The 144,179-nt window shown below is 38.7% G+C and overlaps 2 protein-coding genes across 6 annotated transcripts; one reads left to right on the top strand and one right to left on the bottom strand.

Moving 5' to 3' along the window:
• Positions 1–37,516: 37,516 nt before the first annotated feature.
• coq2 (coenzyme Q2, polyprenyltransferase) lies at positions 37,517–56,308 on the bottom strand. Of its 4 annotated transcripts, none has more exons than XM_088912327.1 (8): positions 56,102–56,308; positions 53,373–53,719; positions 52,784–52,950; positions 51,245–51,366; positions 46,900–46,985; positions 44,948–45,081; positions 43,384–43,572; positions 37,517–39,906 (listed from the first exon to the last, which is right to left on the bottom strand). In XM_088912327.1, exons 2-8 carry the CDS (start codon positions 53,686–53,688, stop codon positions 39,733–39,735), a joined length of 1,188 nt encoding a protein of 395 aa, XP_088768453.1. In that variant the 5' UTR covers positions 53,689–53,719; positions 56,102–56,308; the 3' UTR covers positions 37,517–39,732. The 4 variants fall into 4 exon arrangements, with proteins under 4 accessions (XP_088768453.1, XP_088768456.1, XP_088768454.1 ...); XM_088912330.1 differs by having other exon boundaries at positions 56,098–56,304; XM_088912328.1 differs by lacking the exon at positions 56,102–56,308 and adding an exon at positions 54,946–54,984.
• Positions 56,309–67,869: 11,561 nt separating this feature from the next.
• On the top strand, positions 67,870–135,771 carry tmem38b (transmembrane protein 38B). 2 transcript variants are annotated; one of them, XM_088911957.1, is made up of 6 exons: positions 67,870–68,183; positions 81,560–81,716; positions 108,891–109,075; positions 117,848–117,932; positions 120,402–120,519; positions 135,077–135,771. In XM_088911957.1, the coding sequence occupies exons 1-6, from the start codon at positions 68,060–68,062 to the stop codon at positions 135,386–135,388; spliced, it is 981 nt and encodes a 326-aa protein (XP_088768083.1). In that variant the 5' UTR covers positions 67,870–68,059; the 3' UTR covers positions 135,389–135,771. The 2 variants fall into 2 exon arrangements, with proteins under 2 accessions (XP_088768083.1, XP_088768082.1); XM_088911956.1 differs by having other exon boundaries at positions 117,845–117,932.
• The last annotated feature ends 8,408 nt before the right edge of the window (positions 135,772–144,179 follow it).

Genomic DNA, 144,179 nt, shown 5'->3' with positions numbered 1-144,179 from the left:
TTAAGCATCAAAGTCTTTCATTCGATTACATACTGTGGTTATTTTGGAAAAAAATTTACGTCCTCTTTCTGACTATATTAAGTTTATATACTTCATAAAAAGTTATAATGCTTTAATCTTTTCTATAAATACTTGCACTCGTTATTGCAGTAAAAGAAAGGCATACTTTTTAGAATTTGATTAATAGGGAATATAATATGGAATCGTGTAAGAGATTAATAACGATATAATTATGTTCATATAGCTCAAATTATCACAGTAGTATACTTTCTTTGTAAAAATCTGCATCAATTTGACCCATTCACCCGTGATTACTTGGAAACTTTTTGCTTGCCCTTTTCAGTTATAGCTTAAGTTGTCAACTGCTGTATTGGTGTAATGACTTAAGCATTTGACTTGCATGCTGGAGGCTGGAGGTTCAAACCCAGCTCTTGCCATGAGTTTTCTTTTAACAAATAAACATTTCTTTGAAAAACTAAAATAGTAAATATTATCGACACGATATTGAATTTGTTAGTATTTCTAAATATCACAACATGTTCAAAGTTATTATTATTTTGATACTTTTATAATAACATTTGCATGACTAGAGATAGTCATCTAACATGATTGTACACGTTCCAGATTCTTGTGATCTTTGAGAAAATCAGATGAGATGTACCTCACACAAGAAAACCAAAAAAGTAGAATTTTTGTAAAAAAAACCTAGAGCTCTGATCTTTTTCACAGTCATATACGAGAGACACAGAGCAAAAGTATATCTGATTGTCTTTCTTTTTTAAGAAACAGAAAGCTAAATTGCTGATTAGCACACTCATAACATGCTCATTCAGGCCCCCTCAGGTCAATTCCGGATTACCCAGATGACATCCTGTACCTCCAGCAACCTCATTTACTGCAAAAAAAGTCCAGCTATCTACATTGGGGAAACTGGAAGGAGACTAGGAGACCGCTTCAGAGAACATGTTAGGGCTGTGAAGATTAAAGATTTCTCCAAGCCCATAGTTTTCACCTCAGATGGCCATGATCACACTGATCTCTCAGTCTCTGTTCTCAAAGAAGGGTTTCTCAACTCTGATAGCAGAAAATCTCATCCTGAAACTAGGTGTACACCCTCCCCCTTCTCTCAGTGACCAACTTATTTTCGTGTAATCTTCTCTATTCTCATGCAGGTTTCTTCACCCCTCTCCACTTTGCACCACCTGTGTGGCCTCTCTACCTCTCCTGCCTCCTCCCCTCTCCCAGCTTTTGTTCGTCTGTGCTATTTAATCTTTACTGTCTGCCCTGTCTTTCTCACACTTGAAGAAGGCTCAACAGCCAAAACGTTGTGTTTTCTCTCTTCTCTTTTCAGCATGGAATAAACCTATTACCTGTTCCTTTGCAGTCTACGCATGTTAACGCAGCTACCCACCTGAACCACCCACCTGAACCCACCTGAACCACTTCAACCTAAATTGCTAATTGCCGTGTTAAAGGCAATTCAGCTGTTGTCAAAAACAAAGACCTCCAGGAATGTTTGTTCTTGAGTATTATAATTATGGTGTTTTGAACTTGATGCATTTATTGAAGAGGTGTAAGTGGTAATTGAACCCACATAGTTAACAAAAGTGCTTACCATAACAGTCAAGCACAAGTGCTCAGAGGAAAAGGTCAAGGTAATATTAGCTCAGTCTAAGCAAGCTGCTAATTACCAGAAGGAAGGAAATGGGTAAAGGCCTGAGAATAAACACAGCAGGACCACTGAATAGCAGGAAAAGCCATCTGAGGTGCACAAAAGTTGCTTTATATTTTATGCTGTTATTCTATTTATTATTGAACTGCATTTTAAGCAACAAGATTGCTAACAACACATTCAACTCAAACATTGGATTTTTAAAGGGCAGCATGTAAAATCTGCTTATTCCTGTGTGTAGTTTTCCTTAATGATCCTGTCTATTTTGTTTAGATTATTGTTTTCTCTCATATCTGTTATGGCACAAATGATAGCTTCAAGGTTGAATGTGAGACCATAAGGTGTAGATGAGTACGAGTTTTACCAAAGATGTTTTACCAAAGGAGGAAGACCTTGTTAAAGAGGTACAGAAAATGTCATTGATTTCAATTATATTCTTTGTATTCAGTGTCCTAATGTTTTGTTTGCCTTTATATTGGTTTTCCACATCTCTATAAGATGTAAATGATATACCAACGTAACCCCCAAGTCTTTTTAATATGCCTCTACAAGCTCAACATTTCCCATTTTGTATCCATAGTTTGTTTTTGCCACCTTCATGTAATATTCTGCACTTCAAATTTTAAACCACTTGAGTAGATTCCAGTTAAGATATATATAGACAATTTTTGAAGTTGCATAAAAAAATATTTATGATTTAATAATATTTAATTTTATTCATGAAGGTATGTTGAAATAACTAAAACTTTTTAGTCTTATTTAGAGAAGACAACAAGGGGTCCTAATTCAAATATTCAAAATCCTCAGAAGCAACTTTTTTAGAATCAACAAAGAAACATGAATCAGAGGACACATATGAAAATTACACCAAAACTGAGAATTTACTTAAATGTTTATGAGCGTCTTGAAAAAAAGCTACATAGTCATGTTGTTGAATCTCATACTTGTTGATCTGATAATTAACTTCTAGTAACCAAAAAAGCTAAATGGACTAACTAGCCTCCTCTCATTTGTAACCTTACGTCACCATCGTCATCCCTCCTCTAGAGGGCTCTCCAACCCTTTTTGTGTTAAGTTCATTAACACATTCACCTGCCCCCTTGCTCTGTTATTTATTTAAATCCGGTGCTGTGGAACCTCGGTGCTCTGTATTGAAAGATGGATGCCCGGAGGCCCTCCTAGCATCAAGTCGCCCCACGTACGTGGCTTGAGGGCATTGGCTTCCGAACGGCATCCTGAGTCCATCTGAGTCCGGGGCTCGGAATGCCTGGCCTCGTCAGTCTATTTTTTACTTCCTTGTTCCTGGTTTCATGTCCCCGTTCCATGTTTTTATTCTTTTCTTCGTCTTGGATGGACCTCCTGGCTTTGGATTATGGACAGCGCCCCAGTTTCCCTTTTGGGCTTCCTTGGACTTGTTTGCCAGCGTTCCCCCTTGCACCTGGATTCCCTGTCAGCACCTCCCCCTGTTCGCCATCCCTTCCATTCCTCTTCTAACCATGTTTTCCCCGTAGCCCCTTTTCCAGTCACTTCCAGATTATACCGTTGTCACGCAGGGACTGACTGCGGAGGATGGAGATCCAATGCGGTGCCCTTGGTAGGGTTGGCGCTAGGCGTAGGCGTAGTCGGAGTAAACAGGCTGGGGTCCGAGTCCAGGAAGGCGTTGTAGAGGCGTAGGCACAGAATTAGCAGGCGAAGGCGTAGTCGAGGAAACTGGCTGGGGTCGGGGTCCGGTAAGGCGTAGAAGAGGCGTCGGTGTGGAATCGGCAGGCAGAGGCGTAAACGAAGAGACTGGCTGGGGTCAGGATCCGAGAGAGCGTAAAACAGGAGTAGGTACAAAATCGAGCGGCAAAAGCGGTAGTCAGAAAAGCAGGGTCGAGGTCCAGGAGAGAAGTCGTCGTAAGGCAAAGCCGTAGTTCGTAGGGAAGCTCCGGGAGAGAATCTCAATCGTGAGCAATGACCAGGGGACAGGTGAGGGTTTAAGTAGAGGACTGATTGACGCGTGCACGTTTGGTACGGGGATTGCTCGTGGGAATGCGGGAGCACTTGCCTGCGTGAGGGAGATTCGTGACAACCGTCTGCACAGGGTCCTAAACTACGTTTCGTTACACCTTACTTATGATCTTATCTACCATGCAATAGGTGGTTTTCAGTTGTAAGGCCGGAAAATGCATTACCTGTCTTAATAAAATGTATGTGTTAAAAATAAGATGTCTTCCAGTAGAACAAAGTGGATTTTGCTATGATATTCAGTTAGGTTAACAGTACAACACCAGTACAATCACAAGACCTTTTTGTATATCTCTCTAGCTATACAAATATATTTAGATATCTATTCACCCGTAGCAGGGAAAATACATTTTGAGCAGCATTAGAAAAAACTTTGCAGAATGCACAGCACAGTATGTGTCAAATGTATCAAATAACTGCTAAGGGGTAACAAGTGATGATAAAAAAGTGATGCTAATAGACTGTTGTGGAGCAGTATACATTTTAAATGAACTACTAAAATATCTTTCCTAAAATCTTTATTAACAAAATAAATGTTTTAAATCATATCTTCCATGGCCCTTCAATCGCAGCCAGACTGTCAACTGTGTTTGGTTGATATCTGGAAGACAATGATAAATTCATTATGCTTCACGAGTTTGATTTACATTTGCTTGAACTGGAACACATATGCAGAAATAATAGTTATGCTAGAATTGCCTTAATTTAGGGTCCTGCTCTGCAGTACTGTTCTTATAACAGCTGAAGCATTTTAGTGTAGCAAATATATGAATGCATGTACATGCCAAAAAAATGTTTTTTTATTTTCATCAACACAGGGTAGACAAACAGTGGAAACACATTGTAAACCACAATAAACAGAATAAACCAAAGGTTACATGAAAGGGAGTAAACAAATAACAACACAGCTGGGTACTGGGGAGTGAAAACATGTAGAGAATTGAAGGTATGCAAAAGGTCTTTAAAATGAACTCGAAACCTGACAGGAAATTAAATCAAGGACCCCAATACAAGTGTAATGCAATTGCTGGGGCAACACCTAGTGATGCTTTAGGCTGATGAATTCTGAACATCTTGTAACTTGTTAAGTGTGCTTTTAGACTCCTACAAGTAGGGTGCTGCAATAATCAACAGAAAATATGAGATATGAATATATCTCAACTGCTGCCACAACCGGGCTCGAACTATACTTTGGGACCCAATTCACCCTGGCCAAGATCTGTTTTCACCCCTGGGTTCTGGTTGGAGGTATCACAGTATCAGAGCATTGACAAATAGATTAAAAAACAGTTTCTTCCCCCAAGCAGTCCACATCTTAAATAACTGAAATTAGCACCTGCACAAGTTAGCACCTGCACTTTAAGGTACTGCACTATTTGCATTATGTCCTGTCTTGGCTGCATTATAATATCTATTGTCTAAATTTATTGTCCATGTCTGTTTGTCATTTGTGCCTATTTTGTTTCTCTAATGTTACTGGGTACAGCTGAACGAGTAAGCATTCCAATATACTTGTTGTATATGGCAAATAAAGAAATCTTGAATCTTGAATTCCGAAGTCAGAAGCAAACTTTGCCCATCCAAAAGATCAAAATTATTTGCTCTGTATGTCACTTGTATAATATGTTTTGTGCACTGAGCTCTGTTACAAACAAGCAAAACACCTATTTAAATAGTGTACCTTTGAAACACTAAAGTACATTGTCAGATTTTGTTGTTTAAAGTGACATTTTTTTTCTGATAGCAGTCTCTATGAACATCAGTGGAAAAACTCCATTTAAGTGATATTGCTAAATGTTGAGCATGGATATACAGGCTGGTTATTTTCTGTCCCTTATCTTGGGTGTCTACATTGAATATATATTACCCAAAGATGCTCTAGATAGAGGGCGATATATAGTGTTGAGTGGTTTTTCAGAGCTAACTGATCATTTAAGCTTCTTCTGTTGAGTGAAGACACCAGATGCTTGACATCAGGTTGACAAGGCCGGAATTTCTCAGTCAAACTTTTAATAATTTAAAATATAGACAGCAATTGTAGTTCTTACAGTACATGTAAAAAACATACTGCAGATTGTCTTGCAAAGGTTATCTAATATCACATAGATCCTTTTTAGATATTCTAAGGACTACTGTGTGAAACTGTTGTGTATCCCTAGCTAATCAAAGCACCAATGTTCCACTTCCATTGTGGGAACTGCGCCAATGCAATTTGTATAATTCAGGGGATGTTGTCAAATATTGTAAAACAAAATTGTAAGTCAGATAACCACATTATCATTTATTGCTGTAATAACAATATTTGCAATAACATTGCTCTTCTGTTGAAACATCAAAAATGATATGATGTTTTGGCAGCTCTAAACAGTAGAATCAAGGGGACATTATTACAGCATTATAAAATAATGTTTGCATAAGAATAATCATGTAAATAAAATATGGATAATAAAAAATATTTAATTTAAATTAATTCATACCTGAGGGTTACTACAAAATAAATATTCACTTTATAAGCCCTTGTAATTGTTGATCTTATGCAATTAAATGGAGCAAACCTGTTGGAGCTTAAATATCAACTACATGTTTTCAATATTATATAATTAATACAATAAATTTACATTAGTGTCATAAAAATGTTGGTAAAATAAAAAATAAACATTTATTTTAGAGAAAGGCATTCTTTGTGATGATGACGGGAAAGAACCATTTTAAATAATAATAATAAGAAGAATGTTTTGCATTGACCCACATTTCATATACATTATTTTCCAATATATCATTATACAATCAAAATTTGCAGACTATTAAAATTATGTAAGTTTATTTAAGTTGTAATTAACTTACTGTACATTTTACTCCATATGCCATTGCTATAATAGTTAAACAACAGCAAAAGTTGGAATAAATAAGCGTCATGCCCAGTACACCTAGAGGGCGCTCTACTTCTCTCCTGTTCCTAGTTCCCTGTGATTATTCATGTATTTCTGATGTGTCTTGTTGTGTAGCCTATTTACTTCCTGCTTCTGCTCTGCTCCTCGCTCAGCGTTGAGGTTCAGATGTCCTGAGACCCGCCCAGCACCAGGTCACTCCTGTCCATGGCCTGAGGGCATAGGTTTCTATCCGGCATTTCCTGAACAGCTGAGCCCGGGCTAACCCCCATCTTGCCGCTACGCATAGGGTCTATTTTCGCTCTCCTGCCATTCCACGGTTCATCCTCTCTGACATCCGTGACAGAATGCTGAGCGTTTTTTTTCTTTCCTTTTTGTTTCCTGGCTTTTGGATTTTTTTTCTTTACTCCTGGTTCTGGGCTTCCATGCCCCCTACTCTTCCCTATCTGTTGTGGGTTATTTCTTTAACATGTTGTTTGTTTCCCTTTTCTGTCAGGGTTTATATTCGTTGTGTGTTTTGACTTTGTCCCAGGCTCCTACGCCCCCTCCTGCTGTCTCTGTCCCGGACTCCCACGCTCCCTGGTCTCCCTGGCTCCGGGCTCCCACGCCCCCTGGTCTGGGCTTCCAGGTCCTTATGTGTGGTCTGTTGCCCTCTTCCGTCAGGGTTTATTTTCATTGTTTGTGATTTTTTGCTTGTTCGGTCTGGTTTGCCTTGCTCCTCCGGAGCCCAGTCCAGCTCCCCCCTCCTCTACTTGATAAAGGTTTTTTTTTTACCCCGGAGGAGGGGGTAGCTCTCAGCCGTGGACTCCCGGAGGTTTCCTTTCAGTTAAATGAGGTTTTTTCTTCCCCCAGTGCTGTGCAGCTCTTTTTTGGGCATCAGGAGCTGCCCTTGAAGGGGGGGGGGGGGTACTGTTACGCCCAGTACACCTAGAGGGTGTGTGAGAAAGCCAGCGCAGTAGGCAAGTAGAACACACCTCAGAGCTTTGGAGAAAGACTGCAGAAAGCACAAAAGTTCCCAAACCAGCCAGTGAATGAGACCAGTGACTGAGCCATGGGGATTCCAGCAGAGGACTAGCTGTCCTATTGAGATGACGAAGAGCTGAAAGGGCCACTAAAAACAAATTAGCTATTAGCTATAGACCAGTGGTTCTCAAACTGTGGTATGCATACCTGCAGTGGTACACAGAGTGCCGCCAGGTGGTATGACATATGACCCTGGAACTGTGTTGTGTGTGCTCAAAAATCGGGACGGGTTTTCATATTTTCTGTTTTAATACATGTCGAATACGCAGCCTACATACTACGGTACAGCGCGCGCCAATACTTGAGTGGACACAGAGCTACAATGTAATTCTATACCACTCTATAGGAATGCATGCTATGAAGTAATCTCTAACTATCTCCAGCAAATAGGGAGGTAGGAGAATGTGTATGATCTTGGAACACTGCCAATCTTGTAAACGTGGGAAAGTTTAGAAATGCATGCTACGAACTTAAGTGACCAATTGTATTTAAAAAACAGCTACTGTATCTCCAGCAAATAGGAAGGTGGGAGAATGTGTGTGATCTTGGAACACCGCCAATCTTGTAAGCATGGGAAAGCGTGATAACAGAAAAATATTTAAGGACTGTTCTGGGTTAGTTTGAGAAAAATACATCAAGTATCTCTGTTTGCTGTGCTGTGAGATTCTCAGCAATGAAAGCATGAAGCCAGTACATTTAAGGCGGTACTTTACCACGAAACATGCGCTCTTGAAGGATAAGCCTGTTGATTTTTTTCAAAGGAAACTTAAAGATCTGAAGCAGCACAAGTCCACCATAAGGAACAGTGCCACTCCAATTTCCAAAGCCCAAGAAGCATCTTACTATGCAAGCTTGCGGATTGCTAAAGCAGGTAAGCCCCACACTATCGGTGAAGAACTTTGTTTACCGTTGGCAAAAGGGCTGATACTTATTATGTGTGGAGAAAAAGCTGCTAAACAGCTCGACCTGGTGGCCCTTTCGAATGACACAGTCACTCGTAGAATTATTGATATGGAGGATGATGTCAAAAGTACACTGATAGAGTGCGTTAAGATGAGCAGATGCTTTTCACTGCAATTAGATGAGTCTGTAGATGTCGTCAATTTGGCAAATTTGCTTGTTTATATGAGTTTGAGGGCATGTCGCATGAGGACATTCTGTTCTGCAAGCCGCTAACAACAAGAACTACAGGAAATCACATATTTCAGCTTCTGAATGAATTTATTGAAGAGAATGGCATTGACTGGAAAAAATGCGTCGGAGTTTGTACAGACGGTGCTAGAGCGATGACAGGTAGACACAGCTGTGTTGTTGCACGAATTAGAGAGGTTGCTCCGGATATGAAGTGGATGCACTGCAGCATCCACCGCGAGGCCTTGGCAGCCAAGAAAATGCCTGAGGATTTAAAATCCGTGTTAGACTCTGCTGTCAAAGTTGTGAATTTTATCAAGGCTCGACCAATGAATTCACATCTGTTCAGTGTGCTTTGTAATGAAATGGGCAGCGAACATGTGCAGCTTTTGCTACATACTGAAGTGAGATGGTTATCAAGGGGCAGAGTGCTCACAAGGCTCTTTAAGCTGCACAGATGTTTTTGCATGACCAGCAATCTCCCTTGGCAAGTCTATTTGATGATCCAGTGTGGCTGGTAAAATTGGCCTACCTGGCTGATATATTCACATGTTTGAATGAGCTGAATATGGGACTGCAGGGGCTCTCTAACAATTTTTGATGTGTCTGACAAGATCACTGCTATGAAGAAAAAGCTGCAACTTTTTGTTAATAAAATCAACGTAGGTGATGTGTCTGCTTTCCCAACTCTGGAGAACCATCTGCACACATATGGTGTGGAACTTGATGCTACTGTTCAAGGTGTGATTGCAGTGCACCTCTTGTCATTGAAAGAACAGTTCTCAGAGTATTTTCCAGTTGAGGCCACACCAGAGTGGATCAGGAACCCCTTTACTGTTGATGCCGAAGGAATACCCAAGAATCTCTCCCATGCTGAGCAAGAGAACTTGCTCGAGTTATCATCTGATGCAACTCTGATGTCAGAATTGAAATGACTGTCACTGTTGCATTTCTGGATCCAAAGACAGAGTGAATACCCAGCCCTCTCATTAAAGGCTGTGCAATTTTTGATGCCTTTTGCTACTACCTACCTTTGTGAGAAAGGCTTCTCTGCTCTCACTGCAATCAAGACAAAGTACTGCAGCAAAATGGATGCTGAGCCAGATCTGCGTTTGAACTCACTGCCCTCATCCCTGGCATTGCAAGGCTTTGCTCAACTAAACAAGCTCACCCCTCTCACTGAAATGGTAAGTGCTCAGTGTTATTTTTATAAGTGTTTCTATTTTTATTATATGTGTATGTAAGAGTGTGTGCGCGCGCTCATGTTGGTCATTGAGAATTTCTGTGGTTCCTATGGGAAGATGACTTGTAGGTGGTACTTGGATGCTTTGGTTTGATCAGGGGTGGTACTTGGTCCAAAAAGTTTGAGAACCACTGCTATAGACTATTAGCTGCTGATGATACTTCATTTTTCTTATTTTGATTCACACTGTGAATTATTTCTTTATATGAGAATTTACAAGCTATTATTAGTTTACAAAATAAAGGGTGCTATGGCATTTAAACTATGACTCTGATTGATTCTTGACCTATTCTGTGTTCAGCCCGTAATGATATAAAACATATAACATACAGTTTTACTGTAAATTTTAAAGTGGTACACCTGGGAACTGGTAAATACCAATTATGGTTAATCCCATACTGATACTGCATGTTATTAATGGAGAGGCTATAAAGGTTCAATACTGAAACACATATTTTAAGAAATAAAGTAATTAAAATTAATAAAACTCTCCATACAATCAGTAGGAAGTTTTGTCTACACAAACAGAAAACATATTCTAAACCAGAAAATCCATTCCAGAGGTACAAGCTCCATGTGGCTGGTATTCAAAGGAAAACAAAAACCCCAACATACAAAATATGCATATTTTGCCCTTCTTCCTTAAATTTAAAGACTGTCTGCTCAATACTTACAAACACCTTTCAGTTAGCAGTCCTCAAAGAGAAGGACTGTAAGAAGGTAGTATCTACTCATGGAATTCTTGCTTCTTGAATTCCAGAAACTGAGAATTATGATCTAATTTCTGACCTGTCTACTTGACTGATCCTGACCCTCTAGGAAGGGTGCATTAATGTGTGAGCCATAGGAAATCAAATGCATTGTCCTCCCAACACTGTAATACAAATACATTCTTAAAACCTCACCAGTATGATAGTCTTTACAGCTAATTATGCCACAATTAATTTTTAGTTCCAAATTATTATACACTGTTAATCACAACTGTCATATACAGTAACACCTTTCTTGCTTCAAGTTGAAACAAACAGAACAGTGCTGACGCAATGGTGTAGTTGAACGTTACCATTAGCAAAACTGATTCCACAGTAGTAGTAATGCAGAAATAAATCTGATAAAATTACTTTATTAGCCATACACAATTACACATCCACAAATGATACATATATATTTAATTATTCAATAACTAAAAAGACAGATTATAAAAGTTATTTGCACTTTTAAGGCATATTTTTCTTTATTTTTTCATTGTTAACTCTTTAATAACTTCCATAACAATCTAAGGACACTGTAAAGCTGTTCTCAGTCATCCTTTGCGGTTCATCAAAATCAATTTTTCATGTGTCAACAAAATTATCTTTAACAGATAGGGAGTCAAGTGCTATTTTAAATGATCTACTGGCACATAAACCACATGAACATGCAAAGAAACTAAATTGTGCACATAAAGGACCTTTTTATTCTCATTCCTTGTTAACTTCATTGCAGTGGGCAAAATTCCTTTTGATAATGAATGATTCTCAATGAATTTTTAAGAAAAGAGTGGTTTCTGAACCTATTCTAATAAAAAGGGTATCATGGTAATAAGTTGTAATTTCCATAATTTATTGGGTGTTTTCTCAGCACTGTATCAGATGTGATTTTAGACGTTAGATTGAGTTTTCAATTTCTGCAACAGATTAACATCATCATCGTTTGAATGATGTGACCTTCCCTTCTGGCCACTTGTTTGGCCAAATGTTTCAGTCTGTACTGGGTCCTATTTTAATTACACACATAATTAGTTTTGTACAAGACATTGTTTTATAATAAAAATACACAGTAATCATAATCTTAAATATTTTTTTTGGCATTGTAACATAGTTTTTAATTCCTAAGATTAATTGAGATGTTTAACTAGTTTTAGTGGCTCAACTTACAAATCTTTTCTACATAAACCTACTTTGTATTGTACTTTGAAGTAGTAGCAGTGGTTCACAGAAACCATGGGGTAAACTGCAAGCCACATTCACCCTGCTGTCTTTATCCATGATAATGCATAACTCACATGCTCTCAAAATAGTATACTGTGTTCACATCTGTTAACAACAAGCCTTACTGCTTGCCAAAAAAAGCATCTAATCCAAACATGGCAATAGTAGAATCTGGAGATCTGTTGTATTCCAGTGATCATCAGCAATTCGGACTGTATGAAAACAGCATAATAAAATGAGAGATAACCATTAAACCATTTCAATAGCGTTTCAATGATCTTAAACTTTAAGAGTAATCTTCAATAAGGTGGCAATTTAGATTTGTGGGGCAAGTGAAACAGGATAGCAGTGATCTGTAAATATCTAGGCATTCCAAGATTTCTGTAGGCACAAAGATGTGTTCTTATTTTGTATTTCTCAAATATTTAATGGAAAGCTTTTTATTTGAAGATAGTTCACTTTCTGAAGATTATCTTTTAATTTTATGCATGAAATTATTTTGCATAAAATTTGGCATTTTATTAATATTTTGTATTTAAAAAATCAGTCCTCACCACCTCATCCTTACCTAATATGTTCTATACACATCCTGTTTAGATCTATATCCAAGCAAGTTTACATTCATGTTTAAATCGATTATTTTGCATGTTATACCAGTATACATTTAAAATAAAAGCCCCCTGGGATCTTGAATGATAGATAGATACTTTATTGATCCCGTGAGGGAAATTGCAGTGCAACAGCAGCTTAACACACACAACACAGCCACAGTGTAACGAATTATATAATAATAGTACAATACATACAATACAATACAAGAGTTACTCACAGTCCGGACGCACAAGAACAAACTAGAACAGAACAGTACACAGAAAATCGTATCACACTCATATCACACATATGAATATAAATATAGATGTAACTATAGATATAAATATAAATGTATTGCACAGGTCCCTGGCATATATTGCACAAAAAGTGGTTGTAAACGGGAAAAAGAAAAAGAAAGAGAACAGATGTAGCAGTAGATGTGTAGATGCGTTTAGTCCAGAAACAGGTCACTGTCGATGTTGCCTCTGCCAAGATGCAAGGTGGATGCGTTGTACAGTCTTATGGCAGACGGCAAGAATGACCTCCTGTAGCGCTCCCTGTCGCACCGTGGATGAATCAGTCTATTGCTGAACGTGCTCTTCATTCCTGCAAGCCTGTCATAGAGGGGATGGGAGAAGTTGTCCATGATGGCCTCTAGTTTGGACATCATTCTCCTCTCAGCCACTACCTCCAAGGAGTCCAGGTCAAACCCAATGACAGAGCTTGCTCTCCTGATGAGCTTGTTCAGCCTTTTGGAATCTACTGCTCTAATCCCAGATCCCCAGCACACCACTGCGTAGAAAATGGCACTCGCTACCACCGACTGATAGAACATGTGTAGCATCTTACTACACACATTGAAGGACCTGAGCCTCCTCAAGAAGTAGAGTCGGCTCTGTCCCTTCTTATAGATGGCCTCGATGTTCTTAGACCATTCCAGTCTATCGTCGATGTGCACTCCCAGGTACTTGTACGAGTCCACCATCTCCACGCCACTCCCATGGATGTAGACAGGAGTAGGTTTGACCTTTTTCCTCCTGAAATCTACCACCAGTTCCTTTGTCTTTGTAACATTCAGTTCCAAGTGGTTCACCCCACACCACTCCACAAAGCTGCTGACCAGTCCTCTGTACTCCTCCTCCTGCTCACCCTTGATACATCCCACAATTGCAGAGTCATCTGAGAACTTCTGCAGGTGGCATGACTTTGAGTTGTACTTAAAGTCTGAAGTATAGAGGGTGAAGAGGAATGGAGAAAGAACTGTCCCTTGAGGTGCCCCTGTGTTACTCACTACCTGTTCAGACACACAGTTCTGAAGTCTCACAGACTGTGGTCTGCCTGTCAGGTAGTCAGTGATCCACGAGGTTGTGGAGGCATCGACTTGCATCTCCTCCAGCTTCCTCCTTAGAAGTAAGGGCTGGATGGTATTGAAGGCACTGGAGAAGTCGAAAAACATGATCCTTACAGTGTTGCCAGCCCTGTCCAGGTGTGAGTAGGCCCTTTGCAGCATGTAGATGATCGCATCCTCCACGCCAACACTGGGCTGGTAGGCAAACTGTAGGGTGTCCAGTGATGAGCTGACCAGGGGTCTCAGGTGGGATAAGACCAGCCTCTCCAGTGTCTTCATGATGTGAGAAGTCAGTGCAACTGGTCTGTAGTCGTTGAGGACAGAGGGGCGCCCTTTCTTTGGTACCGGGACCAGGCATGATGTCTTCCAGAGCACCGGGACTCTTTCCAAGCGCAGGCTCAGGTTGAACAGTCGCTGGAGCACTCCACTCAGCTGATCAGCACAGGCCCTCAGAACTCTGGGGCAGATGTTATCTGGTCCTGTGGCCTTACCCTCGTGCAGCCTCTTCAGCTCCTTCTTCACCTGGTCAGCTGTGATGGTCAGCCTGGCCTGGGGGATGGTGCTCATAGTGCTTTCAGTGCTGCAGGTGTTAATGGCGGAGGTGTTGGAGAGTGGCAGCTGTGGGGGATGGGTGGGTGAGTAGCCGTCGGGGGTTGTGGCTGTAGGCGGCCATGTTTGTGGGGGGATGGAGGAGGTATTGGGCAGTCGCAGCTGTGAAGGGTTAGGGAGCGTGTGGCTGTGGGGGGATGGGTGTTGCACCACAGAGGACCCAGAATCAAACCTGTTAAAGAACTGGTTCAACTCGTTGGCCATCTCCAGGTTCCCTTCTGTTGCACCCCCAGCCTGTTTGAAGCCAGTGATCTCTCTCATGCTGCTCCATACATCTCTCACCCTATTCCTTTGCAGCTTGTCCTCTACCTTCTTCCTTTATGCGTCCTTGCTCTCTCTTAACTTTTGCTTTAGCTCCCTCTGTACACGCTTGACCTCTTCCTTATCTCCCCTCCTAAAGGCTCTCTTCTTGTCATTCAGAAGAGCCTTCAGGTCGCTGGTGATCCAGGGTTTGTTATTGGAAAAGCAGTGTACGTCTTTGGTGGGGATGGTGTTGTCTACGCAGAAGTTAATATAGTCAGTGACACAGTCCACCATGCTGTCTATGTCGTCCCCATGTGGTTCGCACAGCACATCCCAGTCGGTGGCCTCCAAAGCACCACGTAGATCCTCCATAGCCTCCTGAGACCATCTCCTCACAGTCCTCATGGTCACAGGTTGGCGCTGGACAATAGGCGTGTACAGTGGTGTAAGCAAGACAAGGTTGTGATCTGATCTGCCAAGGGGGGGAAGGGCTGTGGAACTATATGCATCCTTAGCATTGGCATATAATAAGTCCAGTGTTTTGTTTTCTCTGGTCGGGCACTTAACAAACTAGTGGAAAGTAGGCAGAGTGGTGGAAATAGATACGTGGTTAAAGTCCCCTGAAATAGCTATAAAAGCGCTTGGGTGCTTTGTTTGTAGCCTGGCTGTGACTGTGTTTATGACGTCACATGCTACCTCTGCATTTGCCGTAGGTGGAATGTAAACAACAACAAAGATGGCACATGTAAACTCCCGCGGCAGATAGTACGGACGCAGTCCTACGGCTACCAGTTCGATGTCCGGGTTGCAGACGCGCTCCTTAACATGAGTATGTCCAGGATTACACCATCTGTTGTTTACAAGCACCGCGAGCCCCCCTCCTTTCCTCTTACCGCTCTCGGTGTTTCTGTCCGCCCGCACCGTCTGAAAGCCGCCGATGGTAACGTTCGAGTCCGGAATAAGTTCCTGCAGCCACGTCTCGGTGAAACGAGACGTGGTGAAACACATGATACTGCATTCACGATACTCCCTCTGGCTTCTCACCAATGCTCCCAGTTCGTCCATCTTGTTCAGTAAGGACCTCACATTTCCCATGATGATCGAAGGAAGGTAGGGTTTAAATCTCCTTCTCTTTGCCTTTCGCGTCACACCAGCCCTACAGCCTCGGCTTCTCCTCCTCAGCTCCTCCGGCACCGAAGGCTTCTCTCCAGTGAGTAGAGCCGGACGCGCTAGCGCGATCAGCTGGTCCCGCGTGTAGACAATGCTTCTGTGGCTATCGGCATTGCAACTCGATAGCCACAGAGGTCCAAGTATCAGAAAAAAACAAGAAAAAGTTTCTCAGCTTCCTAGTATCCATCATGTTGTGATCGCAAATCTAGTTGCCGGCAAAGGTATGAAGAAAAAACACTAACACACTAGTATTAACTAACTGAAAGAAACAAAAAGACAACAAAAAGACACAGAGCTGCTGTAGCAGGCTGCCACTAACACGGCGCCATCTTGGATATGGCTTTTCCAATAAATACACTTACTAAGAGGGCAGGGTAATTCCTACTTCTGCCTCTCCAATGTTGATTAGTTAGATGGCCTGTAGTCCATATAAAGCACATTTGAACCTGTTTGTGTTATTTGTGTCTTTTTTCTACAATTTCTTTTTTAATGCTGCTGCATTATAAAAGAAAACAAAAAGTTAATTTTACCCAATTGTAAATAATTAAAAATTTTAAAAGATATCAGAGGAATTCTTCAAAATGTACAGTAACTGCTAACTGTGTATCATTGTTCAATTCCGCAGATTCCATAGTTTCACTCAAGCAGTCTGTGCTAAAGAAAACCAGAGTAGTGCTGCTCTGTAGTTGATAACTTCTCTGACCACTGGAACTTCCAGGCTCAGAGCATGGAACTGATACATTTCTAAAACGCCTGTGGCATTAACTGTCATGCCTACTGTGGCCACCTGCAAAACATAAATCAGTGACGATATTTTGTAACAAGCTGGGTTTATGCTGCCCCTGTAGCAGCTATGTGGGGTTCCTCTGCTTCAGGTCTCCGTCAGGTGGACCAGGTACAGTTTCATACTGCCAAGATAAATATGCTTTGAAGTGTGAGAGATGGTCTAAAAAAAACCATACTCCACTCCCAAGAATATTTAGGTTAGACAGTTATACCAAAGGATAGTATTTCACCTGCTGTCATCTCCCAATTGATATTTCTACAGAAAATCTTATTTTCTGCAAAATTAATAACCCAACAATAAGTATATAAAACTATCTTATTTTAATCTCAGGATCTCCGTACTTGAAATATATTCAAATCGAATTGTATGTGCAGTGTTTATCTTTTCATTTTGTTTATTTGTTGTATAGTCGCAACAACAATTAAAAGATTGTGAAAGGTTTTCCCTTTATCCTGCTTCAGACCTAAATCAGTACAACAGTTACCATTGTTTACATTTGCTCCTGGTTTCACAGATTAGCATTAATCTTGGATAATTTAGTGTTACTTTAAGTAAACAGGTACAGTATAAGACTATAATTAATTTTGGTTTGTGAAACCAGCCTTTAAAGACTTTCTTGTTAAACCAAGATGTGAAGACTTCAGATTTTACAACATGGAGGGATATGTTTTGGGGGCTACAATCAGCATAATTTTGCATCTGATATATGAATAACATTAATTTTAAATGATGAATGAATTGAATAATAAACTTTTTAAAGAATTTCCTTTCCATATCAAGTGCAGACTAAACAGTTTTCTAGAAAGTATAAGTCAAAATAAAAAACAACAACATCAGAATCAAAAACAACTTAATTGCTCACATATAGTGTTTGGCCTCCCCCAGGACAACAAATGCAGAATACATAAAACATTCAATGGATTTTACAAGATGTCTACAATCAATACTTATTAAATAACAATATATTACAGTATAAAAACATAAGATTCAAGTGTGACATACACTGTATATGCTATCAATATGTGCTCTGAAGGTGCTCATACAGTACATCATAGTTCAAAAGAGTCATGAAATTAGGAATTAATTACTTTGTAAAAATGTTTGCAATTGGTACTCTAAAACATCAACAGGATGGTATTTTTTTTTTAAATTGTGAGTGTGAGGCATCATCTACAAATAACATTGTTTTCCAGCAAACATTCTTAGTACATAAGTGATTCAGCTGGTTCTGTTTATGACCAATAATGTTTCTGCCCAGTTTAGAATCCTTGAGAGCTTGGCTCTACTCCTGGCACCAATAAGATTCTTATACTAAGTAAAGATGTCTTAATGGAGTTTTTAATGAAAGTTCGGGAGGAATGAAGGCAGCCGCGCTCATTCGACACAGCTGCCGCAATTCTCACTAATCCTGACGTAAGCAACCGGTCTCCATAAATATCAAATGTCACTCTCTCCTCTTCCTCGTTCGTTTTCTGCATGGTTTGTCTTCGCCTAGCTCGAATCCGTGCTCCCTTCTCATGGATCTACAAATCCGCCGCTCCGATGAAGACCTTTTTGCAGCGCAGGAGACTCTCCTACCCTTCTCATCCAGTCCACCCCCCACAGCTCCCCTCACCTCCGTCTCATCGCCTCCTTCAGCCGCCGTGCCACATCACAACGCTCATCTTCCAGCCAGTCCTCACAAGATCCAACTCCTCGCCGAAGACTGCGTTCCGCCGTCGTAGTCCCTCTCTCATTACAAACCCAGCCTCCCCGTTCCTCCACGGCAAAATCTCCAAATAACCCCCGCTTCTCTCGAGGATGTCCCTGCCGCCGCGCTTCACGCACATCGGTTCCCCCTTCTCCTGGATCATCCCTTGCGACTTCCAACCAGACCGTAGCAAGCCTCCAGAGGATACCTCGAAAACACGGCGTCCATTTTAAAAGAAACGCTTCCAAAAAAAAAAAAAAGCTTGTTTTCCCTGTACTTAACCGCAGTCTACACAAGGAAACATCAACTCCCCAGCTTCCCCCGGCGCCCTGGGATGACATCACCCGCACTGCCGCCACTCATCCCAACGTGAGGACCCCGAGGCTGCCCGCGCCTCTGCCTGTCGCATCTTCTGTCTTGTCTTGTCTTGTCTTGTCCTGATATGTCCATGTCTGTCTCTTCCCCCAAGCAATCCATCCCTCTGCTGAACAACTGCACCCAGCCTCCTGCCCTAATCTCCTTGCTGCCGAGTCTAAGGCCCCAGGCTCACGCCCCCCCCCCCCTTCTCCGCTTAATCTAATTTCTGCACTCTCCTCTGTCTCTACCTCCGGCGTCCAACACGGCTCAAGCTCCGCCAGCTTGGTGCCTTCGGCCCCGGTTTCTTTTCTTTCGGCCCCCGCTGCTGTCTCCACGGCCCGAAGGCCAGCTAGTAAACGACCCCCAGCTCAGCCAGCAGGCGGCCCTTACCCTCCCCCACCCCCTGGCGTCCAAGACGACTCGGCAGCCTCCTCAGTCCTTAACGCAGCCTTCGCCCCTGCTTCATTTCCTCAACAGTCTTCAGCTTCCATATCCCAAGCCACCGAGCTTCAGGCCCCAGATCCGTCAAACCCCTCCTACCACAATCTGCTTTCCGCTCTTCTTCACTCCTCATCTTCTCCCTTCCCCGGCGTCCAACACGGCATCCGTCATCCCATGCCTTCGGCCCTGGATTCCAATCTCCCCTTTACTAAGGACTTTCCTCTCCGAACAGCCGTTCCTCTCCCAGCTCCTCCTAACGCACTAAAGTTTAGTCCTCCTCCCATCCCCTTTTCACTCCGGCAGCAAATTCTGAGGCGGACGCCAATCTAGCTCACCTTCTCTCTTCCTCCACTTGCAACTCCGATCCTAGAACAGCCAACCGCGGCTCGATTTCCGTTACTCTCAAATCTTCTGACCCTCACTCTGCTTCAGTCCTTCGAATTTTCAACTTCTGCTTGGCTTTCAGCATTTTCCACGACATCACGTGCTCCGCCTTTCCCCAACGTCGTCAGGAACTCGACGATTACATGCACAGCATCCCCGATCTATCTGTCCTCTTCGAGGGCTCCCTGTTCTACGATTACCATAAGCAGTTCTTGGCCGAGGCCGCTGCCCGCCTACTCCAATGGAACCAGCACACCTACCGGGGAGCCCTCGACATTGAGCTTTACTGCCGCACTTTCACCGGTGTCCAAGCTCTTTCCTGCGACTTCTGTTCCTCTTGGACACATTCATCAAATCTTTGCCCAGATACCGTCCGCAAGCCCAACCCTGACTCCGCCCCTTCTCCCCCACAGCATCTATTCTCCCGCCAGGTTCTTCAAACCTTCCCGGTCCAAAGATGTTCGCGGTCGCCCCATCGTGATGATCAGAGGCCAACAAATTTCCAACATCTTCAATTCCTCTACACGTACCTCCCCCCTTCGTCGCTTCCTTCACATTTCCAGCTTCTGCGGCGAAGCTAATGCTCGCTCTGCCTGCCCACGCCGGCCCTTCCATGCTCGCTCCACCTTCAGCATTCCCAAATGACTACTGGCTTTTCCGTCTGCCCCAATCGACATCCCCGCTCTTGCTTTCGGCCTGCTCCGTCACCCCGACCCCTCTTCCACCCACATCTTACTCGACGGCCTTTCCTTCGGATTCTCACCAGGCCCGTGCACACTTCCTTCTTCCTTCGTCTTTGCAAAAAATTTGCAATCTGCCACCGCCGATCCCCACTCCGTTGATTCCTTGCTAGCATCCAAAGTCGAGAATGGTTTCACGATTGGCCCACTTGACTCTTCCCCATTCCCTGCATACCACATCAATCCCATTGGTATAGCGGTCCGTCTGGGCGCCTGGCTCGCCAAGGCCAACATCTCCAGTGCCGTTAAAGTTATGCCTCCTGACCCAGACCTCTGGCACCTCTTCGGAGTTCATTGGCGGAACAAGTTCTTCGCAATCCGCCTTACCTTCGGACGTAGGAGTAGCCCAAAACATTTTCGGTACCTTAGCCGAAGCTCTCGGCTGGATCCCCTCGAATAACTATGAGCTTCCTTTTCTCGTCCACCTTCTCAACAATTTCCTTACCATAGACTTTCCTCACACCCCACCTGCAAGAGCCTCCACCACACTTCTTTCCGTTTTTAGGAAACTAGGGGTACCCCTTGCCATGGACAAAACAACTGGCCCCTCTCATAATCCAATTCCTCGGGATCGCCCTCAATTCCATCAATTTCTCCACTTCCCTGCCTCGCGACAAAATCGATAAGATCCAGATGTATATCTCTATCTATTCTTCCGCCAAATTTCGCACAAAGAGGGAACTTCTCTCTCCGCTCGGCCACCTCAATTACGCCATGCGTATCATTCCTCAAGGACGGTCTACCTTCTCGACCTCGCCTCTTCCGTGCCCTCTCTTTACCACCACGTAAGCCCTTCAGCCAACTGCAAATCCGAGCTCAGGCTTTGGCAGCTTCTCTTGGCCAACTTGAATGGCATCTCTTTCCTACGATGACCTCCTCTCTGACACTGAGGATATCCAGCTTTTCACAGACGCAGCCCCCTCAGTCGGTTTCGGAGGCTATTACAAAGGCCAATGGTTTGCGGCCCCTTGGCCTCCTGATTTCTCTCCAATCCCTCTCACCAACCAGTCATCGGCCTTGTTAGAAATATTTCCAATTGTCGTTGCTGCTTCTCTTTGGGGCCACAATTGGAAACAAAAACCGTCCTCATCCATTCGGCCATCCATGCAGTAGTTCATATAATCAACAAAGGAAGGTCTTCATCCCAATCCATCATGAAATTCCTCTGCCGCCTTAAATGGATTTCTCTCACACATCAATTCATCCGCGTAGCTGCTCACATTCCAGGCCACCTTAACGAGATAGCTGACTCTCTCTCTCTCGCTTTCAACTCAGGAACTTGGCACCAGATGCAAGACTGAACTCGTGCACAGTACCTCCCTATTCGGAACTCGCGTTCCTCTGAATCATCCTTTCCATCGCTATCTCCAGCTGGCCCAGCAAACTATCCTCTTAGGGATCGCCCCTCGAACTCTCAATTCTTACTGCACTGCCTGGAAGGGCTTTCAATCCTTCCACCTCTCCGCGAACAAGATTCCGTTCTTTCGACATTCTCACCGTATCGTCCTTCGTTCGCTATCGTAGAAACACACTCAAGGTACGAGCATCCACCGCCAAAGTATACCTGTGCGGCATCCACTCCTTTTCGGCACGATCTGTCCATCCCTTATCCACCCTCAAATTACTCTCCTTAAAGGCTTTCAGTGGCTTGAAAAAACCACTTCCGAACCTACGCGCACCACTTACCTCAGACATCCTTGAATCCTGCATGTACGTTGTCAGGTTACCACTCGCCCTGGGTCGACCGCCCTCTTGAATCTTTATTCTCGTTAGCCTTCTTTATCTTCCTAAGGTGCTCCGAAATTACCGCTAATTCCACATCCTTCGATCCTTCTTCTCAATCCTGCTTATCCAACATCTCCATCTTATCTTCCGAGACGCTGACCTTCTATCTCAAGAAAAGCAAAACCAACCAATTCGGATCCGCCACTCTCATCTATTATTTCAAACTCTGTTCCTACATAAGCCCTTTCGAGCCTCTATCCCATTACGCACATCTTCGCACCTCCGCCGGAGCTTCGCCTACTGTCCCTCTGTTCGCAAACGAGACGGGCCGTATCATGATACCCTCCTAAACAATTCTCCGGATCAGGGGCCGCATCCTCCGCCGCTCGCTAAGGCATACCCGAGTATCTCATCAAGCAACTCGGCCGTCGATCCTCTGAGGCTTACCATGCACACATTAAAACTAACCCCAGTATCCTCAAGCAGGCACTTTCTCTCCTCAGCTGAATTGGGCCCAATAATCTTTTGTTTTTGTTTTTCTGCACTGGTGACTGGGGGTCCCGCTTGGTTCTTTTGGGGGGTCCTATCCTCCCCGTCCGACGGCCGGGAGGTTGGCCCTCAGCCAAGCGGGTTACGCCAAATCTCCACATCACAATAAATGATTCTAATTTCTCCCAAGCTTTCGGCTGCTGTCATTCCTCGTGAAATGGAGTTTTTAATGAAAGTTCGGAAGGAATGAAGGCAGCCGCGCTCATTCGACACAGCTGCCGCAATTCTCACTAATCCTGACGTAAGCAACCGGTCTCCATAAATATCAAATGTCACTCTCTCCTCTTCCTCGTTCGTTTTCTGCATCCCTCCTCCACACCCTCTCCACCTTTGCAGCTACCCCATTGGTCGCATGGGGGTCCTATCCTCCCCGTCCGACGGCCGGGAGGTTGGCCCTCAGCCAAGCGGGTTACGCCAAATCTCCACATCACAATAAACGATTCTAATTTCTCCCAAGCTTTCGGCTGCTGTCATTCCTCGTGAAATCTAATTATTTGATTTTCATATAATTTCTTATTGAGAATTTGAATACTCAGTAATAAATCACATGCATTGGTATTCAAATCAAATGCAATTACAGCATAAGGATCTTTCACACTCCTCACATGATATGTACTGTGTATGTGAGTTTGTTTTGTTTTCCTATCATAAAAGGTTTCAGGTCAACCTTTGATAAATATGGTCCTAAATTAGATGCTTTCTAAGGCTTCTTTTCCCCATGTAAAGCAAATGAAAGATTTATCGATACTATCTTTAGAGATAAAAGATTTTATCTTCACTGTTGCACAAGAATGTCTTCCTGAGAATGGAACAGGCAAGATAAGAGCCGATATAAATATCTCACAAATATGAGAAGGGATTTCTCAAGGCATGCATGTAAGAGTTTAAAAAATGGATTAGTGGAGTGGTGGGTTAAGAAAACAAATTCCTTTTGGGATATTTAAACACCAAATCATGCAACTCAGTGTTAGGGAAAAACCTACTGCAGGCTGAATCTGCTGAATGAAGAATTCAGTGGTAGGCTCACAATTACATTCAACACTATTCTTGAATAACAGGTTAGTTGAACTATAGCGCTGTCATTTAAATAAAATACTCTTATTCACATTAGACTTACGGCATGGGTCAATTCTAAAGATAATGTACTGTGCTATTCAAAGCCCATAGAAGGAGGCACAGTCTTCAGCGTACTGGTGGTGGTTTGTATATACATCCCTTCTGCTCCAAGGGTAAGGGCAACAACTGGCTTCCCAACTTACTATTTTGGGTTCGATTCTCTCCTTGGTATGACATAGCTTGACCCTAAGTAACACAAACGACAATCCTGGTGGAATTCCCTCTAGCTCAGGTTAATCCATTTGGTCACCAGCTATCCTGTATAAACTTGAGTTACCTGTACTCCAGAGGGCCAACTCTCTAAGCTGGGAAGTAGACATATTTATACAGCATTCATCACACCCTCTTCACTGTTGATTAGACAGATGGAATCTAGTCCTGCTAGGCTTAATGGCTAAGCAACAACCATCTGTTAGATTCATAGAATGAAAATTAACAACAATGTCAAAGAGAGCAAGCATGCTTTCTATCTTTTGGTCTAACTGGTTTACAAATTTGAAAAAAAGGACTAAAATGAGAATTTAAAGCAAACATTGCACCTAAAAATTAATATTTTAGTTAAGTCAAGCCAGTATTATAGCACAACTTCTGAGCTTGCAGCTCAACAATTTTCAAAGCATCACTTATATGGGGGCTTCTCCATCTTTCAAAGCAATTTCTTCAACAATATCCTACCAAGATAACTTAGTTGCAATTCATCAATTAAAAAAAGATTTGGTTTCATAAACAATTTTAACAATATCACAGTCAAAATGTTCTTACATAAAAGAGGTCAATTAAAGGCTTTACATGATTTAAATTATAAACATACAAAGCAAGGCAAACAAACATTTAAGTAGTTTAATTAGATCCTAATTACATTAATGTGAGAGATGAATATGCATTTCGCATGATGCTCCTAGCTAAAGGAATGCCAATGACACAGTAAGATGACACCTCAAACAAGAATAATTCCCTTCTTGACTTCACCACGTAGTAATTAAAAAGGGTACTAGGCCCCTCACAACATTTCCACAGGTACTTTTCATCTCCCAAAATCACCAGTGCATCCTTGCATCCATAGACCAGACAATTATCATACATGATATTCCATTTATTTTAGTCTATCATTCTACCCATTACACAAAATACAATCCATTCAGAAATTCCATGGAACTCAATTACCAACATGTCCCCAATGAGAAGTCCAGCAGCAGTTTTCTCTGAAACCAGCTCAGGTCAGGGGTGTAATGTGGCTCCTTCCATCACACCAGGGAAAGGGGTAAAACTCATGAAGCCCTTCAGAGACAAGTTCTCCAGTCCTGGCCTTCCTGAACAATGTAATTCCCTTAAGCTCCCCCCCACCTTGATTTTTCCTGAGTTCAATGTCAGGGAGGGGGGAGGAAGTTGATGCCAGAGCCTTCCTCAGCTGCTCCCTGTCAAATCCATAATGTCCGCATCCTCTTGTGGGACCAATTGCCATGATCTGTGCCTCAAAACTCTTCTTCCAAAAGATTTGTTTCTGTCCTGACAGGGGCTTTTTATTCCTTTGAAAGGAAAGGCTCCGTACTCTTCTTCCAGGGGTGAGGACACTTTGGTGTTTCCTCCAGGAAATGGCTGCCCAAATATGGTCAGGTGTGCTGATGCATTATTAAATCAGTTCCTGTTTTCAGGTCTTACTCTCAATCACAGGTACAATTAAAAAAAGTTCATCAACCCCACAAGTTGCCCCCTGCACAGTGTGGTATTTGTCAAGTGTCTGTCTTAAGAGACCCTTGGATCAGGGCAGGAAACCAAGAACAGGACATCAAACTGAATCAACACCAAGGTGTCACTGGCCCATCAAGCCAATTCATATCCATACAGCCTTCAACACCTGGTGTCCAACATCCAAACTTTCCAATCCGTGACAGTAGCCTAACTGAGGTCCCCACCATTACTATTGCTAGGAGTAAACTAGGGAGTTTGCTACAAGCGTGTAGATGGGGAGGGGGGCGCATGAGGGCTAAGCTAAGGAAGTTCAGGGTGTGAAGCTTATCTATATAGGCAAGTGGAAGTACGCAAGATTAGGAACTAACCCTCCTCCTGAACGTCTCTTATAAACTTTGTATGACATGGATATCCATTTATGGAGCCCCTGCTCCCAGGCTTGCTCTGACAGCTTTTTCACTCTACAGCAGTAGAGCCAAATCCCAGCTGATGAAGGCAAAGCAACTCTCGTTGCCGAATGTCCAGCATCCCACTGCATGTTCTGGATTTCCCCAGAACAGATCCTTGCTGTTCCCAGGCAGTCAACTATGGGATTTTGGGGCTTCCCTCAGGGGCAATGGAACTAAGGGGTAAAGGGCTGTGTAGCATTCCTCGGATCCCGGCATTGGCCTGTTGTCTCCTCTTTAACCCCTTTCAGTTTATTTACCTTACAGTGAAACCAGTGGATGCCTGCATCTCTCTCTCCCTCTAATTTTCCAGCAATGATTAACGCACCCAACTGTAATGAAAAAGACAATAAAACTCTCAGTTAGCCTGCAACAGTCATCTCCAACCTGTTGTTCCCCATGCAATCTACACGTAACCAGGATCACCACAGCAGTGATGGATTCATCCATCCATTTTCTAACTGCTTCTTCCATTTTCTTCCTGTATTCTTCTAGGGTCGCAGGGGAGCTGGAGTCTATCCTGACAAGCAATGGGTGAAATGGCAGGGATTTGATGGGATGCCATTAAATCACAGGGCAGACATGCACACACTCGCATCTAGGGCCAATTTTCCCTAAAGCCAATTAACCAACCAATATGTTTTTGGAATGCGAGACAGAACCACAGCACCCAGAGGAAACTCACATGGAACTAGAGGAACAACATAAACTCCATGCAGATAGATTCCATGTCTGGAATTGAACCCAGGGCTGATCGATTCAGTAATTTATAGAATACTTTGTATTATTGGCTGGCTTTTTATTAACACATTGGCCCAAGCTTTTCAGAGCTATTTTAATATGCACACCTACTCAAACATTTAATTGATTGCAAATCCTTTACATGCAATAACTCATGCCTGCAACCCATTGACATCAAAATCTTGGTTTGTTCTTTTCAGATGCTTTGCCAGGCCTTTGCTGAGGGCATATTCAGATGCTGTTTGTTTCGGGGGGTGGGGTTTCCGCCTTCAATCTCCTTATCTGTGAAAGGTTGTTGTGATGACACAGGAACGGGAAGAGAGAGTTAGGTGGGCTGCTAAGGGAAGGAGCGTTTAAGCAAGCTGAGGAGTTAAGATAATCGATTTGTGTGTGTAGCTGGTATTGTGCTGTGTAATGACAAAGCCGACAATATAACTGCTCTCCGAGGGAAAAGAGTATACTGCCTCCATCTTTTATTGTTCTTCATTATAATGGCTCCTTCTCACAATCAGGTGCCATTACTGGACAGTTGTTGCGCTATTGAATGGTCTGGAGAGTGGCTATAACGCACCTGCCTACCCAAAAGAAAAAGTACACCCCCACGGCTATACAGTATATATACCTAGAAAATTAGCAGCTTACATCAGCAAGTGAAATTGACTTGGCCAGTCTAACACTTTCTCCCCTGATGAACTCCTTGATTGCATTGAAAGTGTGTTTTGGGTCATTGTTTTGCTAGAGCATGAATTGCCAGCCAATGAGTCTGAAGGTATTTTCTTGTACATAGGCAGACCCTATGATAATGATAGATCATCATTATTCATCATCAATAAAGATGAGTGAGCCAGTTCCAGAGGTGGCCATGCACACCCAAGATACCCCCACCATGATACCTTCACTGATGAAGGTGTATGCTTTGGATTATCTGCAGTTCGTTTCTTTCTCCGCACTTTTACCATGCCAATACTTTCAGGGACGTGCAGAGCGGGGTGACTACAGTGGCTCAAGCCCCTGCCCCTTTGCCCTCATTGGCCCAAGTGATCTTTTTGGCTTGCAGAAAAAAAAATATTTTTCGCCACTTGACAATTCTGCTTCTGTATTTAGTACGGATCTCCCGTTAGGAAAAAACGTAGCACCTAATTGATCTAATCTGAGCACAAGTGCCTGTCCTGTCCATTGTAAAAAGCAGAGAAAAAGCAGCGATAAGCAACGTAGGCTACTACACCTGTGGAGGCCATCTTAAACATTTTTGAATGGTGAGAAGTGTGGTACCTCTGGGGGAAAGGTTTATGCAATAGAGATAAAAGTACTCACACCACCCTCTCTTCTTTAATTCTCGTGGAGCTTTTCTCCGTTTCCAAGCCAGTCCGCAATCCGTTTTCTCAATCCTTATTCTGTCCGAGTTCCAAAGTCCGTAAAGTTCCACAAATCCGCGCCGTATCCGAATCACAAACCTTTATTTTGTCCATTAATTCGTTATCTTTAAATCCGTACAAACACCATCCTAATTCCACTATCACTTCCAACCACATTCACCTACTGGCTTCCGCACTGGTTCACTGTTTTCAGGGCATATATATTTTGTTTCCTGATGAGACACCTGTGTCTCGTTGTTTTTCTGACTGCCCCTTTCCGTCTGCAGGTCAGCAGGTTTCTCTTAACGGCCATCTTGGTCAGGTCTAAGTCAAGTATATTGAGCAGATTGTTCCTAAAATACCTGTCCTGGATGACCCTCTCTCTGGTCATCTTACAGAAGATACACAGATTTTTCAGAAGGACAAAAAGTAACACACCAAGGGTGTCGTATTGAGCACATTGAAGACTATTTTCATTCACCTATTCTAAGTTTGCAAACTGACAAACTTGCCACGTTATTATCTGCATGGATACTTAGCTAGCTAGATTTGAGATTTCCTTAAGAAAATTTAGTTAAATGAGTAGACAAGCCAGTCTTTTTGTGTTTGATATAAACAGCTAACATGCATATTTTTTGTTGTATATATATGGTTCAGTCAAATAAACAGGAGAGCGTTCCTTCAGAAAAAAAGAAGAAAAAAGAGAATTTAGGGAGGCAACTAAAGGGAGTACATCGCTTCACAACTGGCTCACAACTAGTGGCTGATGAACAGGTAAATGGTCATCAAAAAAGCCAGTTCCTTAGGTTACATTCTACGTATGCCTCAATCACAGAAGAGTCTTGCCTCATAAGACTGATTACATTGGTAAATGTTGTATATCTCTGCCAAGTTTTTTTTAGGACACAATCAATAAATATTTCCACTGGAATTCAATTTATAGCTTAATATGTAATTATAAAAAATGTTGTTGATGTATAAAATAATGTTTAAACTTTTAGTAGTGTATATTGAGCAATTTCAAGAAACAATAATAATAATAGAGATATAATGCTTTGTAAGACACGTAAATGATCTGTATCTATTCATTTGAGCTGGCAGATGATAATTTCTAGTGGCTTCCTGAATATTTATCTGAATATTTAACCACAATAGACACTTTTGGTGGTTAAAAAAATATTTGCTCTGTCCTTTTGTTAAGATGTGTTATATCAGGAAAATAAAGTATATGCTCAGTAGAGGGGGTGTAATATATCGTCTGTTAATCAAACATAATCAGCAACTATGGACAGCCAATTTTTTTGCCAAGGTTGTGAATATTATAATGCCTCTGAAGTCACATCCAAACTTCCTATAAAATTAAAAAATACAGAAATACAAGCGGGCACTGTTTTGTGTTCAGGATACTCTATGTAACAAATCCTGCCCCGGAAAGTGCCCCTTCTCCCCTTTTGAGCCACTGCCCACCAAAAGGTCTCTGCAGGTCTCTGATTACTTTGGTAGAGGTTTATCTTTGTCTCACCTACCTATAACATTCTAGAACTCTACTGGCTCGTTTCTGTACATTTTAGCAAATTGTATCTGTGACTTAGCTTTTACATTTCTGCTGTGGATGTCTTCTGTGAACAGGTGGTGATTTCAGTGACAGCTGTTCTTGAGATTTTCTTCACAGCTCTGGTATTTTTTATCATCGATTGCAATTGTTTTCTAACAACTTGGTTGTTGCTGATTGCTAAGAACACTAGTTGCTTCTTTCTTTTTCATGATATTTCCAATTGTTGATTTTGACATGCCCAGTTTCTGTGATATGGTTCTAATTAAATTTTCTTTCAGGATCCAAATTGCTTAGCTTCCTTTCATAGTTCTCCAGTCTTCATGTGAAGTTAGGCTTACTGACTTCAAAGACAGACACCAAAGGGAAGAGCAAAAGCTAAAACCAACAGTACACATTCACAGGTCTTTTATGTGGGCACAATTAATGCAACAGGAAACATCTGACCATCTAATGTTTATCATGTTGACAGAGGTCTGTAGATCCTTGAATGTAGCTTTATGGCTCTGTGTGATCTCTAGGACCATCATATGGTTTGATCTTGAGGTGTATTTGCTGGGACACCCACTGCTACAGTAGGTAGATTGGCAACAACCTTTCTCAACTTTTCTCCATTTGCACATTATCATTCTCACTGTGGAATGATGGATTTAATATTTTTTGGAAATGGCTTTATAACCCTTCCCAGACTGATGAGCAGCAATGATAATTTCTCTGAAACAGTCACAGATATCTTTTGACCTGGGCATGATGTGTAACCACAAACCTGAATACTTCAGACGAAACTGATAAAGTTTCTGATTTATATACTGTACAGGTGGAAATCACTTCCCGATTATCAACTAATTATGTGCACTAGTTTAGCAGCACCTGATTCTGATTACCTTCTTAAATGATATGGAAGCAGGGTGCAATTACTTTTTCACACAACACTTCTGAATATGCCTGATTTTTTTGTTAAAGAAATAATGACTAAGTACAATTTGTGTGTGTTACATGAGGTTAGATTTATCTACTGTTAGGACTTAGTGAAGACAACAGAAGATGAAGGTCAGATATGTCTTAATATGCAAAACCACACAATCTTAAGAGGATGTACTTTCTTTTTCACATGACTGTAAGCACAAAAATACCTAGAAATAAAAGGTGACATTCTGTTATTTTTGCCCCATATTCATCTTTTAATCTCACATCTGAATTGCACAAATAAACAGCAAAAATAGAAATTTTGACTTCACTGTCCCAATACTTATGGAGGGTGTTGTAGCTACAGCATCCTTAAACAAGAATCATCACACTGAAAAAAATCACAATGTTTCATTAATCAGTCAAATTCCAAGATGAGTTCTAAAGTCTCAACATTGCCATATTGGTTTTAAAAAGCCCGTCAGATGTAACTGGGAGCCCACAATAATTGAGAAAATCTGAATGAGCACTATCGTGCCTGAATGGTGTAGACTGGACTCGGCAATCCATCACTGCTTTCAGCTGGCTGCTTGTGATACTCAGCAGTATCACTCTGAGATGTCTCTATTGTCTTCCTGACATGTAATTACCACAGACTCAGCTCTGGAACAGAAACCTGGCAAAAACAAGCAGTCTGACTATGAAGTGATATTCACAGGCCTCTAAGAAACAGGGCTCAATTTAATCTAAAAGTGAAAGAATGTAATGCATAAAGTGTACATTAAAATGTTAGCATTGTTGCCTCACTACTATGAAATACAATACTATGTGAATTATGTCACATTAGGGTTTCATGAAGTAGGAAAACAACTTATGTACTTTTCATTTTCATTATTCATTTGGTAATTTCCTTGTTTGTTTTCTGATCTTTGCAACTCTCTGACTGATAATTTTCTGTGCTGTACATAGTGAGTCTTACAGATAACACAGGACAAAACAGCCTACATATATTGTTTGGTATGAAAAAGGAGAACATTCTGCATTATATAGGTTTATTCCATGCTGAAAAAAAGAAGAAAGAAAACACAACGTTTCGGCCGTGGAGCTCACACCTGAAGAAGGCTCCACGGCTGAAACGTGTTTTCTTTCTCCTTTTTTTCAGCACGGAATAAACCTATTACTTGTTCCTTTGTAGCCTATGCATGCTGAGGCAGCTACCCACCTGAACTACTTCTGCATTATATGCTCTCTACATTTTTGTTCCATTTAATTTAAAGATTTTGATTTATTAAATCATAATTTTATCTTCCCTAGCTTATGGTAAGAAATGGCATTATTTCCAGAAAAGGAAGTTAAAGTCATAAAATAAACATACCTAAAGAGGAATGATTTTAAAAAGCCCTTTAAAGTTATATACTTCATGTTCATATGTTTTAGCATTTTGTTTTCATCGTATATTAACTTGTAGGTGTGTTATTTGCTTTTTATTTTATAAATTGGAAGGAATTAAGCTCCATTACTCACTTTGAGATTTAAAGTCATGGTTTTTAAAAATCTGTAGCACCATGGCACAATGTTTAGCATTGCTGTCTCACAATACTGGGGCCCTGGGATCAATTCTGCTTGTGCAGTTTGTTCACATGGGTTTTTGAACGGAAAAGAAAAACACACAGGGTAAGCTAGGACTGTGACTATGTGACTATAAGAATGAGCAGTTTTCAAATTGTTTTGGCTTTAAATCACATATATAGTTATAGTATTATATAGTATTATTGGAATTATTTCCTGAATTATTTTAAAAGGTTTTCAGTGATGCCTTCTAGGTTCTATTTCATAGGACGTTAAGAAATACCCGACAACTCACAACAGTTTAGGTAAAGATGCTTATCTGTAGAAATGCAAAAGTAAAATGTATTTGAACTTCACTGAATTCTAAGGATAAACCTATCGATGTACTGGTACATAAGGCCTGCAAAGTACTTCATAATTGGCCAAGATGACCTGTAATGCTTCTGTTGCTAAAGTACAGACAAATTAAGTGGTGGGTGTTGTTTTTAACAAGAACAAAAATATGCCTGGAATCAGTGGTCAGTGGTAGACTCCAATTCCCAGGGAGAAGCAGGGGTTAGTGAAAAATATAGTATAGAAAAGGAGCACCTGGACCGCATTGGGAACCCAGGTGAACCTAAAGGGTTCGTTGACTCAGAAGCCCCTGGGACTGAAATCATAAACACCGCTGAGATTCACTTGAGAGGTCTCATGACTGGGAGCTGTACAGAAAGATGAGAATCTCGCTGAGAGTCACCTTGAGAGACCACACCTCTTGACTGAGAATAAATCCCTCAAGGGGGAAGAAAATGAAGAGAGAAAGAATCCCTGACTTGGAACATCACTTTCAGAGGTGCGGTCCCAGGGGTAGAGAATGAAGAAAAGGATTTCCCTAAATCACTGACAGTCACTTTAAAAGGAGCTGTCTTGCAACTGGGAGCTAGGCTCTCAGTGGAGAGAAGTGAGCAAAAGAAGCCTCCTGACTTGAGGAGAGTATATTTGAGAGGCTCTGCTTTATGACTGTGCTACGCCATCAGGTGGCAAAGAGGAGCAGAACTCTGAGAACAGAGCAGAGCTGCTGAGAACAGTGTAGCCAGGGAGTCCCGTCTAACTCACAGTGACAACCTGCTCAGAAGGGATCAAGGTTGCACTGCCATCCTGAGGCTGGAGAAGTGAGCTTTAATTGCCCTCCAAAAGATGGATCCCCGAACTCACCACTCTCTCTCCCATTAAGAGAAGAAGGAACAGGAAATAGAGGCGTGGCAGCTACTGTATGTGTAATTCTGACTGCCCAGTGAAGAGAAAAAAAACCCTTTAATGCCAATCTAGGGGAATACCTCTGGTGGCCCTGGCAGAAGAGATGACCCACTTTGGGCATACCAGCATGGATAAATGGATAGCTGAAATATTTGAGGGAGTGATAAGGATGTAAAGATTGACTGCAGGAGTGGACCAGCAGCCTAATTGGTTGACTTACTGTTGACCACAGCTTGAGTTGCAGAGATGTCTGCTCTGATTCTGAAAGAGTGGAGAGTAGAGCGCTGTGATTGAGAGCAGCCACACAGTCCAGGGAAGATGGAAGTAGGCAGTGCGTGCTTGAAATAGGCTTGCAGATTGGACAGAAAAGGGTAGAGGGGATGGATGCAACTTGAGTAAAATACATTGGATACTGGAACTTGATAAGTGGAGAAGCATCAGTTTGTGGGGAGTGGATGCCTGAAACAAGAAAAGTGTTAGTTGGAATACAAAGTTAGCTAGAAAAAGTGCTTCTCAAGCATAAGGTAAAAGTGTAGATGGGAGTGAGGAAGGTTGCAGTTGGAGATATGTTACAGGAAAGTTGGAGGTACAATGGATGGCAGATTTTGCAGAAAATAAAAGCAAGTAAACACAAATCTCCTGCAATTAATCTGGCAGGAAGTGACATTATGTTGTCTCAGGATAGAGAATCTCTTTGGAGACAGGTGGAGAGGTGGCTCTGTGGCTAAGGAGCTGTACCTGTGACTGGAAGGTTGCTGGTTCAAATCCCGCAGCTGGCAGAGGAATCCTACTCTGTTGGGCCCCTGAGCGAGGCCCTTAACCCCAACTGCTCCAGGGGTGCTGTACAATGGCTGACCCTGTGCTCTGACCCCAAGCTTCTCTCCCTGTCTGTGTCTCATGGAGAGCAAGCTGGGGTATGTGAAAAGATTAATTCCTAATGCAAGAGATTGTATAGGGCTAATAAAGCAACATTAACAAGCTTTCTGGAGGACCCAATTTCTAGATTCTGCAGAATGGTGGCTGAACTTTAGGAGATACAAAGTAGGTTAAGATTGACAATTAATTTTAGGTTCCGATGAAAATTGTGGAAATTAGAGCTTAGAAGAAGCTGATCTAGGGAATTGGAAAAAGGCTGTAATGCAGCCTTTGCTGAAATGGCTGTGGTGGTTTCATTTCATTTATGTTAGAAATTTATGTTAGAAAGAATATCATTCTTTCACAGGACAATGGAATCCATAAAAGAATGTGGGGACTGTTATGAGGTCTGGTATTAATTCAATGAGATCTTAATCACAAATTTGATTTGAAAGGCATTTACCGAATACATACGAATCACAATGTACATAAAGCTTGACAATGTTTGATCTACTTAGTTGGGCTTCAGTGAAGGCACTTCAAGTGAGGTTACCCCTTCAAAAGTAGATTGGCACTTTTCTATTCAAACAAATCCATCAGCCTAGCTATTCAACTCAGTAATGATGATGGAGACAACCCCAAAGATGATAGCAGCACATACATGGATGAAAGACATTCTTCAGGTGTTCCTAAATTGGCTTAAAACAGAGAAAGATGTTCTCAATTCTCTGGAGGCTGGAGGTCAAGAGCAGCATTCCAGGAATGTGTGCTTTCACACTTTTTTCAGTGCTGAGTTTGCAGTAGCCACTTTGATGAAGTATAAAAGGAAGGATGTTGATAACCTATACAAGAAAGGTAAATTTTGAGAATTGTGTTAATAGGACTTATTAATCTCTCCAGGTTAAACTCAGTGCAGATGTATGCCATGCAATATAAGCATCTGCACTACCTTGAAGATATTTTCCTGTTTCTGTGGAACAACAATACTATGCAATTTTATATCTATTAAGTAGTTGCTCATAAGATAATTGAAAATTTCTAGGTTGGTTTTGGTATATTAAAAGTCAGTATAAGAGTCACCCACAAAGGTCTGTATGTCTGTCTTCTTGATACAAACAATATACTGTAATTACAATTTGGAGGTGAACTGTCCACCACACAAAAATTATTTCCTTCATTGTTCTGCATCATACATTTTGAATGATAAATGATGATTAGATTTTTAATTCCCTGCTTAATTTATCACAAATACAAATTATTAATCTAAAATAAGTCTGCCAATTATTTGTTATTTGTAATTTTAATGTAATTAAAACTAAAAGCTAAGACAAAATCTTGAAAAAATTACTTGATGATATTTTATGAGTGTTAATAATCATAAACATCGAAGCACTTCATATTCTGGGACTCATGGAAGGCTGAACAAGCTGCAGTGAATGGGGATCTCACCCCAGAAGTGAGATCTCACTCTTCCATGCTATCACAATGTTTGTGGGAGGAAATAGGTGTTCATGGGCTTCTGCTCCAGGAAAAATTGTATCCGGGTTGCTGTCACTGCCATCATGTGCCTGTTTATCTGACAGTTAATTGTTCAATAAAGGCGTGCACTCTGTCACGATCGCAAACCCCTCCTCTTAAGGGCACTCCAGCCCTTCCTCATTTGCATCACTCCCGCCACCTGTTACTTGTTTCTCCCTTGTTCAGTTCGCTTTGATAAGCCAGGCGCTCACCTTACTCGTGGCTCTGCATCTGATCTCCGTATCGTGCGAGCCCGGGACCTGGTTGCACCTGGCTCCATTATGTTTTTAGCTTCCTGCTCCTGTCCTTATTCCCCCCGCCGGTCCCGACCCAGCACCTGATTTTAATCTCCTGTTTGGACGGATTTCTCAGCTATGGATCTTTTGCTTTCGTTTTGGATTCTCCCTTTGGAATTATACTGGACTATTCGCCTCGGCCACACCTCCCCGGATCACCAGCACCGCATGGGCACGCCCCCCTGTTTTCATCCCTTTTCCTGCATGACTTTTCCCTAGTGTTTTCTTCCCCACTTTTTTAGGATTGTGTTGTCCACATAGGGTCCAGAAAGAACTGGTCTTTACACACTCACTGCTTCTACACTGTTGGTTGGTGTTCTGTCTTGAATTCATATTAAATCTTGTTTAAGCTTATTTTAAGTTAAGGTGGATGCTGCAAATTGGTGGTGGTGGAGGGGAGTCCCCATTACCTGTAAAGTGTTTTGAGTGGAGTGTCCAGAAAAGCACTATATAAGAGTAAGCTATTATTAATGTTGTAATAATCATGCAATGTTGCAAAATTTAAGGGTCTTTTATGTTAAAAGTTGTCTTCTTTTATGACCCATGTTAGCATGTGTCCACTGGTCTCAAAGGGTAACCATAACCGCATTCATCTTCTGAGATGTACACCTCAATGTGCCATTTTTTCCATGCTGCAGTCCTGAAATAAAACTCTGCATTTTTTAAGAACCTTGGAAGCACAACAAGTAACCGTAACCGTACAGGTAATAGACCAAGTAATTGAATGTGATGCAATTAGCGACAGGTAACTATAAAAAGATAATCACTCATTGCGTCACGCTCCACCTTGTGGTGTGTGCTCATCTTTTACATTGACCAAGATGCAATCCAGGTGAGGATGAATTTCAGAAACTGAAAAGGAGTGTAAATGTTGTACATTTAATCCTCATATTTGAATAAGCCAATACATAAATGTGTGAATTACCTACCAAATATACTTTACACATAGGAAAGGCTTTCATTTCAACATTGTTGTCTTACTCATCTACAGGCATCAGCCACCACTTCACAATATTATGGAGAACCCTCTTAATAAAATGATATGGTGGGTGCATGTGCCATTCATGCTCCACCACTTGTACCTTGTGGTATTCATATAAGGTCTTATCTCTCAAGAGCTTTCTTTGATCAGGTGAAACTGATGAAAATCAAATGGTGTGAAACCTGTCAAGTTCGGAGGGCATGTAAAAAAATACATACCATTCTGCTTCATGGAGAAGAGTCCATGATTCATTGGAGAAGACTGGTATGTTCACAACTCTATCTGTGATTATATTTAATTTTTTTAGGCACCCACCTAGCATACATTTTGTGGAAAACCAGACTGAACACACAAAGTGCTCAACAAATGACTCACAGTGTCTGTTTAAATATATTTCCATATTCAGTTTTACTACACTAAACATAGTAAATTCTATTTACACTCATTTAAAAACATGCCTAGTGTTTAACACAAATTTCCATTTAACACTGAAAACCTTCTGAATTTAAATATTATTTGCATTTCTGTCTGTTGTGTTCTAGGTCAAAATTTTGAAATGAGAAGCAATGCATATTTGTCAATCCATCAAATTAACAGGTACAACCCTAGTTTCTTAAATAAGTTACTGTTAAAGGTCTTAGGTTAAGGGAAGTGGACAACAGAGAAAAAAGAAACAAAAATATTAAATTTACTATTCATTAGATTAAAACTTTTAATCATGTTCTATAACATTATAAAGTACAGTGAAAACAACAGGAGAAAATGGTACATCGCTTGAAACAGTGAAAATAAAAATAAGCCTCAAACACGAACTGATGTTTTTTGATCTACAGATTTGAACTATAGCCTATACATAAATGCTGTATCTTTACCAAATTAAGACAGCAATGGTAATGGACCTTCTATTAGCAGATTCAGAGACCTAAGGAAATACAGGTATGTTGTGACATTAGTTTAAAAGAAATCAGAATTTTGTTTTAAGTTGTTTCCAGATCTCAGAATGACAGTTATATATTTAAAAGTTAGGAATATGATACCCTGATAGGTAGTGCTGTTACCTCATAGCTCTTGGGTCCAGCATTTGGTTTTGAACTGTGGTGCCTTCTGTGTGAAATTTTGCATGTTCTTCTTGTGTCCATATGGGCTTTCTCCCCCAGACAAAAGACAACTAGTTTAGGTTAACAAGTGTGTCCAGTGATGGACTGACATTCCTTATAGGATGTAGTCTCACCTTGTACCTGTCCGTACTAGGGCTCTGGCTCATTGTGACCATAAGACAAGACCCGAGATAATTTAAATTCACCCTATACTTCAAGATATAGGAACTCTTGTACACATGTTTTGACAATCTTAGCATGTAACCCAACTCTATTTACATTACAGTTAAATTCCCTTAGAAAAGTACTGAACAACCACTGATCATTCCATTTAGTCCCAACACATAGGGAATTAATCATTGTATTTCCAGAAAGTGTATACTGTACTAACAGTTTTGATAGCTATTGCATATAACTGTTGCATCCATCTGAAAACATAGGAAATTTCCTTTATAATAATCATGGATTAAAACACTGTATGTTGCTGTTATATGTAAATCTCCCTAGGAAAAATATGCAATATGCAATTCATTTCACCAAAAGAAGAGAATAAGTATTGTTTTACATATTTTAAGAAAAACTTTTGACGCACAATGTTATTATTTAAACTCCAATCCTGCTATTTTTTCCATAAATTCAATACTGTATTTTAGGACCTAGTGGGAGGGTGTATTCTTGTAACATCTTGAACTTGAAGTCAAATGTCCTTAATACCCTTTTTGTTTTATGTTTTGGAAAAGCACAGAACAATTTTGCATAATTTATTGTTTAAAAATTTTCTGTAAAGATTTAGAAACTGTTTTAATATGAGCCTATATAGAAAAATGGGGTTTATGAAACTGAATCTGTGAATTTTGAGAATTTGGAAGGTTTGAAGAGTGTCAGCCTTTGAACCTTACAGCACTGTATGTGTGTGTCTGTTGTCCTGGACTTGCCTATTTTAAAGATCCTGATACAACACTCCCAAGTGGCTGTCACAATACATATGCTCTCATTAAAAAAGGTTAGTGTAATGAATTAATCTGTGATTTAGGCGTACACTCTAAAGAGAGTATCAATTAAAAGTTAAGTTATCAATCTGTAGGCAATGTTGAATTTCAGGGGTAAATGAAGGCAGGAAAGTGCCTTTATCCTACTGGAAGACTCATTCTTAACAGCTAACTGAAATACTTGAGACTCAATGCACACATCTGCACTATGCACTTTTTGCATAATCTACCATGTTTTTTTCATTCCTACTTATTGATTGTTCTGTTATTATTCTTTTTTATGCTTGTAATGTACTATGTACATTGTGTGGTGTTGTCTGTTGTACCATCTCTTGTACTGTGTATGTACATATGGCAATAAACTCCTTTATCTTCCTAAGTGAGTGATTTAAAAACTAAAAAAGCATTCTGCAAATTAGATTTTCAATACTTCTGTTTTTAAATATAATAATATATAAAAATATCCTAAATTCTTTTACAATATTAGTTGTACAACAGTTGCCTGGAAGTAATTTATAATTATCCACGACAAGTTAACTGGAAAAATAACAGTAATTCAAATAAAAATAAAGTAATATTAACTCTGCAATCACACTTCTCTAAAATACAGAATGCATATCACAATCCTAACTATCAATATTTAGATTAGGCTGATCTATGAACTAAGCCTGGAGTTTTATTTGTTTTAATTATTTCAAATGTTCTAGGCTATACATTTAAGAACTATATATATATATTGATCAAAATTATAAAACATACATTCCATATGTGAATTAATTTACACAGTTAAGGAGCATGACAGTTTAAATCCCTGAATTTATTTTAATGGATCATTTTCAGGTTTTAGTTTTTTTTCTTGTTCATCTGAATTATTCTTGGTTTTCCAGAGATTTCCAAGAACTATTCCTAAAAACAACAGAAGTCCAAGATAACGATTAGATTCAAATTTTTCCCAGCAGTCTTCGGGCTTATTGATATCCAGTGAGTAAACCTGTGTAGTGAAAAATTAAAATAACAGGGCATTATAAAAAGAATATATTGTTTTGCAAATTATGCAAATACAGATGCAGCCATTCAAAATGCTCGGTCCAAACCCGCGGTACGGTAAACTACCCACAAGCCACCGCGGGGCACCGCGGTAAGTGATTGGCTGGCCAAAATGACCGACAGGGGCACTCGTGGTGCATTGGTTGGTAGTGAAAAGATTTAATCATTTAATGTCTTTACTGTGCACATTTTAATCCGCTTAGTTTTGAATATTTATATGGAATTTTACCACTAAATGGAAATTTTAGTAGCTGAGCATAAAAAGAAGAGGAGCATAACGCATCTGAAGGTCATAAAAGATATTAATTTAGGAACATAAACATTACTGCATGTACGTAAACTGTACTGTGTATGGCTGGTCTTGGTAGTTTAAAGAAAAAATACACACCAGTCTTCCATTTCTCCCTAAACATTTTAAGCATGAAAGTTTTATGAAACGGTACCCAAATATGCGATTGCTGTATAGAATGAATTTTAATTTCTACCGGACTGTTACATTTCTACCGGACTGTTACACCAACGCATTAGCATGTTAAAGCAATTTCATTGAGGAGCCTAGCTTTCTTAACTAGTAAGTACTGTACTTCCTTGGTTTTGGAGGGGGGAGGTGTCTTTCGCTGGAAATCTCGCCCCCTTCTACTTTGAAAATACCTGTGAAACCGGTTTAATTCGTCACAGCCAGCACTCCCGCAGAGAAGGGGGTTGAACTTGTTAATGTCTAAGCCGGAACACATCATTATATCTAATTTTTGTATTTCTATAAAAAAATCATTTGCCCAGCCTAACACTATTGTTGTTATTGTTTTTATCCTGTAAAGCGCTTGAGGAGCACAGCTTTCTCACCACTTAGATTACTTTTTGATACCATCCTTACACAAAGCAGAAACTTCTTGTATTTTCCGATGACATACAAGTGGAAAGATTACAAATTTTGATCGTCTTTTTTCTGAACCAGGGAAAATCTGATCATGTTTCTCTATAACAATAATAAAAAAACTTTATTTTACATATCACCTTTAAAAGTGGCATCTCAAAGCAATACAGTATATGTAAACCACAGATTACAAAGTAAATACCCAGACAAACGCAAACGCGTTTTTAATAAAATGCTTTTATTCATTCAGCAGAGAGAGAGCGTAAAACCTGGGCGTAACAGCTGTTCCTTTTTCTGATCACTCGCTCTCTGGATAAACGTCTCGCCTGTCCTGTTCTTTGTTTTCCTAATTTGCTGATTATGCCTTCTGCGATCCACTCCTGCCCTCACACCTAAAGAAGACTATTTTAAATTTCTTTGCGCGGTCCATTGTGCAATTAACCCTTGTATGTGCTGTCCTTAAGGTGATATCACATAAAGGTGATATGTAAAATAATGTTTTTTATTATTGTTATAGAGAAACATGATCAGATTTTCCCCGGTTCAGAAAAAAAGATCTAAAGTATACTAGTTTGTCACTAGTATACTTTTAATACAGTCTTTGCTGTGCTCTTGAGATCCTTGTGATATTTCGAGCTCTGGTTCAATGGTAAGTGTCGCAGTTTAAATCTCTCTCTCTCTCTCAATTCAATTCAAGGTGCTTTATTAGCATGACAGATGGGTACAATCAGTGTTGGGTATTTACTTTGCTTTGAGATGCCACTTTTAAAGGTGATATATAAAATCAAGGCTTTAACTTGCTTTAACTACGCAAGTCTGAGTTCTTGTGTCTGTCCTATCCGAACCCGAAAGTATTACAATATGTATCTTTATAGCAGGTGGTGTACAGCTTTTTAGTATAGATTACACTTTTCTAAAATGTATTTAAAAAATAAAAACGATTACAATCTAATCTTTCCACGTTTGATCCCAAGATCCCAAGAAAAATAAATCTAAACGGGGAGAAAGCTATGCTGAAAGTTTATTAAGATACTTAGAAGACAAAGATATCAATTTATGTTGCATTTGTCTGATTGTGAAAAACACATCAAAAAACACATATATTTAAACCCGTGTTTGCAATTTAAATCAAAACGCGATTTAAATCAATATAAATGTTTATATTGTAACGCCTAGGTGACTATTCATTGTTATTAAAATGACTTAAATTCGATCATGTTGTGATATTTAGAAATATAAATTTGTTTGGTGCGAGTGAGGTTTTATTTAATCTCTGACCAAGGGAAACATTTCATTTTTTCAAAGAAATGTTTGTTAAAAAAAAAGTCATGGCTCCAGTGGGATTTGATCACAGACCGTGTGACGTGGGAGTCAGGAACCTAACCCACAGCGCCACCGGCAAGGTCACATGCAGAGTGCTGAAAAAGAACTACAGAAACATTATCAACAGACAATGTACAGCATGTACTATTCTTGTGTTGCGGTACATGAATATAATTATATCGTTATTAATTTCTTTAGATACGTGATTCCATATTATATTCCCTTTTAATCAAATTCTAAAAGTATGCTTGTTGACTCCGGTATCACGTTAGTTAAGGACTTCGATGCTTAAAATGTTTAGGGAGAAATGGAATACTGGTTTGTATGTTTTCTTTAAAGTACCGAGACCAGCCATATACTGTTTAAGTTCCAAAATTAATATAGTTTATGGCCTTCACACGCGTTACAGTATGCTCCTATTCTTTTTATGCTCAGGTACTAAGATTTCCCTTCAGTGGTACAATTCCATATAAATATTCAATACTTAAACGGGCACAGTTAAGACATTAAATATACATATGCATACTGTATACAGTACAGTTTGCATACGGTAATATGTTTATGTTCCTAAATCAATCTCTTTTATGAGCATGTGAAAGGCATGGTGAATCGATTCTCAAAAATTACTGTACTTTGCATGATTGGAAACAAATACGTGATTGCGAAATGCTGTAGTGTTACTTTTACAAAGACGGTCAATGAAAAAAAGAATGTGGACCAGGGCAATACTTTGAGTTTACAGCTTGTCCAAGGTCATTCATTATTAATACTATTAGTAATATCTTCGTTAAAGACTTTGATGGCGACAGCTCAAACATGAGAGGTTGAGCTTTATTAGCTCCACCTTGCGGAAATTCCGGATACTATTATTTTAATTGCGGTATTATAGGAGAATTTACGGTAACTCGCGGTAGACCACGTAAAGCGCACCGCAAAATAATGCGGTATCGCCCACGCATTTTGAATGGCTGCATCTGTATATATACAATTATGTATAGCTTGCATTTAAAGCGACCTTGCATACTCAAACACTTGTATCTTGAAAACAACAGCAGTGGATAGTGAAAACCGTTTACCATGTACTTCATGGCATCTTTGTCTTACCAGCACTTTCCTCATTTACCTAATTATGTTCACCTTGGCTTATAATGCTGCCCTCCAGGCCTAGTTCTTTACACCCCTTGGTTAAACTTACCATTTGTCTATTATAGAACATAATCCTACCTGATACACTAGATGAATGGCAACCACAGAAAGCGCTCCATAATAGGGTAAGGTCTGGTGTGAGTTTATGCCAGTCAGAATAAGTCCTGACAACATGGCCACAGAGAACCCAGTCAGCCATGGCTTTGTCTGCTCTTGGAAACAGAGGGCAGTGGATTTCACACCCACAAGAATATCATCAGCTTTGTCCTGGAGAGAATTCACAGATGTATTTATCATCAACATTGACATCTTGGAAAATTATAAGTATTAATATAAATATCAGTTTTATAAAATATTGCTGAAGAATAAAAAAATGCCAAAAAACATTTACTCTTACAGATAATAAACTAGTAGTATAACAAGTTAACAATCACAAGAGAATCAATGCCAAGTCCTTTTCTCTGAAAAGGACTTGGCATGTTCTGCATGATTTATTTCCATGATACTATCCTAACATTTCTGTTCTTTATTTTACAAATATGCTTATTTTCTACATTAGAAATATTAACATATAAGTAAAAGCACTGCGTTAATGATCTTTATTTTTTTTAAAAAGAAACACTAGTAAGTAACTTGCATACAGGTAACTGAGGACGTACAGTATTTTAGTCTTCTAAGTTTAAGTTTCAGTAAACTAGTAATGAGGAAATAGCGTCTTTTTAATCCATTACAGAACCAGATGAATCAACTGAGAATTAATTCTTATTCATAACAATGACGTGAAGAGTACCCATTCATAAAACAAACCTTTTATTGGAACAATCTGAGTGAGGTACAGGGGGTCCCAATAATAAGTAAAGGTTATGTTCCTATGTAATGCAACGTATAGCAAAACAACTTATAAAGGAGAATAAATATCCACGTGGAAAAATGTTATTAGTTTCATACTACAGCTTAGACAGATGCATTTTCATGTGATGTACTAATAACACAATAAAAAATAGAAATAAGACAAGTTTGTTATTATTCTTGTAAACAGCTATGGTGTACTTCCTGATGGAAGTTTATTTTCACAGTGAGACTCAAACTAACACGTTGCCTCTTTCGAATATCACTTGACTTTGCACCAACATCTGATTTCCCAGTCATGGTTAAGGAATTACACAAATATATTTGTGGGTTCACTTTAAAACTGAAAGATAGTAAGGAGGATGATGTAAATGATTGTGGTTTTATGTCGTGGCATATTACCAGTGCCTGCCACCCAGCCACCATAATACTCAACCGTCCTATGTTGATGGCTTTTTATGCCTTGAAATATGGTGTAAGTGCGGATCTGTGCATTGTGTAATGAATTTAGTTTCCAGAATTAATATGACAACGTATATGCAAAGGAGTGAATATTGAGGCAACTGATAACAGCGATCCTTTGTACCTTGCTCAAGGTTACAGCAAGTGTCCAACCCAGGATTTGATCCCCTAACCCCTCTGGTCTGGAGTCCAGTAGCCTAATCACTCTGCCACACTACTGCCACAAATTAAGTTAGTGAAGTAAGCAATCCAAAATGTGGAAGAAAGGAAAAATGTTAAAATGCTGTACTGCAGCTTTCTTAAAACTGTATCACATATTATCATACAGTACCTGATGGGCATAGACAGTGTCGTATATTAAAGTCCACATAACTCCAGAAACATAAAGAGGTAGGCAAACTGACCAATCACAGGAGCCCATCACAGCAGACCACCCTAGCAGGGCTCCCCAGTTAAATGTAAGGCCTGAAAACACATAAAACAGAACAAAATGAATTCACAGTCATGAGTTTGCTTTAATGTAAGTAGATATAAAGACAGCTGATGTCACAAACATAACAGTTTTTATTTTCTGTACCAGAAAGTAATATATGAAATGATCAAAACCCAAGTAGCACCCATGGTCTCCAGTATAATAGAATACCAGATGATCCAAATATTTCCTTCAATATTCAGGTAATATTCATGTCTGTCAATATCCTCCTGCAATGTTCTGGGGTAACACTGAGTGCTATCGATACTGGCAAAGGTTCTTTGTTTTTTAATTACTTCACTGACATTTCTCTGGGTTTATTGCTTGAAATTGCTTTTACAATATGGTATTCACAGATAGAACACCCCAAATAAACAGTCTCTTCCCAGCAGCAGTAGCAGAGGCAGTAGTGCCTCTTTCTGAGCTCAGTTTGAACCCTACAGTTTACACCGTAATAGAGGGATCAGCTATGCCTACAGATGACTTTGACTAGGATTCCAGAGGCAGCAGCACATAATTAGGTATCAGGCATGGGTTTGTTTCAATAGACTACAGTATCCCCTCTTCCCATCCAACAGTATGATCCCTATGAGGAGCCCGAGCCTGTTAGTTTGCAATGTTGTCAATGTCAACCTCGTCATCGTCATCAGCATTCATAGAAGCAGTAACCCAGAAACAAAAAACAGAAAGGATGGCAAATTACAAATAAAACCATGCTATGATTTTCAATTAGTTTCCCTGTCCTCACAAGTGTCTTGCATGAATTATTAGAATACAAAGAAACAAATATTTCAAATGGAAACAAATATATAGGTTCTTAGAAAGGTGACCACTGCATGTTATTTTTTAAAAGTTGGATTAAAAGCATGCTTATGATGCATTTTTGTTCTTATAGACTACTCTTGCTTTACAAACTAAATACTGTATTCTAAAACGAAATCTAGCTAATACTATTCTCCACCATTCATCATGTTTTAAAAGCATTGCAGATATATATATTAAAACTAGTCTCAAGAAGTATGTCAAATCTTTTTTTTTTAAAAAATCACAATAGCCAGCTTTGCATCTTGATATCTGCATTTGGATTGCACAATGGGGTGTTAACAGACAAATCTGAAATCATCATGGCTATTAAAGACTGCTAACCTTTCCTTGTTCCAATCTCAGCTGCCTTTTCTTTAATATGCTGCCTTTGTAAACCTCTGTGATATGTTTCCTCAAATAACAGCTTATTATTTGTAAGTCATAAAGATTCATTTCAATTTAGAAGCTTTATATCAGCAGCTGGAATCTCAAATAACCCCTGTCTGATTTATTAGCTTCCCATAATTTAAGAAACAGACACACCTGGTATAAGTTTAGTATAAAATGTTAAACTTGTTGATAAATTAAGACTACACTGAAAGACAACTTTGTATAATATGCCACATAAGGGGCTTTTTAAAAATTAATTGTGAAGCTTCAGAAACAACTTCTGTGTGAAACACCATATAATGGTTCATAAAAACTTTGAATCTTTTAACCTTTTCAATCTAACAACATGCAAACTAGTTCTAGAGTGACAAATAACCCTTTCTCTGATTAGGTGTTCTTGATGCCTAATGAGAATGAGCTTTTACCAAATTATAAAAATCTGAAAAAATGTTAATGGTGTCATTACTTGGTTTTAATGGTTTTACTTGTATTAGATATATAGCTTTATAATAGCCATTTAGAGCCATTAAACAAAAACATAAAAACAAGAAGCAACCTGATATCTAAAAGATATATCTAACTCTTCTAGGTACATGGTTTTATTTCTGTAGACTTACCCAGTACGAGCTGTGGCCAATATGTAATTCTCTTCATTAAAGGGTAAGTGACAACCAGAGACAATGATGCAGCTCCAAGGGCAATACTGTAAGTCATGAGTAACAAGATCATAATGTGAAAAACAGTATGGTGCATCTTCACTGTGTTAATTAATAACAGATGGCAGCATACATTAAATACAACAGGAGCATGATGTCTACTTAATGGGGATGAGTGAGAATGGCTTTGAATTATTTAACTTCACCCTGCAGCTCACAATCCACAATCCACTGAAGCTAAGCAGGTGTGAGCCTGGTCAGTACCTGGATGGGAGACCTCCTGGGAAAAACTAAGGTTGCTGCTGGAAGTGGTGTTAGTGGGGCCAGTAGGGGGCACTCACCCTACAGTCTGTGTGGGTCCTAATGCCCCAGTATAGTGATGGGGACACTATACTGTAAAAATAGGTGCCATCCTTCAGATGAGACGTAAAACCGAGGTCCTGACTCTATGTGGTCATTAAAAATCCCAGGGCGTTTGTCGAAAAGAACATCCTGGCCAAACTTCCCATTGGTCTTTACCAATCATGGCCTCCTAATAATCTGCATCTATGAACTAGCTTAGTCACTCTGTTCTCCTCCCCACTGATAGCTGATGTGTGGTGAGCGTTCTGGTGCACTATGGCTGCTGTCAAATCATCCAGGTGGATGCTGCACATTGGTGGTGGTGGAGGGGAGTCCCCATTACCTGTAAAGCGTTTTGAGTAAAGTGTCCAGAAAAGCGCTATGCAAGTGTAAGGAATTATTATTATTATTTTTTATAAGAATTAAGATTTGTTTTTTTAATAATTTGTTCCACTAAATAATCAGTAGCAAATGACTTTTGGCACACAAATACTGTTTATATCTGATAAAACAGTGTTACTGGGACTAATTAAAACAGCAAGATGTTGTCCAAGTTGGCGCTCTAGATTTTACCACACGATTTTTACCATTGACTGATTTCATTACCAAGCAGACCTTTTTTGCATTACGTGTGTTGCTTCAGATTTTAAAACAAACAGTACTAGAATTGATATCTTCTAGATCAATAAGCTCTTGGTAATATTTCAAAGACATTTTTTACTGACCCTCTCTTACACTGTCTCATTGCTTCCTTTATTAATGGATGCCACTGTGCCTATTTTATTCAATATGACAAGGAAAAGCTTTTAGTTGTAGGTTTAGAATTTGTAACATTTTATTTAAAATATTACACAAGACAACTGAAATCCAACAAAGCAAAAACAACAAATGAAAGAAAAGAAAAAAAGTTGAAAGTGGCGGGGGAGGACATTGAGATAAATCTGCCAAATACAAACCTTGGTGCAGCTGAACATAACTGTTGCACTCAAACTATGTTTTCTAGCTGTACTGCTTTATATAAATGAATTATCAATTCATTTCATATGCTGCTCTTAACTCACACTGTAAAGTTGAAGATTGTTCATTCTGTTACATATACAGTATATGCTCTTATCATTGGTCACATTAACTTGCTGTATGTCATGCTGATGAACCTTTATACTGTAGGAGCAGAACTGCTGTATGTTTCAGATCACTGTCCTAAACAGAACGATGTGTAGATCCATAATGATCCCTAATGTTATTGTTTTTAAATAAACTAAGTAAATGCAGATCACAAATGTATACAAATAGACCAGTTTAAAAAAATACTACAGTCTGTTCGGTTATTATCTGCTCTCTCCTATTGTGAGTTTATCCCTGAGCTGTAAAGTTTCAATGAACACCAGAGATTACAACAAATACTTACTGAATTGAAATATACTGTGTTTCTCAGTAATTTCATCTTAAGTTTTAGTTGAGCAGTTTTTAATCATATCGTTTTATTTTCTAAACACTTCTGGTTCATTTAGTTTCACTTCCTCTGCAAGCAATTATAACATCTGTAATTTTAATAATTTTTGTTTGTATATAATACACAATGTTTCTTTGCAATGTAATGGAAAATGAAACTACTCATCATATAAACCCATCTCTAAGCACTGCTTATAGATTTTAATTTAGCTTGTTGCACTAAATATATGAAGCAAAAAACTACATTTTCCAGTATCCCACATATTCCATTGTCCAATCAGAGTGATTGTGGGTCAGTGGCAGAACTGTAACCTGCCATATGGAAGGCCCAGGTTCAATTCCCAGCCAATGCACAAGCTGTACTTACATTGACATGGGGATATTAAAGACTCTCTCTGCAGTAATAAGATAAATATAACATATACTATATTGAAATTTTTGTTAATTTTAAAAATTACACTAGGTTAAATATTACTAATAAATGTAGTAATAACTCAATTATAAACAAACTGAATCACCATTTGCATTAAAATTGTATTTGGTTTGAATAATTGTATACAATTCAACAGAATTTCATTCAATTAATACATTCATAATAAATAAAACACAGATTGTGAGGATAAAAGCATGTTTATGTTGTTACAGTGAAAAGGAGAGCTCACAAACTTTTTCCCAAGTACAAACCTTTAAAGTGTAAAGCTAGCAAACGTGGGAATCTTGCTATGAGGGAATTAAGAAAAGCTCTCAAGAATCTAAGGACAATAGTCAAACATCTAGCTAGTGTCAGCATTTGTAGTTCTCAGCACCAAATTAAGTGTTTATTTACATCTGAGACTCACTGACCAAAATAATCGTCTGGTTTATCTTGGTTAATTAAGTTCTGGACAAATGATTAGTAGTCAGAAATAGAAAAATAGAAAAAAAAGCATGTGCCATGTGAGAGTCCTTGTCCAGATCATCCATAAGACCAAATTCAGTGGTCTTTTAAGTACTTGAACCTTTAAGAATGCATCCATTATTTGATCTGTTAAGGAAACTTTTGATATCCTGAATGAAGGATCTGTAGGTTAAAATTGGCCACTTCTGGTTTGTGGATGAATGTTATCATAGAGGGATAGGTTTCCCATTCACTTTGCAGCATCCTGATTCACATATAGAGAGATTTAACTGTAGGTCTTATTCTAGTTGGTATGGAAGGCAGATTTATCTCCCCTGTTGGTCTGTGTAAGTGTTATATGTGATATGAACACTTGGTAGCAGTCTAGGGTTTTTCTGGTTGGTCAGAAAATAGGCATCCGGGAAGCCTAGTTTGTAAATAGAGGAACTTGTGGGTTGTATGCTGTTTAGCGTGTCATTGTGATTGTTAATAAATATTTATTTAGCCCAGCCTGGCTGACTTACTACTCTTCTCCAAAGCTGTGCCAGAGAACAAAGAACTCAGGTGCCTCTAATTATATTAACCTCTTTGGTATATTCTAGGCATATCTTTTACACTCTTTAAATACAGTTTGGAGTTGAATGTAATCATTGTATTTAATTTATTTTGCTGTATGTACTGTGTTCATACAGTATGATTAGTGCTGTAAAACACTAATGGGTTGATAAACATTTAAAACATTACTGATTTGTCTGACAACTGCAGTACTTTAAGGATTAACTGTGCCACCTGGCTGTTTTAGAGAGTAGTGCAGTCCTGTGCAGTCTAGATTAGTTCTAGATGGCTGTTTCTGTGTATACTCATAACTCTTATCACTTAACTCCCTAAATGCTCTAAAATGGAAGATTTTAATATAACATTAAATAGATTTTACTCTTCACCCAACCCCCAAGAATGCAGTTTTTGACTGCATTAAGACCTGTCAGTAACTGGGGCTCAGTGGTTTAGTTACGACAGACACTGTCCTTACAAAGTGCGGTCCTAAGGATTTGCTTATATGAAAACTGCAAGCAAGTAATACCGGAGGATTTACTGCTGGGTTACAACAAAAATATTTGAAAAAATGACCACCACTAGCACCATGTACACCCTTTATAAATCAAAGAAAACACTAATTAAACCTATGTTAGAATGTGTATTTCTACATTCTTCACCAATAACCTAAATACAATAGTTAAAAATGCTAAAAGGAATATTTAATTCTATTTGCATTAGTTTATTACCTGCTTAAAACCCTGTGCTATGAGTGACTGTATATTGTTTTAGCTTAATTTTCCATTTGTAAATCAATTGCCACGTAAAAATATATTTTAAAGGCTGATCATCAAGAAAGGCACAAGGGAAGCAAAATAACATTGTAACATATTGAAGAGATAAAGATGCACTATACTATATAACATCCCATCACATTCCCTATTTCACATTCACCTTTAATAAGTCTTGCTTGAAAAATATACTAAGCACAAAGAACATCAGAGAATCACACAGAACACAAAAAGATATGTATGACACATGAAATAGCATAAAAGTGCAGCTCTTATAAGTTAGTCCTTTAAAATGAAGAATGAGGTGTACCTGTAGAAATTCAAGCAAAGCAGGATGCCTAGGGCTGCACTGAGCTGCGCCCCCAGGAACATGAAGGCCTGCAGCTGGGTGATCTCTCCTGAAGCAATAGGGCGACTAGCAGTCCGGGAAACCTAAACAGAGTGACAACAGGTTGGATCACTCTAAAATCCAACAATTAGAAAAAACACAGCAGTTTATCTATAAACTATCTATAAAAAAAATCTATAAACTACATGTTAAAAGAATGTGTGACATACATCTATAAACTGAACATCAAAAGACACATCACTCTATTTATGCACTTGTGTTATTAGACATAGCTTAAAGATTTTGGATGTTGATTAAATATTTTTGCATCATTATGCTTAATCATTCATGACTGATCATGAAACACTTGAGTTTACAGCAAAAGCGCTAAATCAACTAATTGGTGAGCTAGAGTTAATTTGGCACAGGTGACGAGCTTATTGAACCTCTTGAAAAACAAGAAAGAAGGAAACAATATGTGCTAACAAAAGAATTATAGCTTCATATAATTGGTATACTGGAGGCTGGACTAAATCAGCATAATGTTGCTGATTTAGTCCAGCCAGTATTGGGATGACCACGACCAGTATTATCGGGACTCAACTTATCGGGATTGACAGCAACCTATTTTGATCAAGTCAAGTGACATCACTAGCTGCCCTTCCTGTATATTAACCCTGATGCTATAGTATTCCAGCAATAATAATAGTAACACAGTCTCATGCTGCTCAAATGTGTATAATGTTTTTTCTTATAAAAAAATTGAAAAATAAAAAATCTAAAATAAAAATGCCATGGTCACCAGAGGCCTACTGAACACCAGCTAGGATGATGAGGTATGTAGGGCTCATAGACCAGTAAACTGACATAAGACTTGTTGTTGATCCTAGCCTGTCTCTAGCCTGTGACTTATATAAGCTGATAGATAAATGTCAATCAAAATAATGACATTTCTTATGTAACATGTATTCAATCAAATATCAGTGCACCTGTTCAAAAAGATTGTAATTTTCCTGATAAATTTGTGAATTTGCCAGGACTAATAGTGATAATTTTCATCTGATGCTCAGTACTGTATTATGTATAAACTATTCATTTGTAAAACTAATCTTTTTGATCTTGGTATCTTAAAATGATGTTGGTTTTGATTCCTAAATGGAACAAAAAAACAAAACAATATTTCAATAATATAACAGACTACAATTATACACCAGGACACTATTAAATGGAAAGTCCATGGTTAAAACAACAGCAATGTGTGAAAATCCAATGGTAAATTTGCCAAGGTATCCTGCCATAAGAGTGGTATCAGCCATTTCTGATCACATAGATTTGCCAATTACCTGCTGTATACTGAAACTTCTTAAGGTACAGTATACATCTTAACTAGGCAAAAGAGAACAAAATAAGTCAGGTAATAAACAGCACCAATTAATTATTGAAATAACAAAACTGTTTTTTTCAGAATTCATTATTTTGTAAAACCCAATGATCCATTAAATTCTATGAATCTTAAGGTACCTTCTTATCAAAGTCCTTGTCCCACATGTCATTAATAGTACAGCCAGCACCCCTCATTATAAGTGCTCCAGTACCAAACAGTGCCAGCATGAAGAGGTCCGGGAGACAGCCAGCGTCTGCTGCCAGCGCAATGCTCCAAGTGCAAGGTAGGTACAACAGCCATGTTCCTGCACAAGACAACCCAACTGAATACCACATACCCACAATTAGCCTAAGCCAGCACACTAATACAGATAAGTAAACCTGTTCATGTTTATATCAATACTAGTTTTCTCTTCAAAATATACAGACATCCAAAAAGAGTTAACAGTCAACAATCAAAGAATATTGTGAAATCTGAAAAAAAAACAGGCATTTCAGTGATTGCTGCTTAAAATGAGCTAAACACCGGAATAGTAAAATAATACTATATCTGTAATATAACTGCTGCACTAATGATCCAATAGCCTGAGAAATTCTCAAATACGTGGAGAATAATTTTTCCTTAAAATAAATTACTGATCAAGATATGCAGATGATGTGTATGTATTGTTGCTTTATGTATATTTAAATTTATTTTTTAAAAGGGTAAAAAGGTATTTGCACTCACCAATAGGTTTGTCTAGCCTCATGAGTCTGAGGTAAGGCTGCACAGACACTGGTGCTGAGTTCACAATGCCAGCTGCTGACAAGGTGAACTGTCTTCTCCAGCTTGTCAGAGTGTGCATCTCAGACTGTAGAATTAGACAATGTCTTTGTGTATGAAATGCTGCATTCATATAAACTGTGTATGAAGAGAAGGATACAGAAATTGCCTGCTTCCATCTCCAATGGCACTGCTTTGAAAAACTTGGGAAGCACGATCCAGGAAAAATTCTCTTCCAGGAGAGCAAGGCTAGTTGGGTTGAAGATTTGAGAAAGATCATGATGTCAGTCCTTCGCAAAGGAAAGTTGTACCTTAAAGAGAAAAAAAAATATGCCTATTAAGAAGTATTATGTAATCAAATCAGGGATGGATATATTTAAAGAAAGACATTATTTTATTGGAGATATTACTCACACTGTAGCTTGAGATGGTAAAGTTGCTAATTACTGTTTCTTTGTTAATTTATGTCAGAACACCAGCTACAGAAAACGCCTTATCTGATTTTTTCCATTACAATTGAGTGAATACAAGAGTTAAGAGAACAATTAGGAAACTCTGATCATAATACAGGATGTTTTGAAATAGATCTAGAATACATATATGAATACAAGGAAGAGCAAAAATGCTCAAACAGATATTGTTTTAATTATATGAATCAAGCCTTAGCCTTATACCGGATTTGGACAAGTATTTGAGCCCTAGCTTTTCTATTCACATTCCCTCTTTTAACTGATTTGTCTAAATTTAGCTTAGTTAATTCAGTTCATCTTACAAACATTAACAGCTGCAAAACAACTTATTGTTGCCTAGATCCCATCCCTACCTCTTTATTGAAAGATTTATTGTAAATTGTATATTCGTTACACTTGCCTCCCAGATATCTGCCCATTAACTGTTAACATCAATCAACAGTTCCCTTTTCATGGGTTCCTAAAGCCTTAAAGAATCTATCACTCCTATACTGAAGAAACCTGGCTTGGACAATAATGATGAACTACAGACCAATCTCTAATTTACCATTTCTATCTAAAGAATCTAGTTGCACATCAACTACAGGGACATGTGATAGCTAATGACTTGTTTGAGCCATTTCAGTCTCGTGTCCCCTCAAATCATAGCACTGAGACTGCTCTTGTGAATCTTGTGAATGATTAATTTATTGCCTCTGACCTGGGGGCTATAAGCATCCTCATGCTCCTTGATATTAATGCGGCTTTTGATACAGTATATCATTCGATGTGCAAACATTCTTGTCTATCAATGGTACTATATTTAACTGGTTCTGCCTTTATCTGACTGTCAGGCTGCATTTTGTTTCCCTTGGTCATCATAAAGCCCCATGGCCCAAGTTAATTACAGTGTGCCACAGGGTTCAGTCTTGGGCCCCAGGGTTTTAGTTATGGAATCTAAACTTAATGCAGGCTAGTATGAAACAATCATCTTAAGCATTTTCTATTCATTGTCATTCTCAGACATGAAATTCAATGTTGTCCTGAAAAGGCTTCAAAGATCAGATATAGCCAGATATCTTTAGTACCTTCTGTGAAATTGCAGTCATTCTCAAGAACCGCAAAGTGCATAAAATTACTGGACAAAATACCCTATAAAGGAACAAGTAATAGGTTTATTCCATGCTGAAAAAAAGAAGAAAGAAAACACAACGTTTTGGCCATGGAGCCTTCTTTGGGTGTGTGGAACAAGTAATAGGTTTATTCCATGCTGAAAAAAAGAAGAAAGAAAACACAACGTTTCGGCTGTGGAGCCTTGTTCAGGTGTGAATCTAATCTAAGTGAATCTAAGGAGCCTTCTTCAGGTCTTCACACCTGAAGAAGGCTCCACAGCCAAAATGTTGTGTTTTCTTTGTTCTTTTTTTCAGTATGGAATAAACCTATTACTTGTTCCTTTGCAGCCCATGCATGCTGACACAGCTACCCACCTGAAAAAATACCCTATAGCAGGGTATACTATACTATAGTAGGGTATTACGTTAACTGCCAAGAATCTGAATAAAACTTCTGCAGCCCATTTGAAAGAATCCAGAAAAATTAAAAAGTGATGCTATATTCTCCAACTGACATATTTATTCTGAACAGTTTTGAGTTCTGTTTTTGGGAGGGAGCATTTTGGGCATTTTTACATTTGCTGATATGCATTTACATGTACTGCAAAAAACTTTCTTTATAAGCAAAATTAATATTTTCTGATAGGTTTGCAATTTACAGTGAGTTTGTTTCTCAACGGATGTAAAATCAATAGACACACTTTTAGATGTAATTTACATTTTAAGACATACCTTCATAAACAATTTCAGGTTTTTTTTAATGCAGATTGTCTACTATAATAATAATAATGATGATGTTTATAAAAGTAAATTGAAATATATGCTATACATTATATAACATGCCCTTTGGTATTTGATGCGTTGTGATGGAGACTTGATACCCCAGACAATTCCATCACGGGCACTCAATAAGGAACAATGTACCAGTTGCATTAAATAAATGAATTTTCCAACGAAAAGACTACAATAAATCCGGAAAGGGAAATTGTTTGTGTTCGTGGTAATTTTCCAAACAATAGACATTCTTCCCTTAAGTCTTTTTAACTCTCTTCATACAGTAATTTACATTTTACATACTGTATATGCAACATTCCTGAAAACAACGAGCTTTCCGTGGGGGTTACTTACTGACCGACAGTTTTCACTGGGTAAATTCACGAACCAAGCTCTTAAGTTAGAAATTCTCCGCCGGTATGTAGATTTAAAGCATTTTTTAACTTTAAAATAAGTAACAAAACAAACAGATTTTATAACGATACATTATTTCCAAAGTTATTGAATTTACAATGAATACAAAGCATTTAACTGTCTGTTTGCATTCTTCCTACTTTGTGTAACTGCTTTCTGGTCCCCTGAGCAACACTTCCCATTACTTTGGTTCTCTTTTTTCAATTCTTAAAATAATTTTGTACTCTTATTTAAAAAATAAATGAAAAAAGAACGCTTCAGAGCATTACGTATATGGCTCCATATTATATTATAACTTCTATTGCACAGTTTAAAGCACAATACATCCGGTATTGTAAAACAGTCATGAAATCCAGTACAGTGGTTTGTTCAGTGCACCCTCTGTCGGATATCAACGATAAAAAAGAACTGTAGGGAACTACAAAAAAGTAATGAAAGTACAGCATTAAAAAATCAATTTCATTATCTCCCTGTGGAATCAGTTGTGACATCATGGTCTACTTGTGCTGTGACAGTGTTGTGTGGGGAAAATAAGATGGAATAAAATAAGGACTTAGATCTCCCAGTGACATAATCTATATGACTTCAAAGGAGGGTAGCACAGTGGCCAAGTATTTTGCTTTGCTGTCTCACAGTGCTAGGGCCCTGAGTTCAATTCCAGACCTGGAATCCTGTGTGGAGATTGAATGTTTCCCCCATGGTCTTGTGGGTGTCTTCCATGGTCCAAAAAGAAAGTGGTAGGTTAACTGGCTGCAAGGAAAATTGGCCCTAGGCGTGAGTGTGTGTGTTTTTGTCTGCCCTGTGATGGACTGGGTATACCATCATGCACAGAAACGTAGAGTATGGACGGATGAAAATATCGCCTTTTGCATAAAGGCAAATTGAAATATATGGAGTAGCCACTTTGAAAGTAAAGACTGTCTTGGAATAGCCATTTACAGTGCCTTCAAAAATATTGAGACCTTTCCTAAGGTGTGCTATTTTGTGAAATCTTTCCTAGTGTAATGCATACGGCCGCCAGTGAGCGTGTAAGAGACGGCTTACCAGAGTGGTGACGTCACCACCCTTCCCTGTGATAGCAGGGGCTGCAGCCGCTGGGCTAAGGGAGATCTCTCTTTAGCTCAACAGGCTGGGTCCCTGTGGAGTGACGCTGGAGGCCCAGGTTCGAGTCCCCGACGGTGGGGGGCCGACCTGATGCGGCAGCGGCAAGGGCGCCCACCTGAACCCCAAAGCGTTACACTATGAAAGGTTATTTTGGGAAATTAGAAAATGATGCACTACATTTAAACGTAATATTTTTTTAAAAAATTAATGCTAAAACTCTGGTCTTCTAAGTGTAAAGATAAGCTATGGTAAACATCAGATAAAAAGGAAACAAGAAATAACTTGATTGCATAAGTATTACAGACCCATGAAGTCAATATCTGGTGGAAACACCTTTGGCAGCAAATACAACCACAAGTACTTTTGGGTAAGTCTCTCTGAACTTTGTTACACTAACTTGTGCAATTTTTGCCCATTTTCTTGGCAAATTTGCTCAAGTTCTCTCAAGTCAGAACACACTTTTTTATTCTTAAACCAATCCAGTGTAATCAGCATACTTAGGAAGACAAATACATACTGTACCTGTTGTGTGGAATGTTTACAGAGATAATATGTGACATTTCAGAGAAACTGGAAGGCATGGATAACCATTGTCAAAAATACTATTCTATTATAGTATTTATGTGGGTTCTAACACATATCTAATACATTTCTCTCAAAATATTCATGGTAACTGAGCAACAGTCTTAAGTATAAATGCTGCTTGTAAATCTTTGGATGCAGACCATGACAGGAAATTGCACTTTTTAGTCATTTATTAAAACACATTTTCAAAGTTTGCTAAATTGCACTGTGACACCATGCACCCCTACGCTTTGGATCATTGTCCTACTGAAAAGTACATTTTCTGGCCATTCCTTTTACAGGGATTTCAGGATACCTATTCAAGAAAAACATCAAAAGCCAAGATTATCTTTAAACATAGTGTAAAATCCTGGGTTCGGTATAATATTTCAGGCATTCATGTGAAGGACAACAGAGCTTTCACTGGCCGATTATCAAACTTTATTGATAAAATAAAAACAAAAACTAGCCGACCAAGCAAGAAGAAGACAAAGAATCCAAAAGAATAACGGACACAGCGCATGCCTGCATTCTCTCCTCAACCGTCCACACCACACTTTTCCCTGGGTCAGAGATTAAATAAAACTTCACTCACACCAAACAAATTATGACACACTGAACACTGAACATGTTAAACCAAATATGTCTCACATTAGACCCACTGTGGAAAAAGAAACATCCACGTTTCTAAGTAACATTCCTATAAGTAAATAAAACCATAACCAAACTTTATAACAAGTAACAAACACTAGAACAAACAAGTATTAGATGTAAGATCATTAAACAAAATGGAACCACTGAAACACTTTGTGTACATTTTTGTTTAACTTCGTTTTACAATATAATCCCTGAAACGGGCTGGCAACTTAACAGGCCTGCGACCTGGCTGTCGTGATGACTGATCAGGGTTATCAGGGTAGCAGGAGGTACTGTCCATTTGAGATGCTACCTGAACTGCACTGTGATCTGATTCCCCTGGAAGGTGTTGGACACGTTGTGCAGTGGACTGTTCATTAATTGTATGTCTGGCAGGATGGTGGCACTGCTTCACACCAGAGAAAATGATGGAAGGAAACTCAGGGGTAGCACTAGGTACCTGCACATCTGGGTTGTCCTGGGGTGGCACCCTTTTAGTCTACTGAATCTCGACCAGGTGCAGTTGGAGGGAGATATTCTGTCTGTGGAAAAGCAGGTGTCAAATAAGCTTTCAGACGGTTGTGATGAACAACTTGGGTAGGTCCATCAGGGGAGTCTTTCTGTCTAATGACATACAGCACCCCATCTCCATCAGCAGGACGTATTAACTGTATGATATAGTATGGCCCTTTCCAACGTGGCACCAGTTTACACCATAAATGAACATGATCTTTCAACCAAACTAAGTCTCCCATGTGGTAAGGTGAGTACTTTACTTTTTTGTCATACTGGGTCTTTTGTTGTAGATGTGCAGCTTCACAATGTTCCTGGCTTGACTGATAAGCGTGCTGGAGTTTATGACAAACCGATGCAGCATATTCGGCTGGTGTTCCTGGAGATGCAGATGATAGTTCAGCCTTAGGCGAAAATAATAGATGAACTGGCAACCGAGCCTCACGACCATGCACCAGATAGAATGGTGTATACCCAGTGCTAGCATGTACACTTGTAGGCAAGCTGAATGGATCTCAGCAACGTGTCCCAAGCTTCATGCGTTTGATATAAACATTTGGCCAGTTGGTCCTTTAGGAACCCGTTAAATCTTTCGATTAACCCATTACCTGCTGGGTGGTAGGAGGAAGTTCGGGTTTTTGTCACTCCTAACTTAGAGCACAGTTCTTTTACTAAATCTGACTCGAATTGTCGACCTTGGAAATATTCTGGAACTCCATGCTCACTTATGTATTGTTAAAAAATAAAGTGAGCGACTGTGACTGCACGTTGGTCTTTCATGGGATACAGGTTCACATACTTAGTAAAACAGTCCTGTATAACAAGAACATACCTGTACCCACTGGGTGAGATAGGGAGTTCAGTTATGTCTGCAGCCACTTTCTGGAATGGTCGACTAGCTTCAATTGTCTGCAGAGGAGCAGGGTTATGGGGTACTGGCATAGCTCTGGATTGACACGCTACACAATGGTGACAATAGCTCTCAATGTCCCTCACCATAAAAGGCCAGTAGAACTGCTCTAGAGCTCGATGAACTCAACTGTTTGGTTTCCATGTAGGAGCTGTAACACTTCCGGAACAATCTTATCGGGAATTACAATGTAAAGAGTAGGCTCCTCCCCTGGTTGGTTACATGAACAGCGATAAATCAGGTCATTCACTAAATGCAATTTATAGAACTGTTGCCACAACACTTTAAGTGCAGGTGAACATTTTTTCATTGCCCAAACTGGAGGTCTCTTTCCTATAGCTAACCACGCTCGCACTGTGCGCAGTGTAACATCATCCTTTTGATATTGGAGCAAATCAAATGACAGAGCCTGTGACAAGTCAAGAACCGAGTTGACATTTACAGCAGGATGTATAGCTGGTTTTGTGCACTTTTCTTTGCAGGGTTCATTACAGTTTGTTACAGTTTGTTCATTACAGGCCCTATTAGTGATGATATCAGGTGGACGTCTCGACAGAGCATCAACATTTCCATGCCTCTTACCATCTCGATGTTTGATGACCCAATCATACACATCAAGCTCTAAAGCCCAGCGTGTTCTCTGTCCTGTTGGGTCACGCTCTATAGGCAGTTTCTTCAAGCCCACTAAGGGACGGTGGTCAGTGACAATAATAAAAGAAGAACCTGTTAAATAATGGGAGAAATGTCTGACTGACCATACTATTGCCCACCACTCTCGTTCAAAGGTGGACCAGTTGCGTTCTGTGGCAGTGAGGATATGACTGGCATAGGCTACGACTTTTTCAGTGCCACGTTGTTCTTGTGCAAGGACTGAGCCTATAGCATCATGTGAGGCATCTGTGTAGAGGATGAACGACTTTGTAAAGTCTGGGTAAGTCAGTATCGGAGGCAAAGAGAGAACATTACGGAAATACTGAAAGGACTCTTCGCATTGGGCTGTCCATGAAAAGGTGGCATGCTTTTGTGTCAGTTGGTGCAAAGGGGCTGCTTTGTCTGCAAATCCCTTAATAAAACGTCGATAATATGAACAGAGACCTATAAAGGCTCGTACCTCTGTGGCTGTTGTAGGGCGAGGCCAATTCAGGACTTTATCTGTCAGTACTGTGTCAGGTTGAATGCCGTCTTTTGATACAATGTGTCCTAAAAATTGTACAGACTGTTTGAAAAGTTGGCATTTTTGAGGATGAAGTTTGAGGCCTGCCTGACGCAGTCTGCTGAAAACCTCAGTGAGGCTGTCCACGTGTTCCTGGAATGTCTTACTGAAAACAATTATGTCATCTAAATAAACTAATGTTTTGGACCAATGGAGACCTCGTAACACTAACTCCATTAATTGTTGGAAAGTTGGAGGTGCATTTGTCAGGCCCATCGGCATTACTTTGAAATTATATAAACAATCACCTGTAGAGAAGGCTGTTTTATCTTTGTCACTGTCTTCCATTTGAATCTGCCAGTAGCCACTTGACATACCCAGTGTACTAAACAATGTGGCTCCAGATAAAGCATCCAAACTATCATCCACACCTGGCAAGGGGTGTGCATCTTTGATTGTGACTAAATTTAAACGTCTATAGTCGATACAAAATATGTAGTTCAGGTGGGTAGCTGCGTCAGCATGCGTAGGCTGCAAAGGAACAAGTAATAGGTTTATTCCATGCTGAAAAAAAGAAGAAAGAGAACACTTACAAAATATGTATGAGCCATCCTTCTTGCGAATTAATAGTACAGGAGAGGCCTATGGGCTGTGACTAGGTTCAATCAGGTCAGCATCGAGTAATTGTTGTACTTGTCGGTTTATTTCATCCCTCACTAGAGGAGAGGTGTGATACGCCCGTTGACGTATTGGGGATGCAGATGATGTCCGAATTTTGTGTTTGATCAAATCTGTTTTGACTAGATTAGTTGCGCTTGTACTGAAAACATCGCAATTGTCACATAAGAGAGCATTTACTTTTGACAGTTCTTCTGGGGTCAGAGTTTCTTTGTCAATGTGAACATCAGGTAAATTATGAGGAGCATGAAGCTGACTAACTGTTGCTAAACACTCAATGGTGATGTAAAAGTCAGAGGGCATGTTTCACACAGAGTAGAACTGACCAATGTGTGTCTTCCGGGGTAGCACAATATCCTGGTGAGTGGGGTTAAGCAAGTGAATGAGTTTAAGTCCATTCTCAACCATGGAGAAACTGCGCGCAATTGCGAGGTTTCTCTTAGACTGCATATCTGGCTCCAGAATTCCCTGGAACCCATGTAGTTTTGCTCCAATTTCAGTGGGGCATGTGACTGAGGCAGGAATAATAATCTCAGTTAGCGGGGGCACCGATACGGGTGACAAAAGTGACACATTGCAGCAGAAGGGCACTGCTTGTGAATAAGTAAGTAGGGGAATTGGTTCATTTCTGAACACAAAGGCACCTGTGGTAATATCAATAGAAGCATCATGTCTCTTTAAAAAGTCCCAACCAAGTAAAGCATCTTGACTAGAGTCCCGAACAACATACACATTTATACCTAAAGTTTGTGAGTCAAGGCGCAATGAAACAGTTAATGACCCTAAAATATCAAGTTGCTCACCTGTAAGTGTATGTGCTATTTGAAAATGCTTCATCAAAGGGTGGTGTTTTAATGCTGGAATGTGCTGTTGTAAGTTTTCACTAATTAATGACAAACCAGAGCCTGTGTCCAGGAAAATGGTTACTTCCTGATCCTCAATGAATCCCCTTACATAAGGTGTCCATGCTGCGTACTCCTGTGACAGTGATGACATTGACTTGTGGGCCACTGACAATGAAGCTGAAGACTGGCCCTCATCTCCAGCTAACATTCGTTTCCCTGCCTTTAGGGCTCTGTGAAATGTACATGACGCACACGTGATGGTGTCGGACTGGGAGAACGTTGTCTGTAGTGCTCTTTACCTCTGTCTCTGTCGCTGTCTCTCTCATATCTGGAACTTGAGCTGGTTGGGTCATCTGAACAACGCCTGTACCTCTGCTGAGATTGCAGACTCTTTTTCAAAGCTGTCAGACCTCCCCCGCCTATGATGGCCTGACACCTGCCGGTCCCAGGGTAAAGGCTCGTCATAACCGTGGTGTCGCTGGTATGACCTGGCACCAGGACTGGGGCTGCGAAAAGGTCGGCTTTGACTGATGCAGCAGCGTGAAGGAGATCTGCCTCTGCTGTGGTCTGGGGACTGTGGTCTCCTACGTGCAGCAGATGAAGACTGGACCTCCGGGGAATGAGAATGGGTACATGCTTGGGTGCGAGTCAGTGATTTTACAGCTGACTGCAATCTGTCCACTTGAAGTGTAAGTTTGTCTAGCTGGGCTGCTAGCTTGTCAGCACTGGTATTAGACAAGCTATGGACTGGGGTGGAGAGAGCAGGCGGTGGAGTAGTCATTGACACAGCAGCTGGGAAGATGCCATGGAATGTGGAACACGCTTTCTCACACTGGCCAGCTACCTTAAGAGCTTCATCAAGAGTGGTAACGCCAAATTCATACAATTTTTTCCTTGTAACTCAAGGTCAAGTCCAGCAATGAAACGCCTCAGGATTTCTCCTGTAATGGCAGTTTGCCCATAATCTGGGAAAGCTTGCAGTACAAGGCAACGCAACTCTGCTGCATACACCTCCAAAGGTTCATTAGGCTGACGCGGCCGTGCATTCAGATATGTTTGAAATGTCCTGAGTTCCTGTTTTTGTCCAAAAACGGATTGCATGTGCTTGCAAGTGTTATCATATTCACATTTCACTGTATCTGGGAGACTGTCCCAATAACTAAATGCAGCACCTGCCAATCTAGATGGAAGAATTTTGGCTATTTGTGTTTTATCCATACCTGAAGTCTCACAGCACACTTGAAAACGTCTAACCCACTGTGAAAAACTTTCGGTTCCTTCACCAGTGAAATCCGCCGGCAAAACGGCTTTGAAGTGCACCACAGCAGTGAATGTGTCATCGTCACACATGTCTGTAGACATCTTCAGTTTCAAAACTGTGACTTTCTCCTAACGGATTCACTCCAAGAATCTTCAGAAATACTATAGTGATTTTGGCCGGACGAGAAACCCCCCCAACAAATCCGTATGCAATCTAAAGTCCAGAATAACCGCGTCACAAAGCCAAAAAAAAGCAAAATATCCAAAATGCGATCGGAGATGGCAGTATGAAAGTTAAAAGTTCTTAACCTGAAGATTTTACTTGTGGCGAACAAGTAACGAATTGCAGTACGTTTCGTTTCAAGGTAACATTGATAAAAACATATATCCTAAACTTATAAAAATAATCAATCAGATAATGATGCTCATCCTACTGAATCCATGAAATGCCAAAGCAGTGTAGTAAACTCACGGTGCAGTCCCTTTGCGAACAGCGAATCATCCAAATGAAATGTCCAAACGGCAAGACACGGTGCTGACGTTTTTGTCCGTGAAGACCACACACACAAAAACCGCCGCTGCCATCAAATATGTAAAATTCTTGGTTCGGTATAATATTTCAGGCATTCGTGTGAAGGACAACAGAGCTTTCACTGGCAAATTATCAAACTCTATTGATAAAACAAAAACAAAAACTAGCCGACCAAGGAAGAAGAAAAAGAATCCAGAAGAATAATGGACACAGCGCGAGCCTGCATTCTCTCCTCAACCGTCCACACCACACTTTTCCCTGGGTCAGAGATTAAATAAAACTTCACTCACACCAAACAAATTACAACACACAGAACACTGAACATGTTAAACCACATATGTCTCACAATAGCATCTCCCTTTTCTCAATGACAGCCTAATTTCTTGCTTTCTGTAAACCTCTCCATTCAATTACATATTTCAACACCTTTATTTGACACCTCTCCCCCTAATCACCTTACCTCTCCATACATTTTTTTTTTACCTGTACATCCATTCTTAACTACTGTCAATACAGTTGCTCCACAGGGATGTGTATTGTCACCTTTTCTGCTCTCAGTATATACTGGTGAGATGCAGAGTAGCACAGCCATATCTAAATATGCAGATGGCATGGTTCTTGTGTGACTCTGTTTAAAGGACCAACCTCTAGGTGAGTAAACTTACTTTGAAAACATTAGTATCCTTGAAAACTGGTGCCAATCCAGCCCATTGGAAATCAATGTGACCAACACTAAAGTGCTTTTTTCAATGCTAAAACCGATGGAGGGCAATCTTTGCACACTATAGTACTCAATGGTCAGTCTGTAGAGGATGTGGAGAGTTTTAAATATCTGACAACACATATTGATCAGAAGCTGAGTTACACTGAGAATATAGAGAAAATTTTTACGAAAGCAAATCAGAGGCTCTTTTTAATTCAAAGATTCAAGACTTTAAATGTTATTCCAAATGTCATACTATTTATTTCAATCCTTGTTTTTTTCTTGAATGTGTGGAATAGGTTGTATATATAACCTATTAATTGCTACTTCAAAGTGACTGCTAGCTAAAACAACAGCATGTGAAAACTGTGCAAGGGTCTCCATACTTTTGCAAGGCACAACATACATGGTTTCCATTATATGATGATAAAGTGCCATTTAAGTGCTTATTCAACAATGGTTCCTACCTTAGCAACACTTATATAGTGTTAAAAGGAATTTACAGTTGTGAGATAAAGTTTTTGAAACCTCAGGAATTATATGGATTTTTGCATGAAATGCCCCTAAAATGTGATCTGATCTTCATCTAAGTCATAATAATAAATAAAGACATTATTTAACATACACAACATTTTACATTGCCATATCTTTATTGAACAAATGGTTTAAACAATCAAGGTAATTGATGGAAAATGTATGTGAACCCTTATATTTAGGAACAAGTGGAACCTCCTTTATTGACAATAACCTCAACAAAACGCTTTCTGTAGCTGCTGATCAAACCTGCGCAGTGGCTAGGAGGTATTTTGGCCCATTCCTCTATACAAAACTGTTTCAGTTCATGTATATTTTTGGGATGTCTCGCTTGAACAGCCTGCTTCAAATTATGCCACAGCATTTCAATGGGATTGAGGTCAGGACTCTGACTTGGCCATTCTAAAATATGGAATTTCTTCTGTGTGAGCCACTCTGTTGTTGATTTACCCCTGTGTTTTGGATCATCATCATGTTGCATGACCCAACTTCTTTTGAGTTTTAGATCAAAGACAGACGCCCTGACATTCTGCTGTAGAATTTTCTGATACAACTTGGAATTCATTGGTCCCTCAATGATTGAAAGCCGTCTAGGCCCTGAGGCAGCAAAGCAGCCCCACACCATTATACTCCCTCCACTATGCTTCACAGTTGGGATGAGGTTTTGGTGTTGGTATGCACTGTTTTGTTTTCTCCAAACATAACGTTGTGTACATTTACCAAAAAGTTAAACTTTTGTCTTATCTGTCCACAGAAAATTGTTCCAGTAGTGCTGTGGAACATCCAGGTGGTCTTTAGCAAATTTGAGACGGGCAGCAATGTTTTTTTTTTTGGAAAGCAGTTTCAAGGTTCAATGGCATTACTTTGTCAGTTTAGGATTTTGAATACTTGGATCAGATCTTCTCATAGTCTTCCCTTTTTAAGACTAAAAAGTTTCAGTTTTTTAACACAGTGTAAAACATTCCTTCAAGTCAGTAAATGTATCTTGTTTCTCTTCTCTTGAATTCCTGAACAGCCATATCTTTCTGAAATAAGGTGAAAAAAATTGTATACTGTGCAATATTCTAAATGTGGTCTTATAAGTGCTTTATACAATTTTAACAGAACATTACTTAATTTTAATTCAACATTTTTAACTAAATCTCTTAACATTTTATTTGTCCATTTTATAGCTTCCCCACATTGTCTAGAAAGCATAAATAATAAATCAACAAAAATGTCTTTTCTGAAAGTAGTTTCTGCAAGCTCAGCATTTACCACTTTGTATTTATAGTTTTGTTTTTATTACCTGCATGCAACACCTCCACTTTTTTATAGTTAATATAATCTTCCAGGTGCTTTCCTAGTCTTGAATTTTATCTTAATCTTTTTGAATTTCATTTGTTGTTTCTACAGTGTTTGCTCTTTGCCCTATTATTTTCCGTGAACCATACTACAGTGCTTTACTAAGTATACAAGAATTAAGATCACTAATATGAATCAGAAAGAAAAGTGATCATAATACATACCCCTGTGGTACTCCACTTACTGCATCATCTCAATTTGAGAATTCACCCCTTATCATGTACATATGCAGTAATCGTCAGTAAAGGATCCATTACAGAGCTCTTTGAAGTCTGTATTTTCAATATTTCTGCACCTTCTCGTGGAACAAAATTACCATTACCTACAAATAGAAAAAGAATGTTACTGAGCACCTTAATCTCTTCAATACGAGTAGAGACCAGAGAGCCACCGCCAAGACATACGACAAGTCGGTTTCCAGCTCCTCCTCTTAAAACCTGTAGTGGCACTGTGACACCTCTCTCGTGTTTTTTCTTGTACAACGGAGGTGGGGTGCAAATCTAAAAGTAAGCCTCCTCATAAGATCAAGTTACTGCTAGACAGGTTTTAACAATGTTCTCCTGGTAACCTGAGGTATCGGTGGATTAGTATTTTTTTTTTCCCTGGATACCAATCCCCTTAATTTTCTGATTTGCTGACATTAATCTTTAAAATGGTTAAAAGCGCAAAACGTATTAAAATGTGTACTCTTTATCAGCATGCTATCATGCCACGTATTCTTTAACAGCAGGCTGCTGTTTCATTAGACCTTAATATCTATGGAAACAAAACACGCCTCTAGAATGCACATTGCACATCACACAGCCCTTTATTGTCTCTTCCTGGGAAAGAATGCTTTGCTCGCAAAAAAAAAAACACGTGATCCGCCGCGCACCCAGTGGCTCATGCTCTGCTTACGAAAGCAGCAAAGCATTCGAAGTGTGCGGAAGCGCTTGGACAGGCCGATGTGAAACAAGGAAGAGGAGTACAAACACAGCTGTTGGCGGTTTGTCACCAGATCTGGCCGCTGCATAGGGAGTACGTGGTCCTGGATTAACTTGTATTTCTTCTCAGCTGATGCGAACGGCTGCAGTGAAACTCGATCTTACATTTGAAGGAAAAGAACACTGGAGGCAGAACAAGAAGGATGGATTTATTCGCTTTAATGAGTCTGGACGAGCTGTCCCTGCGGATGTCTCAGCTCTCTATGTATCCCCTTTTCGATATGGCACATTACACTGTCTCAGTAATGGCACTTAAGGAGCAGCCAGGTAAACATTTGAAAATATATAATATAAATATCAAAATATGTATATCAGCTGATTTTGATGTTAACTCGTATAGGTTAAAAATCCACACTTTTTATTTATATAAAAATAAAATAAGTCGCTTAATTTTTTCCAGTATGATCTGGGCTTGGAATACATTTCTTTTCCTGTTTCGTATTCAAATTCTCCATATTACAACATTCTTGAAAGCATGTGTAAATAAGCATAAACTGGCATGGAAGCAGTATTGGTTTATGTAATAAAACGAACTCTTTAGTTATGTAAAATATGAATTATTTGGATATAACATGTATAGCATAAGTAAGTAAATATTACAAGTCGGAAAATATACTTTAAAATAATTTTCCGGGTATGCACACCAGCAGGTCCACGGGTCATAAACTACATTACTTTTTAAACCGTTGGTACATTGTCTACACAGATAGGAAGAAAGTAACTGCCAATATGACTCTTACACGAAGAGACATGCATGAAAAGCTACAGATGTGACATCACTAAGACCTAAAATATCTAACCTTCATTCCTAATGAAATCTGGTTTGAAAAGATCCGTTTACGCTGAAATGGTTTTGGTTTAAATATACCAAAGCGTATTGCTCACGGCATCGTGAATATAGAGAAGGCGTTTGTGTTACAAGCACACTTAGGCTAGTTATTGTTCAGCATAGCTACTGTATTATTGCTAAGACCATATACGAAAATAAACATTGTAAAAACTGCTTTTAATGATTGTTAATATTATGTGCTTTGATTAGACGTCAGAAAAATAGTGTACTATTTTAAGAAATGTGAGGAGATGATAAGTCCAGTGGTTTCTTTTTTTTCTTGAAAATAGACATATGTTAGGGATTTTAGAGCAAATTTGTATGAAACATTGGATTTGCATCATTTTCATGTGGGCATAAAACATTAATATCATCATAAGATTGTCTCCATTTACAGTCGTAAACATTGAAGAAAATCAATGGTGTTTGAAAATATAGGAAAATAATAGCAGTACATAATGTGGTGTGTAATATCTGTGTTAAATCCTAAGATCTTTCTTTGGAAAGATCACTGGAGACATGGAATCCAGCTTTCTTCAGGAAGAATGATTATTGAAAAACACAACAAACTTTAGGTTAATTATAATAAACATTTAATACAAAATAAAGCCTAGTTTTAGTTCGGAACCATTAATAGGACTGTAGTGCAGCATTATTAAGACAACAGTTAAATACCTTCCAATATATCACAGTATTCTGCATTATACAATCCTATTTCCTGCATTTCATGGCATATTAGTTCATAGCACAGTCCTATTACTGTTTTCTACCTGAATTTCAGATTATTTAAAATGTCTAATTTATTTAGCTACAACAGTGTGTAGTTTCTTGGTAAATGCTTTCCTGCATTATTCTTCAAAATCAAACCATTCCCACTAATGAGGAGCAAGTAAAGGTTTATTCCATGCTGAAACGAGAAGAAAGGAAACACAACATTTTGGCTGTGGAGCCGTCGGGTTTGAGATCATGCCCGAAGAAGACTCCACAGCCAAAATGTTGTTTCTTTTATTCTCTTTTCAGCATGGAATAAACCTTTACTTGTTCCTTTGCAGCCTACGCATGCTAACGCAGCTACCTACTTGAACTACATTCCCACTAATTTCTGCACAGAGCTACACTATTCGTGTTCCTGATAAAACAGTACAATAGATTACTAACTTTTTATGCTTCTTTAGTTGTTGGGAAAATTAGGGGATTCATTACCAGTATTCTGCCAGTGAAACTGGTTTCAATAGACAAGGAACCCTGTTTTCTTAAGTATTGTAGGAATCTTCCAAGACCTAATGGTGGTTTGACTGAAAAGACAACATTTATACTTTGTCAATGCTGACAAAACAATGGATCTATGATATTTTTTCAGGTAGTTTCCCAAAAGGTAGTGCCATGAAATAAGAAAAGACTAAAAAAGGAATAAACTGGTCTTTATTTGTTCTATAGCTGCAGATCTGCATGTCACTTAGTGCTGAATTTTCTCAGCAAACATTTACTGTACCTCAGTCCTTATACTACAATGACAACAATGACTTTAAGAGTTTAAGAGTTCTGCCCTGTCTTGTCCACTAAGTTCTTCTGGATGTTGTACTTTCTGACTAGTGTTATCATAGAGGCACACAAAAACTTAACCTTTGTGGCTTACATTTCTTTCAGTTTTGTTTGTCTCTGTAATCTGAACTCCATGTGGAAGACATCTCTGATTGCAAATGCCTGCTTAAAATAGCTTTATTATCTAGCCTTAGGCCTATTGTGCAGTGAAAAGCTAAAATACAGAAATAGAAAAATGACTTTTAAGGTATATATGGATATAGTACTGTCGAATGAAAAGTAGTAATGACACATTTCATGATGTAAATGCTAAACAGGGTATATTTGTTGTCATTTAAGTATTAAAATTAAACACATTTCAGCTTTGTTGTAAAGTCATTAATAAACTGGTTTTGAACCACTGCAATTGAATAAAATATGATATTTTACTGCAGATTATTTGATCTACCTGGGAAAGTATTTGAGTGTGCTTTTTTTCTGTTTTACACAATTGTTGCAAAGAACAATTATGATTCACTTTTCATACAATGTTCTTTATATTGCTCTGCATACTGTATATTTGTGCATATTGCTCAAACAACAGAGTTTAGCCAGGACTACATATTTGATCATGGAGATAGGTGGGCCTTCTTTGTGAGAGCCTTGACCTTTTATTAGTCTCTTATTGTTCTTTTAATAGCAAGCTATTTTAAAGTGCCCTGAATTACTGTCCTTGTTTGGCTTTTCTGATGTGAACTTTTTTCCCTTTGTTATTCATTTGCTGCACTTCTGCTAGTAAGCCTGACTGGTATTCCTTAACCCCCCTGTAACCAAAATATCAAAGGTTGATATTACACATAGTACACCTGTTCCTGTACTGTTCCTTTTTTATCTGACACAGAACCAACTTTGTAATTATTAGGGGAAGGATTGATGATTGGTGCTTTCATCAACACAGAAATCCCCAAAAAGATTATTTTTACTCTTACAGTTTAATTCAAATAAAATAAAAAAAGTATACATCTTACAGACAAGTTAAAAAAACAATTACTATATAATGAAAAGGTAAGAAATTTAATTTTTATAATACTTTAGAAATATAGTATTCTTTATTTTGAAGGAGCAAAAGTACTGGAACAGTTGGCTTACAGATTCTTCATACTGGTCAGATTTTTGCTGTTGGGTAGTTAGGCACTTATAAAAGAGCTCTGCCCATCTTTTAACTGTCCTGCTTTGGAAAAAAATAATAATACAGAAAACTAAAAAACTTTTTGTTGAACTTTCTGTTGTTGAAATTCTGAAGCTGAAAGGGAAAAGAACTCAGAATGGTAGCACAGACATTGTAAATGCCAAAATCAACAGTTTGTAATATACAGAACAAAAAAGAAACCTTTGGTTACCAAAGATCCCTCAGATTAACACTAAGCCAAGACCAGGTTGGCCAACAAAAATATCTGCTGTTGATGACAGAAAACTTCTCAGAGCTGTCAAGGAAAAGCATAAAAACTTTAAGTGCAATGTAAATATTGCTGTCTGTTCTCTTCGCATCTTGTAGCTATCCTATTTGGAAATTTACCACTTTGTGATGAATTATATATATATATAAAAACATGCACACAAAAACTGTGATTCAGTAAGTTAATTGAAGCGGTAAAGAAATTTATAGTAAGGGTCATGGGGCACATAACTCAAGGCCTAATTCTTATAATTAATTCATACACTGTACAGTGCTACTTAAATATGTGAACCCTTCATCTTTTATACGACAAATAAGTGTAAAACAATATTTTATCTATACTCCAATATTCAATGAAGATAATCCAAATAATGGACACATATACAAAAATTCTATATTATTTCATTATCCATTTTAAAAAAGCTGTTTTTATTAGAACAAGTAAGTGAACATATTAGAACATAATGATGCCTGTGTGTAAAAGTAAGTGAATTCAATAAACAGTGACATCCCTTAGCAGCCATGCCAGAGATCAAACATTTCCTATAGTTACTAATCAGTCTCTCACATCTTCTTTGAGGAATGTTTGCCCATTCTTCCTTACAAAACTGCTTTGACTGCTCCAGATCAGTTGGCCATCTTGCATGAACAACCCTCTTCTGGTCTTACTGCAACATTTCTATTGGGTTGGGCAATCAGAAACACAAAAACACATTCTTTGGTAGATTTGCTGGAATGTTCAGGGTCATTGTAAAGCTGGAGGACCTATTTTTGACTCAACTTCAGCTCACGGACAGAAAGCCTGACATTGTCTTCCAGAATATTTTGGAATGTCTCTGAATTTATAGTTCCTTCAAGGTCCATGGGCAGAAAAGCTGCCCCAAACCAGGAAACACCTACCACCATACCAGACAGTGGGGATAAGGGTATTTTGGTGGTAGAGACAGTGCTAGGTTATTTCCAAACATGGAATTTTTTTTGTTTTTGCCAGAAAGATTGCTTTTAAACTCATGTTCACCCAGAGAACAATTTTTCAAAAACAATGTACAGGATCATCCACATGGTCTTTTGCAGACAATACAAGCAGTGGTGTTCTTTTTTGAGAGCAATGGTTTTCTCCTGGCTACCCTCCCCTGCATGCCATTGCTATTCAGCTTGTGTTGTATTGTTGAAGTATGAATGTGGACATCAGCTTTAGCAATAGAGGCCTGGAGATCCTTGGATGTGTTCCTGGGATTCTTTTGGACATCCTGTATGGGTTTTCTTGTTGCTCCGTCAGATAATTTTTGAATGACATCTACATCTTGCTAGAGTCACCATTGTCTTATTTTCTCAATTTGTAGACTATTAGTCTTACACTACAGTGACTGACTGTCTTACTTTAGACAAAATGTTTTGCTATGGCTGCTGCAGACTGATGAGTACTTACATTTCCTGAGGTCATGGGAGGTCTCTTTAGATCATAGCATGGTGTATTACACTAACCTGTATGGCTAAGACCAAATTGACTAGGTTTCTAGCCTTTATACAATAGAGGGCCTCCCAAACTTTGTCCTGGTGATAATTACCTTGAGGTTCTCACTTACCTCATTGACTGAGTTAATGAACCCTGTGATTCTCTTAGCACATGCACTAATTCTTATTTGCTTATGTCATTTTCTATTGTATGCATCACATTTTCTAAACAATACATAGTATATTAATTTTAGTAAAGAGCTAGTTCTGATTAAACAAGGATTTTATAGTAAAAATGTAACATTTGAAGAATTACAATGGGTTCAGAAATGTTCAAGCAGAATTGATGTACTGATATGGTAAGATCCTTTCTAAATTGCCCAAAAAACTGACTCTTGTACATCAGCATTGGTTTGTCAATTTTGAAAACAGGAAACAGATGGAGTGTGAAAATCTTGTTTTAACCTTCACTGAATCTTGAAAGATTTTTGAACGACTGGCATAACTGAATGCTTATTATATTAATTTGTTGTGTCAGTCAGTTTAAATTCTGTTGTTTATTTGAGTTTATATTTCTTTCACTTAACAGCATCATAATACATAAATAACAGTGCTGGAAATATATATATTGCCCAAAATGCCCAGATCTAGTAAAAATTCTACTGACAAAGGAAAAATGTGTCTTACACTTTGTACCAGAATTAAGAACCTAAAAGCATTCAGTGACTTTATTATTTCACATGCAGGCTTGTACCATTACTTGCTTTCAGCAGTTTTAATTACATGAGCAGATTTAAGACATGGTGAGTAGAATCACAAAATATACAATATTGTATGAAGAAATGGAAAAGTGGCAAGATAGAACAGTTTTCCCCACTGTAAGTTTTGTGCCAGATAAGTAAATTGTAGAACTACATACCTAACCAAGTTTGTTAGAATCGTCTTGTGTTTTCCATGTCTGAAATGAATATTTTCAAAGTCTGAGGTAATATATCTATCAGTATATTGTATTATTTATTCACTATTGATAGACAAAAATGTAGATAATTGTTTTTGTGTTATACTTTTAAGCCAAGAAAATTCTGTCTGAGGAAGAACTTACTTGGAGAATCTGTCTCCATAACTACATGTGTGATTGAGTATATGCGATTAATACATGTAGTGCATTAATTATTTGGAAAAAGGATATGTTGATACAGTACATTAAACTAGGCATTAGCCAAACTTGAAAATATCTACAAAAAATAATGCTTTACCTTTTTACCTTTTGATCACACCACTTTAAATTGTGAAAAAATGTAACTATAGTAAATTAGCTGTCAATAACTGTTGTTGATCAATGGATGAAAATCATTTTAGATGAAGCTACATTATGTGTATTTAAGTGAGTAATTTTATTGTAGACAAAGGAGCGAAACAACTAAAAGAACTCACTGTCTACACTCTCACAGTTTTAACTGCTTTGCTCTGTACTGTCAAATACAGTATATATTAGAAAATAGAATTGTGCTGTTTTCTGGTGAAGGTTCTCATGACTCTCTACTTCAGTTGCTTCAGTACTCCTACAGTATGTTTTGTTATTCTTTACTTAAGAGTTTGTTATAGATAAAATTGTGCAATTTTACATTAAATTCAATTATATACTTCATAAACCCCCCCACAGTAGTATGACCATTAAATGGTTTCAGTATTCATCCTTAAATCCACCTTATGTTTTTTTATGATTGAATATGCTCTTAAGATGCTTATCATTTTATTTTAGAGTGTTTGGGGAGCACTCTTAGATTATGAACCATAAATTGTACTCAACAATGCACACATTTTGATTAAACTTTCAATGTCAACATTTTGCATTTAAAATGCATTCATTCTAAGCAGGTTGGCCTATTAAAACAACTTTCCATGCATGTTATGTCAAAGCCATACTACTTTCATGAGCCTCAGATCAGGTAGTTTCAAACAGACCAAATGAGCTTTGTTCTTAAATTTGTGGATTTTGAACTATATTACATCATGGATATAGCTATCGTTTAGGAGGATTTTGCTGGTCTGCAGAGATCTGCATGGAGTACTGACATACAGAAGACATGAGGGATGGATGGATTAATACCCTCATTCATTTATTTCCTTTTTTTAATTATATAATATTAGCATGCCCAAAGGGGTTGGCCAGCCAGTTGACCTTGGACTCCTAGAGGTTTTTTTTCTCCATACTAAGGAGTTTTTGGTTCCTCTCCTCCGTTGTCTTCTGGTCTTCTGTTCTGTATTCACAAAATGTATGGTTACTTGCATTGTTAAGCGCCCTGGGGCAACCTTGTTGTGAAAGGCGCTATATAAAAATAAATTGAATTGAATATTAATAAGACTATTGGGAATATGCTTACATTGGCAATGACTGGACACTGTATACCTGCCTTTAACTGTGCTCCATGTCCTTCCACATGTAAAAGCCATCATTGACATGATGATCATAATGAACAAATGTACTTCTGATGTGTATTGTCACCTACCTATTTTATAGTATGTGTATTTATTACATTGCTTCCTAGAGAATTATTTTTTTGTTATAGTTATTTGAGCAGGCCAGCTAACTTTATTAAGATTGTGTACAGACATACAGAAGTAACAAAAAGTGTATTCTAATTGTAGCACTATATTTCTAAACGGGGCAACGGGGAGTATACATTCTCATGTCTTATGTGCAACTTGTGATTACTTGAATAAAACTGATATTGTAACATATCAATTCTGCAAGTAATGTTTTATTAATAATACGCTAATTATTAATCAATTCCTTTTGGTGGTATTTCAGGTTATCCCTTCAAGTAGACAGGTATGTTACTAAAATGCCCTTTCTCCCACTCTGTGTTTCATGCATTTACTACCAAGTTCTTATTTATAACCTTGCTAAACATCGCTTTTGCTTGAAACTGGTGCATGTGAATTTGTGACTGTACTTTGTGTTTCTGTGGTGTTACAGTATATCATGAAGTTTCAGCAAAATTATAAACTTCATTAATCATCACAGAATTCTATTTTACTGGCCATTGCTAATGGTAAAGGCATTGTGTATTATTATTTTTCTTTGGGATTAATCGCCTTTTATAAATAACCCACATTTTCAACTGATGGTATTGCATGTGTTTGTAAAATGATTGTTAAAAATTAAGCACATGGTTGTAAAAATATTTCAGATGGGTACTGATGCATCCAGCATCATCGTCCACTGTTCTGCATACAGTGCCTTGCAAAAGTCTTCACTCACTTCCAATGATGTTCCATTACAAATGATGTATATGCAATGCTGTATATTTAACAAAAACCTGAATGCTCCAGGTTTTTCAAGGGTGAAAGAAGTTAAATGTCAGCAAAACCTACTGCCAAAAAAAATAACAAAATACGATGATTGCATAAATATTCACCTCACTTTGCCAAACCTAATTTAGGTAAGGTGCATGGGGTCAACAACAATAGCCAGCAGCCATATCACTCTCCAACTCACAACTGGCATTCCACTAAAGCTAAGCAGGTGTGAGCCTGGTCAGTACCTGGATGGGACACCTCCTGGGATAAAAAACTAAGGTTGCTCCTGGGAGAGGTGTTAGTGGGGCCATCAGGGGACGTTCAGAGGGCTGAATACTTGTGCAATATGAAAATTTTACTTTTTAATTTTTACCTTCTTTCACCCGTGATAATTTGTTTGATTAAAAACATTCACTTTAAAAATGTGTGTACTTAATTTATAACTCAACAAAATGGGATGTCATTGGAAAGTGGTGAATACGTTTGCACAAAACTGTAAGTGAATGAAAGATCTCCAAGTTTTTACCAATAACAAGGAGTGTTTCTTCCTGTCTCCATTAATGTAGTTTCACCTGAAATAAATATGAAAATTAAATAAAAGAGGCCATTTGGCCATTAAGCTAGTTTTTAGGTGCTAATTGTTTTGAGGATCTCATTCAGTCATTTCTTTAAATAGAAAGTAGAATTGTGCTTCAACAGCTTAGTGTATTTCAGACTTTGGCAAAAAAAGTGTCTCCTGTTCATGGGTTTAAATGTCACTTTGTTTTGACTTGTGTCCATTGGTTTGTGTATCATTGTTGGTTCTGAAGATATCAACTGGTTTGAATTTGTCCTCTAATACTTTTTTTGTTGTTGTTAGTTCTCATTTTATTTTGTATTTCATCATTGATACTGTACACTGTAGAAAACATTTTTTATTTTCCCCTCATTGCAGTCCTTTTATTGCCATACAGTACCTATCATTCTCACTTCGTTGGTTTTCCTTACTTAAATACACCTTTTATTTTTATCTACATTTTCATTTATGACACAGTGAAATATATACAGTATATACTTTTAAGTTAATAAATTCCTATTGAATATTTAAAAACATTTTGGTCTAACTTTAGAGTTGGAGTGACTTGTAGAGCATTTGATAGGTATGTATGCATGATATATTAAAACTTAATGGACAGTGAACATACCCCCATTTAGTGGCTATCTACAGTAGGTATTTATTGATAAGGTTATTGTAAAATAAATAAAATAAAATAAATAAAATAATATTGTAAAAGACCTTTTTATTTCAGAGACCTCTGGAGACAGTTTTGGTACCAGCATGTGGGACAGTACCATCACCTCTGAGCAGACAAAGAAACACTATCGAAATTGTTTGTGGCTTATCTAGTCTGTAGCTTGGCCAATAACTGGCTGCTCCATGCAAGTAATTACACAACCCAACTATCAATAGAGTTAAATATCAATTCTGAAGGCAGTTGCCAGGTAGATTGCATTGTCTCAAGGGTAGTTTAAAAGTTCGGGTTCTGGTGAAAATATGAAATGATTGTGTCATTTTGAAACCTTACCAGAATAAGTAATGAGCACCCGGCTTTAAAAGCGTAGTGCCTCACACAGAAAAGTGATTGTTCCTCCAAGGCCATAGAATTAGCAAAATATTATGATTAGGATTAAATACTTTGAAAGCTATATGCAATTCATTTAAGCTTTTTCAGATATACAATCTTTGCATTTATTTCTGTTCCTTTGATTGCTGATTTTAAGTCAATGGAAGTAAGTATGTTTTTGTGTATTATACTACTTGATCTCACAGTAAGAAAAAGTAAATACTTTTCTTTCTGTGTGGATTTTGCTGCTGTTTATAAAATATCTCTTCTTACAAAATATCCAAAATGTGGAATTTAAAAAGTTTTATCAACAAAACATGTGATCATTTCTTTTTTTTCAATGGAACTTGTGAAATTTAGTGTAATTAATTCAATTTTGTTGATTTTATTTTTAAAATGTGGTTTAGTCATCGTTTATTTCAAATAAAACCCCATTCCTGAAATGTAATATATTACATTTAAATTAAATTAAACATTTTCTATCTCACTGAACATCTTTTCTGACTATTTAACTTTATTTCCTTAGTATTAGAGTCACATTCACCTTCACAAAGCAAAAAGTAATACACTGTATTCTTAGTCTTGTAGCAGCCTTTTCAATCTAGTTTCCCAAACATTTTGAATGCTGCCAGTGTCACAAACCAGTCTTTTTCATGTGTTTTCACAAAAAGCTTAATTCAGAATAAAACCTTCACTTCTAAATACCCTTAACATTATTTGCTACATACTGTATAAGCAGCATAAATGTGATTCATTGTTGTACTTTAAGATACCAATAGGTAAACAGCTTTTGGAGCATTATTGTCTTTATATGATTGTCTGTGATACATTATAAAAGACAAAGTTTTTTCCTGTGGCTTCATGTGATCAAGTCTGTGGTTATTCTTTAATAACAGGAGTTAATGTTTAAACCCTGCCATGTATTACTTGCAGCCATGACTCCAAACTCCAGTGTACAGAATTTTATGTCAACACTGTCTGAGCTTGCCTTTTTTAAAGCTTCTTGCCTGAGTCCTATACACCTGTAAATATGGCAAAAAAGCATTATATATTGTCCCGAGGGAACTATATAAAGTTGGGGTTATTTACATGAGAATGCTGAAAGATTAGATAGTCATCGTTTATTTCAAATATTACTTATATATTATATAAATATAATATATAAGTAGAATATACTTATACAATATATTCGTATAGGGTTTTACTCATATGGCTCCTGTCTCAGGAAGTGACAAAATAAATATAATTCCTAGATGAAACGCATAACTTCTTCACACATTTAGCTATGCAAATTGATACCCATGTCTGTTTTCCTATGAGATACTCCAGGCTGGCATGATAAATGGCTTCAAAAGCTGACTGCGAGTGTTAGAAAATATTATTGGCTTTGTTATTCTGAAATTGAACAATAACAGACTGATTTTATTGTGACATCGGCCTTGACATACAGTATAAGCCTTTACCATACACATCTAAAATGTAAATGGTGTTATAAATCTAGAGAAAATCTAGAGATTACCACAGTAGCCTTTGTAGGATTTGTTGTGCTATTTGCCGACTTTTTGCAGAAACACACGAGCTATTTATGTGTAAATACAGCAGTTGGCTTACACAACACAGCAGCTTATGGCTTCCTTAAACTGACATGTGCTAAGTGTGAATGCTGAACAATCAATGCCCAGAGTCTGGCATTAAGAAGGTTGTTATTACCCAGATCTCTATTTAGAATACAAAATCCCTATGCATAAATTTCATGCCAACAATCTTGAAACATCTAGTATCGAGATTAAGTATCTGGCCTGAGAGCTCAAGAGAGCAATACTCAGCATAATTTCAATTTCATTTTAGCCATGTGAAACAATATTTCTTTGGCAGTTTTCTGTCTCATTGAACATCCTTTCTGACTATTTAACTTTATTTCCTTAGTAATAGATTCACATTCACCTTCACCAAGCAAAAAGTAATATATTCTTAGTCTTGTAGCAGCCTTTTCAATCTAGTCTCCCAAACATTTTGAATGCTGCCAGTGTCACACACCAGTCTTTTTCATGTGTTTCCACAAAAAGCTTTATTCAGAATAAAACCTTCAACTCTAAATACCCTTAACATTATTTGCTACATACTGTATAAGCAGCATAAATGTGATTTATTGTTGTATTTTAAAATACCAATAGCTAAACAGATTTTGGAGCATTTTTGCCTTTATTTGATTCTCTATGATACATTATAAAAGTTTTTTCCTGTAGCTTCAAGTCTGTGGTTATTCTTTAGTGAGTGGATGTTAACAGGAGTTAAAGTTTAAACCCTGCCATGTATTACTTGCAGCCATGACTCCAAACTCCTATATAAATATGGAAAACAAAGCATTTTATATTGTCCCAAGGGAACTATATAAAGTTGGGGTAATTTACATGAGAATGCTGAAAGTTTTTGCTTCAGAGATTCTAAAAGAGGGCAGCATGGTGACATAGTACTAGTTAGCCTCACAATGCTAGGCCCCTGGGTTCAATTCTTCACCTGGGATGCTATTAGCATGGAGTTTGTATGTGTGGGTTTCCTCCGGGTCCCACATACTGGTGGGTTAATTTGCTACAGGTGTGAGTTTGTGTTTATGTCTGTATGTGGCCTGCGATGGACCTGGGAGACAATTTTGTTTCAGTGAAAAATTATATTCTTGGATATCTTGGGTAATCTGGGATTTAATTCATTTAAAGAAATGTAAAAACCTGCCATTAAATTATTAATGCCATTAACATTAAATAGGGTTTGAAAACACACTTTAAAACATGATTTCAAAGAAGCCTGCCATTGAATTAGTGTGCCTGAATAATTAGAAAACCATTTGTTTCATGTCCAGCCATTCAGCCTAATTATTAGCCTCTTGGTTAATAATGTATTTGGCTGATGATATCCAGAGCTGCTAAAGTTTGCATCTATTTTATACAGCTTGGCGTTTTACAGAGTGAAATGTATTGCTTAAGAGTTCATTTTATTAAGGGTAATACCTTCTTAAGTGTACAACAGCAATGGCTCCTCTCTGGTGTGAATATTTTTAATAATAGCATCTTAATTTTGGGAATAACTATAAAGCATACTGTTCTCATATGGTGATGTATACAGTATGTTGTATAAAAACATAAACCATAAAATAGTTTTATTTTTTCAAATGTTACTTCTTGTGTATTTCATCCATCTTCTTTAACTTCTCTTGAGGTTATATTGTCTAAGGGATGAAATCTTTCTAATCTGTTTCATTATATTATCTCGTATTCTCTCGCACCCACTGTTGTGTCAGGAAATTGTGAAAATGTTACAGCCTGTACACACTGTGGCTCGACGTTTTCGCTGTATTTGATAACTACAGAGGAGGATTGTGTTTGAAAATAAAAAGCTTCTTAATATGTTTGAAAATATTACTCATGTAAATTGGGAGATGCATTCTTCTTTATCTGGTTTTATTGTTCTTTGTTTGCAGGAGCTGTAGATGTGGCCTTTCGCAGTCCCTTTGCATGCTGGTTTAGCTCTATGCTGTACTGTTTTGGTGGAGCAATACTTTCAGGCGTGCTTCTCGCAGAGCCTACCTTAGCACCCTTCTCAAACACCAGTAATGTTGTACTGGCTACAGTTATATGGTAAGTTTTGAGTTTTGTGTTTCTTTTTACAGGGCATTTTAATGGTTCATTCTCTTGTACATATGATTTGTTTACCTGCTTTTGAAGAGAATGTTCAGTTATACTTGTTGCCTTTTTTTTTTTAAACAGACATACTTTTTACATATAATTTCATCATGTCTTTACAAAAGTGAGTGATCAATTATTGAAGGTTTGTCGCTAGTTTAATATTTATGCTTACCTTTTACTTATATAAATTTAAGATGGAAATAATATTACATAAAACCTTTAATAAATCCTAGAATTAGGTTTTGGGTGCTTTGGGTCATTATATTTTCCACTAAAAGTACTAGGTTCTCTAATGAGGGAGTCAAATTCAGTACTACTCTTGGGGGAGACTATGTACTGTATAACAGGGGAAAAACATTGACATTGAAGTTGTGTGCATTGTGGGCCCACCTGTATTACACCCTGCCCCATGTAGTGTTGAACTTGTTAATGTAGAAATGTACAAAGTGGTGGAATATTTATTGTTATTTCTCGTCAGGACTTGGTGCACAAAACTGTAGTGTTTTAATTAAACACAGTGAGTTTTACACAAATTCATCATGTGGTGTCTAGCTTGAGACAATTTCCATTTTTTTACCGCATGTTTTTATATTTTATTGTATGTTTGTAAAAATTAAACCTTTCCCTTTTCAACTTTAGAAATTTTCTATGTAACTGCTTTAATATAAGTACTTTCATGCAGTGATGGGGTGATTTTGAGAACTTTACTCCATAGGAAAAAATAGCTCAAATAAGTGGCTTCACGTTAGTGGGTGTTTGCCAGTTTCGCATGGCGCTCACCTTATCTTTTTTAGTGGCCACACCAGCTCCACTCACACAGTGACCCAGGAAAGAGGTCTTGCAGAGGAGCAGGTGAGCATGGCATGCGCTGTGGCTGTTAGGTTCATTGGGGAGCTTCCCAGGATGCAACTTGAGCCTGGAAGCTTCTATCATCTTCAGGACCAGGTGGAGGGTGCAGAGAGCATCATCAAACAAGCACTAAGATCAGTAGATCATCAAGGTAGACTAAACACTAGGTGAAGCCGTGTCAGTGCCAGGACCCCCTCCATCAGGCATTCGAAGGTGGTTGGTGCTTTGCAAAGGCCGAACGGCATGACGTTGAATTGCTACAGTCCCCTGACAGTGGAGAAAGCTGTTTTGGCATCAGCTCCACCTGCCAGTAGCCACTTTTCAGATCCAAGGAGGAGAACCAAGATGACCCAGACAACAGATCCAAGGAATCATCAATCCAAGGCTTGATCACAGTGTTCAGCTTTCGATAGTCCATACAGAACATCCAACTGCCATCTTTCTTAGGAGCCAGCACTACTGGCAACTTCTATGGACTGTCAGACAGTTCTATGATCACAGCCTCTCGCATCTCATCCATGGCACCCTCTGCAGTTGCTCGCTTTGCTGGCATCAGGTAGCGAGATCTCAGTCAGATAAGCTCCCACACCTGCTTACTTTGCTCCGGAATCAAACCCTCAGTGTTCTTCTCTTCTCCCAGTGATGGCTTTCTTTGTTGAACTGGATTCGGTCAGCTACCTGGGGGGCCTTACCCAACTGGTCACCGGGGTTCCGGGTCTTCTTCACTGCCTGTGCTCAAGGCTGGCAGCTCCATCTCTTGCAGCCTGGGGTGCAGGGAGAGGATGGTCTGTGGTGCCCAGCTTGGGTGAAGCTGGCACAGGTATAAGGTCTTGGACAGTCCAATCGATGTGAAGGGTGATGAGAGATCCTCCTTGAAATTTGGTTGGCAGCAGACGGTACTGAGTGGAACACCACATCCAGTCCCGGGTCCTTGGGACGGTTTGGATTGGTGAGTGCATGGGTGTCTGTACCGACTGCATTCCAGCAATAGTGCAGTGCGTTCACTAAATACCTCCTCCTCTTCACCTGCCTTCTGGAGTGCTGCTGCCAGACCCACTGGGGTGTTCAAACACACTTGATGTCTCAAATGATCAGGAGTCAGGTTGTATATAAACGGGTGGTTCACTTCCTGCGCTTCTTTAGGGAAACGAGGATAACCTCTTAGGATGAGGTAATGGAGGTCAGCTGCAAAAACACCTAGTATCTTTCCTGGTTGATAAACACGGCTTTCTAGCTGCTCCTGGATCACCAACACAGGAGATGTGCCTTCAAACCACTGGTCAATGCTGCCCGATAATCTGTGATCTCTTTGGGTGACAAATCTAGGAGCCCCTGGGTCTCCCTTTCTATGCCTTTCTATGTTTGTCTTAGTAATGACCCTCAGCTATACTGCGGTTTCAACCATCACTCGAGAGCCCTGGGGTCACGGTTTGCTCCCCTGCCCCTACATTAAAGACTGGTGCTTCATTTTTGCTGTGGCCCTCGCTGCCATGCTCATGTTGGAGTGGTACCAGATCAACCTCTTTCCCTGCTTCAGTTACTCTCGCATGTTCAGTCAAGCCCTCAGTTGTCAACAATCTGAACACCTCCCTTACTTCTATTTTATTGCTTTTTTTCTTCCCTTTCGCTTTTGCATCGAGTACCTTTGTTGACTTGGCGATTGCAATCCTACCTTGCACTCCTTGCTGCTTGAAGGCTGCTTTCCGTTTATTTTCTCTGCTGTACGCAGCCATGTCTCAACTTGCATTTATCTGACACCAATGCAGTGGTCCTCCCTCAGTTCCTTCTGCTCACGGGTGGTGGCGTAAGAAGAGAGTCAGGAGACTGAAACTGCAGCTCACTAGTTTATGGCTCTTTTAGAATACAGGGGTATAGTTGTTAGTCAGAGAAGGAGAGGAAAGTAGCAAAGTGGCAAAGGGGTACAGAGAACTGCTCCGCTAGGGCCCTGGTGCAAGAATATGGGTTAGAGGGAAAGGGGTCCCTTATTCATAGAGGAAGGGGAAAAGGGGAAGTGGGTCTGTGAAACTGGCAGGCTAGGGGGCAGGTACTCAGGCTTCTGGTACTCAGGCCTTTCAAAATTGACGCATGCTCCTTCTTATTGTTTTGTGTTATTATTTTAAATAACCAAGCATAATAGATGGCTCTACTTTTTAAAATCAGCTACAGGTTGTCTTAAAATAAGTCTTATTAATGTTCTGTAAATTGTCACAAATCTGGATTTTATTAAACACTTAAGTGGAATAAGTCATTTATTCAACACTTAATTAATTCAAAATTTTAGTGGTGGTTGTTTTAAGGAAAGATATTCATTTAATACATTTTTCAATTTAAAAAGGAACATATACTGCACAGAGGAACTTGTATTATCTTTAATTAGCAAACTGTGTGATTACTTATGTGAAGGAGATCATAATATATTGTGCATTTAGCAGAAAGCCTGTACATATAATTAAACTGGTGCCCAGTACGCACATAAATCCAATTTAAAATTATGTAAAGGCTGAGATCAATAGTTTGACAATCCTTGATCATAGAACACAATTTAAATTCAGTTACCATCAACTGGATTTTTACGATGTGCTTTTTACCATTCCATATTAAATTCTACATTCCGTATTCCATTTTTGGATCTCTTGCAGGATTTTATTATTTATAAGACTAATGAATCTTCATATCAAGATTTATATGTTTCTCTTCTGTATATCAAAACAGCTAATAAAAGACAACTGGGAAACAGTTGTGTATTGAAAGAGCAGTTTGAGCCTTCGGGGGTTGGGTGACCTTCAGTTGTCAAGGGTTAGACCATAAAAACATAAGATAGCAGCAAATGAGACCTATCTTGCTTATTCGATATTTTAGTATTCTAGCGAATCTAAAATGTTGTCCAGTCTTTTCTTGAGCCCAGAGTTTGGTATACATCTGCCTGACTTGGAATCCGGATCCAGATACTCACAATTTGTTGTGTAAAGAACTCAGTTAATTGTGTGGCTATCTAAATAATGTCATTGTCCAATCTCTGTTATCAACTGTCCGTGTTAAGTGTGCAAAGAATTCTAGTAAGTTAGACCCCTTTCACATCCCTAAACAAGAATACAAAGCCTGCAACAAAGTATTCTAGGATAATTTCCACTCTGTGTTCCACTAACTCCCTCCACATTGGGGAACCCCAAGTTATCTTCTCTTGTCTTTTGATCAGGTCACAAAGAAAGTAACATTTGTTTTATTTTATGTGTATGGCAGTTAGCTTTGACAATTTATATTTATCTTGATCAGTTATCACTTATGTTTTTAAAATTTGAAAATATCTTTGTAACTTTATGAAATACATATTGTTTCTTTCTAAACCAGTCCACAATAATGATTAAAAAATCCTTAAACATTTGTTTATATTGTTAGACAGAAGACCTATGTAATAATGCAAGATAAAACTAGTAAAACATACTTAGTCTATTATGTAATGTATTCAGTGTTGCTCACAGAAAATATGTACAGGCTTCAAATATCATTCAAATCATGAAGGTGTTGTTTGTTGTTGTAATGGTTCTGATTCCCAAAGTGAAAAGAATGCCTTATCATAAAAGTTTTTGATCTCATCAAATATATATTTTTTTATATCCATTTCAAGTCTTCATCAATTATTCAGCATCAGTCATTAGTTAGGATAAATTAAAAGGAATCAAAGGAATGTCATAAATAACCCACAATTACTATAGAACTCTGGAAAAGCATGTAAATAAAAGACACGGAATAAGTAGTAGTACCATCTTATAGTACAAACAATGTGGCAAGAAATTAAATATTCATCTAGTTAACTTTCCTGTGAAGTTATTTTAATATTCAGTATTTTCACGTTATGGTTTAAGTGTTATGTTTTCATGTGATAAGAATTTTGTGTTTTTCAGTTGCAAGTACAGTATGAATGCATTAGACAGCCTTACATACTGTATCAAGTGTGAATAGGGGACTGAAAAATGCTGACCTAAGTTTAAGGTGGTCAAGCACTGGCCCATGGCTAACCTAATATGTGTTAAACGGGTCATAGTGAAAGACTTTACCTTCCTAAATCCATATCTCTTAAAGTCCCTTTGCTTTGTCATTATTCTTCTATATCATCTCTATCTTTTCCATAACATAAGTGACAGCCATAGTAAGACTTATGGGTCTGACGTTTCCTGATTGTTATGAAATGGGGTTACATTTGCAATTATCCAATCAGTGGGTACCAGCCCCATATTAAATAAGAGGTTAAATATACTTTTTAAGGGTCTATACATAGTATCCCTTATTTCTTTTAGGGGGAAAATATAATCAAGCTGAGGTGATTTATTAGTTTTAAGCCCTGTTAGCCACTGTAACTCAATGTCAGTTATATTAAAATTACACAATACTGATGGATATTGTGCTGTAACATCAATGTTTACTGTTGTAAAATCCAGCACAAAATATTAATTTAGCATGTGTAATATTTTTTTTCACCTTCCATCATTAATATCTGTTTAACTCATAAATGACTTACTTCAATTTTTGTAGATTTTCACTGTTGCATTTCTGGAAATAAAATGCAGTATATTTTGTCTTCAGTATTAATTCTGTGTTTTTCAATGACATTTACTATTTATTTGAATATTGTCCCTTTTACAAAAGCTATTAAAATACCTTTTGAGTTTTCTGAATTCCACCATTAAACTATTTAGGAATTATTTTTATATACTTGGACTTTATTGGACTTAATTTTAGGAATATTTTTTGAGCCTTTAATATTCTGAAGTACATTTATCCTTCTATTATTGATTCTGAGTCTTCTTCCAGTTCACAAGCTCTGCTTCATTCCTCCTGTATAATTGACTTTTCTAAAATTAGAAGACTTTGCCTTTAGAGATTTAAAGTATGCATCAAAGGTTCCCATATTATAGTCACAGTTTCCTAGTGGTTCTATCACAACTATTCCCTCAATTCTATCTTGTTTGTTTTAAAAGAAGTGGTAAATTAGAACATTATCCCTAATAGGTACCTTTCCAAATGAGTTAAGAAGCAATCATTAAATATATCAACCATATGAATTTCAGCTTCTGAGATCTCAATTTATTTACGTAAATCTGAAATACAGATACAGCCATTCAAAATGAGTGAGGTATTTCGCGGCATACCCCGGTGGGCGTGTCGCAGTATCACGCAGTATGACGCAGTTAACGTGGTGTCACGTGGTTAACTATCCGGCGTCGCCTTGTAAAACCGCCAGGGGGAGCTTAACCTCTCATGTATAGCATTTGAGCCTTTAATTTTGAACTGTGTATTACAGCATGTTAATCATCAGTCATTAAAATGTTGGTATATTTTATGAAAGCAAGATTGCTCAGTTGGACAAAAGTACACAACCTACCTTTATCAGAAATATTTATGCATCAAAGCCTTTACTGAAGATATTACTAATAGTATTAATAATGGATGACTTTGGACAAGCTGTATACTCAAAGTATAATTTCTTTAGCACATTTGTACAAGCACTTGGAATCTGTCCAAGCCATACTTTGTCAGGCATTTTGTTTTACTTCAACGGGCATAAAAACTTCCTTGCTTTTAACAGGGCGTTTCATAATTTCTAACTACGAAAATGATTTAAAATGCGACACCTATCATTCAACTAGAGCTTAAAATATCACAAGGATCCTCAAGAGCACAGCAAAGAGTGTATTAAAAGACACTTGTATTTATCAACGCTTTCTTTTCCGTATACCAGATTTTATGGAACCACTTCAGAGGAGTGTCAGCCAGTCAGATTACAGGAATCGGCACTTTAAAGGAAAAATACACACCAGTATTCCATTTCTCCCTAACGATTTTAAGCATCGAAGTATTTAACTAGCATGTGAAATAGCGTGTGAAAAAGTGGTAGTTTTAAGCTTTTCTGCTAATATAATATGGAATCGCGTATCTAAAGAATTTAATAACGGTATTCGTGTGCTGCGACAGGGCTGTGTAGGGCTGTTTCGCCTGCCTGTTCATGCGAGCTGTCTTGTAGCCGACTGGTCTAGGTGCGTGACTACCAGCTGGCAGGTTGTGTGTTCAAATCCAGCTGGTGCTAGACTTTTATTTTAACAAACATTTCTTCGAAAAAATAGAATAGCGATATTATGGACAATCAATTGACTTTTATATTTCAAAATATCGCAACATGATCGATATTTGCGATATTTTGAACATATCTTCCCTTCTGACAGCGGTTCCTGCTTCTATTGTGTGTGTGTGTGCAACAGAGTAAATTTTTATAGAGAAATGGAGGCTGGACAGTATGCGTTACAATATAAACATTTATATTGATTTAAATCGTGTTCTGATTTAAATCGCAAACGCGTGTTTAATTATATGTGTTTTTTAATCATAATCAGGCTAATGCAACATAAATTAATACAGTATCTTTGTCTTCTAAGTATCTTAATAAACTTTCAGCATAGCTTTCTACCCGTCAAGATTTATATTTCTTGGGATTTTGGGATCAAATGTGGAAGGATTAGATTATAATCGTTTTTATTTGTCAAATACGTGATTGTATTTCTGAATGTTATGTGACACCTACAGTAGTTCACTGCTTTAAATACATCGAATTAAGAAAGTTATGTGTAGCACTTTAGAACTTTTTTCTGAACCAGGGAAAATCTGATCATGTTTCTCTATAACAATAATAAAAAACTTTATTTTACATATCGCCTTTAAAAGTGGCATCTCAAAGCAATACAGTAGATCGAAAGACAGTTAAAAGGGACCAAATTAAATACCAGACAATCGCAAACGCGTTTTCAATAAAATTATTTTATTCATTCAGCAGTTTGTGAGAGGGACATCCAGCAGGGAGAGACACACACACCGGTTTTCATTGACAAAATTGTTTTTTTTCAATTCCTCTTGTCTAACAGGAATGTTTTGTTTGTGGACAGACTGTTAGACAAGAGGAAAAGACCGCCTCCTCCTACGAAGCATTAATCGCGTATCTAAGGAAAATTGCAGTATACCTTTGTTCATGCACATCATTATACAGTACAGTATCTCAATTTGTATTTCGATAAAAAAAAATTGTTTGCCCAGCCACTACTGTTGTTATTGTTTTTATCCTGTAAAGCGTTTCCTTTTTCTGCGTTTTCCATTTCCTTTTTCTGATCACTCGCTTTCTGGATACACATCTCACCTGTCCTGTTCTTTGTTTTCCTGGTTTGCTGATTATACCTGCTGCGGTCCACTCCTACCCTCACACCTAAAGAATACTATTTTAAATTTCTTGGCGCAGTTCATTAACCCTTGTATGTGCTGTCCGCGCCGAAAATGCAATTAAAAAAAAGTCAAAAAACGCGCTCAAAATACAATTCATAGCTTAATAAGATACACTCCACAGGCAAAATTAAAGACAAAATTAAAGACGATTAAAATCTGTAATCTTTCCACTTGTACTGTGAGTCATCGGACAGTTTCTGCTTTGTGTAAGGATGGTGAGAAAGCTGTGCTCAATGTATTTAAGGGACTTAAAAGTTAAAGGAGATGCTTCATATTGCTTGACTAATTTTAAAAACCAAGTTATAAATGCAGACGCTCCCTCGGTGCCGCGCCGGGTGTAAATATCAAAGTATACATTCCCAACAAGAATTGTACCCATCTGTCATGCAAATAAAACACCTTGAATTGAATTGAATTGAGGGAGAGTGGGGGGTAGTGGGACAGAGATACTGTAGACAGACTCAAGGCAAATAAAATACGTATGGGTACGCAGGCATTCACGACAGCAACATACGAAACGTTTGCACGTACTGTATAGTTAAGTTATTACTTGGTTTTCAAAATGCAACGAAATACAATATTGTTGTTGCTGCTGTTCTGGTTGTTTTTATCCCGTAAAGCGTTTTGAGAAGCCACCTTTAAAGGCGATATATACTGTAAAACCGCTGATTCTTATGGAATGTGTTCCGCAGGAGATTCAAATTTTTATTTATTTATTTTTTAATCGCGTATCTTAGGAAATCTCAGTATAACTTTGTTCATGAACAGTGGCATGTTACATTATCATTCGTTTTTTAACAAGGCTCGCCAGCTAATGTGAATCGAAACCTGTCTTGCTAGCTTTTAAAGTCGTGCATGTGTAAACTGTACTAGAGGGCATGCAAGTTACTCTGCCCCTTTCAGCTGCAGGGAGTCCCTCTGCTGCAACACACAGCAGACAGAACGGGAGACTATTGCCTTTCATATCTGACACCAGTGAAGTAAAAGGGGTGTCTAAAGGGGTGATTTCAGACCACATTTTAGTTACTTTATTTTGTTTACTTTTAACATTTCTGTAATTTACAGTAGATGTCACAATAGAAGCCCGAAGCCTATTATACTCAGTCTAGCCTTGGATCCTCTGAGTCCCATGACTCAGTCTTGTCTGCTTTCCTAGAATAAAACCAGTTAAGTCTTGTGTACTATGCAATTTATATTTTCCGATTCCATGCATTCCCTTAATGTTTAGAGTTTACTATATTCTCCAGACTCAAACACATAAGTACTAATAGCTCTGTCCCTTTAGGAGACTCTTTGCAGTACTGTGTCCCACTACCCCCATGAATTCTTTAGGTTGGGTCTAATATTTTCCAGTAATATACAGAATGGGATACAAAATGCTGTCAGGCAGGTAACAGAAAAGAGAAAAATATAAATATTTCCATTTTACAGACGTTCACACATTTATAACATTTTGGCTCAATAAAAAGCTAACCCAATAATTAAATGTGATAAAGTATAGTTTGGATGTTTATACATTCATGTTAATCGTATTCTTGATTTATTTCATGTTTCATTTGCTAACTTAGAGCATATTGTGCAATTAAGAATAAAATAGCTGCATGACAAGTGACTTCCTTCTCTCAGTGGAAATTAAAAGGTAGCCTGATAAATTATAATAAGACAGTAAGAAAGGTTCCAATCAGGAGGAGACAATTCTTTCCATTTTTTTGTTTGATTGCTGGTAGCAAACTGATCTGAGGATCTACTCCAGCTCTTTCTCTTTTTATCATACAGTAAATCTTATTTTCTTGCTTTCTGAAACACGATATAACAAAAAATAACCTCACAAACTCAAAGAAAAAATCTTTGCTCCCCCCCCTTCCCTTGGCAGTACTTCCTCCCATGCTTTTAACTAAGGGCATCTAAAATACTGTCAAACAGCTACAATGGTATCTCTGTACAAGGCTTTGACTGTGTCAATCACAGCACCTACCATTCCCTTACCAGCAACAACATGGATTCTAACACTCAGACATTAAAAAAAGTCAGGCCAAGAGAGAAAATACCGAGCTTTACAACATGCGGTACCAGTAACATTTTACCCACAGTAGACTCACCAACCAGATGTGTTTCAGTTTCTGTGATAAGCCTAGATTAATCATATCCTCTCCTCTAGTAGGAGCACCAAGTGTAAACATGTAACGCCCCTATTAAAAATAATGGCAAAACAGAAGTTCACTCTTTCTAGAACATACCTTCCTATGGACACTCCTAAAATGTATAAAATAGTGTCCACAGCATCTCATAATAGAGGCAAATGGAGAACTTCAAACTCATTTCATACAATGCCATCCATGAGGGGTTAAATACACCCTGAGAGAAATTAATTTCTGGATAATTCAACGGCTGTGATTTCTGGAATATGTATTATCCCAAATATTTTCAAAAGAAATTGAATCATTTCAATGAATCTGTGCCATTCAAGTACCTGCTCCAGACAGTAACCACTGCTAAGGGTTTATATGAAGCTTGCATTAAAAGACTTTAAAAAAATGTCATGTTCCCATAAAAAAGTCATGCCTTGGAGTATAGACCCCCAAAGGAATGCCATAGACTCAAACTGCAAAATAAACACATACAGAAAGAAAGTATTTGTATTGTGATTGCAAATCCTGGTATGAGTGATTGGTATGACTTTCCTCATTACAAATCTCTTATTAGAATTTAAATTTCTCTGTAACTCCAGGTCAGAACAGAGAAAATGTAACTGCCTTAAGGAGTTTACGATTATGAAAAATAGAAGGATAAGCATGATACGTATGTCTTCTGTCATTTTCTAAGTCATGTTACTGAGCACCAAATCTTATTGAGAATATGAATCCATTTAAGGTTTATACCATTAAAGTAAAGGTTTATTCCATGCTGAAAATGTTTGTACCAGACTTTTTTGAGCCCTGTTTAATTGTGTCTGAAGTCTGATGTTGTAAATTTTATTGTTAAAAAGATCCATGAAAATGTCACTACTAAAGTTAGCTGGTACTGTTGGTATTGTAAGTGGCAAGTAGAGCTCATATTTTAGATTTTGTGTAGTTGCTAGCTTTGAACTGTGTGTTGGATGCACATGAATTGAAGGAATGGGCAAACATAGCTGATGCGGATCCACAGAGCCAGCATATTAAGATGTTTATAATTAGAGGCAATTTGTTTAAATAACTAGGTATGGATACTAATGTGCAAGAGAGGTGGAAAGGCTGTTTCCTTAAGCCAGCCCTATAAAATGTTTTATTCTCAGTGAGATGCTGCCATTTCATAGTGGGTTTCTAACACTGTGTATAGTTCCATCCACACAGTGCCTTTACTTCCATCCATTTCTAATCTCTTTATCCAGTACAGAGGATTTGGAGCCTATCCCAGTAAGCGACGGACACAAGGCAGAATACACCCTGGACATAGCGCCAGTCCATCACAGGACAGACAGACACAAACACACACACACCAGGGCCAGTTTAAATCTAACCTCAGAACCTTTCTTTTCAGAAGACTTAGTGTCTGTATCTGCTTCATTTTCTAATTTTGGTAGCACCTCTAACTGCTTGTCTTTCTTATATGCATTTACTTTGTAATCTGTGGTCCTTTTATCTGTTTTTACATCTACTGTATTGCTTTGAGATGCCACCTTTAATGGTGATATATCAAATAAAGTTTTTTATTATTGTTATAGGGAAACATGATCAGATTTAAAAAGATCTAAAGTATACTAGTTTGTCACTCTTCTCATTCCCTTTGCTAAATGACTTTTCATACTAATCTGATCAATCTAACTGCCAGTTTTCTGTGCTTTCTCTATCCTGCTAGATTTGCAATTATTCTGAAAAGTTTCATCTTGAAATAACTCATTTCTAAATACCTTTTTCACTGTTAACATCTTGCAGCAACTCTGCGACAAAATATACACTCTGACAGTTCATCCTGCTACCAACATTAAATAAAACAAATCTTAAGATTTCTATATTTATGTCTTTATTTAGTGGTTTCATTAGTGACAAAGGCTAAACTTTCTTTTATTTTTAAAAAATGTCTTTTATGTGTTGCGGAAAAAACTGACTCGCTTTAACAAAATATGTTTACAAATCCTTTCACCTGGCATTTTCGTAGTTAGAAATTATGGAACGCTCTGTTAAAAGCAAGGGAGTTTTTATGTCCGTTGCAGTTCTTTTGCAACATGAATATAATTATATCGTTATTAATTTCTTGAGATACGCGATTCCATATTATATTCCCTTTTAATCAAATTCTAAAAGTATGCTTGTTGACTCCGGTATCGCGTTAGTTAAAGACTTCGATGCTTAAAATGTTTAGGGAGAAATGGAATACTGGTGTGTATTTTTTCTTTAAAGTACCAAGACCAGCCATATACTGTATGTTTAAGTTCCAAAATTAATATCGTTTATGGACTTCACACGCGTTGCAGTATGCTCCTATTCTTTTTATGCTCAGGCACTAAGATCTCCCTTCTGCTTTGTGTAAGGATGGTATCAAAAGCAATCTTAAGTGGTGAGAAAGCTGTGCTCAATGTATTTAAGGGACTTTAACGTAAAAGGAGATGCTTCATATTGCTTGACTAATTTTAAAAACTAAGTTATAAATGCAGACGCTTCCTCGGTGCGCTGCTCTGGTGCGCCGGCTCTTACACAGTGCCTGTCTGCCGTAAGCATTACAATATACATACCCAACACTGCTTGTACCCATCTGTCATGCAAATAAAACACCTTGAATTGAATTGAATTGAGGGGAGAGGGGGGGAATACTAAAGACAATACTGGCTCAATACCAATACGGGCTTTGACGTGCTAATGCGTTGGTTTAACAGTCCGGGTGTGGCAGGCTTCCAATGTCAACTCGACTCGATTGGAAGACAATGAACATATTTTAGCCCTAAATGAATTAATAGCAAACATGGTTTACATAAAATACATTTTTCCAAGAAAGTTTATAATAATACGATCTATAGTTGAAATCTGAGCCTACTTTAAAAATAAAGGAAAAGCATTTTCAGAGAGCAATCACGCTGTGTTTATGTAGAAAAAGCGATTAGGTTTATGAGCAATCTAATTACCTATTCGCTTAAAACGCTATATAAAATAAAGTTTATTTAGAGATGAATGATCAGTGTCGCAGTTTAAATAATGGGAGTCAGGAAACTAACACACAGCGCCACCGGATTAAATTTGCCTGTGGAGTGTATCTTATTAAGCTATAAATTGTATTTTGAGCGCGTTTTTTGACTTTTTTTTAATTGCATTTTCGGCGCGGACAGCACATACAAGGGTTAATGAACTGTGCCAAGAAATTTAAAATAGTATTCTTTAGGTGTGAGGGTAGGAGTGGACCGCAGCAGGCATAATCAGCAAACCAGGAAAACAAAGAACAGGACAGGTGAGATGTGTATCCAGAAAGCGAGTGATCAGAAAAAGGAAATGGAAAACGCAGAAAAAGGAAACGCTTTACAGGATAAAAACAATAACAACAGTAGTGGCTGGGCAAATGATTTTTTTTTATCGAAATACAAATTGAGATACTGTACTGTATAATGATGTTCATGAACAAAGGTATACTGCAATTTTCCTTAGATACGCGATTAATGCTTCGTAGGAGGAGGCGGTCTTTTCCTCTTGTCTAACAGTCTGTCCACAAACAAAACATTCCTGTTAGACAAGAGGAATTGAAAAAAAACAATTTTGTCAATGAAAACCGGTGTGTGTGTCTCTCCCTGCTGGATGTCCCTCTCACAAACTGCTGAATGAATAAAATAATTTTATTGAAAACGCGTTTGCGATTGTCTGGTATTTAATTTGGTCCCTTTTAACTGTTTTTCGATCTACTGTATTGCTTTGAGATGCCACTTTTAAAGGCGATATGTAAAATAAAGTTTTTTATTATTGTTATAGAGAAACATGATCAGATTTTCCCTGGTTCAGAAAAAAGTTCTAAAGTGCTACACATAACTTTCTTAATTCGATGTATTTAAAGCAGTGAACTACTGTAGGTGTCACATAACATTCAGAAATACAATCACGTATTTGACAAATAAAAACGATTATAATCTAATCCTTCCACATTTGATCCCAAAATCCCAAGAAATATAAATCTTGACGGGTAGAAAGCTATGCTGAAAGTTTATTAAGATACTTAGAAGACAAAGATACTGTATCAATTTATGTTGCATTAGCCTGATTATGATTAAAAAACACATATAATTAAACACGCGTTTGCGATTTAAATCAGAACACGTTTTAAATCAATATAAATGTTTATATTGTAACGCATACTGTCCAGCCTCCATTTCTCTATAAAAATTTACTCTGTTGCACACACACACACAATAGAAGCAGGAACCGCTGTCAGAAGGGAAGATATGTTCAAAATATCGCAAATATCGATCATGTTGCGATATTTTGAAATATAAAAGTCAATTGATTGTCCATAATATCGCTATTCTATTTTTTCGAAGAAATGTTTGTTAAAATAAAAGTCTAGCACCAGCTGGATTTGAACACACAACCTGCCAGCTGGTAGTCACGCACCTAGACCAGTCGGCTACAAGACAGCTCGCATGAACAGGCAGGCGAAACAGCCCTACACAGCCCTGTCGCAGCACACGAATACCGTTATTAAATTCTTTAGATACGCGATTCCATATTATATTAGCAGAAAAGCTTAAAACTACCACTTTTTCACACGCTATTTCACATGCTAGTTAAATACTTCGATGCTTAAAATCGTTAGGGAGAAATGGAATACTGGTGTGTATTTTTTTCTTTAAAGTACCAAGACCAGCTATATACTGTATGTTTATGTTCCAAAATTAATATCGTTTATGGCCTTCACACGCGTTACAGTATGCTCCTATTCTTTTTATGCTCAGCTACTAAGATTTCCCTTCAGTGGTAAAATTCAATATCTACAACGGGCACAGCAAAGACGTTTACTGTACTGTAAGTCTTTCTACGACAGACCAACGGACCACGAGTGCCCCTGTTGGTCAACCAATCACGTACTGCGGTGCCACGCGTCATCTTGCGTCACACTGAGCGACGCCACCTGCGGTACGTGTCTGTAACGCGCACTTTGAATGGCTGCATCTGTATCTCAACAATATGATGCTTCTTTGCTACATTCATTCATTATACATAAAGTAAAAAATTTCAGCCCTTTCATTTCATCCTCTATTATTATTCATCCCTTATTATTTCATTCCTCTCATCCATTTCAACCCTTATTATTACCTCCTGATAATAATAAACTTTATTTTATATAACACAGACAGCATGGTGGTGCAGTGGATAGTATTGCTGCTGTATAGTGCTGGGGCTCTGGGTTAAATGGGGTATTATATGTATTGAGTTTGTGTATTTTTCTTGAGTTTCCTCTTGGTGTGATTATGATTTCCATACTGGTTGATTAATCAACTTCTGGGAAAATTAACCCTGGTGTTAGTATATGTACTGTATGTTTGTGTCTGTGTGTCTGCGTGTCTGCCCTGCTACGGACTGATGTCCTGTCCAGAGTGTACCCTGCCTTGCAGGCTCCGCCTCCTCCATTAATCTAAATTGGAAGGATTGGATAGAAATTGGACAGACGGATTTCATAACGCATTTCATTCCAAAGCACAAGTGCTTTGTAATATGTAAAAATCACATTACACACAAGATAGTTAAAGAAAATTACAAAGTCAAAAACATGGTAGATATAGGAATAACAAAAAATATTTTAATAGTAGGATTTTAGGCTAGAATTAAAAACATCCAATGTATTTCTTTTATTTACATACATAGCATACTAGAGCTGTGGGGCCCTGTCATGCCTAGAGTGTAGACAAACAGGGGGAACATAATGGGTAAATTGCAACGAGCTTCCCGAGTTAGTACGCAGCTGCGTACTAAGTTGCGGTTTAGTTAGTACGGTACTCTCTGGAGATCATCTCCAGCTCTGAGTTAAATTGCAGTGAAAAAACGTGCGGAACAAAGTTGGAGTTCAGCTGAACTTGTGCTTAATCCAGTTCCCAGGGCTGTTGTTGTTGTACTAATTAGCCCGAACTGCAGGGGACTGTGCATCAGAACATTTCAATTAATCTGATTAGTAGGTTCATACATACAGTAGGCCACATTAATATACAATTATTACTTTGTCTGTTTCTTGTTTATATTTAAACTAAATTTCCTGACAAATGAATGTTAGTTTTTAATTTAAGAATTGCATTTAGGCTACAATTCATCGGATGAGGGTAAGTAGTTATTAATGAGATACTCAATTGCTATTAGTCACAAAACAAATGAGAACCGCAGCTGCGCATTTGAAACAGAACGCTACTGTATTATTGTGGCTTTAATTTAATTTAACGAGACACTCCAGATGAACAAGCGGACACGTCACTATTGCTAAATCGTTACAAAAGACGCCAGCTAATGACCAGTAAAGTTATAACAGAACTGGAAATTAAACTTATCAAATTAGTTGAGCAGAAAAAAAAATGTTTATTGTTCCTCTGATCTTCTAAGCATTTCGATTTTTTAAAGTTCAATTTTCTTTAGCACAGTGTGCCTCTTGCTTACTTTTCAGAACTTATATTTTTTCTTGAAATAAACTTTTCTCTCGCTCCTCCTGTGTCAGTAGAAGCTTACATTTCAAATTAAGTTATTTTTTAGTCAGTTCCAACATCTTACTTTCAAAGTGGGGAAGATCTTGCTGGCGTGTTGTTTTGCTAAGTCGTTGTTGTCATTTACAACAATGACAACCCGTGCACAATCCTTCAACATTACAAGAGCAACGCTATAACAGGAATCATAAAAACGCAAGAAGCCACATTGAACGAGATTTTGGAATTGTAAAACAAACCTTTTCTTGTCTGTCATTTGGTTTGTGTACCAGTCCATCAAGAGCTAGCATCATTGTCAGTCCTACACAACCTTGCGATTGACTGGGATGAGCCACCTCTTCCATCTCCAAGGCATTCAGCACACTCTGGCTGTTTCAACACAGTCATTATTGAACCACAGCAACAGGACAGAGAAGGGACAGTGAACTATCATAAATCACTTTTAAGACGCCAAGTTTTTTTTAGCGTATGCTTGGGTGCCACCCATTTCCTTATTATCCCTTCTTTCCTCTGATAACCACAAATATGGAGACCCATCACAATAAAATATTTAACAGATCTATTCAGTTGACTCCCAGATTTTAAAGAACACTTTAAAGCTCACGCTCCATGTATATAACTATTCTCTTCACTCCCTAGGATATCTTAAAATTCACAGCTAGTAATAATGATTGACATTAAACGTAATTAATAGTAAATGAAACTTTTGTTAATACACACGTATTAATAAACTTCATTATTAATAAATGTGGTATGAGTGTTAAGCAATTTGAGTTACTTATTGCAATAATTTTCCAAGCGACAGATGCATTAATTATTATATTTTAATATATTATAATAATACTTATTATAAAAATATTAATATTATTTCCACTACATTCAGGAGCCTTCTAATGCAATCTAGCATTATGCCAAGTACAGTACTAAGTTGCTTAAACCAGTGGTTCTAAAACTTTTTGGACCAAGTACCACCCCTGATCAAACCAAAACCAACCAAATGACTAACATGAGTATGCGCGTATGCACACACTCACATACACATATAATAAATATTATAATAATAAACTTCATTTGATATAGCACCTTTAAAGGTGGCTTCTCAAAGTGCTTTACAGAAAAAAAAACAGGAACAACAAAAAATAAAAATAAACAATAAAAAAGCACCATTTCAGTGAGGGGGTGAACCTATTTAGTCGAGCAAAGCAGATGTGAATTCATTTTTCGAGCCTTGATACAATTCACAACAGAGTCTAACAGATTTTAAATCATTAGGCATTTTCTTGACGGCAAAGGTCTCGCGGTGGATGCTGCAATGCGTCCATTCATTTCTGGAGCAACCTCTCTTAATTCGTGCAACTACCCCACTGTGTCGGCTTGTCATTGCTCTAGCACCATCTGTACAAACTCTGACGCATTTTATCCAGCCGATGACATTTTCTTTAATAAATTCATTCAGAAGCTGAAATATGTGCTCTCCTGTAGTTTCCGTTGGTAGCGGCTTACGGAATGGAAAGTCCTCCTGGGACGTACCCTCAAACTCGTATCTAACGTAAATGAGCAAATTGGCCAAATTGACTAAAGACTCATCTAATTGCAGTGAAAAACATCTGCTCATCTTAACGCACTCTGTCAGCGTACTTTTGATATCATCTGCCATTTCAATAATTCTATGAGTGACTGTGTCTTTCAGAGGGGGCAGCAGGTCGAGCTGTTTAGCAGCTTTTTCTCCACACATAATACGTGTCAGCTTTTTTGCCAACGGTAAATAAGGTTCTTCAAAAATAGTGTAGGGCTTACCTGCTTTAGCAATCTGCAAGCTTGCATTTTTCCCCGTTTCTGTTTCATTAGTCTCTCTCAGAAGTTAAAAGAAGTTTTTATTTCATGCGCATGGGAGCGAAACACAGAGACACTCGGTGTATTTTTCTCAAATTAACTTAGAACAATTCTTAAATATTTCTCCTACTTCTCTATTTGCTGGAGATAAATTTTTTTTAATACAATTGGTCACTTACGTTCGTAGCACACATTCCTATAGAATGGTATAGAATTACATTGTAGCTCTATGTTCACTCAAGTATTAGCGCGCGCTGTATCGTAGTACATAGGCTGCGTATTTGACACGTATTAAAATAGAAAATATGAAAACCTGTTCTGATTTTTCAGCGCACACAACAAAGTTCCAGGGTCATATGGCGTACCAGCTGGCGGCGTACCACAGTTTGAGAACCACTGGCTAAAACCAAAAAAAGAGGTGGTTTAAGTTAGTCCGCTACTTAAGTCACCTCTAGAGGGCAGCAGCTATTACTTTGTGTTCATTGCAATTGAAAATAGGTTTAGTACGGTGCTGCGGACTAAGCACAGCGGCAAGGTTAGTTCCAATTGGTCTTAAGATGGGGCACAAGTTTAAACCGCAGCTGCGTACTAACCACGGGTTGAACTCCTGTTAGTATGCTACTTTCAGTTAGTTGCAATTGACCCTACAAGCCCACATTTCCTAAAAGAAGGTGAGGAGTAAATACACAACATATTGACTAGATACAGTGTCAATTTACTGTACCATCTGCAACTTTTCAGGTTTGGAGAACAACTCTAAACCTGAGGAAAACGCAGCACAAGGAATAACCTAAGCAGGATTCTACATGTTAAGTTATTTTCATATTGCAATTTGATAAACACATTAATTATTGCATTAATAGATTAAAATGGGCCTGTGTGAGATGTTGGATGAATGCTGTTGTTGAATCCAACTGTGAAACTTGAGTCTGTATGATGTGTGTTTTGGGAGAAACCTCAGAGAGAGACTTAAGTTTTGGGAAGCCAGTAAGCACTTTAGCTGCCTTTTTTATCAGAGAGGATTGTTGAAGGTGTTAAGTTAGGATCTCAAAAAGGAGCTTTAGGTTTTGTTAGTTTGTGTGTTTTTTCTACCAGTGTAATTAAAAACCACTGGTTTTGTAAATTTCGTCTGTGTTTGTGTCTGTTTTCCTGAGACCCATTTTTTAAAGTGCTACAGCACTCCAACACCTGGGTGTGTCACACAGGTTAAAATAACAGACTGAACAGACTACAGGGGGACTTGAATTAAGCATTCAAAATGATCAAAGACACTGACAAAGTCAGCTCAGTGCACTTCTTTAGGATCAACAGTGAAATATGAGCCAGAGAACATGTGACAGATGCAGCCATTCAAAACGAGCGGGGTACACTGCGGTACAACGCGGTGGGTGTGTCACATCCAAACGCGTCATTTTGTGTCGTACTGCAATTTACCATATGCAAATTTGATTATGTTAATAGTATCCGGTGGAGCTAATAAAGCTTAAACTCTCATGTACAGCATTTGAGCTGTCACCAGAAAACACCCGGTTTCGAATCCCGATCACTGCTGAGGGACAATCTTTATTCAATTAAGAATTTAAGTTGTATACTCTTTATACTTTTAAATTTAAACTGTATATTACAGCATGTAAATCATTATACATTAAAAAGTTGGCTTATTTTATAAAAGCAAGATTGCTCAGTTGGATAACCTACCACCTTTTTCATAAATATTTTAATTATGCAGAAATATTTTATGCATCGCCCACCTGAACCCCGTTGCGTTACATTGGTGTCAGAGCGGGATGGGATAGCCCTTCGCCGAGGACGGCGAGTTAAGCGGGGGAGAGTGTAATGCATACGGCCGACAGGCACTGTGTAAGAGCCGGGTTACCAGAGTGGTGACGTCAGTCCTGGGTTTGCGTCCCCGACGGTGCGGGGCCGACCTGATGCGGCAAGGGCGCCCATCTGAACCCCGAAGCGTTACAGTATTAATAATGAATGACCTTGGACAAGCTGTAAACTCAAAGTATTACCCTGGTCCACATTCTTTGTAACCATCTTTGTAAATGAAAATACTTTATTTTTTCATTGACAAAAAGCAACACCACAGCAATTCGTTGATCCGATCATGCATTCGTTTCCAATCATACAAAGTAAGTCTTGAGAATCTCTGATTCACTATGCTTTTCACATGCTCATAAAAGATATTAATTTAGGAACATAAACATATTACTGTACGTAAACTGTACTGTATATGGCTGGTCTTGGTAGTTTAAAGAAAAAATACACACCAGTATTCCATTTCTCCCTAAACATTTTAAGCATCAAAGTCTTACATGTGTTTATTTTGGAAACATTTTTATGTGCTCCTTCTGACCATATGACTGTACATTTATATACTTTGTGAGAAAAATGTTAGTTTTAAGCTGTTCTGCAAATATGCTCATTATCGAAGTAAACAAAAGCATACTTTTAGAATTTTATTAATAGGGAATATAATATGGAATCGTGTATCTAAAGAAATTAATAAAGATATAATTATATTCAGGTACTGTAGCACAAACTGTAGTATAAGACTTTCTATTGATAGGTGTATGGCTGTTTCACCACTATGCTATGTCACTATGGCTGTGGCGTGATAGCTTAAGTGACTGACTTATAAGCATGAGGTTGGGTGTTCAAATCCAGTAATTGCTATGAGTTTTCTTTTAAGAAATAAACATTTCTTTGAAAAACTATAATAGCAAATATTATTGGCATTATATTGACATTTTTTATATTTCTAAATATCACAACATGTTCGTACTGTATGTACAAAGCGGTACTGCAGGGTGTAGGGCGCAAACCCGATGTTGCGCATGCGCCTGGCACTGCGGCTGGGGCGTGCACTCTCTCTCTCTCACCTGGAGTGCTGGCCGTGCCGAATTTCACTCTACAAAGTCTGAGTCTCTGTGTCTACATTGTTTGTAAACAAACCGGTTTCACAGGTTTTTTCTCACCTTCTTCGTTTTCAAATGAGAATAGGGCAAGTCTTCCAATGAAAGACAGTCTACCTTCCCCACACGAACAGACTGACAAATGTTTTCTTAGAAAAACAGATTCACAGCACGGAGCTGTTTCACTGTTTGACCACCATGTTTTTAATAAGCTGCTGAGTAAAGAATAGGAATGTTCCTGCTCTCAGCAGTATTGTGTATATAGTTTTATGTACAGGCTGTGAAAAGTTTCACAAGTAGAGGTCTTTAAAATTAGGTTGGGCAAACAATTTTTTTAATTCTTAAAAAATACATCAAAAACGAGATATAATGATGTGTTCCTGCTTACACATTGGACGACTTTAAAAGCTATAAAAACAGGTTTCGATAGTTAATAACCACTTTTTATGCACAAATAATGGGTGATTTTTCTTCCTCCTGATCAGGCTCTGAAAACAGCATGCCCCCCCAATAGGCTGCGTCAGAGGGGGAGGCGCCACCAAGAGAGGGAGGAAGCGCGGAGCTCAGTATTGCACAATGGCCGTAAAGCACCAATTGTGTCTGCATTCATAACTTAGTGTTTAAAATTAAACAATGTAAGTAATTTTCTTTTTTATACCATTGTTAGACAAAGCAGGAACTTATCGTACTTTCTTATGACATTACAGGTGGAAATATTACAGATTTTAATTATCTTTAATTCTGTTATACATTTTAGGAAAGTTTCATCTATACATACACCTACATACATCTATACATACATAGAAAGTCTTATAATACTGTTTTTGCTACAGTACCTGAATATAATTATATTGTTATTAGTTTCTTTAGATACACGATTCCATATTATATTCCCTATTAATCAAATTCTAAAAGTATGCTTTTGTTTACTCTGATAACGAGCGTATTTTCAGAAAATCTCACAAAGTATATAAACGTACAGTAATATGGTCAGAAGGAGCATGTAAAAACGTTTCCGAAATAACCACACGTAAGACTTTGATGCTTAAAATGTTTAGGGAAAAATGGAATACTGGTGTGTATTCTTTCTTTAAACTACCAAGACCAGCCATATACAGTACAGTTTACATAATATGTTTATGTTCCTAAATTAATATCGTTTATGACCTTCAGATGCATTATGCTCCTCTTATTTTTATGCTCAGCTACTAAAATTTCCCTTTAGTTGTAAAATTCCATATAAATATTCAAAACTAAGTGGATTAAAACATGCACAGTAAAGAGATTAAATGATTAAATCTTTTCACTACCGACCAATGCACCACGAGTGCCCCTGTCGGTCATTTTGGCCAGCTAATCACGTACCGCGGCGGTATGACGTAGGTAGTTGCGTGCAGTACGTGTTTGTACCGCACACTTTGAATGGCTGCATCTGTACATGTCACTACATTTAAAACTGAGAGCAGCAGACATTTTTTTGTCTGTGTTGTCAGGCCCTGGAACAAGTTATCTAGCCATGTTGTTGAAGATAATACCCTGGCCTCCTCCATGCCGATACTGCAGTTTGACTTTACTACAGAATTAGCTGGAAGGAAAGCTTAATTTATTAATCAAACAAGCTAGATTGTAAAATGCCCTCTGCTTATTTTTAACCTTTTCTTTTGTTCTTATTTTTTGGCACAGGTGTAATTGTGTGTATGTCTGTTTGTGCTCTGCAATGCATAGAAATGCAATAAGGAAAAAAAGACAAAAAAAAACTTTATTTAATATAGTGCCTTTAAAAGAAGTTTGTCAAAGCACTTTACTGTAGGTGTTAAAGAAAACTTTACCCATTTTCTAAGGATAACAAATTACAAAATAAGCATATAAGGAATATGAGCAGTTAGAGGTGCAGCACGAGATACATGGTCATTAGAAAATGGAGCAGACACAATCACTAAATGCCTTTTTTTTGAGGGCTGGTGTTGACCAGCTTTTCTGCCACAGAGAAGGCAACATAGGATGTAGTCTGGTGATGTTTCTGAGAATGATATATTAACAGTATTCTGCACATTAGGGTCAAAAGTCAAGCAAGAATCAGATATCACCCATATACTGTATTCTTCAATTTTGAAATTTTGAAATTCTGAAATTCACACACAGTGCAATCCACAGATTGTGTTACTGCATCGGTGTTTTGTAGGTGGTGGGAGGTGCCCAGTAGCATGAACGTAGTCTGTGAAGTGAAGCAGACTTTGAGTCATGCCTGATATAAGAGCCTGGATGCAATTAGAAAATTCAGAAACAGCTACTTCTGTGTATGGACAAAAATGTAGTATCATAAGCATACAAATGATAATTCATTACCAAGTTCAGTACCAATCACAAGTATCACCTTGTGATTTTAATATCTGCTGACCATGTGGGACTATGTAAATGCAGAATAGCAGTAGACTTAGTATAGAGCCTTGGGGAACACCAGACTTAATGAACCGAACTTCAGAACTGAAACGCCCCAGAAAAAGTGTCGGCAATCAGTAAGATGGTTGAACCAATTAAGAGTACGTGAAAATCTCTAAACACAGTCTCTAGATGAGAAAGTAAGATGTCACGATTAACAGTGCACTATAATGAGAAAATAGAAAATGAATATAGATTTTCAATATTGATTGAATGTTTCTAAAATAATTTTGATTTATTTACCATTTATGATTGACATTATGCACAGATATTTAATGGTTTTATAAGCAATAAATTACTTTATTAGTAAGAGAGCTAACTTAGCACAATTGATGAGGTAATGTAACCTGTTAAATATCACAGGATTGCTGAAAGTCAAGGAAGAATAGGAAGAAAGGAAGCCATCCATTTCTTTTAAATCTTCAATTTTGAGTTCATGTTGTAGCTCATGGTTATGAGAGAATAAGGAAGTGTAGACACTCCTCCGAGCCGCTCACATATGAGACACTCATCTTTTATGATGTCACAGGCCACACTTACACATATTGAAGGTTCAGGGCCTATTGGAGTAGAGGCATCTCTCTGACCTACAGCACTGCAAATGTGCAAGTGCCCAGGAATCTGCAGAGGTTGCTGTGTTTGCCGAAAGAGCCCATGCTGACTAATATCACACTGCCCTTTGTGGTGCTCAGCCAATAGTGTGCCACTATTGAGTAGTCCTGGTTACAGTTGCCTAGTGATCCAGTCTGAGACTTTCACTTTAAACCCCTTGTTGATCATCCCTGCTGATGACAAATGTAAGCATAATGAATTTACTTATGTCATATGTATTGAATGTAATATCAGTACACCTGTAGTATCCTCTCACGAGGCACCAGTAATGTAGGGGTTTGGGCATTTACTGGGACAATTATTAATTGTGGCAGTAAGTCACAAAATGATTCTTTTAATGGTCTTAGAATCCAACCTTGCGGGATAACTCAAACAAGGCACACACACGGGTACTAATACACAAGAATACATTTATTAATACATAAAATGTGCATATAAACATAACAGATCTTATCGTGAGGGTTAGCAGAATACAAAAGGTATATATTCAATCACGAAGAGTTACACATACCAAGAGGACATACATTCAGTATATCTTTCATTTAGACCGTTTCGTAAATGAACTTGGTTACAACTTCTACACTAGATACTCAAACAAGTACATAACTCTTAGGAATTAAATTGATATCAACTGGTTGGGATAACAATTGAATTCTCGAGCTGTAATGCAGTGAAGTTGAATACTCATCCAATCTCTGGGGATTCAGATCTCCTGCAGGCACAAAGAAACAGTTGCAGGCTTGTTGCTGTCCAATCCGCGCTCTCTGGCTCGGTCCCAGGCTGTGCTCGGTGCGGCTTGCGACGTGGTGGAGATTCCTGCGGCGCTGCTGCTCTGAAGACTGGCTAGGTAGTGTTGGCTTTAACTAGCAAAGTTTGTGCACAGGAGAAAACGGACTGCGGGTCCCAGCAGGTCAGGAAGAAGACCGGTTCGTTCCTGATGAGGCGCTAGTTCTGAATACTGATTCAGCTGTCCACAGTTCTGACCTGTTCACGAGGCTTGCTGCTGGTGCTAACCTCGGGTGGCAACCTCCGCTCTCGACTCTTAGAACAAAGGAAAGTTCTGGCTCTCGGACACACTGGCCGTTACGTTGTGGTCTGGGCTGAGTCTCAGGATGGTCAGGAGGAACTGTTCTGCTCCTGGGCACCGTCCTGCCCTTCCGAACTGTTCTACAGGAGCTCTGTGTTGCCTGTTTTTAACTGGAGGAACTTCAGGTCGTTCATTGGCTGAAAGTTTCATGGGTGGTATTACCACGCCCTGCCAGTCCCTGATTGGTTGATCAAGGTGAGATATGAGTCACTCACCCCTGACACTTAGGAATGCAGTCCAGATGTCCATCTGGCACTCCCTAGACAGATAGGCGCCAATGGATGACCATTGATCATGATAGCCAGGCTTAGCTAAGTGCATCCCCATTTGGGAGCTGTCCCTTATCAAAAGAAAACCTTAAATCAGCCTGCATGAATAGCTTCTCTGTGGCTGCACCACAGAGATGAAGAGAGGGATGGGGCCTCATTTGGGAAAGCACAGCAACACTTAATTCTGTCTTATTAACAAGCATTGCCGCTACATACCTGATACAATAATATTTTGTCCTACTAATATGTTTGTGAAATTCTTGTTCTAAAAGCTACTTATTGTTAAATTATATTAATAATAAACTTATTTTAAGTAGTGTCTTACTAAAAAGCAACTTCTCAAAGCTCTTTACAGTAAACTAAAAAAAAACAACAAAAGCAACAAAGATAGGAGATACAATTAGCACAAAGAAACAGAAGAGTTTGTAATGTAATAGAAGATGCAAGGGGGCAAACAAACATTGATTAAATAAAATGCATTCTAAAGCAAAAGGTTTTGATTATGGTTTTGAAGGCGTTGAGAGAAGGTGAATCTCTGATATCTTTGGGGATAGAATTCCAGGGCCTTGGGGCACAGAATGCTTTGAAAAGTAAAAATTAAAATAATTTGGTTTAACAGCTGTGTTAATCCTATACAAGGCTTCAGTTAATATTAAGTTTACTGTCGTTTTTGAAGTTTTGTCCTGGATCTGTATCAAAAAGACTTTGTTACATGCTTTACATGCATATAACAAGTAATATTTCTTTCCCATATAAAAAAATATGTTCTTAGAATACCAGCCATTTTTTCCACAGTTTTTTTATTTGCATCACATTTCCAAAAACAGAGCCTTTGCAGATGGTAAAGTTTTACTTGACTTTGTACTTTCTACAGACTTTCTATTATGCTTTTTATTGCTAATAATTATACCCATTTCCAAAACTTTACATACATCTTTACATACGTACTGTCAAAAGGACTCAACCCCTAATTGCATTTGCAGTTCTTTTTTAGGAATATGGTTTAGAAAGCATGTAAAACATGACATGAGGGTAACATTGCTTTTCTTTTTTATTTTACCATGCTCATTTTGAGGGATGAACTCAAACCCTCACGAGTAACATTGCTTGTGAGCCACCCAACAAATTCCTATTTCAGTAATTTTCAAAATTTTCCAGTGGATTGGCTGCTATCATTGGAATACCTGTTTGATTAACTAACTTTATGTTTTTCAGGTACTTTGTGTTCTACTGTCCCCAAGACCTCTTCTACAAGTGTGCTGCTTTTTTGCCCCTCAGACTGGTTCTAGCATCAATGAAAGAAGTGACCAGAACCTGGAAAGTGCTCGGAGGAGTTACTCAGGCACGAAAACATTACAACGAAGGATGGTTTGTGATGATTGCCGTTGGCTGGGCCAAAGGTAATAACTTCTCCCTTTGCTCTTCATCTGCCATTTATTTTCCTTCTACCTTGCACACAGTTTTATAATTCCAAATTCCTTGCATGTGGTTTTGAGTATGAAATCTGTATAAAAGTATTATAACAAGACAGCTGGGTTTGGGAGGTGGAAAAGGGATGGAGCCGCTACAAGGTGGTGGTAATACATTCCATACGCTGCAGTCACATGAGTTACAGCCACACATATAAAAGACATATGGAAAGGAAAGGTGGTGTCTGTTTAGACCCCTATGATTCATTTGAAGAGTAAGACACTGTAGAAACCAAGAAATTCAAGCATTCATCCAGCCAAGTTTTATTGTATGCATACAAGGAACCACAATAAGGACCATAATAGTTATAGTACCTATCGTAGCTCCAAGGGGATATGGTCCTACAGAACTTAAATATACATTCCCCCCCCTGTCTTTGATTAACCGAAGGAAATAGAAACCTTCCTTTGTCATCAGGAGTTTAGTGTAAACATTTACCATTTGGGTAAACATTCACTATTTTGGGGTAAGTACAGGGAGGGAAGCTTCTGTAATCAAGCAGGCATGATGGTTACAGTTCAGCATGTAAAAGCTGTTAGCAGGCTCCATCAATCCCCCCTTGGAAAATAGAAACATACATCTTCCATTTTCTACTCAAATCCGGAGTCTGCTGTCTTTACTTCATACTTGTGTACTATCCTAACATTACTACTGGAGGCGATGCGGTGACATATAGCAGTGATTATACTTTTAATACATGTGATTATAACAATTATACATACAAACAACACTACTCCTAAAAACTAATATTGAACCATAGCTCCACTCCAGGCCCCAAACACAGACCTCAGCCACGCTGTAAGTTCACTTTCTTGATAATAGCTATGATATTTCTGGCCTTCATCATATATATGTTGGGCCAAGTCTGAGATATGCTCAGAGTTATCAGGTATATATGTACAGCACTCTGCACCAATTACTCCACAAGTGCCACCTTGAGAGGCTAACAAGTAGTCCAATGCTAACCTATTTTGCATTGCTACTGTCCTTAGTGCTACCATTTCGTCATGCATTGCTCTTAGCCCGGAGGAGGTAGAATTTGCCAATTCTTCCAGGGTGGAAGCCATTTGTACTAGTTCTCTGTTTAAGAAACTAATACCAGCTCCGGGAAGCACTATACCTAGATAATATTCCCAGTCTGACACTTTTCTTCGAGGTCTGTGGTTGGGTCCAAAAGGACTGTGAAACTGAACCCGGACATGGGGAACTACATATCCTAAATAACATGATCCACCCCAATTAGTCGGTAACCATGGATATGCACGTTTCCCACAAATAAAATACGTTCTATTAGGCACTCCTAATCCAGCAGAAAATAAAAAAGCTGCACTAAATTTAAGATTGCTCTTATCCCACCCAGGGATCTGAAGGGTAGAATTTGAGAGACCAATATAGGAGGTGAGATTGCATTTACTCCAACCCATTATACGGTGACCTTCATGGTTCTCAAAACAAATCCCCCCCTCTGCTTATCGTTTTGGGTGATATATGGGGGATTCCGGCTTAGGTTGTATTTTGGGCCATAAGACCCAGCAAAACTGGTGGGTTCTAGCCCCCATTCCCTACAATACTGCAGCGTGGTGCAGTTTACAGTATTATCGTTACAGCCGCCATACTTGGTCAGGTTAAAATCCTCTGTACGGTCTCTCCATATGATCATGCCTATAACTTCAAGGCGCCACGGGATGGCCCCCATGGGGAGCCCCCCTTGCACATATCTTGGTAGTGCAGTGCATACCCAACAGGTGCTCTGGTTTGTCTTTTCAGCTGCCAGATAAGACCGGGCCAAAAAGGTGTTAACTCCATGTTCACCTTTATGGGACTGGTGTTCGTGTTTATTCTGGATACAGATACACAATCTGATAACAGAAAACAAAATTGGAATAGTCTTCATGTTGCAGACTTTTCCTTTTCCACCGGGGGTTGGGCACATCAACAGAAGGAGGTGTGAATCCACCGGTTCTTCCCTTGGACTTTCACAGCGGAGTCTGTTGTCAGCAGCACTTGGTACGGCTCCTCCCACTTAGCCTGAAGCATCTGGGATGGTATCTTTTTAATCCACACCCACTCTCCCGGCTGTAGGTCGTGACCTCCAGGAATGGTCTTTCCCCAGGTCACTTTCACTTGGTGGGTGGTGAGGTCATTGGCCTGTGAAAGCAAACGACAATACTGCAGCAAAGAATCAGTTAATTGACTTAGATCATGACGGTGGGCTACAAAAGTATCAGTGAGACGCATGGGCCTTCCGATGACCACTTCAAAAGGGCTTAGTCCTGTGGTCCCAGCTCTCAAACTACATAGCACAGCGGGGAGGGCATCCATCCAAGAGACCCCTCCCACAGAATACTTGGTGAGTGTCTCCTTGAGGGTTCGATTAACCCTCTCCACTTTTCCTGAAGACTGAGGATGATGGGGGCAGTGTAGGCCCCATTGTATCCCAAGCACTGTAGCAACTGCTTGACACACTCTTCAAGTAAAGTGTGTGCCTTGGTCTGAATCAATGCGGCAAGGCAGTCCCCATCGCCGAATTATTTCAGTCAGTTTGCTGTATTATGGGCTGTTTCATTTTTTACAGGAAAGGCCTCAACCCATCTCAAGAAATGATCCACCATTACTAATAGCCCATTCTTTCCCTTGCACTGGGGCAGTGAGCAGTAGTCTATTTGCCAGTGCATAAAAGGGCTCTCAGGGACTGGTGGTCTAAGCTCTGGCACTGCCACAGCCGTGGCATTAGAGTTCTTTTGACACACATCACATCGCTGAACCACATCTTCGTCATACCTTTTAAATCCCACACCCACCCAGTTTTGTGAAAACCGTTGACACATCTGAGACACACCTGGGTGCCCCACAGAATGAATTTGACGAGCAACAAATGGCATCAGGTCCCTACGACATGCCGGTCGGCCAGTTTTCTGACATCTCCAGGTGCCATCCTCCTGGATGTCCACTCCTCGCTCAATACAGGTCCATTTCTCAGTCTTAGAGGCCTGAGCCTGTACTTCCTTCAAGTGAGTGGAATTCAGGGCATGAACATGGATGTGATTTATTTCGGTGGTGTCTATATACCACTCCTTCCATTCTCCTAAGGCTGCTTGTCGAGCAGCCCAGTCGGCCAGGTTGTTTCCCCTAGCTTCAGGAGTGTTTTCTTTATTGTGTCCCTTACACTTTACCACCGCCAGCTTTTCCGGGAGCTGGACAGCGGCCAACAGCTCAGTTACTAGGTCGGCATTCTTGCCTGGTGACCCAACTGCTGTAACAAAATTTCTTTGATTCCACATTCTCCCAAAATCATGACATACCCCGAATGCGTAACGTGAGTCAGTGTATATAGTAGCCGTCTTTTTGTTAGCCACCTAACAGGCTTCAATAAGGGCCTTCAGTTCTGCGCGCTGCACAGATGTGGGGATACCAAATCTCCCAGCACACTTAATATTTTGTTCTGTCACTACGGCCCAGGACATTCCCATTTGAACTGTGCGTACTTTTGCATACATAGTTCTCTCAATTTTCCTTGCCTCATCAGCGATCTCTTCAAACGGTTTACTGTTATCGGTAGAGAGATCAGGGTACCGAAGCTGCAATGCTTTAGCTATATCAGGTTTTAAGCCATTCAAGAACAGCTGTTTAATTACCGACGCTCTTTGTTCCATAAAATTGTGCTCCTCATCTTCTAGTCCCGAAAATTCTGCCCATGCATTTGTAAATCTTTCAATATAGTCTGACACATTGTCAGATTATTTTTGTTGGCAGGCAGACATTTTTCTCCAATCAGTTTTGGGCGGATACTGACCGCGCAGCCAATTTTTCAAATATTCCCAATCTCCCCCTCCTCTATTTTCGAATAAATCTCTAATAGTTCCAGCCTTCTTTTCCCCAGCTCTCCTTAAAATCATTGTCGCAGTAAGAGGGGTAATACCGTAAGTATCTTTGAGCTCCATCAAAGCTCTCCAAATTTGTTGCATACTGTTTTTAGTTTTCTATTCCCACCACCCCTGAATCGCCGCATTCTAATACTAGTGGAGGTTAGAGGATCATCTTCATCAGAACCCTGGTCCCCACTCAGTGTTACAGTTATACCAGATCGCTCTCCACGGGTATAAGAGCTGTCTCCTATCGGATAAAGCTGTGCTTCCCCCTTTTGTATTTTACCCGGAGATCCTCCTGGGGATCTCGAGGGTCGGGGCTATCATTAGTCAATCGAGAAAACTGTTCCCACCAGTCTCGGTAGGGATCCCCGCTATTGTCTTGCAGTATGGTAGGATATAATTTAGCTACAGCTGGAGTCAAGGGGGTGGCCAGCTCCCCTATCTCCGTCCGTGCATAAACCCTAACCTTTTCAACTTCTTCAGCTGATCTCTTTACTTTTTCTTCTAACTGATCTCTCTGTCCTAACAACACATCTTTTGTTTAGTGCTGCTAATTTTTATTGCCATTCTCTTTTTCCAACCTCCCAGTCTGATCGCTCTTTAGTTTCTGTATAGTATCGCAGATGCCTTCCTAACACCAGCGCTTCTCTCACATCCTGACCTTTCTCCCAGTATTCAAACACTTTTCTATAAGCTGCAACATCCCACACACCCTCTGGCAGACCTAACTTTTTCCTCAATTTTTCTTCAGTTTCCTTCAACCTCTTCTCCTTACTCACATAATCTGATAGCTGTACTATTGTCTCATCACACCACTTTTTAGCCATTTTGAAAACAACAATGGAACAACAATGAAACAATAAAACACTGAAGCGCACCTGGGCTTCCCAACAAATAACACGGACACTCGCCACGAGAGAACCAAACAGAAAATGCCTGCCCGGGACAGAATCGGTCCTTACAGCACCAAACAAAAAATGCCTGCCCGGGACAGAATCGGGCCTTACAGCACCTAGATAGAGAATGCCTGCCCGGGACAGAATTGGGCCTTACAGCACTTACCCACAACTGCACCGATGCCTCCCTTGGGCCAGGGGAATTCCTGCTGGCTCGGCAATCTTACACTTAGGCTGTAATCGCTGGACAAGGGAGCCTCCCCACTACAGCACAAGAGAGTCGGGACTTTTGGAAAGAGGAGTCCTTACCTCTGATTTTGTGCACAGAATGCCATCTCGGGTGCTGGGTGGGAAAGTCTCGTGTCGTTGGAGTACCCTGCTCGCAGCATGAAATTATAGAAACCAAGAAATTCGAGCCTGAAGTATTCATTCGTTCAGCCAACCTTTATTGTATGCATACAAGGAACCACAATAAGGACCATAATAGTTATAGTACCTATCGTAGCTCCAAGGGGATATGGTCCTACAGAACTTAAATATACATTCCCCCCCTCCTGTCTTTGATGTAACCGAAGGAAATAGAAACCTTCCTTTGTCATCAGGAGTTTAGTGTAAACATTCACCATTTGGGTGAACATTCACCATTTGGGGGTAAGTACGGGGGGGGAAACCTCTGTGATCAAGCAGGCGTGATGGTTACAGTTCAGCATGTAAAAGCTGTTAGGAGGCTCCATCAACACATAGATCTTTCACACATGCTGTATTTAGAAAGAAAACTAGTCCAGGTTAAAATAACTAAAAATGTCAGCCGCTGGTAAAAAGAAGACTTTTGGGGCCTGGCCAAACAGGTTTGACTAGGTTGCTATCGGTTAAAACAAGGACCTACTCAGGCGAGACTTCTTTGGGACCTTCATTACAGTGGGAAGGCTACAATATATTGATGTTTGCTATTTTCTGTCCAGGCTCCTCTATATTAGGGACAGTTTATATGCAGATTTCATACAGTAATACCAATCAAAGGGGCAATGTGTTACAAGTATGCATAACTTTGTAACAGACCCCCCATCCTTATACAAGGTAGCTCCACGGAAATGAGCACATACAGTATAGCAGTCTCCCATGACTACATCATAACTCCCAACCTAGACTAACACCTTGAACTACTTTATATACTTACACAACACTAATTGACACCCATGTGTGAATGTGGCTTGTAAACCTTTCATTAAATATTGCATTATTAAATAATAGACACCTAATGTGCCTATTTAATGACAAAGGCTTTATGGAGCTGTGTTATTACAGTCCCTTTGGTTATCGGCATGTCACACCGTTGCACACTTGAATATAGACACCTAAGGCACAGCCTCAGTTCAGAGTATTTCACTATATGTATGTCACTATAAGAAAGTGAGGGATTTATATTGTATATTGTATATTGTTTATATTTATATTTATATTGTACACAGCCTAAACCATATGTTAAAAAGCACAAAACACAAAAATGATGGCACTATTTTACAAACACCTTACAGAACATAAAGGTTTTATCCAGTTTTCACTGTCTGTGAAACTAAGGGTCATGGTCATTGTGATTATCCTGCTGCCTGTGGGAGTCTGTGCTGTTAGTTAGAGATGTTTTTAAAGCTTTCATTTGAAGACCAACTGTTCACATACTGGGTTCCGCAGTGCTGAACAAGTGGATCTCTCATGGCGCATGTCTCAGAGGATATTAGGATTTTTTTCTCATCTCTCCCAGGGCTTTCTGTTGGTCTTGTTTTAGTGAATTAGGTTAACAAAGTTACAATTGATAGAGAACAAATTAAAAGTTTAAAATAATGTATTTTCTCTTTTTACTGTGGTTATATAAAAAACAAACGGTGAAATTATACAGCAGGTTTGTCACATTTTGATGTTCAAAATACTGACAGTTTGCACTTTTCCATGTGAAATGGGGAAGTTGTGAGAAGTCACAATGCTCCATTGGCCATAAGGTGCAGATTAATCATCCGTCACAAAGATAGATGCTTACAGCTACAGGCAAAATCGAAATATCTTATTAGGCAACTTTTACTTCTTTGTCTATACAAATGTTTTCAGCACTCATCTATATTATTGAAGTGTAAACAACAGCATTATAAGAGAAATTATTACTTTTTTCTTGGGTTTAATTTAAATAACTTACTGAATGAACTTTTAATTTGGTAGAATTATGGAAAAAAATCAAATCCAAAATGTGTAAATACAATTAACAAATAAATTACTTCTTCAGTTGCAAATAGTTGTAAATAGAATCAAAAACATACCATTAGCTTATAACTATAATTCAGAAAAATCCATATAAATCGTTTGAAACCACATTATAGGCATATGTCAAATTTTATTTTCCATTAGTATCCACAATCTAAATCACAGGCAATAGCGTATACATTTATTCTGATAGTGATATTGGATTCAATCAAACTGATTGACTGATTACGTATAAGAGGAATGTATTAGATTGAATGGGTAAACAAATGACTCACCTAATTTTTTTTAAAACTAAAGATTGGAAAAATTAAAATCAGATAATTTTGGGAATAGGGTGACCTATAAGTCTGTAAGACTAGACCGGGACCAGGGTGTGAGACGGAAGATGTACTGTATGGGTCTCTGAAGGTCTTTTTCAGACTCGTGTTGTAGGAAGGAACGGTTAACATGTGCAGTGAAAAACTGGAATTTTTATTAGACCATGAGGATAACATTAGAAAACATTTTGACATACAGAAAGTTTGGATTTTCAGTTTCATGAAGCAAGATTGAATTTTGTCTGCTTAAGTAACTATAGAACATATCCTCTATTTTTAAATTGCACCAATGCAGGTTAAGTCAAATTTAGCCTGACTTTGACTCGACTTACAGACCTAAAAACAATTAGGTCATATTTCTTCAGGGACCCAGTTGCAGAGAGAATGAAAGTTTAGAGGTTTGTCAAAGCCTTTTACAGTTCAGTGATAATTTTTATTCAGCAGATGGTAAAGGTAAAGTATACCCTATCTCTTTAGCCCAAATATTGTTAATACTACTCATCAAGCTCAGTGTTAAAAGAAAAAACTTTGTTCATAGGGTTGAGAATCCTTGTGACTGGTGCAGTTTTTTACTATGCTTGTGACTCTGAGCACTTCAGTAAAGCGACAGTGTGTCATGCAGTAAGGAAAGTGGTGTTTGCACTAAATCAGTATTTGCATGCATTTATAGTGTTTCTCTGCCATACATTAGTAAATACCATTAAACAGGGATTTCATGAAATAGCTGTTTACATTTTATATATAATATAAATATTAGTATTTCCTAGTATAATGGGTACTCTTGACTGTACAGACATCCTCATTATAGCCCCCACAGGCCAAATAAGGTACAGTTAAGAAATAAAATTCTAACCTAAAAAATATGAATTAGTTACACAAAAAGACAATAAAAACTATCAATCATTTCCATCAAATGAGTTTTTAAACATTCGTGCCTACAATTGGTGTTACCTAGACGTAGGTGTTCTTAATGTACAACTTCCATCGTCACATTGTTTCCTACATTACCAAATGATCTATGACACATGGTGTCACATCAGCAACATGTACATGACTCTGTCTGAGGGCATACTGCATGTTCTGTGCTGTAATCAGTAGATCTTTACACTGTGATGACCCTACTCCCATGCATCTGGATCAACAGGGTAGTAGAGCTAAGAGAGAGATCATAGCTGAACGTCATTCTACTGAAACAATAACCATTTTTTAGGATATATTATTCCAATTTCATTTTGGTTCTATTTTTTCCCAATTAAAATTGTCATATTTTTACTTGGGTTAAGACTTTCTGCAACTAGTGGGGGAAAGCCTCATACTATTTTATTACATACAATGTCAATGTTATTACCCTTTTATGTCTTTTGCAGGAGCTGGGGGAGGGCTGATGAGTAACTTCGAGCAGCTTGTCAGAGGAGTCTGGAAGCCAGAAACCAATGAGCTCTTAAAGATGTCGTAGTGAGTAATTTAGGGACTAAATCAACATGCTATTCTGCACTGTAATTAGAAGCTCTGATTTTTGTATTGTTTGTAGAAATTCTGGTGAAATCTTTAATTTGGTAGAATTGTTTAATGAAATATCTGTAGAAAGATGTACAGTGTGTTATTTTCAATACAATAAAGTTACATGAGATAGTCTACCTAGAAGAGGTGTTAGTGGGGCCAACAGGGGGTGCTCACTCTGCGGTCCATGTGGGTCCTAATGCCCCAGTATAGTGACGGGGACACTATACTGTAAACAGGCGCCGTCCTTCAGATGAGATGTAAAACCGAGGTCCTGACTCTCTGTGGTCATTAAAAATCCCAGGGCATTTCTCGAAAAAGAGTAGGGATGTAACCCCAGCGTCCTGGCCAAATTTCCCATTGGCCCTTACCAATCTTGGCCTCCTAATAATCCCTATCTATGATTTGGCTTCATTACTCTGCTCTCCTCCCCACTGATAGATGTGTGGTGAGCGTTCTGGCACACTATGGCTGCTATCACATCATCCAGGTGGATGCTGCACATTGCTGGTGGTGGAGGGGAGTCCTCGTTATCTGTAAAGCGCTTTGAGTGGACTGTACAGAAAAGCGCTATATAAGTGTAAGCAATTATTATCATTATTATTAGATAAACTTCAGGTGCAGGTTCAATTTACTGTATATGTCTAGTGATAATTTTTCTGATAAAAAGAACTCCATGCAACAAATGTAGCTAACAGTATATACATTTCTCTTACAATTTTTACTTTCCACATCCTGTTCCAGCTCTTTCCAATATACATTGGATTTGAATTGCAGACAAAATGTGTCAATTTATTCAAATACAGCCTCCTGCCTATTTTAGCACCTTTTTGGTTAACCCAAAGAACATATAAGACATTGAGGGACAGAAATTAAATTATACCTGAAAATCCCTAGCTATACACTCTAAAGGAGCATTCCTCTGTACTTTGACAATAAGTACACTTCTGTCCATGAATCCATTTTCTAACCGCTTTATCCAATACTATTTCAGCAAGCAACAGAAACAAAACAGGAGCAGGGTACAGCCTGGATGGGTGGAAAACAGACACAGACACACACTCTCACACCAGGACCAAATTTTCCAGAAGCCAAATAACCTACCAGTTTGTTTTTAGATTGTGGGAGGAAAACTAGAGGAATTGTGCCCAACTAGAGAAAATGTACCCAAATATGTGGGGAAGATACAAACTCCATGCAGAAGCACCCTAAATCTGGAACTGAGCCCAGGATCCCAGCACTGCAAGGCGGCAATGCTAACCACAGCTCCACCGTGTATATAGATTTTGTTCTGTTTATATATATATTTGCTCTAATTATGAATCTAGCTAATCTCCGGTGTCACCAGAGGTGCTGTTCACTTCATTGCCCTCACCCCCTGCCATCAAACTTCTTGTCTTGTCGAAAATATTGATGGCAGTGATTGATTCTCCTTCAAAAGGATGTCTCCTTTTGCCTTCTTATTTTTCTTTCCACTCATATAATCTTGACTTGTTGCCTACACTCCATGATTTGATTTATAGTTTTCAGCCTAACATTAGACCTGTACGCAGAGTCTCAACATATCATAAAGCATGTGAGTGCTGCACTTTTCAGGATTTACCAAGATTTATCCCATAATTATTTATTTAATACAGGTACTAGAATTATTTAAGATAGATTTTCAGGGCCCAATATTATTTTTACAGTTTTACTTAAAGAAACAAGAGAAGCTATTAACAAAAGCTTTTAACATTCAAGCTTTCTCTGGAGACGGGGTAATACTATTGACTGAGAAATTGAAATATACAATAGTTCCCAGCCATGAAAAATGGTTAATATGTACTTAGATTAAGAACTAGTTAATGGATACAAACAACAAGTGTGATAACAAAGCAGGATTGCAAAACTGTAAAAAATATAAAAAACACCGAATTCAGCATTGGGCAGATGATATTTAATGTTGATGCAGATAAAAAGGAAAATAAAACCTAAATATAAAAGATGAAATGCTGTGTTTGAAGAACTGAAGAAGCTACTTAAGAAATAAGTTTTAGGTGTTAATGTAGTCAAATAATTTTCATCTTACTGACACATTTGGAAAAACAGGAAAATGACCTACACCTAGGTTCAAAGAAATGATACACACTAACAGACTAAAATGGCTGGATGAGATACAATAGACCTTTGAATAAGGGTAAATGTGTAAAAGGACAAACCTTTTGATAAAGAAAGTTCCTTTTTCTAAGGACCAGGTCTTAAAAATCACTGTGAGGAAGGGTAGTCTACATACTCCACAGCAAACTGTAAACTGTAAAAGTTAATCATGTTACAGAAAAAATACAATATACTGTATCTAAAAGTCTTCCAATGCTGTACTTCTGCTATTGAATTTAAGCAAAAATTGATTATGTTCTGTGATATAATCTAATCTTTGTTTTGCAGTCCAACCAAAATCACTCTGATTGGAGCTGTGCTCTTCACTCTGCAAGAGAGTCAATATTTTCCACTGGCCAGACATCACCTGATGTTCTTTTACACCATCTTTGTTGTCATCAATAAGGTACATTATGTCTATTTCTTAGTGTCTAAAGCACCTGTGGGCAAACTACAGCCAGCAGGCCGCATCCGGCCCGCCAGCCAGTTTTAACCCGGCCCTTGAAGTAAAAAATAAATTAGTCAATATTCGCCATATTCCACTTTGTTTGGTGCCATTTTTTCTTACTTTTCATTATTCATGCCGTTAGATGGCGCACAAATGTTTTACCACAGTGATTCCAAACTGTGCATCGCGCCACCTTGAGGAGGTGCAATTGTTGGTCAGGGGCATCTCAGGTATTGCTAGTCAACAAACATTTTTATTATGAGCAAAACCCGCTGTTCGTGCACACAGAATGTACTCGTCGTGCGTTACCGAGCTAGATTGTGTCCCATGACACTGGCCACAAGAGTCGGCAGTCTGTAAGCAGCGTACCAGTTGACCGCAGCTTCAGTGTTTCATGTTTCTATGAGTGGTCATTCTGTGAGTTTTTTGTTACATGATCGCAATTGAGAGGTTTTTAAATATGAGTAAAAAAGGTGAAGGACACCTAGGAAGCCTAGTTCTAAAGAGAAACGGAAACACAAATACAAAAAGTATGACAGTTTTTTTAATTTTGGTTTCACATGCACAATTGTGGACACTGAAGAATGTCCTCACTGCGTTGTCTACCTTAAAGTGTTTGCTGCTGAGAGCAAGCTCCCCAATAAATTGAAATGTCATTTGGAAACTGTTCACAGTAGTTTGATAAGTAAGCCTAGTGAGTATTTTTCGTGCAACTTTCATGCAAAGCAAAGCAGCTTTTTCTAACCAAACTACAGTCCCCAGCAAATTTATTTTTTCATCATACAAAGTTGCGTACCGAATAGCACAATGCAAAAAACCTCACACTGTTGGAGTACCAAGGAATAAGCAACAGAGCTCTGTGAATTCTTCTTCCCTTTGTAATATCCTGCCTTTGTGAAGCTGGGTTTTCAGCACTTGCGGCTATCAAATCCAAGTTCAGATCAAGAGTCAATGTTGAGAAGGAGATGCACATTGCCATTTCAAAAGTACTACCCAGTATTTTTGGTGAATTATGTTAACATAATTTATTAAAGAAGCCCATCTACACATTAAAAGGCACAAACAAAAAGACATTGTATTTCTCCTCATTTAAAAAAAATGTTGATGTTAAGTTTTTACATTTTCTAAGTCATTTTATTTGCATTTTACAAAGATGTTGGCTATTTTTATTTTTTTCAGTATGCACATTTAAATAATTTAAGTAAAATGTGTTGTTAAGTATTTTTACTATTTTCATATTAAGCCTATTGGTTTTGATGGTTAAAATTTGGATCAACTTTGTTTTCCTTTTCAAATTTATAATCTTTTGTAAAATATCGCACTGCCATAGAACTTATTTTTGACACAGGGGAGGCATGTGGAAATTTAACACGTCAAGGGATGCATAGACCCAAAAATGTTTGGGTATCCCTGCTTTACCAATTTGATTCACCAGTCAGAGTGGGTCCATCGTACTGTGAGGGAACCTGCGCCAAAATGAGTGGATTGAAGAAGCAGAATGTTGACAGTGAATGCAGAGTGTTCAACAAAGAATAGGCTGCAAAATACTTTTTCACAGAGGTTGGAACAAAAGGTATATGTTTAATTTATAAGGAAAGTGTCGCAGTATTCAAAGAATACAATCTCAGTTGGCATTTTTCTACCAAACATGCTAACTATGCTAGCAGCTATGCGAGGAGCGGGCTAATAAAGCTTACAAACTAGCCGCTAGTTTACAGGCTCATCAAAATGTATTTTTGCGCCCTACTACTATCCAAGAGGGCAGCACAGGCAAGCTACAGTACCTGCTTTCATATACGATTTCTAAACAAAGCAAGCCGCTCTCTGAAGGGGAGCTTTTAAAGGAGTGTATGATAGAAACCACAGATATTCTTTGTCCAGAGAGCAAGAGCAAATTTGAGAAAATAAGTTTATCACGCAGAACAGTTACCCATCGGGTCGAGGTAATCGGTGAAGACTTGGCTTGTGAGTTGAACTTCAAGTTTTATTCAATTTTATTTTTATATTTAAAATATGTTTTTCTCTCAAGTTATTGTTAACCTTGAACTAATAAGCCTATGTTTGATTTTAAAGTTATAAAGGGCATAGGCTATCAGTAGCAGCAGCCTGAAGTGGCCCGCTATACAGTTTAAAAATTTTGTGTGGTCCCTGGGACAAAAAAGTTTACCCACCCCTGGTCTAAAGGGTCTGTTGTAGTTTGACTGTTCACATTTCACTAATGCTTAAGATTAGTTATTTGTAATAATAGCCTAACAACATTTATTAACATATTATTAGTGATGTTCTAAACAGTTATAAAACATAATTGCACAGGGGGATTGTGTTGTGGAAGTGTATAGGGTACTGATCTGGATTTAGGTTTTACTGGTAACATGGGAGTATTTAAGTACAGTAGAAGTTGGTTTTAATTGCATTTATGACAGCTTTAATACATAATGAATATATTTAATTAAAAGAAATGGCATGAACAGCTCTAATATGAAGATAACCACATTTCTTGTCTAAAGTTCTAAGTATTAAAGAAGTACTTCTGATTTTAGATGTATATTTTGCTTCCCTAATTTATGTGTGTTTTTTTTCTATACCCTTGCTTATGCATGACTCAGGCCTAGATAGCTAAGTATTCCTTTTTTAGTAAAAGTTTGTGAACAGGGGATTATTGTTTTTTGGGATAACAAAATACTGGTCTCAGATCTTGTGATTTCATTGTTTTTGGTATTGGAGTTACGATAAAATATCAGTATGATAATAAGCCCCACACTGTGCTAGGATCACAAAGGCATAACTTTAGGGAAATAATGTGCAGCAGGGTTGTGGTTTCATGGGCTTAACCTCTCCCACAAATATATTTGCTGTAATGACAGTTTTTCTTCAAATTAAAATAAAAAAAAACATTAATTGAATATATCAATACCTTACAGCACATTGGCTTGTTTTAGACTTTTTTTCTTAAAAGTTGTCTTTTGATAGTTGCCTTTATTTTCATTATTGGGCTATTTCTGGCCAATAAGCAAGACGTAATTCTTTCTGATTGGATGATTTACTTTAGAGAGTTGAAAAAGTCTTTATTTTTTTCATACTCGTTTCAACAGTCATTTTTTAAAATTGTACAGCTAAAACACAAAATCAGCTAATGAATTATCTACTAGCAAGTTCAGAATCATCTTTCCCTTGATCCAGTCATTACTCAGGCATGCCAACACCAGCTTGTCACTAGCCATGCTCTGGGCCTACTAGCCAGTATTGAAACAACTCAAAATCGCCAAAAAAGGGGTAGATATGCTCTGTGATTGCCAGATTAAGTTTACAGTGTCAGTAGTTTGACAAATTTCCCTGGTGAGTATACTCGCTTCAGTTAAATGCACACTTCTGCAAACAGTGTATCATACTTAATTTGAGGCTGTGGGGTAAGATGGTCATCAGAAACCAGAGAAGCTGGTGAACAAGACATTTTGGGACTGGAAGCATTCTCTTGAGGTATCCAAATCCTAATCAAAAGGAACTGTTAAATCATGCATCGCATTTGATGCAATTGTTTTGGCAGAGAACTTCGAATGTGTGCTGAAAAACTAAAGCACATTTCATGGATGCCAGCTTTTACAGTTTACAGAAAAATGCTCCGTGCAGAAACCAAGACTGTAAGGTTATCAGATTATAATGATTGAAACTTCAGATACTTTGTAGAAATATACTGTAGTACAGGGGGATTCACTGTCCTCCTGAATTTAATAATAATAATTGCTTACACTTATATAGCGCTTTTCTGGACACTCCACTCATAGCGCTTTACAGGTAATGACAGGGACTCCCCTCCACCACCACCAATGTGCAACATCCACCTGGATGATGCGACGGCAGCTATAGTGCGCCAGAACGCTCACCACACATCAGCTATCAGTGGGGAGGAGAGCAGAGTAATGAAGCCAATTCATAGATGGGGATTATTAGGAGGCCATGATTGGTAAGGGCCAATGGGAAATTTGGCCAGGACACCGGGGTTACACCCCTACTCTTTTCGAGAAACACCCTGGGATTTTTAATGAGCACAGAGAGTCAGGACCTCGGTTTTACGTCTCATCCGAAGGACGGCGTCTGTTTACGGTATAGTGTACCCCTCACTATACTGGGGCATAAGGACCCACATGGACCGCAGGATGAGCTCCCCCTGCTAGCCCCTTTAACACTTCTTTCAGCAGCAACCTTAGTTTTCCCAGGAGGTCTCCTATCCAGGTACTGACCAGGCTCACACCTGCTTAGCTTCAGTGGGCTGCCAGTTGTGAGTTGCAGGGTGATATGGCTGCTGGCCATATATGGCCATAGGTAATTTCATTTATCAACTTGGAGTTGAGTGGAGAGGCAATAAACAATGCAATTTAAAATAGGATGGTTAATGCTGGTCTTAATTTATTACAAAGTTAGGGTTATAAGAGATAAGAACACTTTATTGGCCATATACAATTTCTTGTATTAGGAATTTGTCTTTTTGCATACCCCAACTTGCTCTCCAAGAGACACACAGACAGGGAGAGAAATTTGGGGTCAGAGTGCAGGGTCAGCCATTTATACAGCGCCCCTGGGGCAGTTGGGGTTAAGGGCCTTGCTCAGGGGCCCAATGGAATAGGATTCCTCTGCCCTCCACAGGATACGAACTGGCAAACTTCCAGCTACAAGCGCAGATCCTTAGCCACAGAGTCACTGCACTGCCCCTATGACAGTGCAAGCTCAGGTGCCTTAAAGAGCAATACAGGCTAACCTTAAAAAATGCAGAAATCTTCATGCAATGTGTCAATTATAGTCACAATTTAGTCCTAAACAAGCGATGCTTCATTCAAATTGTAAATAAGTGTTTCAGTTCTACAGTATGTTGGAAATGTATAACTTTTTTCATGATCTGCCTAAGAAATAAAATATAACACATTATGCTAGATCATAAAAAATCATTGATTGGTATCTGTTTGGGATAAAATAAACTAGGTTGAACATAACAATGTAATTTTTATTTTCATTGAGCTCTTGCCTGCAGTGCAATTGATTTTGTTGCTGATGAGTGAAAAATTCTTCAGTGAAAGGAAATCAGCTTTATTGATATCACTTAAAAGCTGAATTTATGTGGGATTTCACCAAATGCATCTTTGGAGTGGACATGGTGAGAAGACAAGTAGAGGAACTGAACTGTAATCCAGAAAGCATGTTCATTTTTTTTTGATGAAACCTGAATAAGTAGTTGAGTACAGCATTCAGATCTCACCACTTCAAAGACCAACAGACAACACAGCAATGGAAGTGATACCACACAGTGCAAATACAGTGTGGTGTCGCCGGTGGAAAATAGGCGTAAAAGAGTTTTAACTCACACCACACTGTTCTTCTGTGCTCTTCGTCCGTGTGTCTCCCCAAATCCGTTCAATCCTTGATTGCTAGACATTCTTTCTCTATCGTAGAATAGTGCTTTTCGGCCGGATTCAATTTATGGCTGATATACAGAATAGGATGCTCCAGTCCTTCAATTTCTTGCGACAGTATGGCTCCAATCCCAGTGTCCGAAGCATCAGTTTGTACCATGAAAGGCTTACTGAAGTCTGGTACCTGTAAGACGGGTTGAGAAGCGAGAGTTGCTTTTAAGTCTCGGAAGGCCCTCTCTTCCAAGTCGGTCCATTTTATTTTCTCTGGACAGCTCATCTTCGTCAGGTCGTGTAGAGGGGCGGCCATGGAGGCAAACCCTGGAATGAAACGTCGATAGTAACTTGCCAGTCCCAAAAACGTTCGAATTTGCTTCTTGGTAGCTGGTTTGGGCCAGTTCTTAATTAACTGTACCTTCTGATCTTGGGGCATGATCAATCCTCTCCCGATCGTATAACCCAGGTAATTGGCTTCCCTAGCCCCCAGACAACATTTATTTGGGTTGGCCGTTAATCCTGCTGCTCGCAATGCTCCAGTCACTGCTTCCAGGTGTTGTAGATGTTGTTCCCAGGTCGTGCTGTGGATTATGACATCATCCAAGTAGGCGGCTGCAAAATCCCGATACGGTCTCAGAATTCGGTCCATCAATCTTTGAAATGTTGCGGGAGCGCCATGCAAACCAAAGGGTAGGACCCTATACTGATATAGTCCCTCAGGTGTGGCAAAAGCGGTTTTGGCTTTATCTTCTTCGGCCAGCGGCACTTGCCAATATCCTTTCGTAAGATCAAGGGTGCTGATGTATCGAGCGTTACCTAATCGCTCGATTAGTTCATCTATACGGGGCATGGGGTATGCATCAAACAGCGAGATCTCATTTAACCTTTTGAAATTGTTGCAAAATCGAATAGTTCCATCCAGCTTGGGGATCAGAACTATCGGGCTAGCCCACTCACTATGGGATTCCTCGATTATTCCCATCTCCAGCATTTTTCCCATCTCTTCTTTAATCAATTTCCTTTTGGCTTCTGGTACTCGATACAGGGGTAGCCTTACCTTTTTCCCTGATTCCGTGATAATCTTATGTTGTATAAGGTGGGTTCGACCAGGTGTCCGGGAAAAAACATCTTTGTTTTGGGTTAGGAATTCTTGTAGTTCCTGTTTCTGTGCCGGAGCCAGGTCTCCCATGGCTACCGCACCCGTTTCTTCTTCCAGAGGGTCTGGGGAAAAATGGGTGAGCAGAACTTCGGAACCATGCCATTTCTTCAGCAAATTGACGTGGTAGATTTGATGCTGCCGTCTTCTGTCATGTTGCTTGACCTTATAGTTGACTGGCCCCACCTTTTCCACCACTTCATAAGGCCCCTGCCAGGATGCCAAGAATTTACATTCTGGGGTTGGAACTAGAACCAGTACTCTGTCCCCAATCTGAAATTCCCTCGCAACTGCTCCCCTATTATACATTTGTTGTTGTTGAGCCTGGGCTTTCTCCAGGTTTTCTTTCACTATGGGAACAATAACATTTATTCTTTCTCTCATCTGTTCCACATGCTCAATGATAGTTTGTAAAGGGGAAGGTTGATGTTCCCACGATTCTTTGACCACGTACAATAGGCCCCGTGGTTTCCGAGAGTATAATAATTCAAATGGGGAAAATCCAGTCGAAGCCTGCGGTACTTCTCGAACCGCAAACATGAGATACGGGAGCAGCTGATCCCAGTTTTTCCCATCCTTTTGCATAGTCTTCCTAAGCATGCTTTTCAGGGTCTTATTAAAACGTTCTACTGGACCATCGGTTTGAGGGTGATAAACTGAGGTTTGGATCTGCTGTATACCCAGTAGCTTACATAAGTCTCGCATGACTTTAGACATAAAAGGTGTTCCTTGATCAGTTAGGATCTCTTTAGGAATTCCGACTCGAGCGAACAGTTGTACTAGCTCCCTAGCTATGTTTTTGGCGGTGGCAGCTCTCAACGGAATGGCTTCGGGGTACCTGGTAGCATAGTCCACTATTACTAAAATATACTGGTGACCTTTGGTGGTTCTGATCAGGGGCCCCACCAAATCCATCCCAATCCGTTCGAAGGGGGTTTCAATAATTGGGAGGGGAATCAAAGGGTTTCTATAATAAGGTTGTGGCGCACTTTTCTGACACTCGGGGCATTCCCGACAGTACTTCTCGATGGCCTTATAGATCCCTGGCCAAAAGAACCTAGAGAGGAGTCTCTTTGATGTCTTCTTTACCCCCAGGTGTCTGCCCAGGAGGTGGCTATGGGCCAAGTTGAGGAGCTTCATCTGGTAGGCCCGGGGAATAAGGAGTTGTTCCACTTCTTCCTGTCCCTTCTGCTGCACCTGATAGAGGAGATTATTCTTTGTCATAAAATATGGGTAACTCACTGTATTAGGATCAGTACACCACTTCCCATCAATTTTCCTGACATGCCCCCACGCATGTCTCAAGTTCCCATCTTCTAGTTGGGCCGATCCAAACTTACCACGACATTCTGGGGGTTCCCAGTACGGTAAATCCATATTTTCAAACTCAACTCCAGGTTCAGCTCCACCTTCTTGTGGGTCCGTCTCATCAGGGTTGTCGGTAGGGGCGTCACCACGGTCTTCCGGGCAGGGGATTGGTCTTAGCCTAGCTGTTTGGACCGTGTTCCACATCTGGAGGAAATGGGGACAGTCTCGTCCCAGTACGACAGGGTATGGCAACTGCTCAACCACTCCTACTGTTGAACGGTAGGTCCCCTGCTCTGTAGAGATGCTCAATTCTACCGTCGGATAGACCTTGGTGTCCCCGTGAATGCAAGTAATAGGTATTCCCTCTGTTCTCGGAATCTCCAGTTCTCCCGGAAGTATTGTAGGGGTCACCAGGGTCACAGTACTGCCAGAGTCCAACAAGGCCTCGACGGGTTCTCCCCCATCTCAACTTTCGTAAGATGGGGATCCTCGCAGGTCGGGACCCGTGCTGTAAGGTAGTTACATTTGGCTTCACCTCTGGGGTCTACCTGCATGGGTTTGGACAGGCCGGGGCAATAGCATAATTAAATGCCCTTCTTCCTGACAATTAAAACATCGCCGGGTTTCTTTCCATGGTCGGGGCCTTGAGTCAGACCTCTCCCGAAGGGTTTTTTTAAATTGTATAGGGTCCTGATAATCACTATACTTTATTGGCCGATACTTTATTTCGGTTTCCAGACTCTTGAGGCTTCTTCTCTCCTCCTTCCGAAAGTCCCCCTTTTCCTCCCTAATCAGGGCCTCTGTGGCATGGTGTCTGTCCACCAAGTCCACGGCCTGATCTAGTGTCTGGGGATCCCCTTCACTTACTTTCCTTTTCAGGTGAACAGGCAGACTCCTCACAAAGTGATCCAACACCACCCTTTCTACCACCTGTCCTGGGTTTAATTCTTCTGGCTGGAGCCATTTCTTTGCCAGATGTACCAGGTCAAACATCTGAGACCTCGTAGGCTTATTCATCTGGTATCTCCAATTGTGAAACCGGACTGCTTGTATCGCCATGGTTACCCCTAGTCTTGCCAATATCTCCTTTTTCAGAGTCTCATAATTCTCTGCATCTTCCTCTTTTAAATCATAAAATGCTTTTTGGGCTTCTCCAATTAAATAAGGGGCTACTCTCCCAGCCCATTGCTCTTTGGGCCATGCATTTCGAGATGCAGTTCTTTCAAAGGTGGTTAAATACGCTTCCACATCATCAAGCTCAGTCATCTTTTGTAGCGAAATGTGTTCTGCCTGAGCGGTGTCTCTCCCCGCTTCCGGGGCCTGCCGGATTTCTTCCCCTAATCTGTGCAATTCTGCGCGTACTAATTTTTGCTCCTCTATAATTCGTTCGTTAGTTTCGCTTTGGATTTGGTTCGCCTCCCGTTGCACTTCGATAGCTTCTTGCTGACCTTTTAATGCCTGGAATTGGGCGAGGGTGGCCTGGGACAACTGCTGTATTAATTGTTCCATAGTTTTTCTTCACACGCGCAAAGCGAAACCCGCACACACACACAAAAAAAAACTTGCTTTCTTTGATTCTCAAACCCGAGCGGGAGCTGCCTGCATCCTCCACCAATTGTGGTGTCGCCGGGGGAAAATAGGCGTAAAAGAGTTTTAACTCACACCACACTGTTCTTCTGTGCTCTTCGTCTGTGTGTCTCCCCAAATCCGTTCTGCAATCCGTTGTCAGTATCCTTAAACAATCCTAGTTCCCAAATCCGTATGTCCACACTCCTCTGCGTCGTATCCAAGCCGTAATCCGTAATCCTAGTCAAAATCCGTATCCAATAGTCCGTTATTCTTAATTCTCTTCTAGCACACTCCTAATATTTCTCCTTCCTCCAAAACGCTTTCACCTTATCGGCTTCCGCACCGGCTCATCGCTTCTGGGGCATTTATATCCTGTTTCCTGATGTAGTTCAGCTGTGTCTCCTTGTTTCGCCGCATAGGCTTTTTCCAATAGCGGGTCAGCTGGTTATCCTGGGTGGCCATCTTGCCCAGGTCTATTTAGAGTATTTTCAGTGTTTCGTTCCGGAAATACCGGTTATAGATGACCCTTCCCCGGGTCCTCTTACAACAGAACTGTTTTATGAAACAAATAGCAGTCCATACACATTCAAATTGTAATCTCCTTTAAAATGTCCTAATGGGAGAATCTTACACCAAAATTTCAAAGAATACAACAGGTGAAGAATAATACACAATGTATACCTAATATGTTCTTAACGTGTTAAGTTTTACACACTGCAGTAGCTCTTCAAACAGAATCCAGATTACTTAAATATGCTTTTTATTTATTGCTTTCACATGATTTGGTTTGGTGTACTGCCATCTTGAGTTAAAAAATGCAAATATTCGGTTAGATTGAGGTCTGAAAATTGAGATAGCCAGGTGAGAAATGTATTTAGTGTGCACTTAATCATTCCTTTGTCAGTCTGGGTGTATTATTTAGATCATTGTCATGTTAAATATCCATTTTCAGCCAAGCTTGAGCTTTGCAGTGCAAAAAACCAGGTGCTAGGCCAGAATGTCGTAATACATGTTGGAGTTCATGGTTTCCCCTATCAAGACAAAAGCTCCAGGACCTATAGATGTAAAACCACAAACCATAACAGACCTCCCACAGAGTGTTTGTTCAAGATGAGCTTTACCTTTATTTCCACCAAACCAAGCATTAGTTCAATTATCTTACCATAAGACATTGTTTGATTGTCATTTATATGATGTTTAACAAGTTTGAGTTTTTGTGGTTTGCCCTCAGGAGAGACTTCATATTTTTAACTGAACTATGAATTTATGCAGGCAACTTCAAGAGGATAGTTTTGGACACATTGTATCCTGAAGATGCTAGTGTACTGTATATCAGAGATCTCCAGCTGTTGCCTTTGTATTTTATGGTTGCCTCCCAAACCACTTGTTTCACAGTGTGTGGAGACAAGATATGCTTGTATTAAATTTCTTCATGTTTTAATGGATTCTTTTATCCATTGACCAAATTGTGGAAGTCAATAACCACTTACCCGCAGTCTTCAAGGAGCTCTCTGATCTCAACAGTAATTCAGCTAAAACATTTAATAAGTAAGACAGGCAATAAGGTCAGTTTATAACTATGAAGCATCTGTGAGTCTCTTTAGGTAAGTCTCTCTCAGCATTGCACATCTTGACACTGGAATTTTTGCCCATTCTTCTTGGCAAAATTGCTCAAGTTCCATCAAGTTGGATGGGGACTGTTTGTGAACAGCAAATTTTAAATCATTCCACACATGCTCAATTGTATTGAGGTCTGGGCTTTTACTGGGCCACTCCAGGACATTAACCTTTTTGGTTTTAAGCCACTCCAGTGTGGCTTTTGCTGTATGTTTCGGGTCATTGTCCTGTTGGAAGATGAATCGTCTTCCAAGTCCCAGTGCTCTTGCGGATTGCAGCACGTTTTCCTCCAGGATATTTCTGTACTTAACTCCATCTATTTTTCCTTCTATCTTTGAGTTTTCCAGTCCCTGCCGCAGAGAAGCATCCCCAAAGCATGATGCTGCCAACACCATGCTTCACTGTAGGGATGGTGCTCTCAGTGATGTGCTGTGTTAGGTTTGCGCCAAACAAAAAAGTTCAGTTTTGGTCCTATCAGACCATAGATTCTTCCTCACATGCCTTTGGGTAAACTCCAGCCAAGATGTGATATGAGTTTTTTTCAACAAAGGCTTTCTTCTTGCCACCCTTCAGTACAAGCCAGATTTATAAAGTGTGCGTGCTATTGTTGTCTCATGCACAGTTTCTCCCATCTCTGTCATGGAGGACTGTAACTCCTTTAGAGTTGCCATAGGCTTCTTGGTGGCCTCCCTTACTGCAGCTCTACTTGCCCAGACACTCAGTTTTGGAGGGCAGCCAGTTCTGGGCAGATTCACAGTTGTTCCATATTTTCTCACCTTTTTAATGATGGTGTAGTGTTTCCTTGGAAATGCACTAAGCTCCCAGACACAAGTGTATTTATTCTGAAATCATGTGAAACACCTCAACTGCACACAGGTGGACTCCAGTCAAGTAATTATGTGACTTGGAGAAGAGAGGTGGTTACTTCAGAGGTAATTTAGGTGTGTCAAAGCAAGGGGGTGAATACTTATGCATTCAATTATTTTCTGTTTTTTTATTTTTAATTAATTTATTAAAATGTCTAGATTTTTTTTACTTTTTTTACTTTTTTACTTTTTTACTTTTACTTATAGAGTACTTTGTATTGATGAGTGGCAAAAAATCTCAAATACATCATGGTTCCATGCTGTAAAACAATCAACTGTGAAAAAGTCCAAGGGGGTGTAGACTTTCTATAGGCACTGTATACTTTACATATCTCATAGGTGATTCTGATACAGGAAGCTACAGTACATATTTAAAAGTTCAGTTTATATAGATTGCTCTGTGTCCTTATCAAGACAATGTGGAGAAACAATTATTTTATATTTGTCAAAAGGTATGGAATTTAAATCCAGGGTAGTAATGCTCAAACTGTATAACTCACTACTAAGATACCATTTAGAATAATGTGTTCAAGTTTGGTCTCCATACATAAAGAAGGAGTATAATAGAAGAGCAACATGAGTGATCCTGGTCTCAATTGTTATATACAGGCAAGTTAGGGGAGCTAAATTAATTCAGTCTAGATCTAAGTAAATTGAGTGGCAATTGATCCAAGCATATAAAATCCTAAGAGTTTTATATACTGTAGTATAGTAGTGAAACAGGGTCATGGGATCTTAAGTTTGAAGAGAATTAAATTAGGATGGTGCATAAGAAATATTTCTTTACACAAAGAGTAATGGGTATCTGGAACAGGTTGAACAACCTGATATGACAAACTTTGTGTTCTTTTAAGAAACATCTGGTTGAAATTTTAGAGATGGGCCTCTTCCCCTTTGTAACATTTCTTATGTTCTTCTAATACATAATACATGAAATAAACAAAGCACACAATAATAATTGTATATATTCATGTATTAAAATATAAAAATATTTCAGTAAGAACTACAGCTGCTCTCTTAATGTCATTAATTTTCCAGGATAAGTTACTGACTAAGTGTGACAACACACTTTTTGGAGGGTGCAGTTCAAGTATATACAGTATATACTGATGGAAAAAAGAAACGCAACATTTTCTGGAATGAGAATACTATAGTTATAGCTTATGTACTTTCACAAAAAGTTGTCAATTTGTTTTAAGCCCTCTGACCAGCAATACAGTTTGTGCAGTGAGACATTGCAACTTGCCAATCACACAAAAGCTCGTTAGGTGCGCTTATACCCAACAAGGTCCAGGTGGAACAATCTAGGTGGATCAGGTCACTTTTAAAAAGGCCTTAATTCAAAGTTTAGGTCACTGCAAGAAAAAGGCCACACTTAGTCAGTTTTCTGTGCATTCCATAATGCCTCGAATGTCACCAGAAGCAAGGGAGAGGCCATTGGCACTGCTGCAGGCAGGCATGTCATGTGCCTGCATTGCCAGACACTATGGAGTAAGCCGCTCCACTGTGTCCCGACTGCAGAAAAGGTTTCAGCAGACCAGCAGAACAGATGACCGTCCAAGATCCGGTCACCCTCGAGAAACCACACCAGAGTAGGACCGACACATCAGACTGGTCCATCTGAGAGATCGTTTCAGATCTGCCACCCATACTGCTGCTGAAACTGCCAGCAGACGCAATGCCCGCATCAGTGACAGGACAGTGAGGCTCCATGCTGCTGGCCTTAGAGCAAAGCGATCTGTCAGAGGCCCTCTGCTTACACCTCCTAGACTTCACACCCGACTGGCTTCGGCCAGACAGAGGCTGCGATGGACTCGTCAGCAGTGGCATCAGGCCCTCTTCACGGATGAGTCACTCTTCAGCCTATTCCACGCAGACAAGAGGGCCAGAGTGTGGATGAAGTGTTGAGTTTCTTTTTTCAATCAGTATATATCTCCTAGCTCACAACAAAACTCCGGTATTGACACAGTTGATTGAAAAATGTTTTGGTGATTCCAAGAAAAATGTACCAGTTAACTAATTATAAAAAGGAGACCAGTTTTCTTCTTTCTGAACCTGAAGCAAAAATATAACATTTGAACTTTCTGCCTTATTTTGCAAATATTTCAGCAGTTTTCATTGAAGCCTCCAGTAGGCTGACGGATTTGATGTCAGTTTGTTATTGTTTTTACATAGATTTATTTTCTCTTCATATAGAGTAATTGAAAAATGGGGTTATATTCTGATCACATATAAGGACGTGAAACATTTATAGCTCAATAGATTTTTTTAGATTTGACATAAGAAGCTCTAATAAGAAAAGTAGTGATAGTTAAGTCCTCTTGTATTGCTGTATTAGGTGTAAGTAATATAAAATACTAATATTAATAACAATGCACTTTCAAAAATTAATCCAAGAACAGAGGAGACAACTAACAAGGAGAGACCAATAAACAAAATATCTCTTCCTTCCAACCCCTGCAGCTCCTTATATATCATGGCAATAATTGTGAAATGTGTTCTTCTACAGAGTATATACTGTACCAGTATGATCCACATGTGAGAAAAATTACCTTTTCTTATTTGTTTAACTGAGTTTCTTTTGCTTTCTTTCTTTCTCCCAGGTGAGAATGATGCTCATACACTCCACTGCATCCCCATTTGCTCCACTGGAGGCTGTATTGTATCACTTGTTTTTTGCAAGGCAGCCTATAGTAACCGAAGCAAAGGGAGCTGCCAAAAGGAATTCTACAGCTGCCTGCTCAGATCTGAAGGAGGATGTCAAATCAGCCAAGAGCCACAATGGTTCAGCAGTCCATGATACAAATGGCAACATTTCATGTGCTCATGAAAAAAATGAAAATAGTACTGATTCAGATTTTCATGACAATGGTGACACAGTGTCCATAAAAACATACAACAAGAAAACTGATTAAGACCAATAAAATGTCCTGTGTCTTCTTATTTTTTAAATCTTTTACAAAACCTTGACGTGATTTAATATAAGCTGAGATTTATTTTCTTATATGTAAATAAAACAATACTTAGGTGTATAAACATTGTTTATATCAGAATGCAAGACATTTTTGAGGTATTATGATGAAAATGTGTTTAAAAATAGAACTATGTTTCTGGGTACTTTTTACTGTGTAGTTTTGTTAAACTATGATGGATATGATTTTATTATTGAAAAAAGTTTTATTATAATCCGTGCAAGGTTTCATATTATTTCTAAAACATGTATCAAGTTTTTCAGATCTACAGTATATGAATGCTTGAAAAAAAAATTGACATAATAAAAGCTACTTTCTCAGTAACAGTTTTGTCTTTAAGAGCTCAGTATTTTTTTGAGTTTCTCTTTTTTCCCCAACTGATGTCATTGAGTGGTAATGGTTGTGTGCCATCGAGTCAATATCAACTCATGGCAACCCTAAGGACAGTCCACCGTAGAGTTTTTTTGGCAAGATACAGAAGTAGATTGCCAGGGCTTTCTTCTACGCAGATAGTGCAAGTGTTGTTGATATTGTCCCGCCACCGCAAACACCACCCCATACTGCTGCTGTTTAGTATGGGTTATTAGAGAACCTTGGACCTGATGTGGGACACAAACCCACTACCCTGAGATTATGAGTCTCATGCTCTACCAACTGAGCTAGTCGGGGCTGTATTGTCATTGAGTATATCATATGAAATAGTTGACAATGAGTGTGTAATCTTATGGTACCTTTTTTTGGTCTGCTTGGCATTAACTAATTGTTGACCAGCTCTGACATATCTGTCAGATATATATTATATATATAAACAATTATATATAATATACAATTGTTTAATCATTTTAGAATGGTGTGCTTTCTTGGGAAAAATGTCAAATATTTTGCTGACCCCCAAACAACAACTCTATAAATATAACATGGAAAAATGTGTCTTCATATGAATAAGCCTTAGGTCTTTATGTTAACACATAAGTTACATCTCCTAAACAATGTGGAAAAGCAATTAAAAAAACCTTTTATTGTTTAGAATTTTTAGGATATATGATTAAAATTAACATTTGAATTGAAGAACACACTACTTTAAAAAATATATTGTTACTCCAGAATCAGTCCAGATAAGAACGACCAGATACAGAATGTGAATAAAATAATGGAAACAATTATGAATGTTTACTACTTAACAAGGAGTTGGATTGGCCTTTCCCTACAGAACAGCTTTTGTCCTTTTTGGAACACTTTTATACACGTCTTGAACTGTTACTTGTTTCTTACTGTGGTCCCAAAACATACTGGTAAGTTAATTGGCTTTTGAGAAAACTTCCCCTGGTGAGAGTGTGTGCATGTCTCTATGTGCCCTAAGATGGACTGGTGTTCCCTGCCTTTTGCCCAGTGCTTGCTGGGACGAACTCTGGCTAAAAAATTAGCAAATGGATGGATAGAAAAAGGAAGAACATCTTGTCCATTAAAGGTTCATGCTACAAGGGTTCTCAACATAAGTACTGAATGTTCTTATTTCTAAATTAAACATTCCAATAGACTACTTATACATTTTCCATATTAACTTTTCTAAAACAAATAGGAGTATTTGCCAGATCTTGTTTATGTTCAAAATATTGCTTTAGAAAGCAGCCTAAAAATCTGTATTTTCGGCTCGTCAAAAAAGCAATTGTCTCATTATTTGAGTTTTCCTTATAAGTGGTTCTTTCAAAAGCCTTTTGAACATGTCAGCTTCATCTCTTGTGAAAGCTAGCAGTAGCTCCCTGCAGTAGCTATTTGCTATGAAAGGCTGAAGTCCTTGCTTCACCCTTATTCTCACTAGAGACAGACTTTTATGTTGCTTTTTCAAAGGAATATAAAGAAGCTATCTCATAACGGTCACCACAGACAATTGACTAACCCTAGCTTCTTAAATTCTTCAAAATCTTCTTTTCAATTGTGAGTTTCATCAAAACTTGCTGTGCTTGCCAAAAATGTACTGTACACAACATACTTTTAATTGTATTGCTTTGTTAAACTTAGTATTTCCACAGTGGTGCAGAGCAGAATATGTTCATTATATTCATTATATTTAAATTCAGGTGAAAAGAGCATGAAAGTGCCACCATGGTAAACATATACAGTAGAAATTAAAATTACACCGTCATTCCCCACGATGACGCTCTTAAAGGCCTCAAGCACATGCTAGACAAACGCACAGTGCTTGATCCACCCACCCACACTCTAGTTCATCTTGCGGAATTGGTTCTCACACTCAATGCCTTCTCATTTAATAACCTTTTTTATCAGCAGGTTAGTGGAGTCGCCATGGGCAATGGGACCTAGCTATGCCAATATTGTTGTCGGCTGGGTAGAAGAACGCTTCTTTTCTTCCCATATTGGCTTTGTCCCTGACCTACAAAAGATACATCGATGACCGCGTCGGGGCTGCTACATGCTCTAATGACCAGCTAGAGCATTTTCTGCATCAATTCACTAACTCTTACCCGTTCCTCAAATATACAGTTAATACATCTTCCACCACTCTTTCATTTAATTCCATAAATTTATCTATTTACCATCCCCGACTCCCTACCTCGGTCTATTACAAACCCAGAGATTCACACAGCTATCTCCTGTACAGCCCATTTCACCCCACTCACACCAAAAACTCTCTCCCCTTTTCACAGTTTCCCAGGCTATGTCGACAGTGACGACATGGATTTCCAGAACCACGCATTTAAAATGCATCCTTTTTCATCAACAGAGGATATCCCACCCATGTTATCGATAGGGCCCGGGCCAAAAACAGCCCTCTGATCATCACCTCGATCAGAAACTCCCGGACTCACAACTGCATTCCTTTGGTGCTTCCCTACCACCCTAACACTTTCTATCCCCAGGACCATTATTAACAACTACTCCATTTTACAGGACGATCCGTCCATCGGTACCCTTTTTTCTGACTGCCCAATCATCTCTTACTGCCGACCATCCAATCTGCGTAAACCACTTGTTCACTACTTCCTTGACCGCACTCAGGAATCATCCCCACCAGGCACCTTCCCTGCAACAGAACTCGCTGCATCATCTGCAAATACATATCTAACAACATGCTCATTCAGGGCCCCTCAGGTCGATTCCAGATCACCCAGACGACATCTTGTACCTCCAGCAATCTCATTTACTGTATCTCTTGCAAAAAATGCCCAGCTATCTACGTTGGGGAAACAGGAAGGAGATTGTTCAGGGATCATGTCCGGGCTGTGAGTTTCTCATTTCACCTCAGACAGCCATGATCACACTGATCTCTCTGTCACTGTTCTCAAAGCAGGGTTTCTCAACTTCAATAGCAGAAAGGCAACAGAAACTAAACTCGTCCTGAAACTAGGTTTACACCTTCCCCCTTCTCTCAGTGACAGACTTATTTTTGTGTAATCTTCTCTACTCTAATGCAGGTTTCAACTTCACACCTTTCTTCACCCCTCTCCTTTTTGCACTACCTCAGTGGCCTCTCAACCTCTCCCTTCTCCCGCCTCCTCCCCTCTCCCAGCTTTTGTTCTTCTGTGCTATTTAATCTTTGCTGTCTGCTCTGTCTTTCTCACACCTGAAGAAGGCTCCACAGCCTAAATGTTGTGTTTTCTCTCTTCTCTTTTCAACATGGAATAAACCTATTACTTGTTCCTTTGCAGAGTACGCATGCTGATGCAACTGCCCACCTGAACCACTACAGTAGAAATACTCAATAATCCATTGGCCATGACCTTAAACTTGGACTGGGTTGATCCATGGTCCGACTTGGAAGCCTCTTGCTCTGTGCTAAGACTGTCCTGGTGCAGAGAGAAAAGAGAGAGAAAGCTTTGTCAAGCGCTGTTGAGGACAATTTGCGCTTTGGTCATGTGGTTGGAAAAGTCAGAGTGCTGGATTAATTTGGAGAGAGAAGAGGAGTCAGTGAGTTAGTCAATTAAAATAGTTGGATGCTAACTTTTTGTTACGGATTCGGTAAGAGAAACCGAAACCAGAGAATGAACCAACTTGCAGGAGCCGATAAAGCCTAGCCGTGATCCAAAGAAAGCCGTAGTCGGAGAAACGAGCCGAGAGTCCAGGGGAAGCCAGAGATCCAAAAGGGAATGAGTTACCGAAGCCAAAGCGTGATCCGAAACCGTAGACAATAGAGCAATCCGATAGTCCAGGGGAAGCCAGAGATCCAAAACAGAGCGTGAGTACCGAAGCCAAGCCGTGATCCGAAAAACCGTCGTCAAAAGGGGGGAAAAACCGTAAACCGAAAACCAAGAAGGACACAAGGCAGAAGAAGGAGTAGCGCAACTAGGAAGCTCGAAAGGTAAACCAATACAGAGCAAGGAGGTAGGGAAAGACAGGTGTTTAAGTACAGGATGAGACGGGGGTGTGGTGGTGAATAAGAAAACTGATAGGTAAACTGATGGAGTAAGGCTACGCCTTCTTCTGCCTCTTCCGTTGCCGGGAGGCAGGGATCGTAACACTTTTAAGGTTCTACAACACAGTTGATGATTGGTAAGGATGTTGTCAGGTATAATCCTGATATCAACCCTGCCAGTTCCTCATTGACAGATTGGTCTTTGTGTGATGGACAGTGACTGATCCCTTGTGCTGACACAAGACGTATACCACACTGAGGGGAGTCATGCTGTGCCATATATCATTAGGGTGTTTCACAATGGACACAGCTTTATTACATCCTGGTCCGTGGCCCAGATATGGAAGATTTTTCTTATCAGATTGGTTCCTTTGTAGCTTCATTCATCTGCTTTTACAGACAGGCCTAATTTACTTTGTCATGGTAACAGAAATATTATTATAAATGTTTAATCACACTTAATTATAATAATATACCTTGTAGCCACAAATACAGGGAACCAAAGTTTCAATCCAAGTACTTATCAATTTTGTCATGGAAAACCTCAGGGAGAATTTAAACACAGCAACCAAAAATACAGGTTGTGTTACAATACATAACAATACAGTACAGATACAGTAAACATGAAAGACCTTAACCCTAAACATACTGTCTAAATTAACATAATACTTGCATCCTAGCCATAATATTGTGTACAGCAGGCTGATTAATTTGATTAATTAATCTGACAATGAGAGGGAGGATTGTCATTTGGAAATGATAGTGGTTGTTACATGTATCTCACATTCATAATAATGTTACTGCCCTGTTAATACATCCTAGTTGTTCTCTGAAATAAAAGTTATGTTAATTGCAGAGAGGGAAATGTATACTCTGCTATATCTGCTGTATTTCTATTGCTGAAAATTACACATGTACTAGTTATCCATACTGTATGTGACCTATTAAATATAGTATGTTTGCCATTGATTTAAAAATGATCCATGGTTCATTTCACAAAAGCACTCTGTAATAATGCAAATTGCCTTGGAAAAGTATCCATCCAATATAATGTTGTTGAATTTCAAATTATGTATACTGTATACTGTACACAATTTTAAAGTTAGCATTTTTAATCAAAACTTGAATGTTAAAAAAATACAAAATAAAATAAAAGGATAAATTATGTTGATTGATTAAATTTTTAACTCTTTGTTATTTCAAATCTAAATTAGTTCAGGTGTGAAAGATGTGAAATATTTTATCTGGGAGACCATAGAGAATTCTGCCCAAGAATTCCTCTGCAATAAGAAGTTTCATGATGAGCTCCAAATTGTAATTTTGTCACTGAAATAATACAGCTGAACATTTGTTGACACAACTGAATATCACAGAATATTCAAAGTAGCAGCTACAAAATATGGGTTGTCAGTCTTTTTATGTTTCTCCCCATCTGCTTCAGCTCAAGGTTGGTCTCAAGTCCTGAAGACTTCATGATTGTTCAATTTGTGAAGAGTGACCAAGCAGAACGCATATACTTTTTCTGAACCAATTGGACATCCTATGTGACAGGACCAGGGGACAAAAGATTGGACAAGCTGCAACTGGATCCAGCACTACTTTCCCTGCAGAACTTTGAAAAATCTAATTTGGCAAAGCATTTCATAGCTTATAGCTATGAGAACAGAGCTATTATTCAATACAAGTATGATGTTTGATAAAGATTGCAAAACGAGTGAATATTTACAGTAGCATGACTGATGATGTGTTTGTGTGAGACTGATTCTTATGAGATTAACTACAATAACAAATATTACAATTACAATATTACTGTACAATTAAGTACAATATCAAATATTACCATCAGAACATAATATGTTATAAATTGCTCTTCCTTGTGTGCAAACTTGGTAATGATTTAACTAGAAAGACTCAACAGTTCTTGCCATACTGTAGGTATTCCCACCAAGTATTAACTCAGGGGAATGAACAATTCAAAATATTTTAGTTTTGATTTTTAATTTATTTTGTCCATGAAAGTGTTCATTAAATGCTCAGTTTGAACAAACACTGGAAGTGGGTGAATAATTTTGCGAGACCTACAGATATTAAATACCTATCACCAAATAGGGTGGCAAATCAGGGTGGCACAGTAGGACCCTGAGTTCAATTCCGGACTTGGGGTACTATCTAAGTTTGTATGTTCTCCCCATGTTCATGTGGGTTTTCTCCAGGTGCTCTGCTTTCCTTTTACAGTCCAAATATGTACTGGTATGTCCCTGGTATGAGTATGTGCATGTCTGTATCTGTGTGCTCCCTGTGATGGACAGGTTTCCCATCCATGGAGTATCCCGCATTGCTCTTGTTGCTTGCAGGGATTAGGCTACTTGTGAGCTTGTACTGGATAAAGCTGTCAGAAAATGAATGGATGGATATTGGCTTCAAATAATATATTCAAGGACTAAGAAATTGCAAAAAGTAAAATTAAAATTGGAAATTTTTGGAAACTTAAAAAATAGATTGCTTGAAGCAGGAAAAACATAATTTACATTAAAAAAGTTTTTAGTAAAATATAGATAATTGAAAATAAAAACATTTATTGGTTGTACTAGTACTTTATTTGTTGTACCATTTTGATTTGCAGCAAACATCAAGTGTTGCTAGTCTTATTTTTGTAAAATAAGTTAGAATAGTCACCATAATTGTAAAATTAAACAGATCTCACTGCTTTCTACAGCTATGGTGCATCTGGCTAAATAACACATGATTGTACTTATCCTCCAAGACATGAGCTTGGTCTAGTATCATAAAATGAGAAAAACAATACACTTTAGTTAGAAAAATAATACGCTTTAGTTTTTATAGATGATGTCAAGATTCAAGTATAATGTTTCTGTTTTAAATGATTTGGCTTGGATCTTATGGGAAAGTGTTTCTGCAGAACCATTACTTATTACATTATCCTGACAATGATTTAATTTCTACATTAAAAGGCTTTTTGTCTTAAAAAGATGGTTAGTTGCTTATAGCTTGTCCAGTTCCATTGTAGTATTTTAGTCAGTTTTATTAATAGTAGTTAATAGTAATTAATTTTCATAAAGAAAACCAAAGAACTTAAGATGTGAACGTCACCACTGATGTTCAGCATCTACTTCAGTGACACACAGCAGCAATTTTGCACCTGCAGCCCCACTGGCAGTCACAGAAGAAAATATGTACTTCAGTAATTGAATTACCTGGGAAAATTTAGGTAAAACAAATTATACAAACCCCAAAGTGGAATTTAATCAGAGCATCGGGATTAACACCCCTACTCTAATTTATAGTGGCACAGGATCTTTAATGACCTTTATCAACCTTTCTCATCTGAAGGACAGCACCCTCTACTGCATAGTCCCATACTATGGCAATGGTTTGGGTATTCTGATCAGAGATGTAATAGTGCTGCCTAGTGGTCCACCAAAACCACTTATGGCAGCAACCTAATTTTCCATTGAGATCTACTATCCCATTACCATTCTGTTACTGACAAGGCTCATCTTGCCTAGTTTCTGAGATCAGATGTGATCAAGCTAGAAAGTGGTTACACTACAAATTAAAATAATATTTTTATATAAATGATAGAAAACAGAATTTGTTCATTTCAAAACAGAATACCATTGATAACAGAACTATGGTGTATGCATGGTTTCGAATCAGGCTTTTCATTGGAATAAATCTGGAGATCTGAAATTAGGAAATTGATAGATGGGTTATCATTTCATGTCCCACTGCCTGCTTAGTTCTTATTCATTTTCCTACTTTTCTTGCCAGACAGCTTTAAACACACTGCAGCCAAAGATAAAATGACTGCTCCAGATTTCCATGGAAAAGCCTTTCTATGGGTCCACATAGCAAATTTTAAATGCAATGCATATTAAACAGAAAACGATGGCTAAATTGATTTTTGAGGCTATTAACAAAATTGGTCTTCAAATCCAGCAATGTTGTCAAAAGGTTTTGTCTGTTATATTTTACTTTTTTTTAACACATAGCACTTATGTGTTAAAGGAGCAGATATTGGAAAATAAGCCTTGTTCCAAAATGACTTAATCAGAAATTATGTACAATCCTACATTTGTACATTGATAAAGCTAATATAAGATACTAATTGACTTTTAAAACTGTTACAATGCAATTGTGATTAAAGGATTAATACTTTTTTGGAAGCAAGAACTTAAAAGGCTTTATTTTACATTAAAAAAAGTTTAGAAGAAAAGCTAATATTTGGGCCACATACTATAGCATTTCCTTGAGCTCATTTGAATAATCAATAATTTTCTGGAAATTCTTTTACCTAACTTGTTGTCCTTGTATTCAAATTGCATTTAGAAGATATCTCTT

This window comes from Atractosteus spatula, chromosome 3 (assembly GCF_055471065.1).
Source record: "Atractosteus spatula isolate fAtrSpa1 chromosome 3, fAtrSpa1.hap1, whole genome shotgun sequence".
In the NCBI taxonomy this organism is placed as follows: Eukaryota; Metazoa; Chordata; class Actinopteri; order Semionotiformes; family Lepisosteidae; genus Atractosteus; species Atractosteus spatula.
Note: the sequence above shows the minus strand (reverse complement) of the source record. Positions and strands in the feature narration are given on the sequence as shown.

What these genes read in the sequence shown, in the direction of transcription:
- tmem38b (XM_088911956.1), top strand. Translation starts at nt 68,060, where the DNA reads ATGGATTTATTCGCTTTAATGAGTCTGGACGAGCTGTCCCTGCGGATG. An exon ending in GAGCTCTTAAAGATGTCGTA is followed by an intron (nt 117,933 to 120,401) that starts GTGAGTAATTTA and finishes TTTGTTTTGCAG; the next exon opens with TCCAACCAAAATCACTCTGA. An exon ending in TCTTTGTTGTCATCAATAAG is followed by an intron (nt 120,520 to 135,076) that starts GTACATTATGTC and finishes TCTTTCTCCCAG; the next exon opens with GTGAGAATGATGCTCATACA.
- coq2 (XM_088912327.1), bottom strand. Translation starts at nt 53,688, where the DNA reads ATGATCTTTCTCAAATCTTCAACCCAACTAGCCTTGCTCTCCTGGAAG. An exon ending in TTGGCCACAGCTCGTACTGG is followed by an intron (nt 45,082 to 46,899) that starts GTAAGTCTACAG and finishes ATGTGTTTTCAG; the next exon opens with GCCTTACATTTAACTGGGGA. An exon ending in CCATTCATCTAGTGTATCAG is followed by an intron (nt 39,907 to 43,383) that starts GTAGGATTATGT and finishes TTCACTACACAG; the next exon opens with GTTTACTCACTGGATATCAA.